General features: G+C 28.4%; 9 protein-coding genes, 1 long non-coding RNA gene, 1 other non-coding gene and 1 pseudogene across 15 annotated transcripts; 4 read left to right on the forward strand and 8 right to left on the reverse strand.

The window, feature by feature from the left end:
• The first annotated feature begins 4550 nt into the window (after nt 1-4550).
• On the forward strand, nt 4551-14767 carry LOC132943413 (uncharacterized). Its single transcript, XM_061012399.1, has 3 exons — nt 4551-4777; nt 5763-6030; nt 12873-14767. The coding sequence occupies exons 1-3, from the start codon at nt 4589-4591 to the stop codon at nt 13271-13273; spliced, it is 858 nt and encodes a 285-aa protein (XP_060868382.1). The 5' UTR covers nt 4551-4588; the 3' UTR covers nt 13274-14767.
• Nucleotides 14768-16284: 1517 nt separating this feature from the next.
• LOC132942589 (mitoferrin-1-like) lies at nt 16285-28528 on the reverse strand. Of its 4 annotated transcripts, none has more exons than XM_061011143.1 (6): nt 28474-28528; nt 26892-27273; nt 25812-26091; nt 25438-25745; nt 17588-20613; nt 16285-16998 (listed from the first exon to the last, which is right to left on the reverse strand). In XM_061011143.1, the coding sequence occupies exons 2-5, from the start codon at nt 27006-27008 to the stop codon at nt 20275-20277; spliced, it is 1044 nt and encodes a 347-aa protein (XP_060867126.1). In that variant the 5' UTR covers nt 27009-27273; nt 28474-28528; the 3' UTR covers nt 16285-16998; nt 17588-20274. The 4 variants fall into 4 exon arrangements, with proteins under 4 accessions (XP_060867126.1, XP_060867124.1, XP_060867123.1 ...); XM_061011141.1 differs by lacking the exon at nt 28474-28528 and adding an exon at nt 28202-28335; XM_061011140.1 differs by lacking the exon at nt 28474-28528 and adding an exon at nt 27574-27797.
• Nucleotides 28529-28901: 373 nt separating this feature from the next.
• Nucleotides 28902-64315, forward strand: LOC132942590 (ABC transporter G family member 23-like). The gene is made up of 12 exons (XM_061011144.1): nt 28902-29002; nt 29059-29414; nt 58400-58567; nt 58717-58876; nt 59089-59243; nt 59331-59438; nt 59500-59593; nt 59680-59790; nt 60586-60636; nt 61942-62036; nt 63861-63976; nt 64046-64315. Exons 2-11 carry the CDS (start codon nt 29365-29367, stop codon nt 63865-63867), a joined length of 999 nt encoding a protein of 332 aa, XP_060867127.1. The 5' UTR covers nt 28902-29002; nt 29059-29364; the 3' UTR covers nt 63868-63976; nt 64046-64315.
• Nucleotides 34609-38895, reverse strand: LOC132942591 (carbonic anhydrase 7-like). The gene is made up of 6 exons (XM_061011145.1): nt 38723-38895; nt 38460-38651; nt 38142-38298; nt 36610-36715; nt 35200-35430; nt 34609-34928 (listed from the first exon to the last, which is right to left on the reverse strand). The coding sequence occupies exons 1-6, from the start codon at nt 38775-38777 to the stop codon at nt 34824-34826; spliced, it is 846 nt and encodes a 281-aa protein (XP_060867128.1). The 5' UTR covers nt 38778-38895; the 3' UTR covers nt 34609-34823.
• Nucleotides 41254-50055, reverse strand: LOC132942592 (carbonic anhydrase 7-like). Its single transcript, XM_061011146.1, has 7 exons — nt 49936-50055; nt 48940-49010; nt 44842-45018; nt 44633-44777; nt 43258-43363; nt 41630-41860; nt 41254-41556 (listed from the first exon to the last, which is right to left on the reverse strand). The coding sequence occupies exons 2-7, from the start codon at nt 49001-49003 to the stop codon at nt 41449-41451; spliced, it is 831 nt and encodes a 276-aa protein (XP_060867129.1). The 5' UTR covers nt 49004-49010; nt 49936-50055; the 3' UTR covers nt 41254-41448.
• A 5421-nt stretch (nt 64316-69736) lies between the features above and the next one.
• Nucleotides 69737-70286, forward strand: LOC132942487 (uncharacterized; annotated as a pseudogene).
• Nucleotides 70287-72437: 2151 nt separating this feature from the next.
• Nucleotides 72438-72556, reverse strand: LOC132944032 (5S ribosomal RNA). Its single transcript, XR_009664412.1, has one exon. It is a non-coding gene; the product is annotated as a 5S ribosomal RNA (ribosomal RNA).
• Nucleotides 72557-77880: 5324 nt separating this feature from the next.
• LOC132943298 (protein RCC2 homolog) lies at nt 77881-82459 on the forward strand. Its single transcript, XM_061012232.1, has 8 exons — nt 77881-78459; nt 79196-79424; nt 79494-79625; nt 79829-79917; nt 81044-81322; nt 81391-81571; nt 81709-81887; nt 81949-82459. Exons 1-8 carry the CDS (start codon nt 78295-78297, stop codon nt 82126-82128), a joined length of 1434 nt encoding a protein of 477 aa, XP_060868215.1. The 5' UTR covers nt 77881-78294; the 3' UTR covers nt 82129-82459.
• A 4450-nt stretch (nt 82460-86909) lies between these two features.
• Nucleotides 86910-88706, reverse strand: LOC132943993 (uncharacterized). The gene is made up of 2 exons (XR_009664402.1): nt 88497-88706; nt 86910-87097 (listed from the first exon to the last, which is right to left on the reverse strand). It is a non-coding gene; the product is annotated as an uncharacterized LOC132943993 (long non-coding RNA).
• A 4755-nt stretch (nt 88707-93461) lies between these two features.
• On the reverse strand, nt 93462-97569 carry LOC132943155 (uncharacterized). The gene is made up of 2 exons (XM_061012000.1): nt 96282-97569; nt 93462-95678 (listed from the first exon to the last, which is right to left on the reverse strand). The coding sequence occupies exon 2, from the start codon at nt 95613-95615 to the stop codon at nt 93816-93818; it is 1800 nt and encodes a 599-aa protein (XP_060867983.1). The 5' UTR covers nt 95616-95678; nt 96282-97569; the 3' UTR covers nt 93462-93815.
• Nucleotides 97570-102292: 4723 nt separating this feature from the next.
• LOC132942670 (uncharacterized) lies at nt 102293-114473 on the reverse strand. Of its 2 annotated transcripts, XM_061011264.1 has the most exons (8): nt 113981-114473; nt 107003-107245; nt 106081-106925; nt 105578-105673; nt 104902-105002; nt 104342-104822; nt 103497-103678; nt 102293-103395 (listed from the first exon to the last, which is right to left on the reverse strand). In XM_061011264.1, the coding sequence occupies exons 1-8, from the start codon at nt 114012-114014 to the stop codon at nt 103203-103205; spliced, it is 2175 nt and encodes a 724-aa protein (XP_060867247.1). In that variant the 5' UTR covers nt 114015-114473; the 3' UTR covers nt 102293-103202. The 2 variants fall into 2 exon arrangements, with proteins under 2 accessions (XP_060867247.1, XP_060867248.1); XM_061011265.1 differs by lacking the exon at nt 105578-105673 and having other exon boundaries at nt 113981-114472.
• A 10001-nt stretch (nt 114474-124474) lies between these two features.
• On the reverse strand, nt 124475-125699 carry LOC132942749 (uncharacterized). The gene is made up of 3 exons (XM_061011390.1): nt 125582-125699; nt 125259-125494; nt 124475-125017 (listed from the first exon to the last, which is right to left on the reverse strand). The coding sequence occupies exons 1-3, from the start codon at nt 125697-125699 to the stop codon at nt 124475-124477; spliced, it is 897 nt and encodes a 298-aa protein (XP_060867373.1).
• Between the last annotated feature and the right edge of the window lie 18480 nt (nt 125700-144179).

The following is a 144179-nucleotide window of genomic DNA, read 5'->3' on the forward strand; positions in this document are numbered from 1 at the left end:
AAAAATGTACAAACTATTTTGCAGTTAAATATTTATAAAATGTTCAATAAGGATTGAAAATTTAAAACAAGGTTACACGTAAGTACTTCATACTGTAACCAAAAAAATATCTAAAAAATATATTAAATTTCTTAAGAGTTTTGGTAATACTCAAGGAGTATCTTGTAGAGATACAAAACTCTGTTTGTCAAATGACCACTATCCTTTTCTCTTGTAAATTATTTACCAGATAATTTTTCTGAAAATGTTGATGTATTAAAATCAAAATTCAAAAGTGTAATATCTGAGTTATTTAACGTTGTGCACTCTGGAAGATATGGGATTATTGTAATTTGTAAATGTAAGTAATTAATATCAATCTATTTTTAATTCATAAAAATGGTCAAAGTGTAATACTCGATCTGATATCATATCTACTTTATATTTTTGAAAAAATATTTTTAAGAACTATATTATCCTAATATAAATATTGTAATAACCGACAAACTTCTTGTTTGAATTTTGTTTTAGGTACATCAACATTTTGCAAACAATTTATCCATTAAGTTATTTTCAAAAAAAAAAGCGTTTTTGTTTGAAAAACAGACGTTTGTATCGCCACTTAAGTAATACAACAAATCTTGAAAATTAAAAATATGGTATTTAAGTATATTTAAAATGTCCATAAATTACAGTGACTTACTCAATGACGAGGCACACTTGACACCTAAATGTGTACAGCAGAATAGTTACCTACTTTCCAGTTTCCACCTTTATTTTAAATTCATAGAAATCAAAATATATTACCTTTAAAAACGAATCAACAATGTTTGCAATGATTGGACTTGTAATTTACAGTTACATAGGTCAATACAACTATTACTATACTATTTCTAGCAGGTTATACAACCTAATATTAGGTTGGTACTGCTAACTTTATAAAAATAGAATTTCAATATAAAATGTTATATTCAAGCAGACATTTTTTTTTATCAGTTGCAGTTATCTGACAGTATTCCAATCACATTTTTCGTATTGGATTTCGAGGCAACTGTAAAAACTGAGACTGGTTTGTTCACAAAAAAAAATAAAAATTATAAGTTTTCCTAAATTCCAACGTTTGTATTTTAATACACACTTAAGTTACTATACTGAAGGAAAAAGATAAGTAGGTATAGTAGGTAGTTACTATAATAAATAATATATTTTATGTTTCAAATTTCAGTAAATATGTTTTCATATTTTTAAACAAATGTAGACAAGGTAAAATTGTCATGTAGAATTTAATGACAACGTTTAGGGAAATACTACGTATTGAACTTGTACCAGTATACCATAATATTAACTATAATATTATATTGTATAATATAAGCTATGTTTACACGGGCATTGATGACAAGCTTGGAGATGACCAAAATCATTCATCACATCGTCACCTTTCCAGATTGCTGACTTGGAAAATTGGCTAGCTGAACGAAACGATAATTTTGTTTAACAATAATCAATAATCATCCATACGATTATTTATTTATAATAAAAATACTTGACAAGCTCTAGGTAATGTATACAATTTAATTTGTCATTTAAAATTCAAAAATACATACACAATATACGGAGCGAAAACAAATCATTGCGTAATATTATATTCGTTTATGATCTAATTATTTGAAACAAATCTTTACGATCGTAAAAATACTAAGTACAGCCAATATATAGATGTTATAAACGACTGATCAAAAATAAACTGTTCATAATTGGATATTATTATAGATATCATCTAATATATAGTCTAGGTATTTTTGATGACCTTGGATTATAATTATTATAATCCAAGGTCATATTTTTTTCCATAAAATATAGGTAATGAAGAAAGCAAACTGAAATAATAGAATGCAATACGCCACAGAACACGACGAAACAAAAACCAATATTCTCATATGGCTTAAATCATACAACATACCAAGAAAACTATAGACTATAGAGTAAATACAATTGATTAAGAATGGGCTATACAGATGACAAATCTAACTCATTCACACTTTTATTAATTAAACCGGAAGAATCGCTAAAATGTCTTCGACGCTGATACATTTTAGGTTTAATACATATTATGTGTCTACGCTAGGCATACGGATAAATATACTAGGACCACCAACCTATTTGGTAGGTATATACTGCTGCGGCCGTCTTAGATAAATGATAAGGGTTCAATGAAAAAAATGTCATCAATATATTATCAATACATATTTTTTATACCTACATGATAATTCATGTAGGTATAAAAAATATGTAAGACACGACATTTTTCAAATAAGTAGGTATAAGTAAAAATATTATAATTGTTGGTTTAGTTTTAAAGCTATAGCAACCAAAACCTAAATATGAATAAATAAGTTGTAACAAAATGTTTTTAACTTTACTGTATATTACCAATACAACTTATTTATACACATGGTATTGAATTCCTAAATACTAATAACTAATGTATTAATTATCTGAATGTCTTTCCGTTTTCGTATAAATAGCATTAGCCATGCATTGTAATTAAATAACTTTAAGGTCTTTAATAATTAGAATTGTTTTCTTCTTTATGGTATTGTATTGCTTTTATTTAATATTAGAGAAACCCAGTAGGTTAGGTGCCTACACTCCAAAATTACTTATAAATTTAAATAATTTAAAAAAAATTGCTTACCTCATAGGTTTTGTATGATAAAATATATCATTAATGATTATTGAACGGTGCCATCTTCACCTGAATACGATTTTCATACTTAATTATTATGCTTTATTCTCAAAGAAATTGGTTATCTTCCATCACCCGTAGCTCGTCGCGCGTCGTATAGATACTCTTAAATCTTAATACTTCAACGAAAAAAAGATATATTTCGTTCTAAAAAAACCAATACTACATTTCAGTGATATAAACTTGTCATTTACATAGAGTAATTTGTAATTTTGAATTTGGGATGTTATTACCAAGACATAGAAGGATTTACTACATATTTGTTTGGATGTATATGTTAAGCCCAAGGCCGTATATCTAGGGCCTAGGGGTCCGGGTAAGGAAGCCGCCCCTCACCAAAATTGATTCAATCGCTATAAATAATTTTTTTTTTTGTAAACAATTATAAAAATGTTCGCTTTATAACTTCTCATAGTTCGCTCTATAGATACAATAGTATAATACAAAATATAAAAGGTAATAATATACACCGTTATATCGATTTCAATACAGCAAGCTTTTATAGATTTTAGACTCCAAATACAAAACAATATAGATATGATAATTTTATTATATGATAATTTTCAACAACGTTGCATTTTGTTTTTAAAATATTTAAAGTCTATAACTCAAATGTTCATTTTACTTTATATTCAGTTTGCTCAGTGCCTACTTATATATACTATTTAGGTATATATTAAAGTACTCTACTAACCTTTATTTTGTGAAACCCCTTTACGCGTATCCTTTCCTTAGATGTTTGCAGCGTTATATATACATTTTCCTTGAAATATTCACTGTCCATAAAATGTTTACGGTTGTAAGTGCACATAATTATAATATATTGTAAAATATTAAAATATTATAGCTAATTATCACCATATAGGTACCTAGATAATTAAAAATACAAGCACCCAACAGATCTGCATAATATACTGAACACTATCACTTCAGACTATACTTATAACCTTTTCTAATGGAATTTAAAATTTAAAACATGACGATTTGTGCTGAAAAACTTTTTCTTGACATTAAAATGTATTGTCAGCAAAACTGTTTTTTACGATCCATAAAAGTATACTCCCTTCGTTGGCCGCGGTGAAACGATTTTGTGTTGCTTATAAGTTATAATAAACAATATGTTCGTATAATATGTAATATGTTCATGTGAAATTAGTAGCTATTTGATTTTATAAGCTTTGATTGTTCTTCATTTATTGTAGGTATTGCTTATTATACATACTGACTAACTTAACACACGAAAAAAAATTTGTTTGTTTCCGTAATTAAGTAGGTACTTGTTCAAATTTAATTCTACTGCCATTGAGTTACAAATATTTACGCTTTATAAATTATTATCAGCGAAAAAATATGTACAATATTCTTTTCCCAGTCCCTTGACTATGATAGTGTCTTACAGAAAATGCACATTCTATATAATACAGTAGGTATAACTTGTAACCATATTTAATGCAAAATATATACAAAACCCTATGTATACCTTTGGCTATATTGGATAGTATATAGTATATACTGTATACCGAGTACCTAGTATTACAGTAATAATTCTTCGAAAACGTTTGGTGGGTATAATAATATAATAAACATTAAAAATAACATTTAATTGCGTTTGACATATTTTCTTATGTATAGTAAATAAGCTACTTTTGCGTGCAAGATTTTCCACCTGTTCTCATGGACGACTTGAGACGGCCCGAATTTCCGCATGACGCTTCCCCGTGGAGGCAGGTGCGAGCTGACGAGAAATGAATCAATCGATATCGTCCTATTAGAAAAACTAAACGTCGAATTCTCTTCTAATGACGGTCATTAGTTGCTCGGTAGATGCGATCCGCGGTCGGTCATCGTGTCTTATAATATAATATGTTGCTGCTCAAAGTGTCCTTCGCATTATTGACAGTGGCGTTGGTTATCTGCAAGAGTTTACAATCGTCAATGTTCGACCAGTGTGGTCCTCGTCATACGAACCTAACCCAAGAATGTGTGGGCAAATTGATATTGGACACTCTGGCAAAAGTCACCGAAGACCCGGAGAATTTCTTGAGATCAAACGTGAGTATATAATATCGTAGGTACCTCGATAAATACAGGAGGGTTTCATGCAACGGACACATCACTAAATGTCTATAAGTACAATTTTATGATTTTGAAATTACAAAAAAGAAATTATAAGCTATATAAAGCCTTGAAATAGGTTAAGTCTCACGTATTCTTATCACAATTTATTTTTACGCAACAATTTTTTTTTCATAATCATGTTTCAGTATTTTATTCATGTCTACGGCATCCGATATTTTTAATTTTGTATTCTTCAACAGAACATCTTTACGGAAGTGTTCATTTGTACACATTTTTTGATTTACAAGCGTTTTAACTTTCAAGTTATGAAATGAGGAATTAATAGTAGCTTAGTACTTGGGAAACCAAGTAAGATCTCAATCTTAGGGTATCTGCTTAGTGCTTACCTATCACTATTTTCGTTCAATAATCGAAATGTTCACACAAATAATCTGCTTCAGAATAATTAATTAAAAATACGGGTTTTCTTTTTATAAAGTAAAAAAAATCTTTATGAAAAATAAATTGTTTTTTTTCAAAAATCTAGTGTTATATTATTAATTATCAATTTATTTATGAGTTAAACCCCAATTATACTAGACATTTTTAATTTTTTACATGTATAAAAATGGTTGCAAAACAAATACAACATTTAATATAATTTACTATATATTTATACCTACATCATAAAAAATATTGAGTAATTCATTGAAACTAAAATTAAAACAATCAATTATTGGTACCTACGTCATAGTTTATCATTTGCAATGGATATCATTATGATGATAGAAACAGCTAAACCATAATTTGATTTGTGTGCATTGATATAGAACGTACTACCTATATTTAAATATGTACGTACCTCCCTATGAACATCGTCGATAAACAAAGTAGCGTTTTTACATATTTTTAGATAAATTATTTTCAAATAAACATGTTAAAATTATAACGGATGTTTGCACAAAATTATTTTCTATAGCAATTGAATAACGACAGTGGACCGATAATGCGATTTATTAAGCTGAAATTCGATAACGATACAATGAACATCGATCAACGCTACGAAATCGACGAGAGTAGATCTTGGAACACAGGAAATTTTTGGGATCAATTGGTCTACGCATTCAAAAAACTGACAAACTACAGTAGCGACCACGGAATTCTGTTGTCTCTCCCGCAATGGTCTAAAAAATTTCCACCTGTCACAGTCGTTGACGAAAACGACGTTTTTCAAGTGGTCAATGAAAGTGAGTATAAATATTTGATATAGTTTATAGACAAATAATAACAATATATAAAACGAAAGTTAAAACTAACGTGTTATTGAACATTTATCAACACCACGGAAACAAACATTTGAATATTCGTTGTAGTCTTTTCAAATATCAGACATCGGATGTATTTGGAAAACATAAATATAAAAATAATAATTTCATGGCTTCATCGTAATGTCACAAAAATCAAATATCAGTATCACTTGTATTTACAGTCAACATTTTTCGGTTTCGAATAATTTATAGCACCTACGTATTTATTTGAAGTAACTATGCAGTACAAATTATTGCCATTGGAAAACCAGTAGACCAGTAGGTATAGTAGGTATATATTCAAATTGTATTCATTCAATGATTTATACGCATGGGTAAGCAAGTAATTCCTTACCCAATTGCTTAACCAAATGTGTAATATGTTTTATGTCTTACTATTGTGCTAAAATATTCATAAAACAATTTCATATTAAATATTAATGTTACAAATTAAAATAATATGGATGATTTCAGTAAAATGGACATAGCCGTGGAATAACGATTTATTTTATCAAACGTTTTGAGATGGCTCGGATAGTTTAGACTTTAGAGGTTATAATTATGACTATTATTTCAACGTTGGGTCAATATTTGGTTTGAATATTAAATGTAATGTAAGTTTGGAAGGGTAAAATATTAGTTATAATTGGCTCAGGACTCTAAAGTTTTAGAAAAACACTAATAAATATTATAACAGGTAGCTTAGGTACAATAAATTGTAGAACATTAAACAATGTAATTTTCACATACAAACCAACATCATATTAAAATTGTCCAAGATTATTATTTTTTTTTTTTTTTTTATTGGGTAACCCGCGGCAACATAGGCCATTGGGTGTGGGGAGGGCACTGTAGGTTTTATATTGGGTAGGTTGGTAGGTTGGTAGGTTGGATAGGTTGGTAGGTTGGATAGGTTGGTACACGTGTGTGTTGTGTTTGGCAGAATTTCTAATGGGGCACCCGTAGGTTTCTGCCGTGCCCCGGGGGGGGGGGGGGGGATGGCGGCACTTGTTCTCCGGACACCGTGACTTGCACGGAGAAAAATGCCGCCCAGTGGTCGAGGATCGAACTCGGACCGGCTGTGCCGAATCCGTCGCGTTAGACCGCTCGGCCACCTCGTCCCCCCCAAGATTATTATTATATCTACATGTAGACATATAATAGAGACGTACCTAAAATATTACATATAGCCATATAGGTATTAGTGAACAATGAATATCAGATTTGTTTACCTCGACGTAACGATAATATATGTTTTCCGACGTACTGCAGTATGTTATTACAAATTATAATATTAATATATTCTTCTACAGTTAAAATATATTTTTAAATTTCATTTTTCAAATTAAAAATAATATTTTTTAAAAATGTGCAATAAACTAGTTGAAATGTTTATAAAACAACGGATTTAAAATACCGGAATGATATAATGAACTTTTTTGTATAGATGAACAATCAACTATCCGTATATTTTAATCAGTGTCAAATCAAACAATTCTATGAAAAACAAATCGTTTATTTAAAGTTTAACCGTAAAATCTAACCCGACGATAAAATCACGATAAAAAAGTTTTATAAACTGAATAGTATGACTTAAAAAGATAATTATATTATAAAATGTATTCATTGTTTTATAGAACACCTACTCATCGAATAGAATTATAATTTTGTTGAGTTCTATCTTCTAAAATTCTGAACTCTATTTGTTCTGAGAAATATTTATAACTTAATTTTTAACGTAATACAATATTTGTGTATTTCATACGTACCATAATATTTTTGACCTGTTATAAAATCGTTTGTAAAATATAAAATGAAAAAGCATCAAGATAAATCATTTGGCTGTAGTACATAGATGAATATTAGAAAGGCTTAAAGAGTCTTAAGTCCTACTAAGATGTTTCCAGTGAAAACTATTATAACCACCTCAAAAAAGTTATAAAAAGAGGTCTTAGCTTACTCAAAAATATATGGTCATAGTTTACTCTCAAGTTCATAACTTTATACTTGCATAGCTATTAGCTACATTAGTCACTCAAAGTATTTAATGTTTACAAATATGCCTATTAGATTTATTTGTAAAATATTTATCGCGAAGCTATTATTTTAAACAATTGAGTCAAATCTAAATACAGTTTTTCAATGCAAAAAATATCAAAAATTATTGTTGTTTTTTTATTATTTTGATTTTCTAATACTTTGCAGTTATTACTAGGAAACTAATGAAAACCAAAAATTGTTATTTCATGAGTAAAATTTTTTTTATTTTATTTACATTTCTCTGATTGATAAAATTTCAATACTTCGACTACTTTGGCTAAGGTATTATAAAATTACAATATGCATGAAACCACTCAGTATTCGGCTCATAACAATTATAGCAAATATCTGATTTTTTTTTCTGTTCCTAACTGATACTAGTTATCGAGGTTCCAGTGGTTCCACTGTAGTTTAATTTTCTTTTATAACACCTATTATGAGTTATTATTAGATATATAGTACATAGGTTCCTATCAAATAAACTGAGTATCAAAAATATATAATATTTAATCGTCGGTTATATATTGAGAAAATGAAATATTGTTTATATATCATGCCGTAGGTAAAAACGTAACAATAATAAGACACATTTAACAAATTGGAATATTTTCATCACTTCCGCCTTTTGTTTTACAAAACTTTTTATACGCACAATATTATGCTACAACGTGGCAGTACCTAACAATAACTATTATAACAAAATATGGATTGTGTTCTGAAATATTTTATTTCATCTTTCAAGAATTTATAATACAAATTACAAGACAACTTCCCACTGTACATACATCGAATATTGATAATTATTTTGACAGTTTATACCTACTTAAAGAGTAATGATTTTTATACATCTGATACATCTGAAAGTGCCTGAAGGTTAGAAAGTCGAAACATTTTGACATTTTAAAAAGGTCAAAAATACCAATCGATTCGCAATTCACATATAGAACAACGATTGTGGCGTTCGCTATAGGGAAATACCGATAAGTCATTTTGTCTCGTCTCTTGTCAAATATTTACAATTTCACAAAACGATCGGTACCTATATTATATACTTTGAGTATTTCGCTGGTCGATATTTCACACTCCAGTCCATATTATGTGTATAAAATAAAATCACATTAGCGCATAAAAAGTATTATATGTTTTTTTTTTTTTTATTTTAGAACAAAAAATAATTATAAAATACAATAGGAGTACCGAGTAAGGACACTGTGTGTGCGAGACAAAAATATAACGTTTTAATTTGATCGTATGTAATTTATACACATACATTACACACGCTAACATATTAATATATATATATATGGACAATATACGGTATACACTATATACAAACATACTCAATTAAATCGTATAGGCGGACATACGTCTCTCCGGTGGCACTTTCCTTCGTTGTTGTAAAAAATATATTCACATTGTGTGGACTGTGAGAATTTATTTTATTTTACTGATCGTGTATAGATATCCATTATATGAATGTTTTTTCCTCTTTATACAGTATTAATGCTACTTCAGCCCAAGCAAAATGTGTTATTCAGTGCTTCACATAAAGAAATCAAAGAATTCTAAAACAGCGATAATGATTAGTATTTTGTATAATTTATATAATATACACGTGGGGCGTATACAATAAAAAAAGTTAGGAGAATGTTACGCATGTTAAAACGTTAGTTTTAATTGTCCACGATATTTTGTCAATATGACCTATGAACCGATTGATGATTGTATTAAATTATAATGTATTATAAAATATTATATAAGAAAATGTGTACCTATCACGTAATATTGTTGTTAATATTATGATAAATATTAAACAGTTAAACTAATTTTTTTGTTCTCTATAGCGTCAAATTCGAAGGCGTTAGATTTAATGTTATAAAAATATGTAAATTTAAACGTAAATACTGTAAGAATAAATTATATTATATTAACTAGGTACGTACTTATTTTATCATTGAAGTTAACGCTCTAAAAACTTAAGCCATTATATAGACGTAATAAGTACACACACAATGGATGCACATTGATTAACCACAACATTATGATTATAATAGGTACCTGTACTATTGACAGATGGGAACGTGATCGCGTAGAGTGCGTACAAAATCTCGATAACATGTTTAGCTGAAACTACATTGGACTATTGGAGTAATAGCTATTTTAATATAATCTATAAGGTTATAACTCATATGTATTGTGTATTTCCATAAACAAAGCACATCAAAAAAATATGAATACCGGTTGTTTATTTTATCGGTTAGTTGATTATTATTTTTTCATTGAAAGATCAAATAAAGCACAGTTGATAAGTGTTTCGTGCCATCATCGATCAACCAGTTTATATATTAGAATCGTTAAATGACATAATTATAACTAAAATAAGAACAATATTATCTACAATTTATATTTACTCTATAGGTACATACCGTGATTGTTTCCGTTTAAAAATTTAAATATATTTTGATTGCAAATAATCTCTGCAAATATCTTAGGAAAAAATTAACATCTTGGTAACAGGGATTTTCCTTCAAAACAATTTTCAAACTAGACTTTCAAAACTGTTCATTAATTATTCAAATCAACGATTATTCTTCTTTGATTTCTTGCAAAAACAAATTATAATAGACAAGTTTGAAGTTATAAACAGGTTAAATCTTACCACAATTATTGTAGTAGCCAGTAAGTACAACAAAGTATTTTAATCCCCAAATGACAAGTATAATCCCATGCGAGTCGTAATGACGCAATTTTAAATATTAGTATCGTCCATAAATTACATACATAATTATTGATATTTCATGATAATATATCTACGTGTCGAAGTCGAACAGGATGGATGTTTTTAAAAAAAAAACTGCGACTACGGTGTAGATTGTTGTAGTCATGTGGTTGGTGCCATTTACAAATAAAATATTGGATAGGCACAGACTACGGAGACGACAAAAATAACGATGCGGTGTGCAATAAAATATTGCGATTGGATTGAAAGCGGTGAACAAAAAAATAAAAAAATAAAAAAACACGTAATAATAACATCCGGGACTCACGATAGTAATTGAACAATAAAAAAGCAGACATGTTTCGTGGGTACGTGCGAAAGTCCTGTTTTTGGCTGAACCACTGCAAAGCAAAATGTTAGAAAATAATGCGTCATCGTGTTATATACTAATATTATTCAATTTAAACCAATTATTTGGACATTATTAGATATAATATAATATATATAAATAATATAGGTAGGTATTAACACCAAAAACGATTACAATAAGCAGACTCATCAATCGGACATTTTTTATTTGTTCCAATACCTACACACAACAGGGGTGTAGTAGGTATTGCGTCAGTGTTAGCTAATCAACAATTGGTTGGCCCACACAGGCGTAGTATGTACTGACTAAAATTATAATTTCTAGCCAATGCCCAATACTGCACCAGTGCTAAAAAATAGCAGGTAGGAACCGATGAGTACTGGTTCTAGTCTGGTAGTCTATAATTCTGGCACAGTGGAAAAATACTAGCAAAGTACGGGCCTCGAAAAAACTGCGCAAAACTGGACTGTAACTAACAAACTTGTACCAGCATTAACGGAATACCGAGAAACTATACATATATCTACAGTGCCGGTATTAAAATAAAAAATATTGTAAATTGTAATATAATTTAAAGGTACAATTTTTAGAGTTGTGACTTGAGTGTGAGAACAATAATCTGCTGCGTGCCTGCGTGCGAGATGTGACACTAACCTAAACTGTCTTTAGAATGACTCTTAATTAAACGGGAATCGTAATTTTGAGCAAATGGGTAACCTTACATCGCTTCCACTTGGAACAATCCGTTAGGTACTAGATAGGTAGGTATGTAAAATTATAAATCTTAAGAGAATCGAAAATTCTCAAACTACGGTATGTACTTACACCAATAGCGTGTTTCCACTTATACGGAACTGATGTGTACGAGAACACTGCACCAAACCTAACCTGTTTCCGAGTACCTACAATGCGATGTGATCCTCAAATGTTTTCATAATTATTGAAAAATCAATTCATCCTGTATTTTAATAATGTCAGCTATAGTAATATGACTCATCAGTTGTCGGTAAATTATCTTCCTATAGAATCTATTACACCACATACATATAATTATATTCAGTAGGTATACAGTATTATAGGTAGGTACAGTAGATATCAGTTTTAAGTTACCTATAACGAATTACGAAATGCAAGGGACTAAATACAATTTGATATTTGTGTTTTAATAAACCAATATAGTTCGTTTATAAGTTATAACTTAATAAATTATAATCAATAATACCTACCAATAGTACCAAATAATATTTCAAGACAAAAATATATAAATAGATGCATAGATACATAGCATAATACCTATACTGTACCTATCTCCTATATTATGTTTAATGTCTTTGTATATTCAAATATTCAATCCTATGCCCTTGCTAACTAGGTCGGTACCTAATACCATTAGGTATTAGTATACTCAATGTTAATACCTATACACACCTATTACAGGCTATAATATGTATAATATGGCTATATAAGAACATAGGTAGATACGTACCTTTACATTTGATTTGTCTTTTGTCTCCCTCCCCACCGGCACCGCCACGGCACAACCACAAAACCGATGATACAACAACTGCATCAGCACCTATTACAAAGATGGCGGTGTGACTTAGGATTATTGTTTAGTTTTTTTTTTTTTCACAGTGGTTTACCTAATTACAGGTCGAGCCAAGCACCCACACAAGAAGTATGCTCTGCTGTTCCCATTGCTGGCGACGTTCAAGTTTCTGGTGATCAAAACGCTGTTGGTGCCAATATTGGTGGCCGTCATGATCATCAAGAAGATGCTGGTGCTTGGCGTCATGGCACTGCCCACCGTATTGACCATGTTACGGTTCTGCCGGAACCCCAACTTCGGAGGCTTCGGGTTCGGTGCCGGTAACCTTGTGGCCTCGGGTGCCGTTGGGCCGGTTGGTCAAGCGGCAGCATTCGCGCCCCTCACCGCCGACATTTCGGGCGACTACTCCTCGTACGTGCAACAATCGGCGGCCGCATCCCAGCAGAACGGCGCCTACAAGGACTACTCTAAGAACCTGATGGACGCTATGAAGACGACATACTGACGGCGCGGCGTTGAAACCCGCCACTCGTATATAGGTCAAATTTGAATTGTCGTTGTATACGATTTATAATATTATATAGGTACACTATATCCCCGGCTCCCACCACCACCCACCACCACCCTCCAACATTTTCAACGCCCTACAATTCATTATTCGTATTATATTATAAGTACCCAGTTAAAGTACCTGTACCGTCCTATACGTGCGTGTTAGGAATAAAACGTGTGCCGATAAGATAACTGACGTTTTGTATCCTCCAGATGCAGTTTTATAATATATAGTATTATATTTTTCTTCAAACTTCCAAGTGATTCCCTAAGCTGATGGCAATTTATTTTTCGTATTTCTAATTATTTTCGAAAACCATGTGGCAGTTGTAATAGTACCGTTAAATGGTAATTAAGAATGGACACTTCTCCCCTTGGTTACGTGGGTATTCTCAAAACAACCATACATCCTATCTACATTACTTTTGATATTGTTTTATTATCATACGTTATATAATCATAAACGTTATGAATTTTTAAGTATCTAATTTACTCAAACTGTGTTTATTTTTTCCGCATTGCAGAAACAAAAAAAATAGGTAGGTATATAGATTATAAAACTACTGTAGCATAATTTACTTATCTATATATATGTGAAATAATAATTATAAACCATACGTGAAAGTAGGTACCTGATTAGTGACCTCTGACCAGTTATGATATCAGTATAGTGCACAAGATCGCTATTATATTATATTTATATTTCCTACACGGATACACGTAGATCACCATTGCAATGGCACCAAATTATTATTTTTTTTTTAATTTATCGTTGCTTTCAGACACAATATGCTTTCATGGATTAATCGTTTTAAATAATATTAATAAGTACCTATCTATTAATAGGAGATACTCATTACTCACACATTTATAAATAATGAAATATTTTATTTGTATTCTTGGGTACCTACATTTGTTTTTATTTATAATTATTTCTTTAGTCTTACAATAATGTACCTCCTATTGGTAGTGGAACTATTTCCTCGTCGTTCTCGTGAAGAAGTCTACAACATCGATCGTGTTGTGTTTTGTCGTTTAAAAATGAATTATTTATCTTTCGATTATAAAGTAAAATTGTGTAAAGGCTGTAGACCAGTCACCAATCCCAGCCTCATGCATTAAACCCTGACCAGGAATGGTAGATAGGTACCTATAGGTTTTCTTCTACACGTATTAAGTGGGTTAACTGTTTGAGGTACCTACACCACGTATATTCCTAAAATACTAAAACAACTACCTATCAAGTTTATGATACTTTTTCATTCAAGTTTAATTATAATATATAGAAGACCGTAATATATATAGTATTACGTAACAACTAACAAAACTTTGTAATTTTTTTTAATACTTAATAGTACATTACCTATGTAGGTTTATCGTTTATTATATACATATTATTTATTTATATGGTTATTCAAATACGGTGTATGTAATTAAGAATCTTAACATTAATATTCAGTACTGTATTATAATATGCCTATGAAACAAATTTAACAAATATAACATGATATTATTATTTGTATGGGTATTGTTTTTGAAATAAAAACTAATTAAGTACATTTACTAAACATAATAAAGGTAGGTACCTACCTATAGTATCATAATCATACATGAATATTCGGTTGACATACGACCATAGACGCAAATAGAATTTAAGATTTGGAGGGCTGGAGCCCTGCTATATAATATTGAACAAGCTTAAAAAAAAGTAGTAAATGTTTTGGGCGTTTAGCCCTTAAAGACCTCCCCCCTATTTGAGCCTATATAGTATATACGTCTCTACTCTCTATGCTTCTGTACATTTTTCAACGATTATAAAAGTCGATAATTCTAAAAATAACATTTTAAATTAATAAACTGACAATGGTACACATAGGTAGGAGTGTAGGACGGTAAGTATATAATGTATAATACTACAGAAGATATTTGAGCGGTTATAGTTCCTGTATTAATTACATATTGAATTAAGTAATTATACTTGACGTACGAGAAAGTGAGAAACTCACGTTATTTTTGTAGAAAACATTAAAAGTTCTTGTATATTTTACAGGGTTTAAATGTTTAATATAAAAATAATGTAACCATGTACCTACCTACTACACATGACCATACACAAATTGCTAATGTATAGTTGTGTAGGCAATACAAGAAGAAGGTAGGTATGGTAGCCGGAAGGTAGGTACGCTACATTTTCTCAACCTACCTATATCAGAATGCATTTTCTCCACGTTGTATTTTTTATACAGTTTTCTCCCAGTGACAAGTGTAACATTTTACCGACATATCTATTTGAAATGTATATTTGCTTACCTTGTTGTTGCAAAGTATGTATAATGTAGACGGTCATTTGCGTACAGTGAAAAATATTTCATAATATTTTTATGATTTACACAGTGCCTAGGTAGGTAAAAAAATTTAATTTCCCTTGAATTTCGACTTATCGAGGTTCCACTGTGCATCAAAATTTAAACTTGTGTTTGGCTGTGTAATACAAAATCTAAAAATAGGTATATACTATACAGGTATAGGTAGTACACTAGTACCTAACCAACACCAACAAGAAATTTAGGAACTAACTCGCAGACGCGGACTGGTCGCCACCGGTATACACCAGTACCCACTACCTAATTACCTATAATACAACAACTGGGCTCGTAACATACACATTTGGAATACGATTTGTAAGACTATATGCTACACTGCTACAGCCTATTTTTCTATAGTGAAGGTTCACGTTTTGACCATTTGTCGTATACTCTGCATTCTGCAAGACATATCGTATTTGTGTATAATCATGGATAGCATGTGTATGTGCGTAACGAATAGTACAAGATTATTCGGGTCTATATACCCTTAAAATCGTCACTTGTAGCCGTCGTACCCTAGCCATGTATCACATACGTTGTAATATATTTCTAGAGCATGTCTCTTTTATTTATATAGGTAGATAAATAGACAATAATATGTTAACTAGGTAAGTTTATTATAATAAAATTACATATTATAGGTATCCGTTCTTGACGCCAATATGTTCAGGGTGAGTGATTCCGCTCTACCAATCGCACCACAGATCATAACCACTACCCTACATAATGACAAACGACTGGATGCAATTGGTGTGCGATTAATATCCACATCGACTCGCAGCCCGCGACAATTGTCAGGGGTAAGTCACGGACGACTAATGGCTATACAGCTCGACAACTCAACAGTTATACCTAGGTATAGGAACAATAATAACGTGTACAGTGTGCGTTATGAATCAACAAACCACATTTTTTCAGTACAGAATAAATGATGATATCCATTTTAATGCAAAAGTGTCCATATATTGTAAAAGTACCTAGTTGTGAATTTTCAAACCTCAGCAGCAACAATAAACAACAAAATTAAATAAATCGTGTTTAAAATATCGAGTTCAAAACAATACCAGCCGTTTTAGTGTTGGGCGCAAACTACAATTTATAGTGGTTTTCATTTTGAAGTTAATTTCACTTCAAATCGTATCTTTTATTCAAAGTGAAATACAGAGACGGCACACGTTGAAAAAGTTGACTTCAAAGTTGTGAACCATAACAGGCTCAATGAAGAAGATCAAAACGTAAATATATATAATTATATAAAACTGTATTGCATTTGTTTGTTTTCCCACCTCGAACAGGGTTCAGTAACATTATTCTGTTAAAAAAAAAAAAAAACATTTTAAGTGATCTTTTTAAAAATATTTTAAAGCCACAATAGTATATAGTATATACCTACTCTTAATGTATTAAAAATAAACAGTAGGTATACGATTCAAATCAAAACTACCTATTTGGATATTTACTATTTGGAACACCAAAAAAAGAGCAACAACGAAATATTATAAAACTCATAAAAAATATAATACTTTAGTAAGAAAATAAAATAATTAATATTGTTGCAATGGTATTGTGATAGCTGGTAAAATAAAAATCCATCTAATAACACATTATTAATACCTACCTATATAACTAATTACCTATATATCACAACATCACTGTCTTGTTCTCACTAAATCGTGAATGCAAGTAAGTTTTAATTTCTCAATCAGCATAAATAACGTTTTAAAGATGTTTATGTATCGTTAAAATTAACCAAAAGAAAAGTAAGAGTTCGATGAAATTTAAAATTATTATTGAATATCTATTAAGTATTACAAGTGATAACTATTACGGGGTGGTATACTAGTGTGGCCGTAAAAATATGCGTAGAATGAAGTCAGATAAATACCTGTATAGACACTTACATTTGATGTTATACACTTATACGAGAAAAGTCAAGAAGAGGTTTTCACGTAATGTTTGAGATAAATCATTTACTCGTGAATTGTGATCCACATGGACAACAGTTCTTTTTCTGAAAACCGTGTTTGAAATTGTTCAATAGTAATTTATTATCATTTATCACTAAGCAAAGTATACACATACAAGAACTCCCAATTCCAGAATAGCCAAATTTAATTTCTCCAAAATATACATAAATAAATAATAATTATGAATCAATTTTAATGTCACTTTACAAACAATAGTTTTTAATAACCCCCAAATTATACATCAACATTGAAACATAATATTAGGAGGAATCTACCTAGTATTTAAATACTATTTGTTAGGGGGGGGGGGGAATGACACGGACCTAATTCATTTTTTAACTGTTCAATCACAAAAGAAGACACGTAATGCATACTTCAAAAATATGTACTGACAAATTGTACCAAGATATAATGTTGCTTCAACCAAGACTTCCAGTAAAAATAATACTGGTATACAAAACAGTAAAAAAATAAACATTTACAACAAATGGGATAACAATAGATTCCCATAAATATAAGTATAATCATAACCATAAGTATAATATTTGTTCTATGTGTTTATATTTAGATAGGTTGGTATCATCATTTGAAAAAAAACTGATACCTATATTTTTCAATAACAGTTTATGATTTTAGAGGGATTTAATTACTAACAATATATTATAACAAAAATAATTATAATGGTGTTTTTATTGTCTGTATGTTTTATTTGGTTTACAACATTTGCTTAAAATGAGCAATAAGTTGTTTACATGATGAATTATGATATAATATAATGGTTAACAGAAATGTCATTTTTGTGAGGCATATACTAGATGATTTACAAGGAAAAATTTGGATTTTCTTAAATATTTACTATTCAGCTGTAACTATGTCTATGGATATTAAATATAGTAGGTACTGTACATATACAAAATAAATAGTAATCACTTGGTAGTAAAAACCTTGTGATGTACATAAAATATTGAATAAACTTAATCATTGTAACAATTTAATTTCATTAATTTGCATTTACACTTTAAGCGTTTATTATTCATAATATTAATTGTTATTGTAACCATACGCATTGCATTTTATCATTCTTAATTTTTTATAAAAATAAAATTATTTCAAATTTACTTATATCAAACGTTAACATAATGATATTACTTTCCTCCAAAGTGAACATCGTTATAATAACAAAAACATATCATATAACAAAAATTAATAATAATAGTAATAATAATAATAAAAATAAAAATAAATGAACATATCACAGACAAAAAGACATTTAAACATTTTTAATACACCTAACTTGTTTTTATATATTTAAAAAACATATATAGACTTGTTAAATTACAAGTCTATACATTTTAAGATGGGTATGTCTTGTATTGTAAAGTGAAGTATTTTAATCAGTAATAACTTATATTCTTGGATAGTAAAACACAAGATCCTAATAATATTGTTATAAACACTGTAAAACAACTAATAACTATTTAAATGATACCTTAGAAAGTAGTTAGTATTACATTCAACTAAAATAACACAATAGAAGACTATACAAAAATTGTCTTCAGACTTGAGACTATAAAAAACAACGATTACAAGAAGTTAGTAGTGATCTTTTGAACAGAAACACTTTACTAATACATTAAAATCAAAACAGCAAAAAATTACAACTTATTGTACCTAATTGAAATAACTTTCATAACTAAAAATAGACCATAATTGTTGTGTAAATTATATACATTTAAATATTTCATTACTTAAAAATATTTATGACTGAACTGTATAGAAGGAAATATTATGTTTCAAATAATTGTCTCTCAAAATGTATAAAATGTCTCTACTGACAACTTCTATGCTTGTGCTTTTTGTCAAATTGTCCAAAATATAAAAGTTTATATGATTATATATATAATAAATACATATATAAAGGCTACTAGGTATAAATTTATTCTACAGAAACATTATTTTAACTATTTTGACAGTGTTATAAGAGTTAGAAAATAAGGGTCAATACGTATTTTACATTTTAACCAAATAAATATATTGTACATAGATAGTATTATATACATTTATACATATTGTATATTATACACTAATAAAATAACATTAATATATACAATATATCTGTTTGGTTAATATTATATAAAAGCATATATTATGTATATATATAGATACATACAGTTTTTTTTAATTAATTATAGGAATTGAGTTTGGGACAGAGAAAAAATTTAAAGGTATACAAATAACACTAATCATATAATTTGCTCACTAACCAAGTTATCAATGTTTAAAATATAAAGTGAGTATGAATAGTTATAATTTTGAACTTTAAGAAATATAATATCTGTAGTTATACTATCAATTCTTCTTAAATTTTAATATTTGCCATAAACCCGCATATTTTTTAAAAACATGATTACTACCTTCTTTGTGGTTTTATAATTTCTATTTTTTCTTTATACATTATATAATTTAATAGTTTAATACTGAACACCTGAAATTAAAAATTTAACCTGGATACACAACACAACGCAATTAATAACAAGCCTAATTTAAAAACAATTTGTATACATAATAAACTAATGTCTGCCCACAATATACTAGTTTAGACCAGGTAACTCAATACTAACCTAAAATTGCTGACCTTTAGAACCATCATCTCTAACTGTATAATGACTATATATTCGTGATCTTGAGGCTACAGGCAAATCACACCGAACGCTAGTTTTTTTTGTTATTTTTTCATTTATCAATGCTGAATTTACGGGAGGAGGTGGAGGAGGTGGTCGATCATCGGAAATGTTTGATTTCTTCATTAGTACGAATTTGAAAAATTCATAAGTCGTCCAGGATATGGCTGTTGATGGCATTTGATACAAGACACGGGCTACCATACCTCTAAAAAATCCTCCAGGACCACCTAAGGTATACACAGTTGTGACTGCACGGAATAAACCTTCAACTCTTACCTAGAAAATATGAAACAATTTTTACATGATAAATTTAAATATTTAATTTATTAAATCACAAGTTTTAATATTTAGATTCAAGATGATCTATGGACATTTTTAAGTTTTGAACACCATACACCGTATATTAAATAACCAATTGAACAAAGTTTGATTCCTATAGAGTTAGTACAATTAACAGGCAACAAAGTGCACGGGATCAGCTAGTATAATATAAACTAGAAACCAAGACAAAATAGAATTATACAAGAATTAAATAATGTATAACCTATAATCACAATAATCATAGTAGTAAAATATAATGAACAAATAATATTAATTAACAACTAATTAAAGCACAATAAAATTGCCCACCCATCCAATGGATAATTACATTTTTAGTAGCATGTTTCATTGTAAAATTATATATTCCACATTTATAATTGTAAATAATTAATATTCGTGAGCAAGCTAAAAACAACCCATGAACTTGCACTTCTTCTTTACAGAAATTTCTATGCATATTATAACTACTTTAAATAAATAATAATTTATATTTTCAACATCATTATTCATTACATTTTGATATTGAGAATACGAGTTAGGATTAAAATAATAATATAAACAGTTACAAAAAAAATAAATAAACATAATTTAAATATTGTGTAACTTTAATAAGAGATTATCTAAAGATCATTATTGGTTATTATGTAAGTGACTTTTTAACCTAGTCACCAACATACTTAACAGTGCTAACAAGCTGATAGCCAATAGGTAAATAATTAATACTTCAATTGAATATACTTAAAAATAGATCACACAAAAAATTAATTCAATAATGGGTAATAATGTATAAATATATTACAGCTAATATGTTTCAACAACCAAATATCATAATACTTTAAGATATTTAATAACTAAACATCTATACTAAAGAATTATATCATTCATAAATTCAAGTGGATAATCTTTATATATTCTGAAATGGTATAGCTGAACTTTGTCACATACACCATAAATATAGAAATATAGGAACAATAAATATTAAATAGGAAAATGTGTGTTAAAGTAATAAGTTTTTATTATTTGGAATAATATATTTTTAACGGTTAAAAAATTTTTCTTTTTAAAAATTCCTTATTTTTTAAATAAAAACAATTAGATATAAGCGAACTAAATTTGAAAAGTTGATAGCTGAATTATAAAATATAGGTATTTAATATTTTAGAATTTTACAATATATTAATACAATGAAGTTTAAGTTTGAAAACTTTACAATTACATGCAAAAAGTTTGAATTTAAAATCTAGACTGTCAGTTAAAATCATATCTTATTTAAAATTAATGCTGATCATTGAAAAAATTGTGAATAATACAGTCATATCTTGTAATATCAGTTTTACACATAAGAGTTTAGTTTAGACAAAGTATATTTTTATTAATTAAAAAACTTAACTATAACCTATATTTTATACTAGGTAATTGATTTAATTAGTTTTTACATTATAGGTATTTGCAGTAAAGTTATTTATTTATACTTTGGGACATAAAATTGAATTATGCAGTGCCAATACATGTCTCAAGTTTTGTTATAACTTAATTAAAAATTACAGCTTTTTAGCTTTTTTTAATTCAAATCATAACATCATGACAAGTATCCAAATACTGATGTATTAATTATACTAGTTATCTTTGAAACAAAACCCAATCATAAAAAAAGATATTAACTATTATATGATTTATATAAATTAATATATTAATTATATAAAGGCAAATTATTAACAAATTGGTATAATAAAATCAGAATGTCTATCTAGTTACCTATGAAATAAGATCCAATCATTAAAGTGTGTTGATTAAATTACTTTCATAAAGGTAATAATTTAAAAAATACTACTTTAAAAATAGTATATCTTATATAGGTACACTATTATATAGAACATTTATAATGGGCAAATTTACCATTTAAATTGGCCATCTGCCATTGAACCTATTGAATGTTCATACTTAGTTATTTATTACAAGATAAGTTTAGGAGTTAACATTGTAATACACTTTTGTTTGAAATTTATTTATTTGCTATGCAAACATTAGATTTTTTATGTTATTTATGTGGAATTTAATAAAAGTTAAACTTAATTCTATTATTATATTATTATTATAAATACAAACATTATTAATATTGACATAAATTTAAAACAGTGTTTTAAATATATATTTTAATTTTATATTAAAACTATGACTATTTATATTTGAATAAACAAGACTTCTTTTAAGAAAAATTGTTTACATAATTAAAATAATTTGTCGTGCAAATATTATATTAAAAATACGGAAGTATTTAGTAGCTACAAATTATATTTCCAACTTCAATTAATTATAATAATCACTATTATTTACCTAAGTAATTAAACACATGCCTACACATCAGAATTATAAATTAACTCATGGTAACAGGAAAATAATTTAAATAATTTATAGATAACAATTTCAAAGCTATTCCCCTCTACCAAGTACTATGCACCTAATGTGACAGGTGTTCAATCTGACCCTGATCTAATTTCAAGAAATAATGGTTCCAATATGAAGCAGTATGTATGCCCTCCATTTATAGCAAACAAATAAAAAGTTTAGAATATAAATAACAATAAAAATCATAAATTTAACATTAAACCAAAAAAGTAGATAAAAATAGATTTAAAATGCTGATTGGTTACTGAGAGCTGATTGTTTAATAGAATATGAATGCAATTATAGATAATTGCATTTTAAAAACATTAACGTGTCGGTTTACCCATAATGTTTCAACATACTGCATTTCTTTCCAATAGTTTTGCAGCTTTTTACAATATTTCAAAAAACTGCTCAGAAAATGTATACATGACTTTTTTTAAGTTAAACGTAAATATGTACATCAATAATAAAGGCATACAAAAGTAACATTTTAATAAATAGTTGAAGCAGCGAAGGCCCTAAATGGGCTATAAAAGCTAGAAGAAGAAAAATAAATATATGAAATAATTATATGAAATGATTTAGGTACTTATCAAAATATTTTTTTTCAGAAATTTTTAACTTTTATGTTTTTATACTTTTTAATACAGTGATACCATTTCTTTCAAAATAAATTTAATACTGCCTAAATATTATAATTTAAATTAGTGTATAAATGAATGATATATTTATATTTATACTTCAAAAATAGTAAGATCAAATAAAATGTATATAATTATAGTTTATAATATTATATTGTTGGTTTGAAACAAAAACACACAAACTATAAATTTATCTCCTATGAACTCAAAATAACTTAAGTGACACAAAGCTCAAAACTAAATACAAGTATTTTCAGATAAAAATGTATTATTGACCAAAAGTTACATTTTACTGTTAGAACAAAATATTGCCTAACTATTTTGAAATATGATTAAAAATTGCCAACTTAATTATAATTAAAATTTAATATCACAACATTTCAGTTTTTGCTTCAATCAAACTGAAGATCTTAAATAAACTATTTATTATTTAAACATTATTTAATTTAACAATGAACTAAAAACAAATGATTTATAAATAATAAATAGGTACCCAAATACATGAAATTTAGTATGTTTTGGTGAATTAAAATATAAAATTGTCCAGAACTTTTTTTTATTGATTCTATCTATGGCCATTAGCTGTTTGTATGTTTGTATTGTAGTGGTGGTAGGGTTTGGAAGGGTGAGTTTTTACACGAGAGTGTTTGTATTAGGCAGAATTTTAAATGGGCACCCGTAGGTATTTGCCATGCCCACACCGTGACTGCCCGAAGAAAAATGCCACCTGTAGCCGGGATCGAACCAGCGTCGATGCACGTCGTAACTGACGCCTTAGTCCGCTCGCTTACTCCATCCCCTTGTTCTAAATTTTGATTATTTTTGTAAGTGTTTAAGATCAAAACTAAATATGATCAAATCATTTCAATAAAATCTTAATTTGAAAAGTGTATACTTCAATAAATACTTAATTGTACTTAATTTCTATAGATAATTTATGTCATTATAAATAATCCCAAATTTTATTTTATCAAACTATTTAAAAATATTTAACTAATTTCTCATATTATTATTTACTAAAATTATACTAAATTATTTTTAATACAGTTTATATTATTTTCAAATGTGTTATACATGTACATAGTTTTGAAATAAATAAAGTGTAAATAATAAATAAATATAATCAAATAAATATATTCATTTTTTACTAATCAAATTATTTTTGTCTGTAAGACATTAAATTTGTCTATAATATTACTTATATAACTACAATCAAATAAATATAACTATGACAATTGGTTTAAATAAATCAATAACAAAATATTTACTATCAACAATAGAAATCTAACCTTGTATAAACATGACAACATTAAATAGTTCAATACTTGACATATTATATTGCGTTCAGTTAGAATGTATGAGAAAAAAATTAATTAATTAAATTTAAATACTATTAAATAGTATATTTATTAAAAACCTAGTCATAATTAAATCAAATCTAGAGTTTGTATACTGATTTGTAGGTTTTTTATATTCATAGTAAAAATGTTTATACCAAAATCATGATTTATTTTCTTAAACGTTAGCTTTAATAGATTTATATTAGAATTTAATAAGAAATAATTGAATAAAATTACTAATGGATATTGTAATAATATGATGATTGATGGCATATTGGCATATATTAACATAAGTTAACTTCTGTTTTACTACTGACCTAGTAACTTAACCCATTAGTCTATAGAGTACTTATTAATATTAATAATTAAGAAAATTATTCTAAAATGTATAAATGAGATATTTCACTTACATTTGTAGTTTGAGTATTTAATAGAGTCTTGCATACATCCAATGGGGTTGTTATAGCAGCTGCGAGTCCTCCAGCAACACCTCCTGATATCATATGATATAAAGGATTGTATATCCTATCTGGATTCAAAAAATTTTGACAATACTCATAGGTCATAAAATGAACTATTTGAAATGGTGCATTCATGAACAATTGTACCATGTACGAACGATAGAATGCTCCTAATCCTTCAGTTCTCCAAATCGAACTCACACAATTTAAAATACCATTATATGGTGAGTTTGACATTTGCAAACGTTGTTTAATAACTATAAAATAAAACAAATTTTTTAAAATATAATACAATTAATTTAAAAAAGTACTGTTATTTTTACCATCTGTTGGAGTCATAATTGCATCATGTATAATAGTTGAAACACATCCAGCAACACCTGAGGAAACTGTCATATTTAAAGGTGTTTGATGGGAAATTTTTTGCTTCAAATGTTCATAAGATGCAAAATAGAGAGCATGAGCAGGTCCAGCACCTATAATTACTGTCCCCATCCCACGCATTGGTCTTAAATATCCTTCATGTTTTATCATATTGAAAAGAACAGTGCCAATTCCTCGATTCCCTACATTTCCAGATGGCATAAATGCCTGCAGCCGAGTCTAAAAGAAAAAAGAAATAGAATTAAAGTTCAAAAGATAAGAATAGGTCATATCAGTCGAGTAATCATTTTGTACATTCATTATTACTGAATAAAAAAGGGAAGACTAATAAGCAGGCTACTGTTAAGGTTATGTTTCATAAATACAAATTACCTAAATAGACTTTTAACATTTTATATCTACCTAATAATACTAAGTTTGAATTTAACATGAGTAGGTACTTTCAGGTTAAGTTTGAGATTGATTTATATTCAATTTATAATGAAGGAAAATTTAAAATAAAAACTAATATAAGCATTCTAAAATTGATTTTATAACCCACCTAACTAATAATAATTATTATAATAAGTTAGGTATTACTAATAACTATAATGATATACTATATATATATATATATATCTCACCCATATTAATTTTATAATTCAATAAAAATTAAAATATGCCAGAAACTATACTAGGTATACTATAGAACATAAATATAGTAATAATAATAAGATATATTTACTAACAAAAAAAAAACTGTAGAAAACAGTAAGTATATAATAATATTCAATCTGGACTCAAGAATAGAGCTCATGAATCATGAAAGTTTAATGCATGGCAAGGTTTCAAAAAATTATTTTTTAAAACAAGTATCTACCCTAATTACTAGACTTTAAATTATGTATTAATTTACTAGAGTACCGATAATGTGATCAATCATAGATACACGTTACACATTTACACGATTTCTATTATTATTTTATTCCATAAAATGACGTACTTTCTAAAATATATGTACATGACTAACATACACTTACCTTTACAGAATCCAGAGGGTACATTACACAATGTTCCATAATTCCTGCAATGGCACCAGCCATCATGTGATCAGTCACATTAGATGATGGTATGGTCTCATATTCATCAAAACTCATAATAAATTAATTAATTATGAACTAATAAATAATTATATTTATTTCTGAATAGGCGAACTGCCGAACTGCTCGAAAAACTAAGTTTAGTGAAAGTGAAGTCGCTCGATTATTTTTGCCCCGAGGATGGTGCTGTGTGCCATGAACATGAAGTTAGTAATGCATTTGCGACGATTGATTATAACGGGTTCCCAAAATGTAGTATCAATGGGTATCACCCTTCAGAACGGAAGTTGTGAAGTCTACACAAAATAAGACCAAGGCGCACCTATAACATATTAAGTACAATTTTAAATCTGATACAATAAAATTCTAAATTGAAACAAAATAACGTGATGAAAAATGTATACATTTTATCAATATTTTTTTAATTTGTAAACAAAGTTAAATTATAGGTAAACCTCTGTTTGAATAATTAATAAAAGCATAACTTAAAATTGTTTAATGATACGTGACGTAATAGTTCCTTACGCTAACGATTGAACTATAATTTCATAAGTGGATATTTAATTAATAATTATGTATATTATTTGCGTAATTATTGAGAAATTAAATTGATGATGTATACCTTATGGCTTATTTATTAATATCAATGATGGTTGTAATTGTGTGAACTACAAAGTGTGAGTATTTTTCCTCATTATTGAACCAGGAAAACTCAATACTCGGATTGCTGAAGTGCCATTAGAGCTAAAGCCCAAAAGCCCGAGATGACGAGATGTTGACAAAAGTATTAAAATTAAAATTATTGTTTATCATTATAACAATATAGGCCTGTTATCAGACTATCACTCAAGCCATGGCGCCATGCAATAGATTAACATGACGTTCACGCACGGAAAAAAAGAAACGAGCACTGATAACAAAATATTCTGATAACACGATAAAAAGATGCTGGCGCGAACGGCTCGTAAAAAGAAGGGATATGATTATATGAAATACTTGTTATCTTTTATTGAAATAACACGGATAGCGGTTATAACTTTATAATCACGATTGCAGAATAATTTTAAGTGACTGAATAAAATGTACTATGTAGATTGCAGGTAAGTACGCGTGCGATGTTCACCGGTTATAACTTACATTATAAGTGTCATTATAATATGGCGTTTATTGCTGATATCCCCCTCTCTACGACCCACACATTCGTGTCAATTAAATCATTGATGTTTGTAATTTGTAGTGTAGTGTTCTACCTTAGAGTTCAACTATCGTGCGACGCGGAAATGGCCAGAATGTTGTCGCCTGTACACAAAACCGTACACCATCGTAGTATGATCGATAGAGGTTCCGTCGAATGTAAAAAACATTTATACTATATTTGATGAGCAATGGAATTGTTAAGTGAGTGAAATTTAAGTTTCGTAAGTTAAAAAAAAAAAACAACGAATAACGCAGCGGACAGATTTGGGTGAGACTTAGAAAATAAATGATATAGTTTACGTGTCTAATGTAGTATTGTGAATACCTGACAGCCGTGTGGACGAGTGGACGACTCACGACAGACTGTTTACTGTACTACTGTATAGTGTAAAGTATTAAGAATAAATGTATGTCGTATCTTGTATGAGTTATCATTATGAATTATGATGCATTGATATTTGGTGATGCCATGATGGTGTGGCGGTCAAAGTAGCGATTGGCAGAGACAATTGGCTGAATCTAAACTATCGCATACCGTAAATATATTTCGTAAAGCACTATCGAACGTATACGATAGGTAGCCGGTAAATCAACAAAACTAAAAAAGCGGAGAACGGTGAAGACTAAAGAGAGCATAATATAACCAATTTCAGAGGTTTTGGGCAATTCGGCACCGGTTTGAAATGTGAATGTTTTGTTCGTCCGACAATCAGCGTTGCGCCGGTGCCCAGGTCTCGATGGACAAAAAAAAAAAAATTAATAATCGATATTCTCCACAATTTTAACAATCGGGTAGATACTTGATACTGGTACGCTGGGAGGCAACACATTGATAACATTTAACATGTATTTAGGTGAGAATATGTGAATGTCACTCAATGCAAGATCTATAAACAATTTTTCTTCATAGATCTTGGTGTCAGTGTGCCATTCATAATTTATCATTAATGTCCTTCGGCTGCAAGTTTGATCGGCGACCGTCGCTGACTGATATACAGAGCGATTAGTGCACGAAATAATTATGATGACATTATTTATGTATAAAGGAATAAAGCAATAATATCCCGATTCGTGAGACGACATGTTACGTGCTACAACACTGACACACAAATTAATAAATATTACGTTTTACCGCGCCAGCATCTACGAGATCACCAGCTTATCACAGATTGCCGACCGTCTACTCGTCTGAGATTAGCTGATATTGCGCGGACGCATGGGCATGGTGGCAACTCTGCAGTTTTCTTTATCATGGTGTACACGCAAGTACCTATATCTTAATTCGTGTGCACACGACACGTCCTCCTGACCTCCTGGTGACAGTCTTATAATGTCATTTAATACGTCCTATTTTTTTAGCCCGGTTAATTAGCAGAAAATAAAAAGCCGATGATAGTAAAATACTAAATAATTGTCTAATGAAAGTTACGGCAAATACAAATTTGTATAGCCGTACCATAGAGTAATATTATTATTATTTTTATTATTACTATATGAGCCGTACATACGTGCATGGAGGCATTTGCCGCCGGCGGCAAAATTTAAAAATATTTTATAGGCGGCATTCGTTACCTACCTAGATTATAGATTCTTCTAATTTCTTCATAACAATTTTTCGTTTTATCGCACCTAATAAATTAAGAATTATATGATGTACGTAGGTGTATATATTTTTAATAATAATAAAACTTATATATTATATATACTGTAGTTATTGGGAGTTATTGGATTAGTTTAATAATTCGTATCAACTATAAACACTATTCACTATTAACTTAAAAAAGTTCTCCAAGTTAATATTACCTACTGTTTTTGAATATTTTGTTGTTTTTATTGCATATTTAGCGATATTTAAGGTTATTTATGCAATTATAAGTGCTATAAAATCCCAACCCTGTTGTCTGATGGCCTGATTATTATTATTATACAGATGTAGGTATACAGTAAGTACTCACTATTCAGCCAGTACCTGCTCACTCTATGGACAGTCTGTTAACGCGCTACAAACTACAATCGTCAACATTTGGAAATTGTTAGTTATGATGTTATAATATTATATAATGTCTTCAAAGAGAGTGAAATTAGGTGTCTAGAATATAAAAAAGCCAAAAACTTAACATCTGAAGAAATTCAAAAGTATCCTCGTAAACTAGTATACATATATTACTCAAATAAAAAATGGAAATATAATTACACAATACCTATATAAAATTTTAAAGTTGTTCTTAAAATATCCACAATTTTATATTCTTTGCTATTTTTGTATTAAAATCATGTATTGATGTGTGCTTTTTTTGTGTTCCTACTACCTAAATACACTAAATCCATTTTCTGATAGTAAAATGTATGTAAAAGTGTCATTCATAATCTCTATACTGATATACTCTATAGATCAGACATTTTCTCTACTTGGCGCCCTATACAGTTAATATACTGGGCAGTTTTTCGAAATTATCATTTGTTTTCTACACATAAAAATCGTATTTTTTGTAGTTTCAGATGTTTTTTGTAGTTTCCATAGCAAACAAATTACATTTTATATGATTGATTTAATTATCGATTACATTGTATATTTGTATGTAACTGAAGAATATATTATTATTATATATAAATTCTAAAAATCATCACTCAATACTAATTTTTTATCCAAAGAGCGATGCAACTAAGTATCTTTATTGTATAGGTAATAGGTACATTTATTCACTACCAGCTTTTTTTTTTGTTGGTATTTTGGCGATGGGGGAAGGTTAGGGGCGGCAAAATATGTGTGCCCCCGGCAGCACATATTTAAGTATAACAAAACATGAAAAGTCGATTTGCCGTATAATAGCCATACCATAATTGTATTGTCTTATTAGTAATATTTATATTTTATATGATATAATATTATTGTTATTAATTATTAAGTCAATGCTGACTTATCGTAGAACGGTGTGAATAAGTTCATGGTATAAATAATAAAGTTAAAATAATAAAATATTAATCTAAATATTTTTAAAAAGTCATTGTGAATAGTAAAATATAATAAAATACGATGATAATGCTAAGTCCCCCAGTGAAAAGGTATTATTTTTAAATCACAAACAAATAACTGAATATCTTTATTTTTTGTTTAAATATTAAATATCTTTACATAACTATATTAATTCTAAAATGTCATCAACATTTAAACTTCAAATGACCCTTCATGGTCAGCCATATTAAACATTTTAAGAATTTATAACTAAAAAATTATTTCTAAATTTTTTGCAAGTTTGACAAATTTTGAATATCTATCTACAGTTATTCGTTTTTAAATAACCTACAACAAAATAACGAAATCTGATTTTGTGTGAAAATTCCCTTTTATCAATAATTTTTTTTTGTAATTAAGAAAAATAAAGAGAATTTTTGACTTTTACCCCATCAAAATTCCAACTAGATCCACCTTCCTACCAGAAAAGATATTGAAGTTGAAAATTAAAAATTTTTTACTATATAAAAATATCTTTAGACTCAAAAGAATTTAAGATTCTGATGGAAGCGATGAATGTATTGATATTACGATGATGTGTGTTTTTTCTATTTTTTTACTTTTTTATTTTTTTTTGTGTCTGAAATCACCTTATAGGAGAGTAAAAGTGCTTGAATTTTCTTCAACAGTAACTTTTCTGATAACAAAGTGAATCTAGTTTGGGGGGTCAAAAGTAAAAATTTCCCAGTAGTTTTCAAAAGCGACGTGAAAAACAAAAGAAAAATTAAGGAAAAGCGGGAATTTTTACGCAAATGCTGTTTTCGAGAATATCGATTATGGTTTTTGGTGCAACTCTAAAACAAATGATCGTAGGTACATGAAATTTTGACTGAATGTTGATATAAGCATTTTCTATACACCATAACATTTTCCAAATATTTTGACTTATTTTGAGATGTTTACGGACATTTTCAGTTTCCATTTTTTTTTAGTTTTTTTTTCTATAAATATCAATAAAATTTTATTTGTTGGGTAAAAAAGCTTGAAAATGTAATACAAGGCTCCTACTATATTGTTACAATGACATTTGAAACATATTAAAAATCCTTAATCACAGTTTTTATTTATAAGCATTTAAAGTTCAAATATTGACAAAATACGAAAAAATCACGAAAACTAACAAATTATTTGAGTTGAGAATTCATAAAAATTTTTCTTTTTCATTCTAAGATTTGAAAATGTAATACAAAATTATCCATAAGTTTATCTACTTTTATCAAAAAAAAAATGTCTACAAGAAAGTAAAATTAAATTTTTATGAGCGTTTGAAATTCATATTTTTACAACATTTGATATTCACTCGATATTTCATGTAACGATTTTCTTATTTTGTTGTAATTAAAAAACGTATGACTGTAGATACTTGAAAATTTCACTGAATGTTTATATTAGCATTTTCTATACACCATAACATTTTGAAAATATTATGACTCTTTTTGAGCGGCTTACGGACATTGTCAGTTTTATTTTTTTTTAGTTTTTTTTTCTATAAATATCAATATCAATAAAATTTTATTTGTTGGGTAGAAAAGCGTGAAAATGAATGCGATGCTCCTGATATATAGTTACAATAGCAGTTATAAAATATTGAAAATACATGGTCACAATTTTTTTTTATAAGCATTTAAAGTTCAAATTTTGACAAAATTTATCAAATTTAAAATGTAATAATTATTTTGTCGTTAAAAATTTATAAAATGTTCAACTTTTGTAGCTAATGATTGAAAATTTAAAATAAGTTTCCACATAAATAAGTAAATATATAAATTACTTTATTCACAATAATATAATCAAATATACTTAGTAACATCATAGGCTGACTGACCGTTTTCGCTCAGAATCGTTTTTCTTATACAAAGATATTATATCATTGAATTCAAATTTAACACCATCCATTACAGTGACCCACTTGTAACCTACTGTACAGCAGGGCGACATCCACTTACCCACCTTTTTTTAATTGTCGTTCGGAACGTTATAAACTAAAAGTATAATTTTTTAGTATTGGACCCAAAAAATGCGTGGGTATGCGACTGTCTAGTTGTAGGATAAAAAACGCTATACAATATATAAGTATATACATGTTACGCGTCAATGCATATGCGTATAGACGTATAATTGTCTTTTACCTGAATTATCTTGTATGGGATTATGGGATCTTACACTCGTTCATTTAAAATACATATTTGAACTGAAATGTTTTAAAAGTTTACTTAGAATACAAAAGAAAAAGTGTTTAAATACTAGAATTCAAATTATGTGTCTTTCGGTTGTCCAAACCGGAACATCCGTTGGTGAACTACTGCACTATATGCGATTACCTATATATAATATGTAGTACCTATATAGCTATAAACCGTGGGTAATGACAAAAAAAAAATTTAATTACATTGTTAGTTTGATGTTTTCACTCGTTGTTTTACTCGCGGAACACCACAACTGTGTAAATTCGTGTTCGCAAATTATAATTACAACAACATTTTTCCGATTTAAACGCCTACATAAAAAGTACAGCTATGCATTTGGATAATAGGCTATTGTTTACTCAGTATTAATTAACTGCCGGTTTACTATCATATATTACAATTAAAAACACATTAGAGTAGGTACCTATCTTTTTTTTCAGCTGGTACATTGATATCCATACTTATCTATTCCGTAATCGAAAACACGATAATTAGGTGTTCTTTACTAACATAGATACATATATAACTGTGGATATGTATTTATATTAGGTAGGTAGTATAAACACAATGATATAAGAGTATACCATATTAGCATGCTACTATTAGAACAATCGATTACGTACATTTTGTAGTCCATATTATATTCATTGATTTAATTTTACTCTACTTATAATAGTTTAATGTCCGTGTTTAATATTTTGATAACACCATTGAATATGAATTCTTGCAAAATAATTTCCGTGAAAAATTATAATGTTCATTTGGAATGCAAAACCATATTGAGTAATGACTAATGACTAATCAGTAGGTAATGTCCAATATAATATTATCATTAATAATAATAATAATAAGAGCTCATCATAGTGTTCATACATTCAGACATTGCATCTTCAGTAATAATTATTTACGGTTGATATTTGTACCTACACACATATGGGACGAAAAAGGGAAAACTGCTGAGAAAATCAAAAAATGACATCTTAAAATCCATATCTGAACTCAAACATCGATATTTTAATATAGTTCATAAAACTTCATATCACTATTTCTATCAAAAAAACAAAGAAAAAAGTTCACAGGAAGGTTAATTAAAAAAAAAACTCTTATGAGTTATTAGTTAGTTATGTAAACATTATGGGTTCGTTCAGAACCTTAAAAGTAGGTACAAAAATTATTGTTTTTGTTTAAAATAAATAATATAATTTATTAATATACCATAAATAGCGTCAAATAATACAGCAATTTCTTATCTATACGCATATTTTATATAATCATAAACATAGGTAGATACAATATAGGTACATATTATATATATTATACAGGTAAGCTAATGCCTAATTTACTATAGAAGTAATAAAATATTGAATTGATTTAATTACTTCATCTCGATCATAATATAATATACCTTTGCAATGGTACATAAGGCACTATATAATTAAATTTTAAATAACTTACGTAGAGTTAATAATATTTTAATTAGACATAACAAAGTGGCCGACCATTAAATTCTTGTAATGCTCTACGGCTTACACTTGTTAAAAAATTACCTTTGGTTCCCCTTAAAGTTCGAAAAACTGCCAACTATATAAAATATTAAACAAAATTAGTTATAACAACTGTTATATACAATAATATACCTACTAATCAGTAGCGTATCTAGGATTTTTTCAAGGGGGATAAACAATTTTTAATAGACCTTCAGTATAGGTACTGTATACACATATTAATTTCATATTATTATATATATGTTATATTGTGTATAAAATTCGGTCTCCGGACCCCCATATGACCCCCAGTAGACACACCACTGTTATACTAATAAATCTATATACAATGTATCCTATTAACTTACTTGTCCTTGGCTAATATCGAAAGTATTTTCATATATAATCCACGTGACACATTGAGTATGTGGATATACAGTTATCGAACCCGGATATGAATAGTAGCAATAATCTTTAGCTACTTCCATCAACCAATGAAAGTGAACGTCAAATGTTGCAATAAAACTATAATCGGGAAATTGAACTGATTGCACAGCTTTAATAAAATTATTCATTTTTGGATTATCTTGATCTGATAACTATAAATATTAATACAATTCTAAATGTAAGCATTTATAATTATTATATTACATTCTAAAATAAAATTCTTATTCAAAATGGGCCCCCAGCCATTGGCGAAAATTTGGGGGCTTGAGGGGGATAAGCCCTTCCCAAAAAAAAACTTTGTCAAGTCCCATCCTTTTTTAGTTTTGTAGGATCGAAGCCCCCCGTTCACATTAATGTTAATAATGTTAGCCCCCCTGATATTTTAATGGATTTCTGCCTATGCCCCCAGCAAAAGCTTTTACCAACAAAAATAGAAACTAAAACGCCCGGAGCCTACTCATATACAATAGCGATCGCTACGGAAAGTATAGTCTCCGGCTTTCTGAGAGTTCTGTATATATTAATTGTATGTTATTAATTAATTAATAAACGTTGGCGCGTTGTCGAAGTAATTTCGTAAGAAGTCCCAATAACGTCGTAGATGCCACAAGAAAAAAAAAAGAAGATACTTGAAATTTACACCTTATGTTTATTTTATCAATTCCTGATCTTGATAAAATTTTCAAAATATTTTGACTCGTTTTGAGCTGTTTACAAACATTTTCATGTTTCAATTTTTTAGTTTTTTTTTCTATAAATGTCAATAAAATGTATTGGGTCAAAACGCGTGAAAATTTATTACAAGGCTCCTGATATATTGTTACAATATCAGTTGAAAAATATTTAAAATATATAGGCATGATTTTTTTTATAAGCATTTAAAGTTTGATTTTTGACAAAATGTATAAAATGTTCAACTTAAGTTCCACGTAAATAGGTTATTCAGTAACCAAAAAATATAAAAACAGAATTTTTTATAGTTATTTTATGTTCAAATTTGGACGAACTTAGTACTTAAACAAAGAACAACGATTTTAGATTTATGTTATATTTAAAAAATATTATTCGTGGGTACTTACTACTTGAAACTTCTAAAGTTTATTATCATACACAAATATGATAATAACAAACAATAATAATTCAACTATCCTATTAATAGTAACAATATATAAATGTAATATAATAAATCCTAGGCTGACAAACCGTCTCCACTCAGAATCGTCTTTCGTAAACGATGATATTATATTATTGAATTCAAATTGAACACCATCCATTACAGTCACCCACTTGTAATCTACTGTAGGTATAGCAGAGTGACTTTTTTTACTTACTTTTCCAAAATATGAAATAATGCAAATACCATCAGTAAATAATATAGCATTTCCGTAATGTAGATATTCATTTTTAAAATGTATCATTTGAACTTCTATTGGATAACTAAAAATTAATGATATAGTGATAAGTTTTATTAAAATTCAAATTGAATGAAATATTAAATTAATGAACACTGTACTATTTGGTATCCGGACATTTCCCCCCGGCTGTATTCGGCGTTGTAGGACATTTCCCCCGATACATTTTTGGATGCGGACCCCCCGTTTTTTTGTTTTTCTATTTTTAATTATTTACCTTCGAATATAAAATTATTATTTTTAAGACACATTGTTTAGCTTTTGTTTATATTTACTTTTTTTATTTTTGTAAAAACTGTACGTTAACTAAAAAAATTAATCTTAATTTCAATAAAAAAATAATAAATAATATTTTAAACAATTAAAGTAAAAATATAATTTTAAATAAATAAGTAAAATAGTAATGTACTAATATTGAATTAAATGGCTAACATTGAAATCTAAAATTGTGTCCAAAACCCAGTCAATTACTAAGGCTATTAGGATAACATTCTTATACAATCTTACATCGTCATGAGCATTGAGTCAATATTATATATCAAAACTGTTCAAAGCAGTTTAGTAGTGGTTTTGTGGTTATAGTGGTTAATATTCAAACGGGTAGTTTTTACAAAAAAATAAAAATAAATAAATATGAAAAAAGACTAAAAAATATGTGTTAAAAATAATAATTTTATACTCAAAGGTAAATAATTGAAAATAAAAAAACAAAAAAAACAGGGGGGAAATGTCCGTCATTCGTATTATTTGTAGGCAGTTTTCGATACTAAAATATTTAGTCAGGTTGTATTAACATCAAATTAATCAATAATGAACTAATTATTCCAAATTTCGCCAAACCATTCAATTAATCAATTTTGTATGCAACTTTCTAAAAATATATCATTACAAGATTAATAAATTATAAGTTTATAACTAAACTATAGCAAAAAATGTACCTATTTATTAAAAATATTTTCTATGCAATAATATTAACAATATACATTTCACCTTTGTACAAAAAAAGTTCCAACAGAGACAATTAATGTTGAATATACTCATTACTCATGTAACCAACTATACCGATAAAATTTTGATTTAACTGTACAGTCGTAATAATTTTCTTAAAAAAATTATAAATAGTTTGTCAAGTATGGGTCTCCATGGGGGCCCTAAGGACTGCGGCCCCTTCCCAAGCCGTATTTCTAAAGGATTGTATACAAATAAAAACAAAATTACAAAAAAAAATCATATTATAATATTGAAAGTTAACCCCAACCATGTCTCTGGAGTCACCCCTGGCTTAAAGTGTTGCTATTCTACAGTTTACACGCTATTGATTAATCGAATGTGGTTCATTACTATATCTCTTATAAAATATTTATCTCGAAATTAAAATTAAATAGTTACAATAATGGTAACTCGCTTTTAACGAATTAGGTAGTATAAAAAGATTATGAAATACAATTTACCCCTGGGAATTGATTTGGTGTTCACTTCCTTCTTCTCCTTCGGCACCCCAATATATATGGATGTGAGAAAATGTATATTTTTTTTCGAATAATGGTCCACCAGTAATGTGTGCACTAATATGATTTATATCATCATACGTCATACTATGAATATGAACTGAAAAAATAAGTAATCATTTCATATCCTATTCTCATCATATAAACTTATTGTGCTAATTTGTATGGATTGTTTATGTCAAATAAAATTTAAAAATAATTTCATAAGTTTTAAGCTTATTTTTACTCATGATTTTTGTAAAAAAAAATAAACTGATTTACGTGCGCGTCCGTTTTGTCCTATTTTAATTTCAACGCTATCTTCACGCCAATATCGAAAGTATAACAAACTTGATAAACTTGCGTTATAAGCATTAAGCGGAAGTATGTTAATAGGTGATTGCACTTCACCAGCTTCAAATGTTTGTTCGACATATGGCCATTTCTCAGGTTCATCGCCAGATTCTTCTATACCTGATTTTTTGATATTAAATATCAGACATGATAAAAATGTAATATTTTTGTTGTTATTATTTATAATTTACTTGATCCATAAGGAATTAAAGTCGATACAAATAATAATAATAATACTTTAAACATTTTTCCAGCAGTACCTTATACCTACTATAATAAGCTACACTGCTACGGGGACCGGTAAAAGTCTAAAAATTAAATTTCAACGAAATCTAAAAAGTGCAGATTATAAAATGGTTTTCATTATAATATGAATGTAAATGAAATACTTGCAGGTTGGCAATAATTGTTTATAACTTAAATATAGAACAATTATTCAAACAACTACAGTGAACTACCTACTTTGTTATTTTTCGTAATAAATAACTAATGTACATATGCTAAATTAATTTATTAGCTGTAAAATATACTAAATGGCCAAATATTTGAGTTAAGCGTCATGGTTGTATTGGTCGATGGATAATCATAATTGATAACTATATAAATTATATTAACATAAAAAATGAATTTTACACATGTTTTTAATATGTGTAAATATTCTTCGATTTTATTTTACTAACTATATTTCACAATTTTACCAGTGAAGTACTTTTAAAAAAAAATATATTCATGTAATATTTTATTCAGTTGTATCTATTTATTATTTTTTGAAGAATAATGAAATATTTTATAACATTGAAACGGCCATCGGTGAGTCACTTCGTTGAATAAATACTCGAATCTTGTTTTAATGGTAATCACCTAACTTTATTAATGTTCTAATATATAAAGATGTTTGAGGGAAGATCGACCTGGTCAGTGGTCCCCCTAGGCCACCGGCCCGATAGTGGTTAGTGGTTACCTACTTGTTAATTGTGGAATTGGTGTCCTATCATACAATATGCCATATGGTAAGTGCTGGACTACACAGAACTGTCCTATCAAATAAGGGCGTTATCTAGGGTTTAAATGGGGATAACATTGAATTGAGTCCCAAATATTGAATTGAGTCCCGCAAATACTTTTGGGTTATCGGAGTTGAGTCCGACCAATATTTTTAGGTTGTTCGAGTTGAGTCCCTTCAGCCTATTAGCGTTACCCAGGAGACACCACGTTGAGGTTGGCTGAGTAGTCTCCCAAAAAATGTGTGTGATTGTATTTTTTAATCATAATAATAATAAGTATAGAGTTAATTAATTAAAAAATATTAAAAATAATAATTATTATGTATGATTGCATAGGTACACTGTTTTTTTTAATCATATAATAAATAATAATAAGTAGGTATAATGAGTCAATTAAAAATAATAATATTTATGTGTAATGTAATAATGTTTATAATTAAATAGTTGCTGGTAAAAATTTAAATGATACAGATTTTAAAAAGTCAAATCTGCCAATTTGCATATTTATGTATTTGTTTGTCTGCTCTCGTAAAAAATTTTCTTTTTCTAATGTTTTTTTACATGGTCTTTTTGCTTTGCTTCTTAGTTTTATATATGTATCGGACTGTATTCCCAGAAGAGTGTCCACAAGAATAAAAATATTTGGATGTCCCGAATGAAAAAAGGCATTTAATTTTGCATGAAAACTTTCACAACTGTTAGTGGTCCGATTAGTGGTTGCTGAAAAATCACTCCAAACTTTGGGGGGAAACTGTGCAACATCATTGTCAACGTAGTTATTTAAAATGTAATCTGTAAAACTATCAATTTTTTCGTCATCACATGGTCAACAAGTAGTTATGACATTTTATCTATACGGACTCAATTCAAAGATATTAAGATAATACCCTGGACTCAATTCAAACACATAAAAGTAGCATGGACTCAATTCAATATCACCGTTAAATGGCACGCCAGGGCATCGAGCTGGTTAGGTCGGTGATAAACTGATAACCCCGAAAAGAGCTATTTTTGGGTACCGGTCGTAATTTATTTTTTTTTAATTGCTCGGCAAATTGCCGATTTAGTCTCATTGGCGCCTAGTACATGTTTCTCTCCACAGTTTCCTAAGACTTCGGAATCAAAGGTGTCCTGGCCTCGGACAAGGTGTCAGGTTACCGCAGTAACCGGTGTTGTATTCTCGGAGAAGACTTGAACATTCACCGAGAACGTTTAGTCGTCGATCGCCGGGTCACCGTAATTACGGGGAACGCAAAGGAGTTCGACAAATGACCGACACTGCTGCTGGCTTTGATGATCAACAGTTCTTCTTTTCTCCAGTAAAGATGGTTTTGGTAAGGTTAGATTAACATTTTGAACTGTAGTATTTTACGCAGGTACAGAGGTACTTATAACTTATAACTTACTCATAACTCGTTTAAAAACAAAAATACCGTAAAAATCTAGTATAAAAAATCAGATAATGTCCTTACCTTTACGTTTAATATTATTCAATTAACTCTAATAAAATTTCTATTTTGTACGTTTGTAAGACAGAGACAATACATACACGTAAGACGTCTTCTTAACTTAATATATCTCGCCGTATATTAATACTATACAATTTTCACTTTATTAAATATTGCATCACTTAGTTAATTAATTATTATTCAATATATGAAACTTAAAATATTAAGACTTAAGAGTTATTATAATGTCCCAATCAACATAACAAAACATATCAATACACACGAACAATAATTTATTTCAATTTTGATAATATCTCATAATTCATAATCCAAAACTCCAATAATGTACTTTAACAATAACTTTGATAGAAATATTATTGACAATACTAAGTAATAACTAGGTACCAAGTAGCTAGTACTTATAATGATGAATGAGGATGTTAAATTAAATAACGTTTTACAATTTTAATATCCATAAACAATTGTTCTATTATTAAATGGTTGAAGAGGTCTATCGTTTTCGTTTATTAAAACTCCGTTATGACTTGAATGCAACTCTCTGAATTTCATTAACTATTAAAATTGAATAAATATTCAAAAAAGTAATATTATTATTGATTTATTAAAATAATTATATCAATCTTACCTGCCCCCTAGATATACGAATGGGTTTGGTAAAAATGATCCAGATTACACATTCTGTAAACGGTTTCGTTGTTAGAGATCCATGGTAAGTGTAGTAATGTTGTTTTAAAGCTGTTTTCTTTATCCAAGAGAACTCTTCTTTAAAATTTCTAACTATCGTCGATTTTTGTTTGACTATATATTTTAAATCTGCAATAAAATTATCCATATCTCGATTGTCTTTTGATGATATCTATATATATGTATATAAAAAAAAAACTAAAAATTTAGTATTGAACTTTCTAGAGTTGTATAGGTATTATTTAAAGTAAAGATAAAAAGCGGGTAAGTGGGTAACGCTCCTCTGAAAATTTAATTTGACTTTTTGGTAGACATTTTTATTTTGATAAAGGTAGACAAACTTATGAGTAATCTTGTATCAAACTTTCAAATCTCAGATTTAAAATAAAAATATGAATTTCTAATTCAAAATAATTTGCAAATTTTCGTGATTTTTACATATTATATACGTATTAAATGCTTATAGAAAAATGGTGAATATATATTATTGATATTTTTCAACTGCCATTGTAACAATATAATAGGAGCCTATTAAATTGTCAAGCTTTTTGACCCAACGAATACAATTTTATTAACATTTATTAAAAAAAAAACTAAAATAATTGAAAACTGAAAATATCTGTAAACAGCTCAAAACAAGTTAAAATATTATGTGACAATGTTATGATGTATATAAAATGCTAATATAAATATTCAGTCAAAATTGCATGTATATACAGTCATTTGTTTTACACCAATAACCAAACTCGATTTAGCGTAAAAATTCTTGTTTTCCTTTATTATTTTTGTTTTTCCTGTGTTTTTGAAAACCATTGAGAATTTTTAACTTTTTACCTTCCACCCCCCCCCCCCCCACACACCCAAAGTACCAACTAGGTTTTTTTCCTATCAGATAAGACGCTGTTGAAAAAAATCAAAGCATTTTTACCGTCCCAAAAGATAATAATAACAGCCAAAAAAAAAACATTCATCATTACATTCACCGCTTCGCTCAAAATCTAAAGTAAATGTGTTATAAACTAACCCAATAATATTATATATTTATAGGTATGCTACAATTTTAAAACTATAACTAACCATAGGTATGTCAGGGCACCCCCGATATTTTGTAGTTGGGGTCATAAAATGTATAAGTCCCAGAGCATAGGGGGCCTGTATTCCAACTGATGTTACTAGAATAGAATGTATTTTTTTCTAAAATATGTGGTAAAAAATAAATAATGTTTTGTAATATAAAAAATAATAAAACGTAAAATATTTTAAATTTGCGTGGAATAACTTATTATGATTATAACAGGTATTATAGATGTTGTTGACTGACTACAAAAGTACAAATAATAAATAAAAATTTCAATTATCTTAGAAATAGATACAAGATCCAAGAGAATATATTATATTATATAACTAGGTTCTAGTAATTAATATGTACCTACATGTCTTGTTAAGAGAGGGCCTAAAAATAATATAGACATCCCCCCTCTCCCCACGAAAATGTCAACACACGCCTATGGAATTAACATATCTTTAGGATCTTCCTGATCAATGAAATATTTATTTAAAATTAATTACTTCTCCAAAAAATCCGACGACACAAACGCCATCACTGTAACTTTGGGCGTTTTTGAAACTTCCGTACTCTTTTTTATAATGTACAATATGAACTTCCATAGCATATCTAACGCAAAAAAACAATCTATTAACATTTTCTTTTACACGGATACATAGCTTAATTCAATATATTTAAATCTATAATGTTATTGGAAAAATCATATAAGGTATGATTAGAATTTGTTCAAACTATGCCCTACATACCCTTAAATTATAATGGTTAATTTATTGAGTATCCATATCAACAAAATACTGAATAACTTGGCTTGTAAGATTTAATATTTTTCTAATGTAGGAAAGTAATTAGTTAAGGAGTAATTGGATTGAATTGAATTGAACACAATATTTTTTGTGATTATTTTGGATTATTATAACACTAAAAAGTAAAAACTACATTGAATATTATTCCCAGGTGGAAAAAGCTTAAGTTTTTTGTAACTATCAGAATATATTTGAAGAAAATCAATAATTCAATTTAAAAGACAATATATGTAGAGTTGTTGAGTTAAATGTATATTCTCATTATTTCGACAAGTTATATAACTTATCCGAGAATATTCTTTTACATAACTTTATGTTGTTGAAAAACAACCTTTTTTAAACATTTATATATTTTTATATATTACTTTAAAAATGATTTAGGTTTTTGATTTAAAACATACATTGTTAATTTAATATTCTGGAGCAGAATATTTTCCTCAGTATTCTGATACATGTACCTAAATCACTCTTCGAATTTAGTTAAATTCAAGTTATAGTAAAGTTAATTAAGTTATAGTTATAACTTATTAATATTCTAAGTTATAACATTATAAGTATTTATGTATTAAGTTTAGATTGAGTGGAATGGTGGGACACAGCGTCGCACAGGGGTACCCAGAAAAATGGTGGTCCGCTATACTCCGCTCATAAATACTTTAAATGCCTATTTAACTAAAGTTAATATTTATAATAGCCACTTAAATGAATCACCTTATTGTATATCCAACTGACGAACAAGTATGATGTAACAACTACCTATTATTTATCACCATAAAAAAAATCGTTATGTTTTTGTATAATATTACGATTTACGTTACTGTGCCTACATCAGTTTTAGAACAAAATATTTTTGTTTTAAAATGTATTGACTCGTAAGGATAGTCTTTAAAAAATATTAATATTAAAAGACACCTAAATGAATTCATATGATATAGACCGTGATCATCATTGATATTTAACCTTTTAAAATATAAAATAAATGTTTAAAAGCAACACCCCTAGATTATTTTTATTTTATACAGAACATTTTAAAAAATTGTCAACTTTTACATTTTTATTACTTTTTCATACTTACTTGTGTCCGTTGACTTTGTGTTCACTCCCCATATCATTTTTTCCCCAATGGAAATGCATCTGTTCGAACTCATACCTACAATCGAATAATGGCCCCCCGGTGATAAATGGCACGTCATCGGAATTATTGGCAAGTTTAACAGCAACTATTAGACGAAATATTATTATAATATATCAGTGCAAGTGCAATAAGTATTTAAATTCTTATACCTGTATGTCCAGTATTAGTAATTTCCACTATTGCCCTGTTAAATGCCCAATAACCAAAATAACGTAAAAATGGCAAATATCGCCTGTTTGCGTATTTTGTATTTATATCCACGGGTGACTGAAGTTTAATACCCACGTGATCTTTAATAACATATGGCCAGTCATCCGAATCAATTTCTAAAATTATAATTCAATATTATAAAAGTAATATATAATATCAAGCTATATACTATTATACAGGTGTACTAGTGATGTATTGGAGAGTATACAATATACATAATATAATATTATACTCCAGTATACTAATCATTGATATATCTATTTTAAACCTATCAATTTGCTGACTCAAAATTAGTGTTACCAATTTATTAGGTACATTATATTAGTGTGTATAATTTATAAATACATTATATACATATTTATATAGCTTTATGTAGCTACCTATTCTTTAATTTTTTTAATTGCTCATGTGGAAATGAAAATATTAACAATTTATCGTACTTTTACAGCACCTACAATACATTTACCCAAATTGAAAAAAAATTGTCAAAATTCTAACTTGAGACACTTATAAAAAAATAGATACATAAAAAAAAATGTCCACAAATTTTTACCAACACTTGAAAAAAGGATGTAGAAACACTCTTTTAAAAAAAGGCCGTCCCGTAAGTATAGATTTATAGTTGGGCAAACGTAAATTGCGCCCAATAGAAATATTATTTTTATGACAGTCATTTAGCGACTCAATACACGTTTTTACACTACATCGCTACTTTGTTTCACCCGAGGACAACTCACGTTTTAATTTTGAAAATTTATAAGTTTGGTAGATTATAACATCATTTTCTTTCTGGCTAAATCCAGTATGTATAATATCCATGTTTCACTATTGCATGCAAACGGCTTACTAAAATATTACCTATACGTAAAGTCGTTGTATAGGGTGGATCGGTTTTTGCCCAAATGACCTTTTTTACCCAAACACAAAAAGGAGTGATTTAGTTTTCGCCCAAAGAAAACGAAAAAACATTTTGGTTACCACTGTCAAAAAACAACAACAAAATGCATTTCAGTTAAAAGTGGAAGAAACTCTATATTCTAAATTAAATATAGGTACACCATAATCTCACCGATAAAGATAAGTTATAATCGATAATTGCACTAAATGTACGGATATAATATACGGAACATTATATTTCAGAAGACAGTACTTTTCCTTCTAAGCTTTGGACATGTAACTCTTCAAGTCTTAGGTTAACTATAAACACATGCGAATCATGAGTGAAATACTCACACTTTAATAAAATGTCAATACAAAATTATTTATATAATATCATACCATGGTTGAATATTATTCTCCAAGTTTAAGTCGACATTTATGTTAAAATTAACAGTGCACATTTTTTTTATTTACATTGATTAGTATATGTTTTACACTAATCTATATCTGCCATAATTTCAATGAATAATTTGATTTTTATTATTATGTTTTAAACTTATATAGGTACTTATGTTTATTAAATATTATGTAGGTATACATATTATACACATTTTCAATAAAAAAAAATACAGTGGTAACCAAAATGTTTTTTTGTTTACTATGAATAATATTTCTTTGGGCGAAAACCAAATCACTATTTTTTGTGTTTGGGTAAAAAAGGTCATTTGGGCAAAAACCAAAAGGTTGATTTTGGGCGAAAACATATACGGCGTAAAGTCATTGATATCGCTAATATCATAACGATTATAGCGATAAACGGTCGGCTTATCCACCAATAAATGAACAACAGTATTTTTAAAATACTCGTAATAGGTGACGATGAGTTCAAGGTCACTTAGATACTATGGGAAAATTTACTATACCCATTTTAGACCCCGAAAAATCCCGGCCACAATTTACTATACCTATTTTAGAAACCAAAAAATCCCAGGCGCAATTTACTATAGTATTTTTTTACTACCTGCTTAATATGGGCTCAATTTACAAGCGCCCTTATAATTTATCCCAAAAATTCGTGTGGATTTACCCTCAATTTTTTTTTAATTTCTACTAACAAAAAATTATGAGGAACTTTCTATTCAATTTTCAAGTTTATATAATTAAAAAAAAATTAATTCAAAATTTTCTTATACCTAAAAGAGTCTAAATATTTTTAAAATTGTAAGGTGTATGGAAAATTCTAATCTAAACAATGAGTGAGTATTTCATGAAGGTATACAGTAATTTTTTTTAGTTACACCAAAACAAAGAATCGATTTTGTTGAAATCTGGTTTTAATTTTTTTTTTTTCAACCCTTCACAATTATCACTGAAACTCGAGTGGTCACCCATTCGGGAACTAGTGACAGCGGCCGGTGCTTGCACTCAAAAAAGTTTTGTGACTGAATGCAACCACCGTGCCACACCTACTACCAAGCCACATGTGACTATTTTATTTTTTACAATCGGATTAGGTTTCTACTACAAAAATAAATTTAAAAATGTAAAATTATTTGACAAATAATTGTTGAGAAATGAAATGAAATTAATTTTAATCCGGCTAATTGTACATTCAACTGTACCTTTAGATATCTTATATTATAAATTATAATACTATTATTATTATGTCTACTGTGTTTTAAACAATGTAAATGTACAACTTTGCATAATATTCTGAGATTTAGATATCAAATAAACTAAGAAGTTGGAACGTTTTATTTTATAAAAAAAAATAATAAGACTAATGATTCTAAGAACATAAATTTTAAACCTAACTTTAATAGTTTAATCTATATTATTATTAATTTTACTTTATATCTTTATATAATTTTGTATTAGTTTTTTAAAAGGCTTATTTATTAATTATTTTATTAGTTTAATCATATAGATCACTATATATCCAAATGACCATTATAATTAATGTGTAAGTATAATATATTTTATAATATACAGCGTAATGTAAGGCAATACTGAATTACATTATATTTATTTACTATGAATGTAAAATATTACTTACAAAATACATTTTACTATCTTAAAATATAGATGAATCTGAAATATATTAATTCAAAATTGAATATTTCCACAATAAATTCTATACAGTTTTAAAATGATATTTTATACTTTAGTTACTGCATTAATTATAACATTTTCTACTGCCCGATACCCATTGTTGGAAGGAACTTGACACGGAGTATTATATCAATATAAATTACTTCACAAGAAAAACTCTCACGCCTCGTTGATATGTCGGATTTTGGAAATTTTTTCTATTATCTAAAGATTAGAACTTTTTCCGGTCGGATTAAAGCCTGAATTTTTATTTTACTTTAAATAGTGCTTGAAAAATACTTTCAAAAAATAACAAATATTGTGCTTCTATAATTATAATTTTGAAAACCGGGATTTTATCTGAACTGCAAAATGTTTTCTTCTTTTGAATAAAAAAAAATTAAAAATATATTGGTATATATGAAATAACTTGTGTATATATATATTAGGTATATAATATTAACAATATTATGTATATAGAAATAAATTAAGCATAATGTTGTACTTTCCAATGTTTAGGAAAATATTAAATATATATTTTTAAAGGGTATATCACATTGTTATAGTTTTATTTACTTATATGAGAAAATATATATATCCTATTTCAGAAAAAGTTGTAAATCTACTATACAGATTCAGTTGGTACTAATCAAATTACAGCATTGTTCCAATACAACTAAAGTTAAAGTAAAGAAGAATAGCAAAGTTGGTAATAAATACTAATAAAGGTCAGAAATCTAAAAATAATGTTAGTAATGAAAATTAAAATAATATTGACTTGAATAAAAAGATACTATCATCATAACAAGAATATTTTGTTCCTCTTAAAAATAAATACATGACTAACTAATTACTTACGACGTATAGAAAAGTATAGATGCAAAGCAAACTTTTGAGTTTTGATTCGTGTTAATTTATTTAAATACATTTTAATACGCAAGTTTATAATAAAACTGTTTTAATAAATTTGTTATAAAATATCAAGAATAAAACTGTGAATTATTTAATATTCTAAACATTAATAGTATTTCGTATACATATTTTAATGATTGTAATTAGATACTAACCACTGACAGACTTTGAATACGCCAAAACAGCAATCATAAACCACAACGCAGACGTCCAAATCATTAGATGGCTGTAACAACGATCATGATGACTTAAAACACAATGAACATCACATAACGAATCTCAAAATATTTATTGATTATCATATTCTCCTAACCCCTTAACTGTGAAATAAATAAGGAAATGAAGTATACGTATTTCAGTAGTACAGTTCTATTAACCTCGAAGTATTTGTTGTGGTAAAGTTAGTCACTTTTATTTTATTTACTAAGTTAATAATAATAAATTAGATATTGTATGAACCTCTGAGTAAACTGTTCAAAATAAAAATGACTACCTCTAATTTCATAGCAGTTTTTAAATTTATTGCAATAATTTTATTAATGTAAACCATTTTAAATGTAACTTAACTAGTAACTTCCACAGTTTTTTTAATTGTTTGGTATAGAATTCAAGAAAATTGCACTCGGGAGAAGAATAATATATTTAAATATCCAGTGGCTGTGTGACATACCAACGCATTTTTGGTAAAGTATATTACCTACCAAAATTGTTATGACCTACTCTAAAAAGTCACGTACTTCCATATTTACAATTATAGCAAAGTCACCCCGACCGACTGAAGAGCGTAAAGTGTGCAAATGGTGTGCCCAGTAATCATTCATTAAGTAGTTAAGGATAAATCGTTATTTTTAAATATTTTTATTGCTTTGGAAAATTAAATAAATTTAAACATATTTTATACATTATTTATAAGACAAAAATATAACATAAAGTTTAAAATAACCAAATGCGATTTTTTTTCATATTTATTTAAGCTACCTACAAATGTATGTATAATAATACATATAAAATTTAATACATAACTAAAACAAGATGTTTATCTTAATTTATCTGTACAATATTTACCATAAAGATAATATCCATTAAATTATATTAAGATAATTTAATTATTTTAAAGAAATATTTCCTGACAACTGTATTATACTACTTACCCGTTCTTAAAACTTAGCTGAAGTTGAAATATTTTTCAAAACCGCATTGGGTCAACGATACATATTATTTTGCACAACTGAACAATTGTCACACTTGTCCTGTTTATTTAACTGTCATTCTGTTTGTACATGTCCGGTTATACAAATTGACCGAAGTTGGTAGGAGGGTTTTTTAATTGAGTAGCTTTGATTTATTACGACATAAAGGAATACAAATTGCACAGATTAAATAATGTTGCAATACGATTAAATGAAATTCGTAGAAATGTTAAAGCTCTGTGTTTATTTTCGAACAAACTAATAATTTCATAGAATATATTTTAAAGTGAGGTGCGTTTAAAAATTGACTGTCATAAAATATTTCATAGAGCTAAGTATATTTTGATGAATTTTAGTGCAATGCATTTTATGCATCTACGAGTTATTTTTATACCTTAAAAAAATATTAAAATGCAGTGCAGTTTACATTAAATTATAGTTTTACATGGTGATTCATAATAGTGCCTATATTCATTATTTCAAAAAAAGGTTAACTTGTTTTCAAATTTTTATTTTCAAATAATTTGTTATGATTGTAAAACATTTTTTTTTACAATTTTTTTTCCTTATTATTTTTTACTTTTTTAAACTTTTTTAAAATTAAAACATATTTTTAATTTCATATTTTGAAACCAAATATTTTTCAGAATACCCCGATGCATTACGCATTTAAAAATTTAATTTCAAACGAGTATTTAATAATAGTTATGAACAGTTATTTAAAGTTCACATGAGTGGAGCAACATTTTGCAGAGTAGATCTGTGCTACACTAGCTACTATCAAAACATTAAATACTTATAACTTATAAATTATAACTGAATTTGTGTATTGATATTATCCAAAAAATATTCTGCTTCGGAACGTGAAATCAAAAATATGTCATTCAAAAAATAAAAAAAATATAATGATAAAAAATTGTAAAAAATACTTCAAACAAGTTAAAACTTCTAAATAATCACTGTAAATATTTAAATGGATCACCTTGTATAATTTATTGTCAAAACAAAATATCAAAATATATTCCTATGCTGATATACAAAAATCCATTTCATTTTTCGTGATACCTAGTTTGCTGATTTTTCGCGAGGGACTTTTTTCATTTTTTCCGTACACCAAGATTCATACCAGAATAATTTTTTAATTTTATCTACTAAAAAATGGCCATTATTGCATTCAACTTTCAAGTTAATTTAACTTGTTCACAGTAGTACATTCCAATATAACTATAAACAATTATTTCCAAGAGATATTGAACTAAATAATTCTGCATTAATATTGCATTGATAAAATACTTATGTAGGTACCTACATAATATCTTTGGTACTACTGTACTACGCGTTAAAAACAGTTATTTCTGTTGGCTAATTAAAATATATTGATAATACAACAATTTTAATGAACAAGATCCATATCTAAATAAAACATTTTGATCATTCCAATATTCAACAAATTTGCATTTTATATAATTTTTACCATTCTGATATGATAGGAAATCTGTCGGCTGGGAATTATTAAGCACAGTTCAAAATAGTTTAAGCCAAACATAAGTAAGTAGGTACTATATTATATAAAAATAGCGTTTACAACTTTTAAAATTTAAAATAGCCAAATAGGTAATAAGCTATTATTTACTAATATTACAAGTGTATAGTTCCTCTCTAGCATTTAAGATATAATAACTTAGAATATTTTACATTAATAAATCAATAGTTATACGATTGTATTATTTAAGATTATTGTATTTTCTTATTATTTCACCCTTCAATAAATTTAATACACAATTAATATAATAGCATTAGAGAATCTACCTATTTACTATTTAGTATTTAACATACAACATAACAACATTACAGTATAATTAATGTGTAGTCTTATAATATTAATATTATGCATGTATTATTTATAATCGTTATTCGTTATAGTATCATAATGATTCAATACTCACAGATTTAAAACAACCATTAATATTATTTAATTATTCCATAAAAGTAATTTAATGGTTTTCATTTTTATTTTAAATTACGTTTCAAGTAGCATTTTTTATTAAAAGTTCTACGATTAGAATTCTTGATTTTAATAAACTATACTCTTAGGTCTGAATGTACCATATTTTTTTCAAGATTCTTATTAAAAAAATATATACTCAATGTATACGTATATAACTCGTATAAGTAAACGATGCCTACTTTAACTATGCTACCTATCTTTATAAGTTACTAGTGGGTAGGTATATAATATTTTGTACTTATTCGCCACTTTAGTATCTAAATACCTCAATCATACACAAACACAGACATACATAGTATATAAGTATGTTTTACGTACAGGTAATGCAAACAAGTTTAATATGCATTTAATATTTTAATGTGTTAACAGCAAATAATCATTTCATTAAATTTGTTGTGCACCTGCAGCAGTGGCTTATTAATATTTGAAAATCACTCGTATGAAACGTTAAATAGATACATATTATGTAATAGCTAATATTCGAAAGTATGCATTAAAAATGTTCTTTATTTCCGACGTTTTTTTAAGATTCTTAGCGTAATAACGAGGAACGAAAAAGCTTTTTTGGAAAGACGATTGTAAAGTAACGCTCCAAAAATGACTTATTGCTAGAATGTATAAAAATTAAAAATGTCATCAATGAAATTTAAATTTAAAAAAAGATGGGTAAGTGGGTGTCGCTCTGCTGTACAGTGGGTTACAAGTGGGTCAATGTAATGGATGGTATTAAATTTGAATTCAATGATATAATATCATTGTATAAGAAAACGGTTAAAAGCGAAGACGGTCAGTCAGCCTATGATATTACCAAGTATATATTTTGTTGATATTATTGTAAATGAAGTAATTTATATTTATTTATTTAATATATTACACGGGATAGATACAATTTTTACAAACACGTGTACAGATAGCAATGACCAATTAACATTAATATAGCTGATAATTATATAAATTTAAAACTAAGAATTTTTTATTTACGTGGAACCTTGTTTTAAATTTTCAATCCTTAGATATGAAAGTTAAACATTTTATACATTTTTAACTAGGTACAAAATAATTATTAAATTTTAAATTTCATAAATGTTGTCAATATTTGAATTTAAATGCTTATAAAAAAAACTGTGCCTATGTATTTTTAATATTTTTCAACTGCTATTGTAATAATATTATATCAGGAGCCTTGTATCAATTTTCATGCTTTTTGACCCAATAAATAAAATGATATTGACAATTATAGAAAAAAAACTGAAAAAATTGAAAAATGACAATGTCCGTAACAGCTCAAAAAGAATCAAAATGTTATGATGCATAGAAAATGAAAATATAAGCTTTCAGTGAAATTTGCATGTATCTACAGTTGTTTGTTTTTGAATTACAACAAAATAACAAAATTGCTACATTCCAGAAATCGAGTGAATATCCAATGTTGTGAAAATATGAACTTCAAATGCTCATAAAAATTTAATTTGATTTGCTTGTAGACTTTTTTTTTGATAAAGGTAGACAAATGTATGAGGAATTTTTTTTTACATTTTCAAATCGTTGATTTCAATATAAATTTATTATAAATTTCTAACTCAAAATAATTTGCACATTTTCGTGAACTTTACGTATTTTGTCAATATTTTTGAACTTTAAATTGTTATTAAAAAATTGTGAATATGTATTTTTAATATTTTTCATCTGTATTTGAAACAATATATTAGGAGCCTTCTATTAAATTTCCATGAAAATTTCACTGAATATTTATATCCTCATTTTCTATACACCATAAAATGTTGAAAATATTTTGATTTGTTTTGAACTGTTGACAGACAATTCCAAAATTCAATTTTTTTTTCCATAAATATCAATAAATTTATATTTGTTGGGCCAAAAAGCGTAAAAATGTAATACAAGGCTCCTGATTTATTGTTACAATAGCATTTTAAAAATATTAAAAATAAATAGGCACATTTTTTTATAAGCATTTAAATTTTGAATGTATGTTGACGAAATTATCAAATTGGAATTTTATAAATTATTTTGTAGTTAAATATTTATAAAATGTTGAATTTTTATAGTTAAGAGTAAACAATTCAAAACAAGGTTCCACGTAAATATGTTATGTATAAATATTACTTTATTCACAATAATATCATCATATAGGTTACTTCGTAATATCATATACTGATTACTGACTGACCGTTTTCATTCAGAATCGTTTTTCTTATACAATGATATTATATCATTGAATTCAAATTTAACATAATCCATTACAGTGACCCACTTATAACCTACTGTACAGCAGAGGTGCAAAGCGACACCCACTTGCCCACCTTTTTAAATTAAAATCTATTATTTCGTCTTTCATTCATGCCATAATATTTAAGCAATATTTGACACTTACACTAACACTAACTTGCCAGTTAAAGCTATTACTTACTAAAAATTCTAGGATGATTGAAAATAACCTATCCTTGACAACAAATTCTACTAATTTGATAGTTCTTGCGTCAAAGTGTGATTAATTACCTATCTATATCAAAAATAACAATATAATTTATAAAAAAAAAAATTAAACGTTAAACAGAAAACAAATAACGTTTAAAAATATAAAAACGATGAACGGAAAAAATCAAATAATGTTTGAAAGTACAATAACGATAAACATTAAGATTGTATGATGTTTGAAAGTACAATAACAATAATTAATATTAAAATTGTGTAACGTTTGAAAGTACAATAACGATAGTTAATATTAAAATTGTGTAACGTTTGAAAGTACAATAACGACAAACATCGAAATTGTATAACGTTTAAATATCTGAATATTTATTTTAAATTTAAGCACTGACTATAAGTAGCCACTATATGGTATGATGTCAAAGCGGCAATACGGATATAAAATTAAATACGCTATAACATATTTTTTTTCCTTAATAAATCTAATATCTATACTATTATATAAAGAGGCGTTGTTAGTTACCGTTGTTGAGGGTAATCTCTGGAACTACTGAACCGATTTCGAAAATGTTTTCACCAATAGAAAGCCACATTCTTTGTGGGTGTCATAGGCTAATTTAAAAAGGGAATTGATCACCTCCGGTAGGTGCTCAAACAGGAACTTTGAGATTTACGATATACATTTTTGTTTATCAATTGTTGATATGGGTTATAGGAGTTTAGAAAAATATATATTTATTATTATTTTTTTCAATTTGAATATTATTAATATTTAATGGAGCGTCTCAATCAGTCGATGTTACAATCAGACGTGTACATCCACTTGCGTGACGCCATCGCTACGCGGCCAACATTGGTCGTTTGACCATTCTCTCAGCTACTCATGATGCATTCAATCGCGAATTGCAACGGGAGCAATACTATGATCGAGATGAGCGGGCTGAAAGAGTCGAACAAATGTGCCGAAAAAAAGAGACAAACACCATTTTCTTCTTTTGTTTAACATAATCACAAATCAGTGGAAAACTATATATCAATAATTATACCACTAAATAGTTACGGTGAAACTTATTTACTCGATAATGGTCGCATATTTGATCTTGATGGTATTAAGAGTAATTCTCAATATTTTATTAAATCCGGTCATATTTTTAACTCAAACCATCATCGAGTTAATAAGTTTCACCACAACTATTTAGTGGTATAATTATTGGTATCGTTTTCCACTGATTTGTGGTTATGTTAAACAAAAGAAGATGATGGAATTTGGCTCTTTTGCTCATAATTAAAACATACTGCAACAAGTAAAATTTGGTGCTTCTAACTCAGTACCAAGTACTGTATGAACAGCATAAGCTTCATCAAAATATTTTCTACCTACCAACATAATATATTTTGAAAAAATAAGAAAATCAAATGTAAAAATATTATTTAGACATAAAGTTACAATTGTTATTTAACTTCAAAAGTGATTCTTTATCAACAGTACACTCAAAAAATTGATGGGAAACAATTGGTAACCGAAAGTATTCCATTAAGTCTGGTAAATGTTTATTCCGATATTCTCTATCAAGTATGATCCATTTAATTAGAGATATATACACCTATAATAATTAGAACCTATAATTAGAACATTATTTAGTTTCGGTCAAGCCGTTTCGGAGGAGTTCAATAACAAACACTGTGGCACGACATTTTTATATATTAGATATACATATTTACTTGATATGTTGTCGCACAATTTCCGCGATCCGACGTAGTCGGATTGCCTACCAGGGTGGCTGAATTGCCCTTACTGCTGCGAGTTACATCTAAAAGGATTTGAACAATCACAATTTTTTAAAGGGTTGTCATTTTTTAAGGGCAACGAAGTGCACAATGTCAGTTAGTATTCAATGTCCACCAATAAAAATAAACACTAATTTCTACTAATTTATTTCTCCTATAACCAATAGCAACTATTTATAAGCAGAGATTTCCATCGTAAATCTCAAAATCCCTGTTTGAGCCCCTCCCCGGGTTGGACCTATACCTGGTTCAATTGTAAATCTAAAACATCCCGGGAACCACTCAAACACACACAAAAAATTCCATTATAATCGGTGCATCCGTTTAGGAGGAGTTTGAATACTTACACACGGACAAAAGAAATATAATATAATATATTAAGATAACAAATTAAATTTCATCAGAATAAATTGTAATATTTTTAAATTTTCGCATAGGTAACCTACCTACTTATCCTAAATTATTTTTCTTTGACCAAAAAATTCTTTATTACTATTATTATACAACAACAGTTGTCTTAAACAATTCAAAATATTTTATATAACGGCCAACCTATCATAATATGTAAATAGCCAAATAGGTATAATCGTATAATACTTCTTAAAATGTACTCAACCTTGACTATGATAAGTACTTAAAAATTGCATTCACATGATATCTTACACATATGATTATACGAATCATATTTACTATTGTTTTTTACATTTCAAACTATAATAACAATCAAAACTTATATACTATTTTAATATTTTCAAAATTGTTTTATTTGTTCATGTACGATTAATAACATATCTAAATTATCTAGAACTAACTAAAATAGCTCATAAATTAATCTTAAACACGGCTTGTTAGTATATTAACACCTGCAGTATATATATATTTAGGTAAATGTCAAACAATGGAATAGGTAAGAAGCTCTCTGGATTATGCAACTTACTGGTAACTCGTTGAATTTAGTCATAATATTATGGAAGGTTCAATATTATTTTGCTAACAAACCATTACACCTATATCCCTAAAATAATCACAATTTAAAGAGTTTTATAAGACCAATAATTAATATTAGATTTCATTATTTCCCTCAAATATAACTAAATGTAGAACTTTTAAAAAACATCAAATATTTTTTTTTTATATGAACTGAATATTTTTTTTATTTTATTCAAAAAGTAACTTTGATTTTGATTACTAAGGCAATTAGTTACGCACTCGAGTAAATATTATAATAAATAATAACATGTATATATGTATGTATTTGTTTTTAACATATTACATTACGTGGGCACACAATAATTATCTCCCATAAATTTGTTTCTCAAAAGGTTACTCAAATTGCCTCTCAATTTCGAAAATAACATTCACTGGAATTTCCTCAGCTCAATAAAATAAATTGATTAATAAGTCTATAACGATTGATTTAAAAACAATTCTTTAGTAAATAATTATAAATAGTTTAATAAATACCAACAGACATTTTTTAACATTACGGATATCGATATAATAATCGATATATTAATTAATAATCTAGGTATGCAAATCTATATTGTATTAAAATAGCTCTTATATTCCAATGAAATAATATATTTTGTTATAGACTATAAAACTATGACAAAATAAACTTAAATATTTTTTTACCATTTAGTCAATAATACCCTATAATTCACAACCTGTAAAATAATTATTACAATAGGAGGTTCAACTTCCTCCCCACTGAAATGTTTCACAAAAACATTTTTTCTTAGGCATAGCTGGTATAGAGGTATAATTTATATCTTTTAATTTGTGATTTAAATTGGTTATATTTTTTATCCACACGTCCTATTGATTTATTTTCCATGTATGTGCCGGTAAACTACCTACTCTATATTCCTATTGATGTACACTATTTCATATTTTCATGTTTATGATACTCTGAGCTTTCAAGAGTTTATAAATATATATTATAAGAAATAATCTAAAAAAATCTATGGTGATCTGAATTCTAAAAGTTAACTCTCGTTTAATTATTTGATAAATCTTATGTCATGGTATTAAATTGCCATAATTCCGCTGCATCACGTTATTAAATTTTACGCATCAATTATCTGCGTGTTGGGCTTGGATAAAAAAACCCGTTTGTAATAATCATTTATGATATACCCATAATAACTATAATATGAAGTGTATAATATTTTATTTCAGCTGGTCTACAATAAACTATACAATGGTATATGAAAGTCGTTTCAAACCAAGAATATATTTATCTCAAAGTCCTTCGAAATGTTCTATAGTACTGAATAATGTGTTTAAAACGCATAATGATCGAAATATTTTCGACGGAGTGAATTTAACTGCACATAGTGGTAAAATGTAATTTGCACTTTCTGATATTTCTCACATTGTGTTTCATTTGACATTTTATAAACTCAATTTGATTTTTTTCCTGTTTAAACTTCCAAATCGTTAGTTTATATTTAATTTAATTTATAATAATTTTTTGTTAATTGTTTTTTTTAAAGATGTGCTATACTTGGTGAAATAAACAGCGGTAAATCTATGCTGCTTTCTTGTTTAGTTGGTGGAGATAAAATAGACAAAGGTCATATATGGGTTCTTGGTGGTAAACCAAGAACAAAAAGCAGTAAAACCTTAACTAAATACACTGGTTATATGCCTCAGGTACTAAAATATAGGTACCTATTATAGTATTATAAGTACCTACTTAATACTTATTATAGACTATAGTTTACTGCAGAAAGAAGATAATAATTATGATACATAGGTACACGATTTTATATGTACCTACCCTATTTAATTTTGTTTTACCTACGCTATTGAAGAATTACGCCATTGATAAAATACACAAATTACTTATGCAATTTTTTTTCTAGGAATTTTGTTTGTATAAAACCATGACGGTTCTAGAATTGTTTAAATATTTTGGTAACTTATATAATATTAATTACAAATTTATTCTTTGGAGAATAAGCTATTACAAAGACATTTTTACCCTGCCACCAATTAATTCCACTATTCAAAAATTAAGGTATGTACCAACTAGTGTTAAATTAATGTTAACAGTTTATATTATATATTTATACGACATGGTTCAATTATATTGCAAAGTATTTAGTTTCAGTGAAAAACGGATGATATCGTTTATAATATCAGTATTTCACAGACCTCGATTAGTGGTGTTAGACGAGCCTACTATTGGACTTGACGTTTTAAAAAAAAATCAGTACCTATGTTAAATTCTTTCAAAAATGTTAACTTAACATAACAATTTATTCTCATTGTAGAATTTGGAGATACTTGTATCACGTGATTACTACATGGAAACCAACAGTAGTTGTAGCCACCAATAATATCGAGGAAGCTTTTTTAGCAACTAAGGTTTAAATTAATAACATTTAATAAACGATTAAAATTAAGTTATTTTGTAACCTCGACGTTATAGGTAGTTGTATATTATATTTTAGATAGCGTATCTGAAAAATGGAAAAATTATATTTGAAAGAGAAGTAGAGGAATTGCATCGAACAAATCCAAATAAGTCTATAGATTTAATCATAGAAGACCTTTATACCAATGTATTGTTTAATAATTTTGATTTACACAACATATTATATCATTATATTACCTACTTAAACATACTGCCATAATCTCTATATTGTATATTATCATTAGGGTCCAGAAATATATGCGTTAACATGTTATTACTGTCGCAGACTTAACTAAAATGTTACATATTTTTCTATTTTTTAGTTCAAAATACATACCTACTTACCTATTTTTATATTTAGAAATTGTAAATAAGAAATTACTAATTATATATAGTTGATTATTTATTAGTTAAAACAGTATTTCGATTTTCATCATAAAATTATAATATGCTTTATTGAACCTTGACAACCTTGTAAATTGTATTTTTTTTACAATTAATAATAGTTCCTGAGTAAAGATAAAAAATGTTAAAAAATGAATCATAGTGGCTTGAGGTTTTTTTTTTTTTTGTTAGTCATCATATTATTTTATTTGAAAGTTATATCATCTAATGATTGAACGGTTATTCAGTTGGTACTTCAGAATAATTATTTATTCATTTTCACAATAGTTTTCTTAAGCGTAGAAGAAAAGTACCAAGATTACGTAAAATAAATGACGATAAATTTAAATTTGAAAAATTAGTGGCTTATATTTTAATTTTAAGATATATAACATATAAAGTCCCTATGCTTATTTTAGTAATTTTTAATGACTTCCGGGCCCTAATGATAATGTTATTTTAATATTACATATACAAATTATCTTTTAATGTATTATGTAATATGCATTGAAAAACGAAAATTAGAATATTAATTGATAAATTTATAATTTATATTTAGAAAAACTCTTGGATCAATTCAAATCTATCTAAGACACCGCGAAATAAAAAGGTAATTCTGTTACTTTACATAAATGAATAACCTTGTTACTATAGCCTATAAGCAGACTTTACTAGCATACAATATAAGTGATACTATAGTAGCATTTCAATTATTTATTATTTTACTTTTAACTAAAAAATGTGTGACGAAGTTAAGAGTTGTTTAAAGTAGAAACATTTCAACCACATTATCAACCAAACTTTTTAAAACGATTGCGTCATTTACTTATACAAATATTAACAGACTTATTTACAACTGATATGAACAAAAACAGTTGTACAAAGATTGTTTAGTGCAATAATGACTGAATGACAATTACAGATAACTTAATATGTGCTGAATGCTTATAGCTTTATTTATAATCATGACATTTATATTATACAAAAACAAAACTATAATAATAATTTTTAATCACCTGAAATCTGAAGAGTTATTTCCATAACAGTAATGGACATAATCGAATCCAAAATAATAAAAAAATAACTTGAAAGCCTCATTATTTCAATATTATAATTATTCAAACTACCTAATAAATTTATACATTTTAAAAATAAACCATTTATACTTTACTTGCCTACTTCAAATTAGATATAAAAATATTTGATGTAATATATTTAATACATTCAATATTTCAATAGAATTCATGTTCTAAAATGTTGCCTGTAATTTCTTTGAGAATACATAGTTACACATTAGACTGACACCATACATAGTAGGTACATAGGTTTATATCATTACTGATCCTTAACTACGCCCATAATATGATTTTACCATATGGAAAGTAACAAGAGTTTTTGTTTTTAAACCTGAATCATAACACCTAGGTAATAATAAATTAGCATTTATCCATATGCAATAATAAAGGATACATCATGTATAGTATAACTTATTAGGTATTATAATTTTTCGTTAAAAATTACTGTAACTATCAACATTTTGTTATTGTTTCAATAGTTAAAACGTGTATTTATACAATCAATTCAAAATCAAGTTATTAAAACATTTTAGCCACACTCACATTATATATTTATATTTATTACTTAAATAATTAAAAATATATAATATAATTACTGCATAAGATACCAGATTTTAAATACCTAATAAGAACTAATTTATTAATATTTATTTCGACTAGAATGAATTGACTTGATTTACCTTGAGTAAATGTTTATTGTTTTTTTTTTATATATAGTTTAAATTGTTCATCTATTAAACTCAATTCTGAAATGCATTGTCATAATCTTAAACATGGACATGTGTATCTAATTATATTGTAAACATGTGTATCTAATGACTATAATAATTTTTTTTTAGCTAAGCATTTGTAAGAAAATCAATCCAAGATCAAATATTTGGAAGTTCAAAACCACTATTATTCAAAATATGAAGTTTTTAACTTCAAATATTTGGTACGTAATTATAGGTAATAAATAATAATTAATAATGTAAAAATTAGCAAGTACTCAAATTCGTATTACATATGACTAAATTTTAATTTATTTAATTTGTAGTCAAATGTATTCGTAATGAGTCAGTATACCAATATCTAACAGTGAAGTCATCGTAGCGAGATGACTGACAAGTGCCCATCACCCTCATATAGACAGATATATATTGTCCTAATTTTTACTTTTCATATATTTTTTCACGCGTTTAACTATTAGTACAATTTTTTTCATTTTCCATTTGGTAGGTATTTCTGTTACATCCTGTATATTATACATGTATCTATATTCTATACTAAGGATCACCAATTTATGTTTTTGGAGGACCTCTTTAGAAGTTTTCTGGGACCATCATAATTTAATAATCTAAGTACATGTTATTCCAAAAAAGTAAAGGCAAAATCAATAAATATAATCAATTAATAAGAAAACCTCATTTAAACCATCAACAAAAATGTTTAAGTGGCCTGGTGGTTGTCCTCAGTTACAAAACGTGTTCTGAGTGCCAGCACCAGCCGGTGTCACTATTTCCCGGATGGTGACCAGGGACCACCCGGGTTTTAGTGACAAATCCTTGCAACACGTGCATGTGTTCAGGCCAACCGTACCCTCCCCTCACAGTAAAAAATCAACTTTAAAATAACCTTTACTCGATGGCCTATGCTGCCGCGGGGTAACTAATAAAAATAAAAATACATTAATAATTAAAAAGATTAATTTCTTGTCTGTAGGATAAAGTTCGTTCATGGATTGTCATTTTGTGACCCCCAATCTATACAGACATAGCCGCATAGGCATAGCTATCTATATATTATTGTTTATTTCAAGTACAGAATTTCATATTTTAACTTAATATTATGTAAATATTGTAAATATATAATATATATACTTATGACTTTGGTTTCGTTTCACCATAACAAATAAATGTGCAATAACCAAAAATGTATACTCGGAATCGTTTTTAGAATGCGTTGTAATTACCGATTTCAGACTATAGTTAGATTATAGGTGTTATAATAATATATCGCTATGCTGCGCCGAGGAAAGTAAAGAGAAAAGAACGTCCAATATTGTGCGTTTATAACACTGACCGAGCAGCTATTTTTAAGTATTTTTGTATACAATACATTTTTTTTAATCTCAAACATATTTTTTAGTCTCGTCACTAATTACTAATGATTAATGACTAATAAGTAATAACTAATAATTAATAATTCATCTCAATATTATGAAAATACATAGATATCAAATTTAGGATATTTATGTTGCTATGCGTGATGCCTATACTTCAAGTATACTTACATTGCATCTATTATGGAAAATACCCTAAATCCATACCTATTGCAGTTTATAACCAAGAAACTGATTGCGTTTATGACCCATGTAAACATATTGAAAATTGTTCTTACTTTTCGTGTAATTTCTTACATGTTTTGAACCAAAACAATGTTAAAGTAGTAAGTAAAAAAAAATATTTCATTAAAATATATGTCTTTTAAAATCATGTGTTATAACAGAATTATTATGGTTCTGAATTTTTGGGTAAAAATTCCATGACAAAAGGATCAACACTAGGACTTATGAAAGTTCCTAAGAACTACACAATAGCAATAATTAATAGTATAACACAAAGTTCGTCGAATGAACGTGACGAACTATTAAAATCTAATATAAATATTGAAATAGACATGTCAAGTAACTTATACTTAAAGGCTGTTCTAAACAAATATCATTGTCACTAAGATAAAATTATATATAATCAAATCCAAATATGACTTTTTTTCATAGGATTTGAATTTGGGGAGCATCTCAAACAAAATATATTAATAGCCCATAAACTACATCTGATTGAAATTTACAGTCTGTACAATCTGTCAACCAAATACGCCGAAATCCCATTTAAGGTTACTATTTATAAATGTATAAAAATGTATTTCATATTGTGTATACATATAATATTTATGTGTTTTCAGATACACGAATTCAATAATTTAAATCTCACTGAAAACACAGCATCCGATATAATATCATGGTAATTTACAATTAACAACTATAGTTAGCGAAACTTAAATCATCAATAAAAAAAAAATACCGTAAATCAAAAGTTGAATAGTGTAGTATTTGATGAGGGAATAAGAACAGTAACATCCAACAGGAGTATTTAAGTGGGATGGTAAATATACCAGGGGGCCCCCAAGTACTTTCTGAGCGATTAGATTCCATTTATTTATCATAGATTCTGAGCTGAGCGATGAATTTATTGATTTTACAATGATGAGCGTGTGATTTTTTTTTTTGCGGATGTGTACACGAAAAGTAGGAAAAATAATGCTTCGATTTTCAACTTCAGTATCATTTCTGGGGGGAGAGTGAATCTAGTAGGTGCATTCGGGAGGTCAAAATTTAAAACTCCTAGTAGCTTTTATAATCGCTGGGAAAGCACAAACAAAAAAAAACAAAAACGGGTAGTTTTTGACTAAATCGATTTTAGTTTTTGACAATTTTCGATTTCTATAAGTTTTTTTAAAACTAATGTCTATAAAAAAAAATTGTGCGTAAATCCACAATCAAATTTTATGAGCGTCTGAAGTTCAAATACAAAAGTGAATAACCGTAGATATTTGAAATTTAGGTACACTAAATTTTTATTTCATTATTTTCTTTAATTTTTTATAAATATAAATAATATTTTATTCATTGGGTCAAAAAGCTTGAAAATATAATACAAAGTTCTTCACACATTGTTACAATAGCAGTAATATGTAAATATATTTATTTTTTTTATAGCAAATAAAAAAGGTATTAATATTTTAATCGTTCCGTTGCTAAATATTTTTTATTCCATCCTCTTTCCATCCCACAGAAAATATTACTCCAATATAGGAGTATAAATAGGACTGCTGTTATATCACCTTTTATTATTACTGTTGAGCGTAAAAATGTTATTGTCAGTAGATTTAAAGTACATCGATACTTACATACTACATACTACTTACATTGGTATTTTTTTTTTATATACAATTATTTTATTTTACTATTACTACTTTATAATTATCATTAATTTAGCGCTATATTTTCGTCGGCGATGTTCTACTTTGCGTTGTTACTGCAAAGTGAAATTCAAAATGGATACTTAGTGAGAAACTTAATTGCAGGTAGCTGAGATTAAAATGCATATTATTGGTATACTGAGATAGAACTTATAGGAAATAATATCCGAAAAAAAAATATTAAGATTAATAATATCTGAAAAAAATATACATGGAACAAAATTTGTTTTATTTAATAATAATCACATAAATAATAAGTCTCCAAGGTACCTAAATCAAGTAGCGTGTGCTAATTTTTAATAATAATAATTTATTATTATTATATTTTAACACTACAAAATAAAATACATGCATATAATAATATTAGGTATTTTACAAAACACTTATGATTAAACAATAATAATAATAACACACAAAAGTTTAAATTTAAATGACAATTACGATTTAAACATACCTATCATGCTTTTTTAAATAACTCCTGGGGAACAGAGTGGCCGAGCAGACTAAGGCGTCGGTTGCGACGCGCTCTGTCGCCGGTTCGAAGCCCGGCCACGGGTGGCACTTCTCTTCGGGCAGTCACGGTGTCTGGAGAGAGAGGCCGCCATCCCCCACTAATTATTAGCTAATATTTTTTTGTTTAATACATAATAAATAAACAAATAAATATTCCTTAAACAAATAATTGAGTTGACACAAAGGTCTAATTATCCAAACCACTACAACTGCTAGTGTGCAATAATAAGGAATACCGTAGTATGCATTTTTGACAAAATCTTTACCTAGTGATAATTTAAAAAAATTGAAAGTTACACGATCACTATATATTTATCATCCAGGTGGTAATTAAGAAAACAATGAGTGAACTTCTTTTCAACCCAGTTAAATTAATATTTTCTCCATAATAACTTTAAACTTTTACAATAAAATATATTGTTTGTTAACTATACCTATCAACTTATAGCTCAATGTTCTCAACGTCGTCTTAATTTATGTATCTCAAGATTAGTATTTACTAGTTTCACAAACTTGCACGGAACTTTGGTAATTATTAAAAAAGCAAAATAAACCTAAAGAACTAAAGAGTCGTATATTGGGTATATAACATGTATAGGGTTCCATACGTGAATCCTAAGGCTAGGATGTGTAATACAAAATTTCTCATAAATTGTTCTTAAAGTTATAGAAATTGAAAAATATCAAAAATACATAGGAAACTAAAAATGTTTCGTTTACCTACTACAGTACTACCTAGTATTTTAAGTTGATGTTTGAAAAAATTGAATATGAATAAAAAAAATAATAAACTTTCCTAAAGTTTAATTGTTTTGTAGTAAATTATTCAAAAAAATTTAATAGTAGACTTTTTCATCATTATGTATAGGAGGTACCTACTATTATTTCCTATGCACAATGAAATTTTCAATTTATTCAGACTAATTTGTTCAATAAATTTTTAATATAATATACACTAATGGGTCTAGTGTAATAAGTAACAACTATAATATAACCCTAAAATCTAAAATATTTTTTAGCGGATACCTACTACGTTTTTTCTAGACTTATATTATTACTAAACACATGTTTGTTCCTAAAAATGTTTTTCTTCAGATATATTTCCTTAGATTATTTTCTCGGTTATCATTCAAGTATAATTAACTAGAAGTTATCATCTAGATTCTAGAACGTAGATCAACCATTTTACAATTGATAATAATTTTTGAAATTTAAATTACAGGAGTCACGATTTTTGAAATTGTGTTGAGTTTTCTTACTATACAAATAATATTCTCAATAATTCAATCGTTTGCTTTCTTTCTTTTGGCCGATTTTATGCTGTATATTAGCTGGGAAAGTTCCTTGTTACTAATTATCCAATTAAATATTGCCATCGGGACCTGTGGAATGAGCATTGGTAATTATCATATAGATGTTTATAATACATTAATCTACTTCAGTCCTATTTTTTTTAACGTACCTACAGGTTTATTAATTGGTTCGTTTGCTAGCAGTTCAATCAAATCATTTTATGTAACACTGTTGGTGTACTTCGTAAATATAATATTGAGTGGTAAATGTTTAATACATGTAAATATTATTCATTTAATAATATTTTTGAATGATTTTAGGTATTTTTTGGCCATTAGATAATACAGAATTTGCTCTGCTACCAGTCTCAATTGTATTACCATTAAGTATTCCGATTCGAGTAGTCAAAGGTATATTAATCCGAGGACGTCAATTTAATACGTCAATTTCTGCAGTAATTATTCTTTTTGCAACAATTACTATTACTTTTTGGACACTCATTTCATTTACAACATTTATTTTAAAGTTGAGAAACAAAATAAACTTTATAATTTAATATTTTTTATTTTTTATACAATGTGTATATTTTTTTTTTTACACTTTTGACGACATTGGATATTTAAACATTTTAAACGTATGATTTAATAACGATTAACCTTCAAACGATTTCGAAAAATATTATTTGTGTACAAGGATTTGAAACTCTTTGCCATCACGTATATTATTTTTTTTTTTAGTATTAAAGGCTTCAACAGCTAGGTCATTAGCCTGTAAACGTATATTATTATAGTATTCCGAAAAAAGCTCTGAATACAAATACGGCAAAATATGGCCCATAGAAAAATAAAGCCCCGGAAAAAATTACCTTTAATTAGTTTATTATATTTAATGTAATAATGTTTTCTGTATAATTAATTAATAAAATACCGAAATATAGTAAGTAGTATAGTAAATTAGGTGCAACCATACTATTTATACCTACCAACCTAACTTAAGTAGGTACTATATTTTTAATATACTATTGTCTATTTTCCTATTTTATATTTTTATTTCTATTACATATGATGGTTTACAACAGTTTTAATAATATTATATGCTAGAAGTCCCTCCCATCGGCACTTGTTGTGGAGTCCTCCTTTCAGTTAAATATATTTTAACTGAATGTAGAACCAAGGAAAGAAGACAGTTCCAAATCTCCGACCACCTTGCTGAAGCACTCAATCCTGAACCTATCAACGTCTTCAAGCTCATAAAATTCCTAGCAGAAAAAGCTAGGTGATTTTTCATTTTTACCCTTTTCACCCCTTTTAACCCCTGTAGGGGCTGAATTTTTAAAATCACAAAACGAAACCACCAACTAAATTTAATACTCAGTGGTTTCGGCTAGGTGATAATGAATCACTCAGGACAAGTCATTTTATATATAAAGATTATTAAACAAAAAATGACGCAAAACAAAATATTTTAAAATATATTTATTTAAAAGGTCTATTGGTTTCCTAGAAACATTTTTTTCTTGCAAACAATCTAAGAACTGATTATATTATATTCCGTATCCGGGCCATTACCTACCCGCATTAGTTATTATTTTTAAATTTAATAAGTATTATAACTATTTTAAACAACGATAAACGCAAAACTTGTATAACGATAAATGCAAAACTTGGATAACGTTTATTTCGGAATAACGTTAAACGCAAAAGTTGAATAACGTTTTAATTCTAAACAACGATAAACGCAAAAATGTTGTAACGTTTTAAGAGGACGCCACACCTGCATGCGTTGTCTCCGTCTTACAAGTGCGTAACATAGCAAATCTTGGCAAATCTTACGCTGAGCAGAACACGTGTAGCTCCGTTAGTAAAATTAGAGTGAATAATTGACAATTGACCTCTTATAAAATCTAAAAGTATGATTATTATCTAGACAACCTCGTGGGCTTTTTATTAAATTTTAATTTTGCTGAAAAAGACCATTAGGTTGTCTAGATAATAATCTTACCTTAAGATTTTGTAAGCGTTCAATTCACTAAATTTTTTAAACTAACGGAGCTACACGTCAACTCGTGTTCTGCTGAGCGTAAAATTTGCTATGTTACGCACTTGTAACTTGTTAGACGGAGACAACACATGCGGGTGTTGTGTCCTCTTAATAATTGTAAATAACAAAAAACGGAATTTTTTTTTTCAAATGCAAGTCTATGGTTAGATACCTATGGTCCGGTATACTACCGAAAAATCCGAGGTAAATAAGTAAGTCCTAGGAAAAAAAGTCCGTGGTTAAAAAGTCCGAGGTATAAAAAGTCAACGGTGAAAAAGTCCGAAACATAAAAAGTCCGTGGTGAAAAAGTCCAGTACATATAATTAGGTAAAAGGAAAAATACCATGTGATGCACAATCAAACTTCCAATTAGTATAAATATAAATTGTAACTAAATTATTTACCTGACAACATTTAATCTCGTATGTACCAATAACTAATTTTTTGGACTTTGAACACCGCTTGACTTTTAGTTGCAAGTAATAATCAAATACTATTTTTTTTATCTTAATAATCTGGGTTGTCGAGTTTACTCGTACCTATATCTGGTATACATCCGATATACCTAGTTAATATAGATAGAGATAATTATTATCTATAGGAGGTGGACATACTACATCGTGCACATATCGTACATGGGTAACTGAACAGTTGTCATTTTTGTCAGTATAGTTCGACATTTTGTTAGTGTAGTTCGACATTCTGTAAGTGCCCGAAAAAATTTCAGAAAGTTCTTACAGAAAAGTCCAAGATTTAGGGTTAATCAAAATGTATAAAAATAACGACGAATTTAGTCATTTTTGTGGAATGTTGGACGGCCTTGCATTTCTTCCTATTGAACATGTTTTCGAAGGAATGGCTTACCTTAAAACAATTGTTTCTCCTGAAGGAGAAGATCTTTTAAATTATTTTGACGCAACCTACGTAAATGGACCACTTAGAAAAGTAGGGGCTGGTACTGAATTCAAATTTTAAAAAATAAGTCCACTTTTTCCACCGAATACTTGGAATGTACATAAAACAACGATGGATGGTGGCCACCGAACGAATAATATATGCGAATCGTGGAATAACAGATTTAGTTATTTAGTTGGCCACAGTCATCCGACTATTTGGACACTTATCCGAAAAATGAGATTGGAAGTAGCAGCAGATAAAGCGAAATTAGCTATCGACAGCATGGGAGAGCCGGTAAAAAAAAAAAAATTCAACACATATCCGACTAGTTACTTTATGCCAAAGAATAACTAATCATTCAATTACCATTGAAGAATTTTTAAAAAAAGTTGGTCATAATATCAGAACAAGGCCTAGATAAACATTATAATTATTGAAATTTTTTTTTAAATATATTATTTTAAATATTTTTATACTATATTATTTCGATTTTTTTTTAGGTTATTATACTATAAGTAGATACATAATTATAATCATTGAATTTTTTTTTTTTGTATAATATCTTGTATGACGATAGTTAATATTCAATTTAATTAAGAAATCATTATCATTATAATATATTATGTATATTTTATTTGTGTGTAATAATTATGTCGATTTTTTTTTTTTAAGATTATTATACTAAGTACTTGTACCTACGTAATAATAATCATTGAATTATTTTTAAACTAATTAATTTAAATATTGTTATGTATATAATATAATATTCCGGAATTTTTTATCTCGGACTTTTTTACGGCGGACTTTTTATGCCTAGGACTTTTTTACTTCGGACTTTTTTACCGCGATTCCTATGGTTCACGACTCCGCGACTTTACGGACATCGGGCATCGGCCATAATATTATACGTATACCTACTGTGTTATTCACAGGTTATTCGTTTTATATGACAACTCTACGACCTTTATTTAGAATCTTGTATTGTGTATCATAATAGGACTCCCAAACCCAAATACCCTAAATTTATTTGATTTTTCCTAACAACGCTAATAATATGTATACAGCTGTTTAATAACACGTAAACGCGTAGTTTGAGCAACAGACTCAGAGTCTCAGTTATAAGAATGATAAAAAATTATATTAACTTGTAACAGATTTGTTTGAATTTCCTAATTTTTTTGGTGATGTTGATGTAATAATGTATATTTATGATTCAATATTGTTGACAATAAATTTTATTTTTATCGGTGTTTATCTTTATTTTGTACTTACTATTTGTCATTTTTGTTTCAATGCGTAAGAGCAAGTTTTTCATTTTGATTATTAGATGTATTTTATATTTTTATTTTGTATACAATTGTATGTTCAGAATTGTCTTTATTATTTAGTTATTATTATCTAGAAATCTTAAATAATGTTTCACTTTACGTCCTTAGTCTTTAGTCTTTATCAAAGCACTTATAACAATTAAAAACCTTTTAACTCGAAATTTTGAATTTTCTAATTTTCGTGTAAACTGTAAATTATAATTTTGATTTCAAATTTAAATATTAAGAATAATTCATTTTAACTTTTAAGTGCATTCCTGAATTGCGCGGTACAAGAATATATATAAAAAAAAACCCAAAACAAAATTATCAAAAACGTTATTTGGAAACAATATAAAAAAATAACGTTTTTAAAACCGTTAATCAAAAACATTTTCCATCCCTGCAAATATCAGAGTTGAGATGTTTAAGACATTTTGTTTAAAACATGTTTTAAACATCTAAATTAATCAAACATTGTTTTGTTTAAAACGTTTAAAACAAATGATTTAAACAATATAAAAAAAACAGTTGCTTAAAACAGAAAAACATAATATATGTGTTTATAACTTATAATTTATAAGTTCATACTGGCACTCCTATTTATTATTTTTTTGTTTCATAAACAAATTTGAATTTTATAACATTTATAATAATAAGTTTACTTATTCAAATTACTAACAGTATATATATACTTCTATGGTTCTATTACTTCTGTAGTTCTGTAGGTAATATATTTGTTTAATTTTAATTTTTAATACCTATTTCATTTACAAAGTACAACACAAACTTATACAACATAATTATAAAATATTAAAATGTATTGTTTAATGTTTACTGTTCAGTCATAACATTTGACACTTAACAAGTCATAATGTAAAGCTATATATAGAAATAACAAATAGAATTATTAAAAATACATACCAATAAATAACATAACAATTAGTAACTATAGTTGTACTCCAACATAAATAAAATTAAGATATTCAATACATAATTATTTTTAAAAATAAATTACATATTTTGTTTTAAACTCGATTAAAACAGTTTTTTTGATTTTTTTTAAAAAAATCATGTTTTTAATCAACTCTGGCAAATATACGTTCTGACCATTCTGTATGATTTATTTAACGCTGTAATAATGTTTAATCTTAGAAAAAATCTAATTATTACCAAATTTATAGAAGTATATAATTTAGTGAACGGCTTAGGTTTTTTTTATATTAAAGCGAGTTATGAGTTACGAGTAAACTAATAAAAAAAAATGCCAACGGCACGTAGTGTTCCCAAGCGGTCACCCATCCAAGTACTAACAACGCCCGACGTTGCTTAACTTCAGTGATCGGACGAGAACTGGTGTAATCAACGTGGTATGGTCGTTGGCTACAAGACGGATGAAAAATAAACATATTTAAATAATTGATATTATAATTATTCCTTATGATTTCCGACATACGCCTAATACCTAGACATTGATACAACCATATAGTCATAGGAATATGTTTAAAAGTGTTAATACACCGTCAAAAATGGCTATTGTCTACTTCCGAAATTAGACTAATTCCACAACTAAAATAAAATATTTTCTTTCCCTAGTTCATAGTTGTTATAGTCTATAGATATAAAATATACAGGTGCCTATAATATGGTATATTTGTGTAATTATGTACAATACATTTTTATTTTTTTAACAATTATCTACAAAATTAAATACCACCTAATGTGCTAGGTTATATACGAAAATGTATAATTTTAATTAAAAATTATATTAATAAAATGTTAAGCAATGTACGCGAGTCTATAGGTAGGTATATAATACCTACATTATAATTTATTATAATAAACACAATAATTTATTAACTGTATAATATAGGTATTTCAATTTCATCTAAATTTTTTGAAGTTACTAATAATCTAATAACCGTAGATAGGTACTTTAAATTGTCACCAAATTTGCGGGGCCTGTAGGGCTGTAGCATAAGGCATATAGGTAGCTCTTTTATCGGGACCTATAAAATAAATGTGATGCTTTCCGCACAAGGGCAATTACATAACAATTACAATTCAATTGTTAAATCCAGAGTAGTCTTATAAATAGAGATAACTTCTTGTTGCACTAAAAATATTAAATTTATTACGAGTTTATAATACAGTATACATGTTTATATATATTTTAAATAATTAGACACTCCAGGTTTTATTTTTTTGGTTTTGAAATCGTACAAATTTGATTTTGACAATTTGTCACTGGTTATATAGTGGCTAATATTTATACGAACATGAAAATTGTATTAATTGGAGATGTCCCTCCCAGGTCGTAGGGCTAAAAATGTATAAATTGATGTTCTATTTTTATACCTAAGCATTGAAAATTGAAAACCAGGTTTTCATAAATAGTACATAGAGTAACCAAAAAATCTAAAAAATTATTTAAACACGGTCATTTTTTAAATTATTTTGTCTTGGCATTAATGCTTATAACTCGATTTCAAATTAAAATTTTTCAAAAAGCCGAATAGATGCGCTAGATAACATTATTAACTTAAAATTTTATAAGAGCTAAATTCACTCTAATTTTAAAATTAACGGGGCTAAACGTGATCTGCTGAGCGTTAAATTTGCTATGTCGTACACGTGTAAGACGGAGACAACATGTGCGAGTGCGACGTCCTCTTAAACATAATAATATAACTGGTTACTTGATATAGGTATAGTTACCATAGATATTTCTATTATCTTTAGTTAACTATAGACTATAACTATTATTATCAATTAATTTTTTACCTATTTATAATGAGACACTTTGTTTTGAGGTACCTACTACCTACCTACTTTATTTCAACATCAACACTATAATATAGTTGCAGTGGCGTACTGATTGGAGGATGCCATACCCCAAGTGCACCCGCAGTGGGGAAAAGCCCCCCTGGGAATTTTTAACTGCATGTACTGTACCTATATCACTATAAGTCAACTTATATTATTATAAGTAATTTTCAGTTTTCCCGGGTGGGATTTTTATTCTACGGGCGTGCTTGGATACCCCCTCCCCAAAATGTTATGGACGTGGCATTTTTTTCTGAAATTTATTTATTTTGGTTAGTTAATGGGTTAAGGTCATTACATTTCTGGGTATAACCAATTTCCTACCAAAAATCACAAAAATAAGGTGTAAGTACTCCGCTGTATAGGTGGAACATCCGAATATACTTTAACCTTTTGCATAAGCCCAACGGCTGGTACCAAATTGGTTCCCCAGCTCCGATAATTTTTAATAGACATAAAATACATTGTTAAATATGACTAAGATGTCGATAATCATAGTTTCAGCTTTTTTTTGGCTGATGAAGAACATTGCTAAATGTCTGCCATAGGTAACCGTTGTATGGTACTATGGTCCATCATCATGTATCATCAATTATTACCACGTTTATTACGACCCAAAGAGGCTCTATGGATGACCAGATGCTGTCCAGGCTAAACGCTCAAGTGTCCCAAGTGTAGACTTAATTTGAGACTAACTATAATTATTTATTATAACCAAATATATAAAACTGTTTGGCAAAAAATAATGTAAATTATTTACTCAGGTAAAACCCTAACCGAAATAAAATCCTGCGTACGCTACTGGCTTTGAATGGAACGATTCGCAACAATTTGTAGTCCTATCAATATTTTGGTGAAATAAATAGACGATATACCATACAGCGATAATAGTACGTAGGTATATCTCCATTGTTATCTTAATTGATCGGGGTATCACCGATAATTTGCTAAACTTCCAATATAACAATCTATTGCCATCTTATTGTATACCTATTATACTGTAGAGTGTAGACTGTAGGTACATTTATTTTTTATACGATCTAATTTATATTTTGTACCAATTATTAAAAATTAAAATTGTAACTACTTTACCTGTACACAAACAGGAACTAATTCGGCTTAACCTAATAAAATACCTTTTTCAAACGGGAACCAATTCGGTTATTCCCAGCCCAACTTGTAGGGGCTGAGGGGGCTAAAATATAAAGCATATAGTTCAATAAAATGTTGAACGTGACACGCACTTATTCAACGTCAATGCCAACAATATCATCACGCAATAGGCACAAATTCATAAGACCATTGATTATAAATACTATTTATAATCAATGATAAGACGTACGATATTTTGTAATTTTTACTTGTTTAATGAAGTTCTTTTTTAAAGTGTAATGGTATTTTGTTGCCAAGTTTTATATTTGACCATCGCAGATAACTCGTATAACAGTCCATAAATTTTAATATTAGCTAAAAGTACTTATACATTATTATGTACCTACCCATATTCTTTTTTAAAAATGTGGTAGTTGGTACCTAAATTATAATAAATCTGACTTGAAATTTGTCAAGTACGACTTGAAACACTAGTAATAAATAATAATAATTATACATAAAAAAGCGTTTAAGTGGATGTCGATCTAATGTACAGTAGGTTACAAGTGGGTGGGAGGTATTAAATTTGAATTCAATGTTACAATATCATTGCATACGAAAACGATTCTGAGCGATGATGGTTTGTCAGTGTGGATATTTGATATTATATTTATATTGTTATTACTTTTTTATTACTTGAATTCATAATACAAAATTACAACAAAATAACTAAAATCGTTATTCTTAGTTATTTAGTATGTAATTTCGTCCAAATTTGAAAATAAAATAACATTAAAAAACTGTTTTATATGTTTTGATTACTGATCAACCTACTTACGACTTACCTATTACCTAACCTTGTTTAAATTTTTCAATCCTTAGCTATAAAAGTTGAATATTTTATAAATTTTTAACTTTATAATCATTTTTAAATTATAAATTTGATAAATGTGTCAAAAATCGAAATTATATAAATGCTTATAAAAAAAAATTGTGCGAATGTATTTTTAATATTTTTCAACTGCTTTTGAAACAGTATATATATAAAATATTTTATCACATTTTCAAGCTTTATGACCCAACAATGTAAAGAGTGTAAATTTCAAGTATGTACATTGTACAAACAGTAGGTACAGTTGTTGGTTTTTGAATTACAACAAAATAAGAAAATCACTACATGATGCGAGAAATTGAGTGAATATCCAATGTTGTAAAAATTTGAACTTCAAACGCTCATAAAAATTTAATTTGACCCTCTTGTAGACTTTTTTTTGATAAAGGTAGATAAACTTATGAGGAATCTTGTATTACATTTTCAAATCTTAGATTTTATTCTAACTCAAAATAATTTGCACATTTTTGTGATTTTTACGCCTTTTGGCAAAATTAAACCTTTAAATGCTTAGAAAAAAAATGTAACCATGATGTATTTTTAATACTTTTCAACTGTCATTGTAACGATATATAAGGAGACTTGTATTAAAATTTCAACTTTTTGACCCAACGATTAACATTTTATATTTTATTGACATTTTATTGTCCATAAACAGCTAAAAACGAGTAAAAATATTTTGAAAATTTTATCGTGTATAGAAAATGCTAATATAAACATTCAGTGAAAATGTCATGTATCTACAGTAGTTTTATTTAGAGTTACACCAAAAACCAAAATCGATTTTGTCAAGAACTGATTTTGTGTAAAAATTCCCATTTTTCCTTAATTTTTATTTTGTTTTTCCTTGAGCTTTTGAATTGGGAATTTTAAATTTCGACCTTCCGAATGAACCAACTAGATTCACTTTCCCATCGAACAAGATACTGTTGAAAATAATATAAGCAGTTTTAATGCCCTAAACAGTGATGTCAATACATTCATTGCTCCGCTCAGAATCTAAAATTAAACAAAAAGATTAATAATATTTGTTTTATTATTTTTAATGTTTTATATTAAAAATAGGCAATGAAAGGTGGGGGACAAAGGTCCATCTGGTTACTTTTTAGGGAAATGTATAGTGGCCCAGAGGTTTCATCTCCTCCCACCCCCTCCTAAGAAAAAAAAGGTTTTGGGCTAGTGGCGCCACTGTACGTTTGCGTGTTTTATAGAACCTTCACAATTTGTACCTACCTATACAGTGTACATAATATTATATAAAATTGTATTTTGCAGGTCCTCTATATTGTATCAGACGGCATTATAAATTATAATAATGTTTTGGCAACATAAATTAAATAACAGTATTTTACAGAGTTGTGGAAAAATCAACTGCCACGTCTCCCGCCTTTTTTTGTAAACAAACAACGTAAAAAAAGGCATTTTCAGAATTCAAAGTAGCGGTCCCTCCGAGCCAACAAGCGGGTAGCGGCCGCGTCGCGAGCTCGTGAATTTTCCGCGTCGCAGACTCGCAGCCCGATTGCCCCCCCGGTACCCCCCCGATCGCGAGACAGATGAGTAGACGACGCGCCGTGAAACGGTACGGCGAACGCAGCACTGACAATGGCGATGGCCGGGTGGTAGGATTTACATTCGGAGAGGGGAAGGGGGGTATTAATACCGCGGCAGCTGCAGCCGCACCACCCGACCGCCGACCACCGACACGGTCCCCGATTTTTACACACGCACATGCACACACTGTACACACAACAAACAATCGCCACACTCTTTTCTTTCTTTATTTTTTTTTCCTTTTCTCTCCGACCGACCATCTCGCTTGCTCCGAGTCCCAGTTCTCGTTCTCTTTCTTTCGGTCCGACTGGCGCGCGCGCGCACGCGTGGAGCGTCCCGTTCCGTCTCACTTGCTCCCCTTCCCCCCGCCAGCCGTTGGTGGAACGGTACGTCGTTCTCTCACTCTCTCTCTCTCTCAACCACTCGCTGTCCACCTCTCACTCACTCACTCACTCTCTCTCTCTCGTATTTTTTCTTTTTTTTTTTACTTTTAATGGCGTCCGCCGCTACTATCATCACAGCCGCCGCTGTTTGACCCGATCTTCTCCCCCGTTGCGTTGTGTTTACAGTGTTTTGTGCACGCCACCCGAATTTTCGCGCCACCGCCGTCGACCTGTGCGCACTTTTCGTTCGTCCCCGAACCATCATCCCTTACGCCGACCACCACTGCCAACGAGAGAGCCCGTACGAAGTGCCCACCAGCCAACCGCTTACACGCTCTACATATCCACCTCGAAGTTGTTGCCATACGTGTTGGCGTTATGTCCGCCAAACGGCAGTCCAAAGGCAAGGCGAACGGCGTGTCACGCAAAAAGTCCAAGATCGTCGAAGACGACCCACCCGTGTTGAGTGAAGAGGATGATGACGACGACCGGAGGTCCGACGACGACGACGTGGACGAACTGGCCGAAGACAACGCGTCTCTGGTAAGTCGTAAAGTGGTTAAGCATTTATGCGTACCGGCATCGTGGTAGTTGCTGAAAAATGCGTTTTTCGCAGCTGTTCTGCTTCACCGTCGGAAGTGCCACTCACTTGCTCGTAGATTGCTACTCTGCCCGGTTGGGTTGCAAACAACCTTTTCTCTGTTACGCCCATGTTGCAGTGTACACAAGGTATCGATTGTACATTTGTAAGTTTTAAATTCATTTTTCATCATGTACGGTTTACAGTGTAAAGTATTTGATTACTCGTTAGTTACACGCATTGACCATCAGTACACTGAAAAGCTGAAAACAGGCTAACTACAGCTTTGTATTAGGTCACCTATGTCACATTAAACATTCCCCATTCATCTCCAAACTAAATATTTGTTAGTTATTACCTAAATCAGGATTAAGACTTTACATTTGGTTACCTACCCAATTAAACGGCTTACTATACTATGGTTGATTTAACCACAATGAGTGTATCGTTCTTAACTCGTCAATATAAAATGTAGAATAAAAAAAAAAGAAAAAAGGCACACAGTAAAGTAGTTTTGTTCCCGATATTCCTTATAAGTTATATTAAGTGTAGTCTTAGATATTTAAAATAAATAAGTACCTATTTATTATAGTAATAAGTGGAGACAAATTATTTCTATACGTCAGAAAGCAGAATCTATAGACCTAGTAAAAGATTAATTTGTATATTTTACCAAAATTATAAAATTGTGTGTTATAGAGAGTGAAAGGTCCGGATCACATAGGTGTTGTGCTTTTAACTGGTGGAACTAATTGGGATTTAAATGGCCGCAAGTCAATGCCAAAAGGATGTAAGTCTGTTGGGCGAAACTTATATGAACCACACTTATTTGGACCACTGAAAGATAACCGTATTCGTTTGGTAGTGAGTAGCTGCAATTCTTCACACACTATCTTTATAACTGAAGAAGGCAAAGCTTTGTCTTTAGGTTTGTAGTAAATTTTTTTTATTCAATGATAACTTATTAGATACTAATATTTTGAATTTACACTTATAGGACGAAATGAAAAGGGTCAACTGGGGGTCAAAGATTTACTCAGACGTGACATTCCAACTCCAATTGAAGGTTTGCCCGACCATGCTATTGTCAATGCTGCTACTGGCCGTGGACATACATTACTTCTCACTGGTATGTTTATAATTATTCTCAGACTGCTTTAAAATACCTACTAACTTAAACTATGCACTTATGTAAAAGTACTATTTGTAGTACATAAATGCAATATTACAAAATATGTTAGTTTACATTTTAGCCAAGAAAATAAATTCTTATTTGGTTAATTTGTTCTCTAGAAAATTTATTGTATTTGAAGATTGAATTATATGTTTAAGATCGTGGTGCGGTTTACAGTTGTGGTGATAATAAGAATAGTCAATGTGGCGTGAAGAGCAAAGAACCCTTTGTTACAACAGCAATGAGGGTTAGTAATATATTATAGTATTGGCAAAACAAATTAACACCGCCATTTATATCTGTAAGTCTACCTGTAACTATATTTTTGTAATTACAAAAACAAAAATATAAGTTTCTATAGGTACTTAGAAATTTGTAAAAAAGTTTAGATCTATTTTTTATTTAATCACTAATTAAATTTAAATATATATTACTTTTAGCTTACTACGAAATATTTTTATCAAGCTCAACAACTGCAAAAATGTTAAAGATTATTAATATGTTTTCTACACTTAAAACACTAATGAACAATTTATAAATAAATTAAAATAATAAAGACATCATGAAGCCTTAATTTCTAAATAAATATTTTAATTTGAATATATCTTTTATTGTTTGGTAAAAACAAAAAATGATAATTATTATAGAAGGTACAATTTATTTGTTCATAAGAAATAAGAATTTCAAAACATATTTTTATTTTATTATAATAATATAACACATTTATTTTAAATAATGGCTATACTCCATTCAATAAGAGAAGATACCAGGTGTCGTGTTGTGTACCACCTACAGGACCAAATTTAGGGTTGTGGGGGCCTTGCTCCCCTAAATCCAGCTCTGACCACCTACCACGTAACAGCTTATGTAATGATCGTGGAAGAGAAGACAATAGTGCTCTGAACTACTGGTGTCTTCTATTTTTTAATGGAGTATATGGTAAAATAAAAAACTGTATTCTCTTTTAAAATAATTATTATTATTATTATTACTTATCTATTTTATATTTAAATAGTTGAATAGTATATGAATTATTTATTAACTTAGTTCAATATATGTCTAATAATACCGTTCACAAATATGAAATAACCAATTAAATAATAACATTATAACAACAAATAATTTTTAGTTGGATGAAAAATGCTAACATAAAATTATGTATTGAATTCATTATTCTATTATTGATTATATAAACATATTTTATAATTTATAATCTATTATCTATCAGTTAATTTGAAATTTTAATTCATATTCTGTATTGAAATTATCAATATAATTTTAAATTTTGTATGAATTGTGCATTAATGTTTTTATCATCCATTGGACCTGTAGTTTTTTAAATTTTCAAATAAAAAAATGTATTTTATTTATAGGTTAAATATAATGGACCACCAATTGTAAAAGTTGGTTGTGGTGCTGAGTTCAGCATTTTACTTGACTGTAAAGGCACTTTATATTCATTTGGTTTGCCTGAGTATGGGCAATTGGGACATAACACTAATGGAGAGTATATTGAGAGAGCTGGTGCTATTAACTTCGCTACAGTCAAACTACCCAAGCCTATAATCACTTTTGTAGAAAAAACAAAAAACAAAGTAGAAATTTTGCCTAAACCTGAAATCAGAGATTTTGCATGTGGAACAAATCATACAGTAAGATAAACAAATCAAAAAAACGTCTTGATCGTTTTTCATAATTTGAATTGGTCATTTTTTTTTAGGTAGCTATTGATGACCATAAAAAAGCATATTCTTGGGGATTTGGAGGTTATGGCCGGCTTGGACATTCTGAACCGAAAGATGAATTACAACCGAGACTTATCAAATACTTTGATGTTCAAAGAAGTGGTGTGAAGCATATTGCCTGCGGACCTGCATTCAGTATTGCAATTAATGAATTTGGTACGACTAAAATTCTTAAATATGTTATTTCAACTTTTACTAATAATGTCAATAATTTTGTTGATAAATCTTTAATTATAATGAACATTTTGTTTCATATTTATTTATTAATATTTTATTTTTGTTATTATAAACAGGCGCTGTTTATTTATTTGGACAAATGAGTAGTCGAGGAGAAGCTAATATGTATCCAAAACCGGTACAAGATCTCCATGGTTGGAATTTACGCAGTATTGGTACATGCTCTATTGGGTTAGTTGCAGCAGCTGATGATTCTTGCATTGTTTGGGGTTCTGGAACTAGCTCTGGCGAATTGGTAATAAAGAATTTTTTTAGAATTTTGTATAAATTACGACTTAACACACATAACCATTTAGGGTCTTGGAGAATTGAAAAAATCCAGTGCTAAACCATGTGAAATGAAGAAACTTGATGGATTATATGTGGAACAGGTGGCTTGTGGATCTGCGCACACGTTTTTACTTGCTCGAGATTTGTCAGAAGATGACAAAGATATTATTGCTTCCATGCCAGAGTATAAACCGGTTGTAGCTTAAACTACAGTGAACAGATAAAACAACAAACAATAATATATATATATATATATATTTTTTTTTAATTTGTATCTTAAGAACCAAGTGGTATTTAATATTTTTTTTTACTATATTATTATAATTTAATTTTTTTCTACAATATTCGTTCCATTAGACTTAAGCTTTAATGTAAATGAGCGGAACAATGTCAATCAGAACTATGTTCCTGCTAGGTACACGATTAATTGGTCTGTTCTCAATATTTTTTTCCTATTATTATCATTTATTTGTCAATTGACAGATGTTATACTAGTAAATGAATAATGATATTAAATAACTTGAGTTTTTTTTACAATTGTGGTTTTTATTTTATTTGTCTCTGAATGCAACCCCTTCATATCCTTAATATCTATTCCAATGAAAAATAATTTTTTTTTACTTTAAAAATTTGTATTGCATGTAATCAAAGCAAATTGGTAATATTTTGGACAAATTGAGTATTTCCTTTTATCAGTTGGAAAATTATCATTTTAATACTTGCAAGTAACTTTAACCCTTTCACTGCTCCAGACAAGGCCATATCTGAGAAGAGGTCTCACCCCTCCCCCCCCCAAAAAAAAAAAGTTTCTGGATACGGCCTTGGTCCGCCAGGCCAGTGTTGGGAAAGTTCCTTTTAAGAAAGAACTCGTTCCTGTAACAAAAAAGAAACACATTTTCGTCTCTTTACATTTTTTTTTTTATGATCTGAGCGGTGTCAATGGTGTTTTTTGTGGACAACATTTAAACCAGAAATAATCAGCTAGTTTTTATATTCATTATAATAAAACTAAATGTTTACTCTTAAAACTAACAGAGAGTGGAGGGAAAAACAGGAGTTTCTAAGGACCATCGATTTTTAACAAAATTGATATGGTTTATTTATTAGAATTCAAAAATTGTATAGCGTGGACTTGAAATTTTCATCGAATAATGATGGTAAACTTTCTCCAGTAAGAAGTTTATTATTTTGTCTAAAAACACTCCTTCCACAGATGTTTATACATAGATAGCCAACAGCCATGTAGAATTTAGAAACAAAAATTTGGTGACAATAGATGGCGCTGCTAGACGTTTTCTATATAATATCATATCAATGTACCCGACTGAACCCGAGCCGTGAACACCAAGAACATGATTTCCAAATTCTATGCAGTCGTTGGCTATCTATGTATGTTTAATCTATGCTCCTTCACTCAGAATTGTTTTATTATTTAATAATCAATATAATATCATTACTATCTATACTCAATGATAATGTGAACACTACTCTATATCAATATATAATATTTATATATTGCTTATTATACATATACATACATGTATTATACATAATATAATAATATAATAGTGTATGCAATGTATACTATACATAAATCACACTATGTCACACATGCTATAGTGCTATAGGTTATGCCTCATAGGACATATGACATAGAGATGATACAACAATCTGTTTTTTGTAAATTGAATTTATTTCTTATCCTAAAAATGGAAATGAATGAAAAAAACAACTCATCAATTTACTCAAAAGCCAAAAATGCATTATTTTTATTTATAATATAGATGAAAAATATTTTATATACTGACATTTTGTTTTGTTTGAGAAGATCTAATTATTCAAACAATTAATCACTTAACTTGTGTCTTTTTACAGTTATACAACCGAGGCTTATATTATACATATTATACAAATCTTGTATCATCTTGTATGCAAATCTCGAACTAAATTAAAATATACCAACGATACCTATAGCCTATAGGTTGTTCATGTTCGTGATTAAATATGCTATATTGTACTATGTGGTAATTTATTATTTACTAGTGACCGACGGAGTGATACCAAATTACCAACACTAAATATATTCTAGAAAATATTTTTAAAAAGATGGGTAAGTGGATGTCGCTCCGCTGTACAGTAGGTTACAAGTGGGTCACTGTAATGGATGGTGTTAAATTTGAATTCAATGATATAATATCATTGTATAAGAAAAACGATTCTGAGCGAAAACGGTCAGTCAGCCTATGATATTACCAAGTATATTTGATGATATTATTGTGAATAAAGCAATTTTTATATATAAACTATTTACGTGGAGCCTTGTTTTAAATTTTCAATCCTTAGCCATAAAATTTAAACATTTTATACATTTTTAACTACAAAATAATTAATAAATTATAAATTTGATAAATGTTGTCAACATTTGAACTTTAAATGCTTATAAAAAAAAATTGTGCCTATGTATTTTTAATATTTTTCAACTACTGTTAGAATGATATATCAGGAGCCTTATATTAAATTGTCACGCTTTTTTACCCAACAAAAAATTTTTTATTGATATTTATAGAAAAAAAAACTAAAAAAATTAAAAACTGACAATGTCCGTAAACCACGTATTATGGTGTATAGAAAATGCTAATATAAACATTCAGTGAAATTTTCAAGTATCTACAGTCATTCGTTTTTTAATTACAATAAAATAAGAAAATTGTTACATGAGAAATCAAGTGAATATCAAATGTTGTAAAAATATAAATTTCAGACGCTCATAAAAATTTAATTTAAGTTTCTTGTAGACATTTTTTTTTTGATAAAGGTAGACAAACTTATGAGTAATCTTATGCTACATTTTAAAATCTTAGATTTAAAAAGAAAAATTTTTATGAATTCTCATCAAAATAATTTGCTATTTTTCGTGATTTTTTCGTATTTTGTCAATATTTGAACTTTAAATGCTTATAAATAAAAACTGTGACTAAGGATTTTAAATTTTTTTCATCTGCCTTTGAAACAATAACCTAGGAGCCTTCTATTAAATTTTCAATATTTTTTACTCAACAGATAAAATTTTATTGATATTTATTAAAAAAAAAACTAAAAAAATTGAAATCTGACAATGTCCGTAAACAGCTCAAAAAGAGTCAAAATATTTTGTAAATTTTATGGTGTATAGAAAATGCTAATATAAACATTCAGTCAAAATTGCATGTCCCTGCGGTCATTTGTTTTAGAATTACACCAAAAACCAAAAACTATTTTCTCGAAAACAGATTTTGCGTAAAAATTCCCGTTTTTCCTTAAATTTTCTTTTGTTTTTCACGTCGCTTTTGAAAACTACTAAATTACTAAATTTTTACTTTTGACCCCCCAAAGTACCAACTAGATTCACTTTCCTATCAGAAAAGTTACTGTTGAAGAAAATCCAAGCACTTTTACTGTCCTAAAAGGTGATGACAGACACAAAAAAAAAATACACACATTGTAAAATCAATACATTCATCGCTTCGCTTAAAATCTAAAATAACTTTCGTTTTTTTTTTCATAATTTGAGGAACGGAAATTTTTGTTCAAGTTCCTTAAAAATGGGAACTCTTTCCCGTTCCTCGCTCCAATATTTTAAATAGAACGCGTTCCAAGCTGCGTTCCTTCCCAACACTGCTCCAGGCATACTATTATTATGTTCCTGTAATTTATAATAACATTGTCATTTGTCGGTAACCGTATAACTTTACGAAATCCCAACTCACATTATTTTGAACTTAAATAGTTAGATTACATAATATGACCTTTATGACCTTAATTTATTAATTTTCTTACTAATTACTATATAAAATTATAATGGAGTATAATTACCGATGAGTATAATATTATATCTAAAATAATAAAACCTATAATATTATATTGCTTATTGACATAATGCCATTTAAATTTCTTCCTTTTTGAGCGGACAGCAAGGGCTTGCATCAACAATTGCACTGACCGCACGGCGCACGCCACCGTACATACATATTATAATGTATATAATTTAAACTACAAAGTGTCCGCGTTATACAATCTAACCTCTAAAGTTTTACCCGACCGTACTTATATGTGTCCACGTTTCATAGTTTCAATGTTCAACCGTACAAATAAGTAACGGAACCAACTATATTATTGAAACCAATTGTATAATAATTGAAAAAAATTACGAACAAATTTTTTTTATTAAATCTGCTAAAAAACCTTTATAAAAAAATATGTGTTGTAATTATATAATATATTCGTGTTAGTAACATTCGTGTTAGTTGTGTATCAAAAAAATAGAAAATGTTTTTTTTTTTTTATTTATTTAAAAGCCGCTAGTATAGACTATGATAGCTTAACAATTACATAGTAAGAATAAAACATAAAAAATTGAGATAAACAAAAATATTAAGTACTTATATATACTATATAATAAAGCCAGCCTCCTGTATGAAGGCAATTATTGTTTCAGAATTAGAGTTTAAGATGGAAAAAAGATGGATGGGAATATTAAGAGACATAAGAGTGTTGAAAAGAATTAGTCTTTTAAGTCGGAGTGCAGGGCAGTTTTATAAAATATGAAGAAGGTCACATATATACTCATTAGGATGAAGTGAGCAAAGTGTACAAAGTGGCGAGTCGTTTAGTCCAAGTTTAAATGAGTGACTAGGTAATAATGAATGTCCTATCCGTAAACGATTATAATGGACTATATTATGAGACCTTTGTAAATTTAAGTTATTAAGCCAGGTTTTTTTTTTGATATTAGGCGTTGTATGTCTGTATCTCGAAGCGAACTCAGCAGGTAAGTTATGCCAATGGGAAGACCATAGGTTAGATTGGTAGTGTTTTAAAAATGGGATAAAGTCAGAATGTGGTAGATGTGTAAGAGAGGGACAAATTAGACGGGAGGAGGATTCAGCCAAATTATCAGCAATCTCGTTACCTCGAATACCAGTGTGACCGGGAATCCAAAGGAAGTGAATCGTGTAATAGAAAATGTTATGTGCTATTAAATAAAATAAATATTATTAGGCTGCTATTCAGCGCAATAATTGGTATCGAAGACCTTTTTTTTTCTTGTGGTATCGATGACGTCGCCTGAACTTCTTGCGAATTACTTTGGCAATGGTATCGATGAGGAAATGACCGAGTGCAATTATTGGTAGGTACCTATATGAAAAGGTCATGTTAAGTGCAATATTGGAAAACTCCCATTTATTTCTTCTTGCAATTGGTTACAAAAAAAAAAATAAATACTTTTTACTATCCACTGTAGGTAAATTGCCATCTTAGTTTTATTTATCCCCAGGTAATACCTACAGCTAGATATTTAATCGGGGCCATATTTACCATAAGGCAGGATAAGAAATTTGTTATATTATTATTATTATTATTATTATTAGGTACCTATTACCTTAGCCGCCTAATAAATAATCCAAATTAATGCTATTGTAAGGAAATTATGATAGGAAAAGTAGGTAAGAAATAAAATGTAAATGTCCAAAACTAAAAAATAACAAGGGTTATGAATTTCAACTCCTAAATTCATACTTTACATCAGACGTGCCCAACCCGCGGCCCGCGGGCCGGATCCGGCCATTTATAAATTTATAAATTTTTAACCACAAAATAATTAATAAATTATAAATTTGATAAATGTTGTCGAAATTTGAACTTTAAATGCTTATAAAAAAAAATTGTGCCCATGTATTTTTAATATTTTTAACTGCTATTGGAACGATATATCAGGAGCCTTATATTAAATTTTCACGCTTTTTTACCCAACAAATAAAATTGATATTTATAGAAAAAAAAACTAAAAAAATTTAAAACTGACAATGTCCGTAAACAGCTCAAAAAGAGTCAAAATATTTTCAACATTATATGATTTTTACTTTTGACCCCCCAAAGTACCAACTAGATTCACTTTCCTATCAGAAAAGTTACTGTTGAAGAAAATCCAAGCACTTTTACTGTCCTAAAAGGTGATGACAGACACAAAAATAAAAAAAAAAAACACACATCATTGGAAAATCAATATATTCATCGCTTCGCTCAGAATCTAAAATTAGTGTGAAATTTGGGCTTGTTTTTCTTTAACCAATCTTTCAATATTCGGAGTGAAATGTGTAACGCCAATTCTTTATAAGAAGTGTAAGTGTTCATCAGTCAAACGAGATCTTTCTGAACATTTTACGTAATTAATGCGTGAAAACGTTTGTTCGCAAATCTAAGTAGAACCAAATAATGTAAATATACGCATTGATAATTCTTTAATTTTTGGAAAATCATCAGTAAGAGTCTTATAAAAATGTATTAAATCTGTGATATCTTTATATAAATCTTTCAAATGATTATTTGTTTTTAAATCAATAAGTTCAAGTTGAACAGTTTCATGAACATTATTTTCATCAGACAGAAATGGATTTTCAATCAATCGAAATGAAGTCATATGTGATTTGAAATCTTGAAAAATATAAACTTAAGCATTTATTTCTACACTTAGATAGGTAGCAAAATACCTAAATACCCTCTTCAGAAAAATAAAAAAAATATGATAAATATTTACCTTCACAATTGACGTATTTGTTTTTATGTTTACTTTCATAATGACTTTTAATATTAAATTCTTTAAAGACCGCCACAGTTTCGTAGCATATCAAACACATAGCTTTATTTCGATACTCGATAAAAAAATAACTTAGACTCCAATTATCATTAAAAACACGGCATTCGGTATCAATTTTGCGCTTTTTATTTTGAGACATCTTGATGTGAACCTACAATTTCTAATGACGAAAACAAACTAACAACTATAGCGTGGAAATATTGAGAACTTTAAACACATACGATTTGAGTCATAAATTCGATAAGTGAACAAAGATAATATTATATCCGATAAAATGTACAATAGATATACCTATGACTAGTCTATATTTTATCGAAATGAACAAAAAAAAAAAACCTGTGAAGCATATACGGCCCGCAGTATAAATATACATTTTGAATGTGGCCCGCAAGTTGAAAAAGGTTGGGCACGCCTGCTTTACATGCAAAACCTACCAATATAGGCCTACCAATAAGTATAACCTATATGGTTCAAATTTCAAGTTTATCCCACTACGAGAAGAGCATCACAAAACATTGCACTTTTTTCATAACACAATTTTTTTTAACACTCATACATACCTAAGACATTATAATGTCAACAATCGAATACCATTTACCAATTAACCATTCTTACTTTAGCCACCTAATAAAGAATCCAAATTTATGATATTGTAAGAAAAGTAACTGTAAAGTAATTAATTACGATTACTTATAATAACAAATTAAGTAATAATATTGATTTTGATGATTGTATGTTAAAATAAAAATAATGAACTATGTATGCCAACAATTATGTTTGTTTTTTTTTTTTTTGAGTGTCATTAGTTTACCAATTAAATTACTTAAGTGTATAAAAAGGTAGTAATAAGAAAAAATTATTTAGCTCTTGTAAATTAAACCTATACCAATTATTTCAATTAAAAGTATTAATGCAGATTTTACTAAGCTTTAGAGGACCATAGTTAATAAACTAGCGAACCAAAATTGATGATTTGACTATCAAAATGTTCAGAATAAAAGCTTCACCAGAATCCATTGAAAAATATAGTAGTTGCCATTTGAAAATATAAAGTTGATTTTGCTATTGATACACCTGCGTGTTTAAAAATGTTGAAATTGTTATAAAAAAATGTCCTGTTAAAAATAAAGAAACGCGTCTTTTTTCGTTTTAACGAAATCTTATGTCATCGATCCATAATCGTTAAAAAAACCCCGCGTACAATGACATAAGATACACCCTGTATATATATACTAATTAATAAATAATAGGTACAAGAAATCTGTAGCCTGTAGAGATAAAAATGAATAACATTACAATTATGTTTGTGAAAATGTATAAGTTAATACTAAATTGATATGAATTATTATTTTGTTGTATACAACACGTTTGAGGAGGGGGGGGCTATAAACGATACTGTTAACACTATTAGGTCTGACATAGGTAGTGACTTATAACGTATAAGTTATAAGTAACAGACAACAGTTACTTGTTCAAAATAACTTAGTTTTTAAATTAGTTACGATCATTTTTAATTTACGCTATATTATCTACCCATAACTTGCTAAAAAATTGAACTATCGTAAAAAACCCACATTCAAACACAGATAATGTTCTTAAACATCAAGTTCCATAATAGTTCGTTTCGCTATAATTTTAGAACTAACAGAGCAAATAGTGATTTGCTGAGCGTAAATTTGCCATGTTACCCATGTGCACTTGTATAAGACGGAGACAACAAATGGCCGTGTAGCGTCCTCTTAAGATAAAATAACATAATTTAAACCTCATAAAAATTGTAATTAGTATTTAAGAGATTAATAATGACCCTTGCTGCCGAGTTATATTTAAAAATCAGTAAAAATAATAATAATAATAAAATATGAAAATATATAATAATAATAATAATAATACTAATACCGGAAACATTTTTTTTTGAATAATGAAATAGTTATAGCATTTTGTAAAACAGTTAATATTAAAGAGGGAATAGTTAAAAATTATTCAGATCAATTCGGGCAGACCCCTCTAAGAGATGGCATGTAATTTTGACATTTTTGGCATGCAATTTGGATGCAGCAGGTTGGTCATTCCAAAAAAATTCAAAGATGTTTTGTTGCAGGAGTTGCATAATACCCACATGGATACTGTAAAAATGAAGACATTAGTAGATCGGAGATCCTATAATATATATTTGCCTAAAATAGATTGTGATATACTGATATAGGAAATATTACTAAAAGTTGTGAACAGTGTTTAGCTAATAGTGACATCAGTTGTACACAGTTGGCCTAGGCTTGAAGGTCCTGGAATGGGGGTACATTTAGATTTTTTAGGACCAATCAATAATAAGATATTTGTGGTTGTGGTTGATGCGTTTCAAAGTGGGCAATCGTCAAGTGTACCTATGTCAAATATCACAACAAATTCTACAATCAAAGTGTTAGTTAAGTTTGTTTCACTATGTGGAATCCCAGAAAGGCTAGTTACAGATAATGGACCGTCTTTCCGCTAAAAAAAATGGCGTTATTTTTCAGGAAAATATATGTAGTACATATTAAAACTTTTCCATACAATCGTCAAACGAAGCAGCTGAAAATGTGGTATATTATGTACCTCTCTGGATTTAAAAAAAAATAAGAACACTGGTGACATTGATGTTGATATTTTAAAGTTTATGTTAATGTTATCTTATAATAGTACGACTCATTGTTCTACTGGAGTAAGCCCTGCTGAGCTGCACATGGGTCGGCGAATGAGTACAATTTTTGATAAGCTTTAGCGAAGGAAAAGTATAATACATGTTTGGAGAGAGCAAAATTAGAAGTATTGGAGGTAGAGTTAAATAGTATGGGGTTAATGATAAGGTGATGTGTAGAAATTATAGTGATCATAGTTGTAAATGGATACCTGGGTTAACTATGCGAAAGCTATCTCCAGTGCCTTATTTAATTAAGTGTAGAGGAAACATAGTTTGGAAGAGGCATATAAGAGGACGTCGCACCCGCATGACGTGTTGTCTCCGTCTTACAATTAATGTACAACATAGCAAAAACTGTTTTGAGCAGGAAAGAACTGAGGTAGCTAGTAGCTACAGTCATAACTAAGAAACAAAATTTTCACCACATAAAAAGGAGAACTTTGGCTGTGCAATATCGTTTTAATTTTTTTGATATCACTTATACGAAAAAAGTTATTATTGTTAAAAAATCCATTATTATTTATGTTTTTCAAACTTTAATAACTTTTTTTGAATAAAAAAAAACGATATTGCACAGCAAAAGTTCTTCTTTTTTAAGTGGTGAAAATTTCGTTTTTTAGTTATGACTGTATAGCCTTCTCGGTCAGTGCCGCATTCAGGGGAGGGCGCTGGATACAACTGCCCCGGGCGCTAACATTTTGTGGTCAGAAATTTGTTTACTTGTGAATTATTAAAATTGTATTATTTTAATAACAGTATTAAATAACATAATTTAGTATAATAGTATTATATAATATATAGTATTATGCTGTTTGAAATTTATTATTCAAACAACCAATGTATAGCAATATAGCTATCAGCGATCTATAATTATTAATATACCTAATAACAATTCCCAAATTTAATAATAATAATAATAATAATTTACTTACGGAAATAAATTCCAATTACAATAATATTGTAGTGACAGTTTGTGTTAAGAGGACGCCACACGGGCAAAAATACCGTACAAAAACATGCCAATTTTGTTCCAATAATACGGCTTACTGAATGGTTTTAGAGCAAAATACCTTTATTAAAAGTTGTAGAGGAGAGTTATATCGGGTGACGTATAAGACTCGATTTTTGATATTTTAATTTTTTATACCAATTATTCGCAAGTAAAAAAGTGAAAAAAAGTCAAAACGCAAAACGATTTTATCGATTTTGAGAAGGAAATATCGAAAATCGAGTCTTATACGTCACCCGATATAACTCTTCTCTACAACTTTTAATTAAGGTATTTTGCTCTAAAACCATTCTGTAAGCCGTATTATTGGAACAAAATTGGCATGTTTTACAGTAAAAAAAATTTAATTACGGCCGTCATGTGCTGCTTTTGTTTCTAGCGGCAGCGTTTGTCCCCTCCTAGCTCCGACATCCAGACTCGCCGGCCGCCGGCAGGTCAAAACCGGTCTGTTATCGGCGGTCCGCGCTTCGCACGTCGTTGCATTATTTTTATATATACCTATTACGTTCATATTATTATTTACGTGAAATAAAACATAGTATAATAATTATGCTCGATTTATTACGATGCCCGCGACCGTCCTTGCATTACCGTATTGCCGTGACATCCGCGGCTGTGAGTAAAACTTATTTTTTAGTTCCAAAAACACGGCTGACTGACTGGGTTTAGATCAAAAAACCTCTTATAAAAGTTTAAGAGGAGAGTTGAATCTGTTAACGTATAGCACTAGATTTTTGATATTTTAGCTTATTATACCAATTATTCACAAATCAAAAAAGTGAAAACAAAAAACAAAAAATGCAAAACGATTTTATATATTTTGAAAATGAAATATCGAAAATCGAGTCCTCTAATTGTATATAAAATATTCATAACAAACTCTTCAAAAACATTTAAAACTAATTTCTATATAACATATAATATTTATTGTGTTAAAAATATAAGAATTTATAAAAACTAAAACTCATTATTTTATTATTATTTATTTATAACGGGCAGTGAGCCCAATATAATGTACAAAAATATATAAATTCAACCTAAGTGGGTGTTTCAGTTACCCAACTTTACAAGTAGCAATTTTATAGAGATAATAGTAATAATAAAAAACACACGATATAGTATATAATGAGACATACCTATATATTACAATTTTTAGGTACATAATAGTGATAATACAATTTTTTTTTTAATATCTAATAAACAAGTGAGGGTGCTCATTGCCAAGGCAAATCATAAAATAATTAGTGTATTAGATATCTTTACAACACAACTATACAAATTAGTAATTACTTTAAAAGTAACAAATAAAATTGAATTTATAAAGGTGATGCATTTCAATCCGATTATACATTCGATTATTTGAACAATTTCATTAAAGTATGTTATAAAATAAAATATATTTATACAAGAACATTTATACAATATATAAGTGTAGAAAAAAGTAAGATAAACATATACCTACATACTAATTATTAACTTCCGAAAAAATAATATAAATGTTGTGAATGGTATTTGACAATTATATAATAATATATAATATCAGGTATACGTACTAAGAACCTTTACTAAATTAATTTTTAGAACTTGGAGGATTGTAACTTAAATTAATGTTTTCTATAGCTAATTTTTTTGCTTTCCTATTTAAATAAAATGTTGCTATAAAATATATTAAAAAAACTATTATTATGACAACTAAATATTTGTTTGTGTATATAAATTCATACGTTTTATCTACAATAAGCGAATTTATTAACATATCTTGTTGGTCTAATTGTTTATTTATTGTATTGAACGCATCTTTATTAAATTTAATATTTTTTATTTCATCGAAGTGGATAGGTTTGGGATAGGCCTGATTAGAAAAATTGAATACATTACAGCATGAATCATTTGTAAGAGATAAGTCTACTGGAATTGAGAAATATGTTTGATTTAATACTTGTTCAGTTTTTAGTACACCTTTCGAGGTGTAAGCAATACACCCAGACTTCAAGTATAACTTTCCAGAACTTTTAACTTTAATTTTTTGAGTGAAAGACTGTTTATTACAAATTATAGTAATTGTAGTGAGTTTTTCACATACGAAAAACCAATGATTTTTGAAAAATGAGGGATACCACATTTCTGTTTTGAATTCAGAGATATAAGTATCACATTGAGGTGGTTTAGTTAAAGAATTTTTTAGTAATTCTGTTACACATGTGGGGTCCGTGTCACAATTATGTATAATTTCATTAAATCCACAAACAAATATTTTATCCACTACTTTACAGTTATTTAAATCTGGCCATATAAAATATTTGGTCATTATTTTGTCCATTAACAAATACATAGAATTTTTAGTCATATGCAGAAATTGACCATGTTCATTAATTGGAATGTAAATAGGTAATATGTAATAAACGTTGAAATTTCCTATAAGGCACAGAGGAAATTTTAAAGAAAAAATAAATCTGTCATTTATTGTGTGCATTTCAATACTTAATATTTTGAATATTTCTTGAATATTATCCTCATCAAATTTAACAGGGATTTTCAAATCATCCGGGAGTATACTCTGAATATTTTTTATTTCCGAAAGCAATTGGTCAGGTGTTATTATAAACGCATCTACTACATTATTCTGTACGTTAGAAATTACTTTTTGCAACCTACTAATAAACATGTCCAATTCAAATATAGTGTTTTCTAAAAGAGTTATCGAACTCAAAATAATGATTTTTCTGTCTTCCTTAGCTATTTCAATAATCAATTCGTTCACTTTTTTCTCGCCTTCTTTCATATTTGCATCAAATATTTTCTTATTTTCATTAAATGATGTAACGGAATCATTCAAATTAATTATTGTGCTTTTTAGTATAGATATCTGATCATGAACAATACGCATAACATCTTTCTCATTGTTTTCTAATTTATCGATCGTACTATCATATCTTCGTACATCGTCAGCATCGGCTACTCCAAACATCCATTTTAATGCCGTACCCCCAAACTCAATAGATCGCTTAACTTTTTTGTTATGTCTACCCATTTGTACAATTAAACCTATCTCGTTTTCCAATCTGTTCGCGTGTTTTTTTAACTGATACAAAGTTATAGAAATGTCTTTGAACGCAATTAGTTCAATTGAGTTTAACATTTGTCTAATATTTCTAAGACTGTTATTTAAAAATTTTAAATCCATATATGTGTTTACTGTCCAACTACTTCCGCAAGCTCTACCATTACCTATGAGTTCGTACTGCAAACCCGGGCTATCGCTGGTTGATGTTAATTCGAACAAGTCTTCTTCATGGTTACCAAACGTCGTAGAAATTTCTATGGTAAATAACAACAGCAGTATTTGATAAACGACCTTCTGAAAGTCCATTTTTTTTTTTACTTTTTTTCTTCTGTGTCCAATAATTATATTTGACGTACTATGATCGTATATCTACAACAATAAGATAAAGTAAATTTAGATCATGTGTAATAAGTATGAACAAATAATGATAATACAATAATATCAATAACACTAAGGTCATGATTACATTTTTTTAAACATAAAATTTAATTTAATAATATGAAAATTTGTTGCATTTTTCTTTTTATATTTTTCAGTATATTTGGCTTTGTTTGTTTTACTTGTAAAAAATTAAATTTATTTATGAAAAACACCTCTAAAGAAAAACCTAGGAAATCTAGGTATAAGTACATAAAGAGTCACCAATTTCTATAAATCAGGCCCCAATTGTGGGATCGACATGTATAACAATTAATATTGAAATCAGAGTTTGGCATCATCGTTCGAATACAATTTTATTTAGATGATTATTTTGATAATATTTTATTCGAATAAAAAATTATTTTGATAATTATAATTTTACAATTATTCGAATAATTTGAAAACAATATTATTCGAATAACAAATGATTCGACTAATTTTTCATTCGAATAATTATCTAGATAATATTTTGCTCAACTCTGATTGAAGTACCAAAATTAATTAAGAATTGAATTTTAAAAAAAAATTGGTAAATAAAATCAATTTTCTTACCTGTTTCAATGTTTGAATTTTGCTTGACGAATGCTGTCGAATACCAAAGTCCGTTGATCTTTTAACTTAAAGTAGTAGAATGGCGTTATATGTTTATAAGAAACTATTCAAATAAACACGGAAAATAAAGGATTGTCGAAACACTGTGTATTATAACGTACAAAAAAATTGTTTATTCTATCTTGAAGGCTTGCATTCGATGGTGTACTATGAAGTACTGATCAGTAAAATGTATTCGATAACGCGCGGGATATTGAATATTGTTTGTTACAATGATATTATTATTATATTATAATTGATATTATATAGACTAATATTGTATTGTATTATAATTAGTATATTATTAATATAATTTAAACTAGTTAAATGTTTTTTTTATTTTTTAATTTCTTAGATTGCAACTCAGTAAGTTGTAAATCCAATTCAAGTAGTTTATTTATGGCTGATTAAAATGTAAGAAGAGTTATACCGAGTGACGTATAAGACTTGATTTTCGATATTTCATTCTCAAAATCGATAAAATCGTTTTGCGTTTTCAGTTTTTTACTTGCGAATAATTGGTATAAAAAATTAAAATATCAAAAATCGAGTCTTATACGTCATCCTATATAACTCTCTTCTACAACTTTTAATTAAGGTATTTTGCTCTAAAACCATTCAGTTGGCCGTATTATTGGAACAAAATTGGCATGTTTTTGTACGGTATTTTCGCTGGTTTAGCGTCCTCAGTGTAATATAGAATAATATAAATAATAATATGTATTATAATCAATGGTTTTATGGTAATACATTCGAAAATATGGGTAAGTATAAAAATTAAATACATAATAGTTATGTCTATATTGATATTTTTACAAACAAAATGTAAATCGTAAGTTATTGTACGTGTAAAATATTGTCAACTCGAATACCTAAAATGTTAGTACTAATAGTACTACAATTAAAGGTACGGTAGAAACTAGATTTTCTTGGCAACATAATATTGTTATATACAAATAGGTATACAATTGGGCAGACAGTGGCTTTAATTAAAAGATGGTTAGTGCATAAGAGCGAATATTTAAAATATTATGGTGGCAATGAATTTAGGTGTATGCATTTTATTTCGATTCGACACATCACGGACGAACGTTCATAAGATAATAAACAACGCTCCCGAACGAGCAATTCGTCGGTCGTTACACGGCTGTGTGTAGTGGGCGCGGCTTAAACGTCGCGTGCTTGCGGATCACGAAAACACCTAACAGCGCATTCTCTTGGTCATTGCATGGTTTCGTTTGCCCGTGTGGCGTCCTCTTAAGTGCACATAATATGGGTTACAACTTAAAAGTAATGTGAATACAAATAACATAAAACAGAACAAAATAGAGAAAAGAACAAAAGAAAAAAGAAAAAAAAAGTATATGTATACAAATCTTAAATATTAAATAACGATTTAAACTTAAAGATATTATATAAAAGCAGCATATTTGTTTTGATTATGTCAATAGACATCGGTTATTTATAATAATACGGGCAATACAGCGTATTTTGTTATCGCTTGAAGCGTGCCATTTTACAACACAATTATTATTACTTGTTACTTATTAGGTAGGTTACTATAAAAAATAGATAGTAACAAGTCAACAAACTCGAGCGTTTCGATTTCGAGCCACACTGCCACAGTTTTTGTTATTTCTGTTAGTTGTCACTTGTCACTTCAGCGCTGTTGAGTGTTAAGTGTTGAATGTTGATTATTTATTTATTATTATATTTGTTTTGTACTTTTATATAATTTTAATTATGGCCAGTAAAAAAAAACTAAGTGGTAGTCAAAATCATAAAAAAACTTTGTTAAAACAGAGATTCAGATATAGATAGGTATTTAGAAATAGATATTGTATAGGTTTTTACTTACTGGTAGTGGCAGATATTTCTCCATTAGCTTCACAATTGGTCGTTTTTTTTTGTTATATTTATACTTTTCAAATATTGAAAACATTTTGTTATGAGTAAAAGTTTATGACTAAATTACTTACAAAACAAAATAATCCAAATGGTTCTTTCAAATAAACTTACGAATTCACACGGTTCACTGTTGTCTATTCGAGCGGCTAATTGTTAATGAATGCAGGGTGGCAGTGTGCACTTATGTAGACGATAAAAACAAGCAAATAGCAATTCGAAAACATTGGTCACTAGTATAAATAGAATTATTTACTATCATTATCAATGATAAAATTATAACAGTGGCTATAGTGGATTGGGGTTTGTCCATAGAAACATAGAGTATTCTGAGTAATATTATATTTTGTCACACTGCAAATGTGTCCAGCGATGCGTTTTCGCCGAATTGCTGTACGAACGGGTGTTATCGACACCGCTACGGTATTTACAAATAATCTAAATTTAAAATGTTCACTATGATTTTATGTTTTTATAAAGGTACGGTTTCCTAGCCGCTTCTAGTCGCAACGGGCTGGCCGCAGCGACCGGCCGCGCCATACTGCTCACGGACGAGTACAGACGCTGGCCGCAGCGGCTATAATGCTGTTCCATCGCAGAGCAGTCGTTGCGGCTCGACGCTGCGGCTAGGAAACCGTACCTTTACACGTTTTACGTATTACCCGTCTACATACACAAACGTTTCATCAGAATATCACTTGATTAGTTTTTTAAATAATAATATTATTTATAAATATAAATAAAAAATAACATAAAAAAATTGTTTTTCATACATAATGACTATTAAAATGTAAATTAACATGAACAAATTTGGGGGTGCTAAGCACACCCAAGCCCCCCTCCCAAATTGCGCCTACGACTGGGGCGCAAAATGTCTAAATGCGGCACTGTTCTCGGTTCTTTCCAGCGCCAAAACAGTTTTTGAAATGCCGTACGTGTGTAAAACGGATACAACATATGCGGGTGCGACGTCCTCTTCAAATTATTGATAGGTTAGAATAAGTTAGATAAACCTAATCCTGAATCAGTAGTCCCTGAGACAGTGAATAGTAATACTATAATAACTCCTTATCCGGACACAGACAATAAATTCTTAGTTTACTGAAAATAATGTGGATAAGAGATATATATTTATGATAAATAAAAGTTTAGGAATTAAACCAGGGATTATATAAGAATCACAGAAAGTGAACATAAGAAAAAGTAACAGGGTAATTAAACCACCAATACGTTTAAATTTGTAGAGTATTATTTTAATATACAATATATTGTATTAATTGAAATAAAAAAAGCTGTTTTATAGTAAAGTATTAAATTTTAAAAAAAAGTGGGCAAGTGGGCGTCGTTCTGCTGTACTGTAGGTTACAAGCGGGTCACTGTAATGAATGGTATTACATTTGAATTCAATGATATAATATCATTGTATACGAAAAACGACTCTGAGCAGAGACGGTTTGTCAGTCTTGGATATTTTATATTATATTTATATTGTTATTACTTATTACTTAATATGAATACGGAGGTTAGTTGAATTAATATAATAAAATTACAAAAAAAACTAAAATCGTTATTCATAATTATTTAATATGTAATTTTGTCCAAATTTGAACTTAAAATAACTATAAAAATTTTCATAAAATATTCAATTTTCAATTTGATAAAAGTTGTCAAAAATCAAACTTTAAATGCTTACAAAAAAAATTGTGACTGTATTTTTAATACTTTTCAACTGTCATTGGAACAAAATATATAATAGGAGCGTTGTATTAATTGTTCAAGCTTTTTGGCCAAACGAATACAATTTTATTGACATATAGGTATAGAAAAAAAAAACTAAAAAAATTGGAAACTGAAAGTATCCGAAAGCAGCTCATAACAAGTAAAAATATTTTTTAAATATTATGGTCAATAGAAAATGCTAATATAAAGTTGAGTGAAAATATCATGTACTTATATATATTTGTTGTAGTGCTACACCAAAAACCAAAATCGATTTTGACGAAAACCGAATTTGCGTAAAAATTCTCGTTTTTTTTTAAATTTGACCTCCTCAATGCACCAACTAGATTCACTTTCCCATCGAACAAGGAGTTGAAAATCGAAGCATTTTTTCGACTACCTATAAGGTTATATGAATGTATTAATATTTAATTGAAGTAAAAAAAATAAAAGATTTTATGAATGTGTTATTATTATTTATATTTCGTTAATGCTTTTAATTCAATATTAAAGGGAACGTGTTTATTAATACGCAAAAACACATAGGAACGTTATGCTTATGACTAATGGCCATTAAAATATCAATGTATAGTGAAAGCTGAACAAAATGCATTACGCAATACGTAAATGGTTCATCCATGATCCATGTAAACAAACAATTTCGGTTTTACACAATATAGCTTTAACGTTTATTTTACAACAGAATATAATAATAGGTACACTTTTTTTCTTTACTATTATATTAAAGACAATTTTAATTCCTACTTGTCATACATTGGGTTTCATTAAAAAATTATGAACGTCAAAATAACTTTTAGGTTATTTTGGCATTGTCTTTCTCCTAGCATTATATAAATTTATTTTTTTACATCTCTAACCTGTATTTTACAGATTTTTACTATTACTTCCATCCAATATTCTAATGAATTTTCATTCAATTTGAGTTTGATTATTTTTCTTTGTGCTTTACAATTATTATCCTCTGTTGCCTTTCGTTTTTCACCAGTACCTTCTTAATACTTGCCGTTGAAGTATATTTTCGGTTAATGCTTTCTGATTATGTAGTGTTCGTTGGAAAGTTAATGTTCGATTATTTCCAGAATTGATCATTTTAAAACGCGGAACACTATTTTATCATACTGTGATAATTTATTTTTATATACCTACTTACTATGTAGCTGCTGCACCATGTAGATTTTTTTGTGGCAAATCCTATATAGTATACTCGCTATAAAGGTGTATCTCGGTTTGAGTGTTACTGTTTTAATGAAGTTCACTGATAAATCGTTGTTAGTGTACCTAGCTTTATGAAATAATTCGACCTAGATATGGGCAGCCGTAAGTCAGATTTAGCATTTGGCATTTTTTGACGTAGTTGAAACTACTCACTCCCTCAACTTTTCTGACACATCAAAAATCTCTGGGATTTTCCTCAAAATTAATTGAGTAATTGTTGAGTATATAAGCTAAACACATACATTTGGTTTTAAGATAAAGTTTCTTTAATCGAGACCATGTTAACACGACGATTTAGTGCATGCTTGTCGCTGATTTGAGTAACCAATGGCAACCATTTATAAACAAAAAAAAAAATAATAATAGTAATACTTTTATAATCTGCAACCAGTAATAAACTAAAAAAAATTCTATTCCCCTGTTTGATCTGCTCTTTAAAACTCGAATATCGGAAAATCCTTTTTTATTGCACATCTAGATCATTAGAGAAACCACCACTATTCCAAATTTCAAGTTCGTACGTTTTGTAGTGTTTGAGTTGTATCGATCAGTTAGTGAACGAGTGGTATTTGGCGTTTATATATTATATAAATGATGTGCTGCAAGTTTAATAATAATATATCGAGTAGAATCATTTACTTTTCGCTATTTAAACTGACAACCGAATTTCACGATTTACTAATTATTATAACCGTCGGTCACACACTCGAAGACCGTCAAATTGACTGTTCCCTTTGACGTCACCACATGTCTGATACACGTCTAATGACGCGTGACCCTTATACTTTATTAAATATTCTCGTTCAGACGTCTACAGTTTGAATTTATTACCTATACATTTTAACTATTTATATTTTATGCATGCAAATATGCAATCGTCATCGTGCTTTTGCACTGCACTTGATACCTACACACGGTTTTGAGCATTTATTCGCGTTATATCGAATAATGTGTTCCGGAATTTATTTTATTTTAAGTATTTTTATTATGTTGATATTATATTAGGTAGGTATACAGGTATACTGTATACCGTATACATGAACTGTAATAACTAATAAGACACCAGGAGATTTCTACTTTTTTTTTAATACGAAATAATAAAACAACATTAATTAAAATAATAAGTTCCAATTTTTTATTGGCCAATACAAAAGTTGAATATAAACAATACATAATCAATTAACTATTTTACAAGTGTTCACTTACAGTATATATCACTATATACTTACAGTATATACACTATACTTATAGTATATATCATTTAAAACTAATATTCATATTAATACTTCGAATAAATGCAAAGATATATGAAATAATGGAAAATGACAAAGATCCAAAATGATCATAACATTTAAAATATATAATATTATTGTAATAGTAAATTATAACATATACACGACACGGAATCGTGTAGATAAATATAATTGTTGTTTGTACATATATATGTACTATGTACACATACTATTTATAGGAACAAAACACCCAAGCATATTATAATATATTGGTATTCAGAATTAGAATCTCGTCGTCGATCTAGTCAAAACATAACCTTAATTGGCCAGGAATTCAGTTGATGATAAATAATAATAATAATACGCTGAAATGTATTACAGACAATACCAAAAGAAAACGCGAATAACGAGAACAAAAAACGATAAGAGATGATAGGGAACGACGACCAGTGCATATTCCATAGACACACAGGTTACCTATGCTGCTTAGTTGCGGTAGTAGTCCTTACATGTAGGGCGGGGGCGGAGGCCAGTTGCTTCGGCTCTGGTAGTTATTTTGCATCAGTGGGTGCGGTGGGTGATGCGGGTGCGGCGATTGGGACGGACCAGCACCGGCGTTAAGCCAATCGTTGCTGTCGGCCGCGGTCGGAGAGTACCAACCGGTTGGGGTGGCGGGGGTGGAAGTGACACCACCGCTATTGCTGCTGCTGCTGCTGCTACTATTGCTGCTGCTGCTGCCCGCCACCAGCTTTTGCCAGTCGGGTCGGCTTCCACCGTGCCCGGCCCATTCCTAGCTGGTGCGTTGTCTTTTGGGCGGACCACCCGCAGCAGCTTGGTATTGTTGTATTTGTTCATCATGTTTTAACACCAATGCCTTTAATTGCTGCAAAACATGCGTGACATCTTGCAACATGGCCATGGGTGTTTCATCCGGGTACATCGACCTGAGGCGTCCATTTTCCCGCAACACGGCCAACTGCTCTCTGTCAAACAAACGACGGATGAAATTTATTAACCTCTTCCGAACACTGTTGAATGGGTAGTAGAAGGGATAATGATTATCAAAGGAGGAGCAGACACTTACGAATTTCCACTGAACAGTGTCGTTTTTAAGTATTTGTTTAAGACGTAAGCGCATCTCGCGACTGTACACGAAGGCAATATCATCTGGACTAAATCATCTATTGTCACCATCAAATCCGAATAGATGTATGGTTTGGCGTTTATGCAGTGTATCATTCTCCCTTGAAGTGTGGCCTTTTGGATCTGTGTTAAATATATTTATATTATTTATTTTTTAAATACAAACTGGCGGACGTATTACAAGTATTATAATAATTTTAAAAACAAAATTTCTGTATTTTATATAGCAAATAAATCGAAATAGTATTTTTTTTGTGTTAATACACTCTGAATTTAATTTAATAACAAACAGGCCTGTTACTTATTGCTATATCACAATTGATCAAATATTAAATGTTGAAACAATTGTAAGAAGTTTAAAAATATTCCACAAATATTAAGTTAAAGAAAAAATAAGTTTATTACCATTTTTAAATACTGTATACACATTTAGTTTACAGAAAAACTACACAAATTGAAATCATTAGCCTAGAGAAACTAATATCTATTAATATGGAAAGTTACATTTATGTAATACAGTCAATAAAATTAAAAAAGTATTAATTTAAAGATTAACCTATAGTAATCTTATGTTTATTAATGAGCATTATCAACTTATCTATGTAATACAAAATTGACTGAGGTTTGATGCACATGCTATTTTTGTGAATAAATATATACTTGTTTAAAAAAAAAAAAGGTATAGAGGTTTCAAGATTTTATATCTTATAGAGGTATGCAAAATAATATTATTTTATTCTAGGCCCCAAAAATTCAGCCAATCTTAAAATATTAAATATCATTAACCTTGTATGCAGCATTATTAGATGTGTCATGCGCCCACATCCGTTCCGGTATTCTTGTCAATTCCCATCCAATATTATGACGAAGAGGATTCTCCTGCACAGCTGGAGGAACAGGGCTGGATGGTGGGGACGATAAGTCAATGATTTCTAAGGGCGGAGCAACTACAATGGACCCAGCATTCCTTAATGCATTGCGCTGTTGTGTGTTGGTTAAACGACCATGCACAGATTGGCCACTATATGGCTGCTGAGTTTGAGGAGTGGTAATTATTTGTTGTTGTTGTTGCTGTTGTATCTGTTGTATCTGTTGTTGCTGTTGTTGCTGCAACTGTTGTTGTTGGGCTTGATTATTGTTAGAACGTTGATTGTAGAATTGTCTCATTTGACTTGAATGTGACATTACATTGCCATTTGTCATTGGATTGTACATAGTTGTTATACATTGGCTAATAGGTACAACGTTGGAGTATGAGACAGTATTACTATAAGCATAAATAATTTTTTTTTCTGTTTTTAGATATTTACAAATTTGATTATTTGTATTATTTTGAAAACACTTACCCAATTACTGGTGTCGTATTGCTTGCACGGACTAAAGGCGGTGGTGGTACAACATGACCCACACTGTTTACCAAACTGCTACCTTGAGACATCGTTGAACCCTGAAAATCCAATAAAAACTAAATATAAAAAACTGTTAATTTACTAATATATATTACATAGCCCACAATGTAATATTAATACCCACCATTGAATTCAAACAATTAATTATTATATCACACATGCAAAACTTGTAGTCAATACTTTTATTAAATTTTAAATTAACTTTAATGAAGCATCAAAATATATTAAATTTTAAAATGATCCAACGTTTAACAGCTGGAATTATAATTTTAAAACAATTTCAAAGAAAAGAAAAGCTATATTTTTTATTTTATAATTATTATTTATTAATATATCAACATTACTTTTAGTCAACAAAAACATGTAAAAAAAAAACCTGTTAATTGTTTGAATTACCAACTGAGGAATGACAATAATTAGTCCATTAGTTTATAAAAATTGTTTGTATTAAATAAAAATACAAGAAGGTTATTTCTTTAATGGAGACAAAATTATAAAATTAAAAATAGTTTAGAGTGTGAGCTTTGAACTAGAGATAATTGGCTGAGTATTTCTATATAAGGGGTGAGGAATAAGTAGAGAAAAAAAATTAAGAAAGTTGAAAAATAAGTACCGCATTATAGCACTGGGCAGCTATGCTTTGATTTCTGGCTGCAATAGAATAGCCACGAGTTGATGGCGGCTGAGCCTGAGTGCTATATGAATTAACCTACAAAAATATTATTTATTTATTGAGAATACAGGCTGATTGTAGAAAAAAATTTGGTTTATTGAAAAGCATGCACGACGCCAACACTGCACCACAGTGAAGTATAATTAAATAAAACAAATTAAAATTAAAATAAATGAAAATTGAATGTAAAAAACTAAAAAGCCTTTTTCCCATTTTTCCCATATTTATATAATTTTGTAAGGTACAAAATATATAACTAATTGATAGATCTTTTTATTTATAGATACATTATTTAATAATATTTAATAGTTAATACTAAAAATAATTATAAGCATGAAATAAATGATACATTTTTAAAATACAAGCAACAATTTATTTAAAGAACCAAAAATAAAAAAGCAATTTAATATATATATTTATATAATATGTAACATAATTCATACCATTTGGTTTGCTGGCCATCCATTTTGATATGTATTCATCATAACTGGCATACTCGGTGGTAATGGTGCTGGTGTCGTTAATGTGTGGGGAATAGTATTTTCAGCAGGTACTACTTCAGGGGGTGCTCTGATCCAAGCACCAGGTGGATTTACATGGGTAGACTTCTGATTAGTTAGGAGTTGTGTATCAACCACCTTAGCTGGCCAATATTCCTCAAAATTAGTTTCCGGTGGAAAATAATTTTTAATATCATCAAGACTGGTCACTGTGCAAGAGTCACTGGCAAACAACTCATTTCTGATACCCTGAACTTTACAACAGAACTTGAGATAGGCCAAGTTCCAATTTTCTAATTTTACAGCTCGATGTTTTAGGTTTTCTGTTTCGCCTTCAAAGTAGAAGAGCGGGACATATTTTTGGTTATCTTTAATACAATATGGCACAACAGACTCAGAGTTAATACGAATAAAACCACATTTCTCTCTGCGACCTGGAGTAATATTGCATAACAATTTTTTATAACATACTTCTATGAACGTATAAAATTCATGCACATCTTCTAGACGGACAATATAATCTTTTCCCGCAAAAAACACTTCTTTCCCATATATACAATCGGCATGTTTTTGGTTGATATCATTTAACAACTTAGCTTCAGATTCAGTAATAAAATGGCTTCTTACAGATGTGCATGTATAAATATCTGCATGCAGATAATGTAAGTAGTTGCTGAGTAGCTGAGTTTCAGCCATACGTACGGATACAAACTTTGAATGTTCACCATTAATTTCTCGTATGATATAGGGTACATTGTATCCAGCAATTAATTTCCATGCAAATCTACCTATATTGCATAAAAGCACATAAAACAGTGTTAACATAGAAAGTTTCAAAACAAGAATTTAACTCCTGATTGCTTACCTTTTATACTTTCTACATCTTCACTATCTTTGGGTATTTTATCTTGATTTTTTTGTGCATTATTCGTTGTAATTGCTGAATTAGTTAATGTTACTGCTCTACCTGCTCTGTTTATATAAACATTTGCCGGAGAAGCAGCCTGTTGCTTTGCTGCAGCTGTTGCATTTTTTTGATAATTTTCTTTCATTTTGAGAGCCATTGCATTTATTTCAGGATCATCGTGTTCATTTTTTACACTTATCCCTGTAATTTAATTATAAAATTATGTTTTAATATAATTAAATTATAAGTAGGTAAAATGAATAATAAAAAAAATATTTATTAGGAAATAATTTATGGATTTTAAATAATTAAAACTACAAGAACATATTTTTTTCTTTTTTTTTTATATAATATACATTTGCTGAAATCCATGCCCACTAAAAATCAATAAATAATATTCTATCCAAATATTATTTAGAAATTATCATAATGAATTTATGTTACAAAGAGACCAAAATTCTTATACATGTACATGAATAATATTATATCTCGTAATCATGGTGATCACTTATCAATAGGAGTAAATATTAAATATTCTAGTATTATGATTTACGATAACATGTACATAGAAAACTGATAATTTATAATATATCTATAAACGATGATAGGATGGTAAAATAGAATGCCACAATCATTATTACCTGAAATTTAGGACACTCAAAGAGAAAGTAAAAGAAAATAATGGGCAAGCTAAAAACTGTATTATTTACGTTATGTGTGCAATAAAAGCTGTGATGAAGTTAAAAAAAATTTGATAGTCAAAACAATATTAGTTTAGTCTTATGGACTACTTTGTCTCAAGTTGCTTTCACTAGCCAAGTAAAAAAAAAAACCGTTAGGTATCTTATATTTTACTCATAAAAAATTGATAACAGAATATATCTACCTATTTAATTACTTATATTATATTATATTATTATTAATTACTTATTATTTTAATAAATATATTTATATTTTAACTATTTGTTTTGAGTTTATATAAGTTATAACTAGAGCGCGGATTTATATGAAATTGCAATTTTTTTACATTTTCGTCAGTAATTTTTACGAATTCTAATAGTTTAAAGCTAATGGGGATTTTTGTTTTTTTGCATATTATTGACAATTTATTTATTGGTTATTAGTTTATTACATATTTCTAGATATTTTGACAAAATTCAAAATATATTGCATATTGAACCGAAAATTTAAATAAAAAATTAGAATTAGAATATTTTATCAATCATAAAATTGTAATAATAAATTTTGTAGGCTCTAAGTGATTATTAATTTTAATAATATTAAATTAGAAATTAGAATTTTTTTTGTTTATTAAGATAATAGATAGTGATAAGTAATAATAATACCTATAATTATTAATTATTATATTATAAGTTATTTAATTTGTTTTAAATTATTTTTGAGGAATACATTTATAAACTATTCAATTGTGAATCTTTACCATATAAAACAATTTAAAATTTATTTTTCTTGCAAATATTTGTTGCATATTATGTTTACGATTTTGACTTCATATTATATGGCATATTTTGATACTTTTTAATGCATACAAATCCGAGCTCTATTTATAACTTATAATTTATGATTAGAATAAAAAAGTAGTTATGGTGAAGAACCACTCTCAAATACAAACTAGATAAAATGAAAAACGTAGATCTACATTACTGTTTTTTAAAGCTTATTTTAGAAACCTACTATAAAAATAAATGTAATATATATATTTATATATACCAAACTAGTTGAAAGAACTAGTTTTTAAAAACATTAATTAATATTGTATACACATAATGCAATAACTAATATAATATTATGTAAGTATACAATTATGTTTATTGTTATAATATAAAACAAAAATAAAAATATAGGTAGATACTTGCTTGATATTTATTATTAACCACTTAACCCTTTATTTATATTATAGCGGAAGTGAATTGTTTGTTGTACCTATTTACATGTTACAGATGAAAATTCAATGTGTACAGTTACAACTTACAAGATAAACATCGGATTTAGAAACGAATTACCACTAAGGTATATCAGTGCAAACTTAGATATTATTATATAGATTTATATAATTATATATAACACAATATGGATTTATACCTTTAATTGATACAATGATGTAACAAACAAAAACAAATTTAAAAATAGAAAACCACTATTAGAGTTTATTTGGCGTACACAATATTCAGACGAACATAATATCAAAATCTAGTAAAACGAAGTCTTCACAAACATAGTTTTAGATTCTTGGCGGAGCAATGCACACAATTTTTTACAATAACATTTTTTTTAATAAAAATATTTGGGTCAAAAGTAAAGAATGTCCCCTAACTTTCAACTATCAGAAAAAAATTATAAAATAGAGGGAAAACGGGAATTTTAAGGCAAATCCACCAGTTTTCGACCAGTTCGATTTTTTTACGTAGTTACACAATTCGAAACCGATAATATTCACCAAATTATAATAATTTATAATATTAGTATTTTCCTAGTTAGTTATTTACTATAGGTACCTAAAATGGTATAAATTTAGACTTTCAATGGACATTTTACATTATTTTTTTCATATAATTATCAATAAAAAGATTTCATCTATGCTAACATTCTTCAACAAAAAAGATTGAAAATTCGATTGAACGTTTCTGATGTTGTTTATAATGAAAATTGGAATTGAAAAAAATAAAATTTAGGTAATAATCTACCATCAATTTTATAAGAGCGTTTTAAGTAAGAATTTGAACGAAAATCGATAAAATCGCAAACGGCAACAGGACTTGAAGACAGTTACCAAAATTATCGATGTTGCAGTAAACAATTACTGGTATTGAATTCAAGTACTCGATTTATTAGTAAGATAACTTGAACATCACAATATTCGAAACACGATATTACTAGAAGGACTATTGATAACTACAGGTAATATTAAATTATATTTATATACCCATTGTAGATTTCGACGAAAGTGTTTATATATTAACAAATACAAATACGAGGTAGATTTATAATAAAAATGAAATATAAAATTGTATTCTTATCACATATGGATTGTTTTTATGTTTATTAATTATATTTATTTTTTTAATATCTTTATGATTATGATTATAACAATATTATTGTAGTTTTAGGAATGCAGCTATTGTTAGATTACGAAATTACTAAATTCCCAATACAATTTACAATCGGTAAAATACGGTTTTAGGGACTATATACCTCCGTGGCTCTGTGTTAAGAATTTTCTCGTTATTTGACACATTAAATAATTTTTAATTATAAGTTAATTTTAAGTTTTTTCAGTTTTTAAGTGAGTTATGATTATTATTAAATTACTCTATTTTAATACACGCATAACTTGCTAAAAAAAATTGATTTGTCGTAAGACACCCTCATAGAAATACAGATGATGTTCCTATCATCAAGTTTCATAATAAGGTTAACCGTAATCTGCTGAGCGTAAATTTGCCAAGGTACACGTCTTGTAAGACGGAGACAACAAATATATACGAATATACCCGTGTCGTCCTCTTAAGCCGGATTTACAGCTACGTACTATGTCGTGCCACGCGTTGGAGTGGTACCAACGGTTACAACTGACAACCATAATGGTTTAAAAGTTGAGCTAAGTCAATACTTGGTATACCCGGGTGCAACTTTGTTATTACATGACGTCAAAGAAGTAACGTCCAATCGTAAAGGTCCCCACACACTGCAGCGGTGGCGGTTACGGCAAAATGAGTCCGGACACAATTTTACCGGCACCGCCAAGACAAAAGAATTTTACCGCCACCGCTGCGTCACGTCCTTAATGCGATTTGATCAACTCGACGTACGTCGCGTAACTGTGAACCCGGCTCTACAATGTGCGTTGTCAACGTTAACCGCCAGTTAGGTTAAATATTAGACCAACCGGTTAGCGTTAACGGACGTCGTAAGAACGGACCAAACAAAATGTAAAATGTGCGATACTATAGGATAGCTACTCTCGTCAAGATTTTGTTTTGCAAATTTACACTCAGAATATTACGTTTAGCAGAGTTAGTTTAATTGACGAATAGACCGTGAATCGACCTATTATTTATGAAACTTTACAGTAAGAACATTAACTGTGACTGTATGTGTTTTTTTTTTTTTTTACAAAAATTCAGTTTTTGAAGTGGGTTAAGAACATTTAATTTACGTTATATTATATACGCAAAACTTGTTAAAAAATTTAAAACACCACATACTAACAGAGATATTGTAATTTTTTAAATGAAATTCAAAGAGTATTAATAGAATTTCATGTTACTTAGTTATTAACTCTGTTATTATCATTCTAAAATAAAATTTCAAAAATATTTAGGCTAAATTAACTAAACTACTTTTTAAACAAATTCAAAATTTTAGAATTTTAGTTTTTAAATTAATAACATTTAATACGTTCGGAGTCTTGGTCAGGAAGCTTAGATCCTACATAAGTAGTTCTTATAAGAATTTAAAAATATTACAAATACGAGGCATGGTTTTCATATACAATTCAAATTTTACGATTTTTTACAAAAATACTACCCATTTTTTTGATATAAATGTATACCTTTTTGAAATTCAAATATTGACAAAATTGTATGTTTAAATAAAAAACAGGGATAGCAACAATCTTAGTTATTTTGTTGAATTCAATAATAATAGTGGGGATATTTTCAAAATATTTAGATTAAAATAAGCTATTGCCTATTTTATATTTTTGTGATGAATCTCTTTACATTGTTATACTTCTACGATAAGTCAATATTGACTCTAAAATTAATCACAATCATATATGATATGAATTGAATAAGTTAATAACATCCATAAAAATACATTAATATTAGTTTAAATAACGTTGTATTATTGGGTCTAAATATTTGTCAGCGGCATTATTTTCGGAATTTTTATAGCCCCTTGACTATTTGAGGCCAGTGGCGTGGTGAACACCCAGGTGCCATGGTGGAATTTATTTTTTTTTTTTTTTGGGGGGGGGGTGGTTGTATACATGATGGTAACCAATAACATAAAACAAAAATTAAAATATTTACAGTCACATAATAATTAAAATATGTATATATAATGAACGGGATAAAGAGTGGGTAGGTCTGAGATATATACTGGGGCATCATAGTTTTTAATGTTTACAACGCCACTGCTTGAGGCTTACTAATAATAATTTGTCGCGAAAACGATCTGAACAAATCAACAACAATCACGACTTTATTGCAGTTTCTCAGAGTGTGTTACTTAATTATATCTAAATTCATGGTGGTCACTCGTGTGATACGTTGTGGGAAAGGGATGCAACGTATTCGATTTTTTTTTTTCGAGGAACGATTAAAACCGAACGTTTTAGAGAAACGGAATCCGTTTTGATAAGAATATGACACACCGGACAAAACAATAATTGTTCGTATTGACCTCGTGGAAAATATTTTTCTTTGTTACACACACATATATATATTTTTATTAGGTATATACAAGGCAAAATAAATTTTGAAAAGGGTACCATAAAACTCTCTACTAACACGATCTTATAATAAAAACACTATATTATGGGTACCAATAGAAAAACGCACAAATAACAACAATATTATTGAAATACACGTAAAAAATACAATGTAACCCTAGTTCCAAACAAAAAAATTGAGCCACGTTCATCAGTGCCATGTAATTATACCTAAGACAACGTTTGAAAGTGTTTTATTGGAATAGGCGCCGGATGATAGAGTACTGATTTATGAAATGGTTTCAATTAAAAAAAAAATTGGTTGATAAATTAAGAACGCTATTTGTTTGCGTGGAAACAGGCGCTTGGGAATCTTCTGGACGAGTTTCAACTAGAGCACTTTTCACGGTCCTGAATGTATCGATGTGGTGTATGTAAAACTCGGTACAAGCGGCCAGCGACGATTAGACGCACACACACACACACACACAAGCGCGCGCGCGCGCGCAAACAAACACAAACGCAACGATGACCGCCGTCACCACTACGAGTGTAGGACGAAACATATTTTGAAAGGATGACGGAAATCTTTAAACACGCATTAGGGGCAGTTATTTTATATCATTATTTTTAAGATCTCGTTTTTCAATCGTTATAATGTCAGGAAATCCCGGAGATGCGTTCTTGTTATGGACCGTGGTCAATCGTCTTAGCAACAAATAATAATATTAATGACAATTAAAATCGATTGTGCAGTCAAACCTTAACCAGGAATTTGGAACGAAAGAAAAGCATATAATGTAACAATTATTATTATAATTACTTTTGGTCTTCACAATAATAGTGCTTAGTATAAAAAAAAGAAGATTTAACGCTACGTTAAAAAAAAAACGTAATAAACTATAAACATATGAATCGTTGTGCTTCTTTTATGTTTTAAAAACTTTGGTTTGGTTTTATAAATTAAATTGATCGTAGGTATAATATTATACATTTATGGATCTATACACTAATACAATATACCTAAATCAAATTAGTTTAACCAGCTAAAGCGTCAACTAATTCATCGAAGAAATTACTTATTTCTATAAAACAAGTACTACCTAGAATAAAAATAAAAATAATATCTCCAACCGATCTGGGTAAACGCTAATATCTTGATGTTTCAAATGTAAGACACGTTTGAGATTAACCTAAAAAACAAATGAGACACTACCATCTTATATTAATAACAAAATAAATAAATATTTATAGTATTAGGCGTGTGGGCAATCCCCAACACATGATAATAACGAAAATAATAACAACAACAATATCGAATAAATAATAAATTATAATAATCAATATTAATCAAGATAACTAAACCGAGGACGGTATATATAGCCTACAATCTTGTCAAACAGAATAACAAAAAAATGAAAACCAAATTACGTTACGTTATATTGTTATAAATTTATAATCATCGGGTTTAATATCGTTACCTTCGTTTGCTGGAACGCTGATTACAGAAGCCATTTTTCAAGTGTTCGTCGAGTCGTGGGAAGGGAGGGGGACGATAAATTACGTTATTCGACAAAAATAATATAGCACCGTGTTAATGGCATTTGAAAAAAAAACAAAAAAAAAAAACCGGCGAAAAAACCAGCAACGGCGACAACTGTATAAATATTGAATAATAGTATTATGTTAATAATTATTCAACGAACTACACCGAACGGGTCACGCAGTGCTGTCGGTGGCCAATTCGGGAACAACGGGAACCGTAGAACGATGGGAACGTGTCGGACAACGAGCTACGGGCGGCAATGTCGACGGACGAGTGTCGAATGAATACGAACGGTGTCTGCCAGCTCGTTGGCGCGGTGGTGATTCGGTGGAAGGGCAGCGGGTCGCGGAGCTCGCCAACATAACGACATAATACCAGGCGCCCGTTCGTGTGTGCGTGAGTTTGCCTGTGTGTACGAGCGTTGGTGTGCGAGTTTACGCGCATTTTATACGTGCTAGCGAGTTGGTGTGCAGGTGTGTGTGTAACGAACACGGCGCGCGTGCGTGAGCTAAGTGAAATCGTCCGAACAAAGACGGAACCAGTCGGCGGCTGGATAGCCTCTATGCGAGGTACGTACCGAGATAGTACTTCCCCCGACCCGTACCCACTTCCCAGCCGACGGTCATGCGCTGGCGGTGTGGCGGAATCCAATGGTGCCGGCCCGTCGCCCGTTTGCGCGTAAAACCCATTAGGCGGCGACCCCACTGACTAGTACCTCGATAGAGGCTACCGACGCGCTGAGCTCGCATAGTTCAAGGTTTTTTCAAACAGTGTACCAACACGGGAACGATAGTAATTTATTATTTCTTTGAATACCACTACGACTACGCCGCCACCGATTCCCGGTAATAAAGCGACGCCAACGTTGTGCGTTCGCTTCCACTCCGCTCCCCTAGTCACTACCACAACGACCCAACTACCATAATAATATTAATGTCGTTGCATTGAGGAACTGTGGCAGCGACGCATTTTTGGTCGTGAAATTAAATGTTAAAAACCGGTATAGAAAAATAAACGCACTGGTATAAATAATTTATCGTACCATACCATAATACCATGGCATACATCCCACCTCACTGATACCGACACCCTACGGCCTACACATCAGACTGTCGCTCCGCGCAACCACTCTAATCAACAATATTGTATTATTATTATTTATTATTACATCCGTTACATGCCTCCGCGCCGCCTTGTATAATGTATACCTACACGCGACGGGCGGGCGGGCTTATTTTTAATTGGATTGCTATTATTCGATCGTTGTATAACTCGCATCCATCTGTGAGATAACGGTAATGACCTTGCGATGGTATACCGTGACGGTAATTAATAATTGTATAAACATGTATAATATAAACTATGATAAATATACAATAAATTACAATATAATATGTATAATAAATTATTGTAGGTTGGTATACAAATGCATAATATGGTTATGAATTATTACCAAGCTACTGATTATACAAATACAATTGAATGCGCAGTCATCGTTTCTATGGTTACATTAATATTACCCAAATGTATAATAATACATTTTAGATTCTGAGTGAAACGATGAATGTATTGATTTTACAATGATGTGTGTTTTTTTTTTTATTTTTTTTTTTTTTATTTTTTTTTTTATTTTTTTTTTTATTTTTTTATTTTTGTGTCTGTGTACACGATAAGTAGTCGAAATAATGCTTCGATTTTCGACTTCAGTATCTTGTTCGATGGGAAAGTGAATATCGTTGGTGCATTGGGGAGGTCAAAATTTTAATTTCCCAGTAGTTTTCAAAAGCGATGTGAAAAACAAAAGAAAAATTAAGGAAAAACGGGAATTTTTACGCAAAATCGATTTTTAACAAAATCGATTTTGGTTATTGGTGTAACTCTAAAACAAATGACCGTAGATGCATGAAATTTTCACTGGTTGTTTATATTTGCATTTTCTATACACAATACAATTTTGAAAATAATTTGACTTTTTTTGAACTGTTTACGGACATTGTCAGTTTTCAGTTTTTTTAAATTTTTTTTCTATAAATATCAATAAAATTTTATTTGTTGGGTAAAAAAGCTTGAAAATTTAATAGAAGGCTCCTAGGTTATTGTTTCAAAGGCAGATGAAAAAAATTAAAAATCCTTAGTCACAGTTTTTTTTTATACACGTTTAAAGTTCAAATCTTGAAAAAATACGGAAAAATCACGAAAATTTGCAAATTATTTTGAGTTAGAAATTCATAAAAAATTTTCTTTTTAAATCTAAGATTTTAAAATCTAATACAAGATTCCTCATAAGTTTGTCTAACTTTATCAAAAAAAAAATTTCTACAAGAAAGTCAAATTAAATTTTTATGAGCGTTTTAAATTCATATTTTTACAACATTAGATATTCACTCGATTTCTCATGTACCGATTTCCTTATTTTCTTGTAATTCAAAAACGAATAACTGTAGATACATGAAAATTTCACTGAATGTTTATATTAGCATTTCCTATACACCATACAATTTTGAAAATATTTTGACACTTTTTGAGCTGTTTACGGGCATTTTCAGTTTTCAATTTTTTTAGTTTTTTTTTCTATAAATATCAATAAAGTTTTATCTGTTGGGCCAAAAAGTGTAAAAATTTAATACAAGACTCCTGATATATTTTTACAATAGCAGTTGAAAAATATTGAAAATACATAGGCACAGTTTTTTTTTATAAGCATTTAAAGATCAAATTTGGACAGAATTTATCAAAATCTCGAAAATTATCAACCATTGTAATTAATAAATTATAAAATGTTCAGTTTTTATAGCTAAGGATTGAAAATTTAAAACAAGATTCCATGTAAATAGATAATTCGGTTACCAAAAAATCTAAAAAATACACAAGCACAGTTTATTTGTATAGTCATTTTAAGTTCAAATTTGGACGAAATTACATAAAAACCTAGAATAACTATTTTAGTTATTTTGTTGTGATTGTATAATATTATTCGTGGGCACTTGAAACTTCTAATTTGTAATATTTTCATCGATATATTATGATGAATGATGATAGTATCACGGTTTGTTGTTGATGTATAACGCGTTATATGTACCTAATGGATATTGTGATATGATTAATTTGGAATTTATTATAGGTCAATTTTTTTTGTAATACCATAGATAAGTGTATAATATGTCTTATACCTAGACTGACATATCGTCTCCACTCAGAATCGTTTTTCTTATACAATGATATATCATTGAATTCAAATTTAATACCATCCATTATACAGTGACCCACTTGTAACCTACAGTACAGCAGAGCGACATCCACTTGCCCACCTTTTTATTTCTGGTACCGCCTAATTTACCATTACCAGTAGGTAAGATCGTGGTATTGTGGTACATATTTTATCCTATGGTTTTCTTATCTACATGGATTAGCCTAATAATTACAAACCACGCAATTCAGATAAAAGTACTAACAACCAACAACAAAATAACGTTTTTAATAATGGTGGCTAATAAAATGATATTATCTTATCGTTATCGTTTATTTCAAATACAAAGGTTTCTACGCTATTTCAACCGTTTTTGAAGATATTTTGGTATCTTATCAGTTTTTTTCGTTTAACCAATTAAAAACCAATAAGAAACATTTTAGAAGTTACAATATTGTTGTTAAATGTACCTAATAAATTTTGTTTTTATTTGATTTTAAAATATATGATTATTATATCATTATATGTTATCTGCCAAATATTCATTAATAAATAGTAGTTATCGTTTATTAATAATTATTTATCTTTAATCAATTATTGATTGATGGTTAGTCATAACACACTGCTCATTAGTGTTCCAACATTTGAACATCATATTGTACCATTAACTTAACGAGATGGGTGCGGCTTGTTGGTAAAGAATACTGTCATACAGATAAAATCTACCCATCGTCGCGACTATAGTCGACCTATCAAATACGTACATCGTACGTGGCATTAAAAATATATTAAAAACGATCATAAATGTTTTTGTTGTAAAAAGGTACCTATAATACAGGCTATACTCAATCACGGTCTTACTTACAGCCTACAGGCATGACTTGCGGATTACTTAGTTACCCAGATAAATGTAAATGAGATTTATGTCGGCAGTTATCGGTATAGGTACGGTAGGCACCTTACGAAAGGTAATCGAAAAAAAAAATCCCCAAAACAAATACTTATACATAATTATATATCTTAAAATACTCATAACTCGCTTTAAAATTAAAATATAATAAAAATCCTATGATATTACCTAGATAAGATTTTACCTTTAAATTTTATAAGGCAGCAATTCACTTCAATTTTTAAACTAACGTGATCTGCTGAGCGTATAATTTTTCTTTTATTATATTTAAAATAACTTAAATATTTATATATTATATTACTGTGTAAGTGTTTTTGTGGACACACAGTATATTATTTACCGTTTCCACTTCATGAAATGGACAACTTTTCATGAATAGATCGATTACATGTACGAATAGCAGTAGTATATTGTTTCCGATCAGACATTAAAATTATATTATAATTAATAAATATTAAATATGTTTGACTATTAAAAGTACTCAACTTTAATTTTACTGTAAAATCTAGACAAATTCGTTACTTGGAGTCGTCAAAATTACCTCCCTCTATAAATATTGCAGTGTTATTACTTTTTCTCATCTATATAAGATTATTTATTCATAAACTTATAATTATAAAATTGATAATTTTATTGTAATATATTACATATTAATATTTGAGTTAAAAAATCATTTAAGATGTTATTAGGATTTAAAAACAGAAATACGATTAATTTTAAAAATATTAACTTATTAGAAACGTTATATTATTTTATTTCACTGTTATATTTGCCAAACTAAGATTATATGCACTGTACTATTATTACTAAAGGGTATATACACGTTTATAAATAAATAAATATTTATATGTCATATTACCATATAATATAATATTATGTACCTATTAATCAATATTATAATAATATAATAATTATTATTAATTATCATTCAAATTTTATATATTTATTTTTAATAATTTTTATTTTTGACAGCTGTATCCGACAGACAGGTTTAGCTTTGGGGATTTTTTTCTTGTTAAATATAATATAAACAATACTCTATAACCACCTATAGGCTATAGACAATTACGGTTTATTTGCGAATCATGGAAAAAAGTACAATTAATAAATATGTAAATGTCATAAATAATTATAATTATAATATTCGTAAAATAATGATGTTTTAATTATGAGTTTATGACAGTGATTTGTTTTACAATTTTTAGAAACTTTTATATTCAAACAAAAAAAAATCTTTTACTCTTTCTACCTAAATAATTGTGATCTATGTATCAATTATAATCAGTCAAAAAGTTCGTTTCGAAAAAAGTTGGACAAAAAGTTCTGACTTATCTGCTGTACAGTACCTACGTTACATGAGGGTCACTGTATAATTGTTTGTACCTATTAAATTTGAATTCAATGATATAATATCATTGTATACGAAATTACGAAAAACGATTCTTAGCGGAGACGGTATGTCTGTCTGGATATTTTATATTATTATTCTAACCTGTAAATTGAGTTAATATTATAAATGACAAAAAAAATAGTTAAAATCTTTATTTTTATTCGTTTTTATGGTGATAATTGATAAACAAAGCGTTAAAATTGAAATTCCGTTTTTAGCGGTTTTTCATAATTTGTCGGTGGTTTTTCGCGTGGCATTTTAAATAACTATTGAGAAAATCAAAAAATGAACATCATTGTAAAACCTCTAGCTTCCTCGGCCCTCGCTCCGCTCAAAATCTAAAACCCAAATCCTCTACATGGTAGCTGTAACTTAGATAATTATTACTTCGTAATAAACACTAATTACTATTGCAAATTGAATATTGCACAAATATATTGAAATAGTGCAGTTTAGCTCGATTTTTTGGGAATTTTTCTCATTCATATAGGTAATAGGTATATTTCAACGAGTTAAGCAGAATGGTAGGTACAGTCAGAATTTCTCAGTTGGACTTATAGTTCCAAGGTTATTTTGGTAACATTTTGAATATAATATACATAATTACATATACAAATTACAAATGGAAATAAATAAATGTATTTTTACGAGATATTTATCGAAAGCCCACCAAAAATTCGCCGTCTCAAGAGAGGAAGACCCCACGACCGAATCAAATGTCCTACCACTAATCACTGACACATCGAATACATCAAGCCAGAAAAATTCTAGTTCTTAACTTAATTAATAATTAATACTTAGTATTTTTATATCGCACTTATGTAAGTAAGAAAATTGTATGTATATATTATAAATAGGCCTAGATAGCTACTCTAGCTAAGAAAGCCTTAATATAAATAAAAAAAAAAAAAAATTACGAGATATTTATTAAATAATTGTTTAATTAGTATATACATATAATTCAATAATACATTCACATGACTTTGGTTTATCAATCATTACCCATTCAATTGGGTAATAATTAATAACTAATAAATCGATAACATGAATGATGATAGTCGATAGATGCCACGAATTAAGATATCTTAATCCGTGATCTTAATCCGTAGATGCCGATATTATGATAATCGTATATTTCGGGTAAAACAAAAGAACCTATTTTCCAACCTATTATTATGTGTATAAAATTTTATATTGATTCAGGGGGAACTGTCTCGATCCAGGGGGGAAACGTCCAGTACCACTAAAATACGCAGTGTGGGAGGGACGTCCAATCAACGTGCAGAATACATTTGAACAAACAATAAATACTATTATTTACGATTTTCAGACATTTTATCTGAATTTCTTTAAAATAAGAACCCCCAACGTGAATGTTGAATAAATGTATACAGTAATTAATATTTAATACTAATGTAATGGCATTCGAAATTCCAAACACAGTTTACGTAATTTGTAGTAACATTTTATTATTTTTTGAAAAATGAAATATTATATTATATATTATATACAAGTATGTTTGTATATTTGTATAGTAGAGCCCTGCGTGGGCCTACGAGCTATACAGGCCTATACGGCTATACTTTCTGATGATCATTTAGACTTTAGCGCAGCGTCTTCGTTTGGCAGTTAGCAACTACTACCGAGACTGGCCATGATATGCAACGACACGTTTCTATATCAACAGTATAATGTTAAAACATTTTAAAATTATTTAGAAATTTAATGAAAAACGCTCATTTTAGATAACTTTACACTTTTATTTTATTTTATTATTTATATAAGTATGTTTATTATTAATATAAAATAACTATTTTACATTAGTCGATCCTAAAAGAAAAATATAACCTCAGTATATCTTAATCAAAACAAGTTTGGTCACCCCTGCACTATACACAGACACTAGTACACTACTAACACACTAAATACACCCACATTCCGTATTTTTCGTCTTGCCTAAATGGGAATGAATATTACAGTGTATGTTATATTGTTACTATGTTTAACAAACGACACAAACCGAAATCCGAACATATGGTTTATATTTATATACATGGCGTATAGTGTATACCTCAACCTTTTATATTATAATATAATGTTGTATCAGCTTTAAAACGTTAACATTTTGTATTTTTGTAATGTATATTTAAAAAAAAATCGTCGTATTTCCCAATTCCCAAGTGGAACTCTCATAAAAGATTTTTTTTAAAAGCATTCAAGTACAAATACAGATATTTATTTTGAAAAGAATTTAAAATACGTATTTGAATACTCAGCAAAAAAGTATTTATAGATGCATTTCAAATACTTACTTTCAAATTTTACATAAAATATTTTTTTTTACCTTTTAAATCAAGACGTATCAACTGAACTGATTATCTTGTTTTACGCTAATTTTATAGAGCATATATTTTACACCGTATCATTTGGTGCAACTTTAAAGTATTCAACTATTTTCTTTGTTGAAATATATTTGAATTTTGGTTGAGATAATAATTTACAGTAAAAAAATATATTGTTACACATATTCTCAGTTTTTGTTTTTATTTGACGTGATCGAAATTAAAATAGAAAATATAATATAAATTAAAAATAATTATTTAAGTATTTGGTTTTAAATATAGATATGCTTTGAGAAAGTATTTTAAATACTACCTATGTGTAAGTACTTTTTTCAAATAGTTTAAAATACTTTTACTCAAGTACTTTACAACACTGGGTAAACATAATATTGTATAGATAAATCTCGAACTACAGTGGACGCATCGTACAATTACGTTACAATGTTACTAAGATCTTACTTAAGATGTTACTAAAAAATAAAAATCAATAGATACAAATATACAATAGTGAATAGATACAATTGTTTAGCAGATTTATAAACATTTGAAAATTGTCTTTCGTGTATTTATTGTATTTTAAATTCAAATACTTTATCGTCTTAGTTTGGATTATTATTTTTTATCTATTCAGAAATAAAATCATGATATTTAATTTTGTACTTTATAATATAGCCTCCTAAAGTCCTAAAAGAAATTTAAAACACCATTATTGATTATTTTCGTTGAAATACAGCCTACATAAATATTACGACGTAAATAAATTGAAGACTATTGAATATTGATATTATGGCCTTTCACACGCGGGATTTTTACTTTTGTAAACGTTAGAACTTTAGGAGTGTAAATATTGTGTATTGATGTACCTAAATATCATATTCATGTATACAAAGGAAAACATTCTAAGGATATATATAAAAATGAATTAATGAAAATATAGTTGGTAATCGGGCACATGGAATTCTACTATCTTATATAAATTATTAAATAGGCACATTTTATGATATTTTCCCGAATATTAATAGAATTTGTTATTTGGTAGTTGGTATTATTGCACTAATCTGGTTATTGCCTATTTGTAATAAATTGGTGTCCAATTGTATATATAACTTTATATATATAGTATAGTACTTTAAATGAATCACTAATCTTAATAGTTAATAGTCAAGTTTAAACATCAAACAAAAAATAATAGGTTATTACAGCGAAAAAAAAAATGTTGATAATAGTTTTTTTTATTGGTATTTGTTCTTAAATACTTATTGACAAATGTATTAGAAATACTCTTTAAATATTTTTAAGTTAATGTAGGTAATTGTATTCATTAAAATTAAAATACAAATATATTACAAGATTATTAGTATTTAGTACATAGTAATATAAAACAGTGGCGTGGGAAGCCTCAACAGCGTCAATTGAAAATTATGAAAACTGTGCACTTATTGACAATGAAAAATAAAATAATATTGCTTATCGTTATTTATTTTACTCGTGTTTGATGATATTTATGACATACGAGCACACAAAATATATAATAATATTTTAGCTACGTGAGTATAATAATTTAAGAATGCTGACTGATATTTTGCCGTCCCGTGCACAATGTGCGGCCCTTGCGCAGACAGTGTTTGTCATATCCTTCCTACGCCACTGATAAAAAAATATAATATACTGAAGTCATTAATACTTTTATAGTTGTATACAATATGTGAGTATGATATAATATCAATATAATTTTATTTTAATTATTCACATATATTTACATGCATTTTTGGCATGTAATTTAGGTGTATCATTATTATTATTTCGTGTCATTCTGATATGAATATTAAATTTTGTTGACAAGGATATTTACTAATAATTAGTAGTTAACTATATTATTAACTATAAAAATACAATATTGCACAACTGTCATATTAATATGTTAACAAGGCAACAAACTCTTGTTTGTCATTGCATTACTGCTGAGGTATTCATTCACGTTTGTACTGTACACAAAGATGTCAGTTTTAATTTTTCGAAATATTTTATCAACAAAAGCAAAACTAATGTCGACGTATATCGTAAATGTACGTCACATGTGTCATAATTTTGTTGTACAACTCTTGGAACTCAATAATATTATTCGGACCTTTGAACGTATAAATGTCATTATTACGAAATAATTTTGGTTGTGTAGGCACTAGGCTCTAGCCCAGGACCGTATTTAGGAATTTTTCGCCCCCGGGCACAATATTTATGGCGCCCCTTTCCAACACAATTTTTTTAATACCATAGAAGTGGTGGCTAAATTTTTTTTTTTTCGGGGGGGGGGGCATAAAATTAATTCTTTAATCTTTTTTTATGTTTCCCTTTCTCATTGACAATTTAATTTGCAGTTAGTTTTTAGCAATTTGAACTAGGTAGGTACCTATGCATTCCAATATTATATTTTTAATAGTAGGTAAACCATACAATAAAAACATAAGTAACTAATTTATAACTTAGGTCAAAGGTACTATCTACTTAGAATCTTCCATGATTCAAATAATAATGAATGATATACAATTAATAATATAATATACAATAATATTATAGTAATATAATAATATTTATTGTTTATTTTACAATTTTTTTCTTGATTGAATATCAGCAAAATGATCTATAATATCCTCATATTTAATTTGTTTTGTTATTTCTGATTCAATATTTAATATTGCAAGTGAGTTTAATCTCTCTTTAGAAATTGTTGACCTTAGGTATGTTTTTATTCGGCGTAAAGTTGAAAATGACCGTTCAGCGGTACAGTTTGAACAGGGAGTACATAAAAACATGTGTAAAGCAATACTCACATACGGGTAAATGTCTTCTAAACCTTCTATTTTTAACATAGAACTCATATCAATTATAGTTGATGGAGAATTTTTCATACTTTGAATATAACTTTGAAAATGAACACATTCGTTAATAAATGTTACATCCAAATCTTTTGTATACATTGAGTACAAATGTTCAGCTGAAACACGTACTTCTGATGGTTTTATCTTTGTGAGTCTTAAAAAAAAACTATACTTTGTTATGACATTATCGTAAGCTAACTTTCGACTTGTTAATTCTTTTATTATAGAATCACAAATCACTAAATATGTGTTTACTTTAAATCCAAACTACCTGTTAAATTGATTTCATTTTCAATAATACTAGCTGTTTCATCATGATGTTTTGTCCTTTTTTTTTACGTTTGTAAATAGTTTCGTAACAATTTTCAGAACATTTTTTCATTGCTAGTACTTCATAATGTTGAAACATTTCATCAGAACGGAGATTTACAACATATTTTATCAATGCTTCATATTGATCACACACTTAACACACATCAATATTGACTGATTGTAGATATTTACTAACCACATTAAATCGTTGTAGTAAATCACCCCAAAATAGTGACATAAATGTAACTTCAAAACGGTTCATTAATCTAAGTAAACCACGAGCTTCATTTTGAGTGATAGATTTTTCATTTATATTTTCTGATATGTCGCATAGACTTTGTTTAACACTATCCCAATTTTGGTTTATAGCTTTACATGCATCTTCCCGAGCGGACCATCTTGTTTCGGAAAGATTTTTCAATGTAGATTTTACTTTAAGTAAGTTCCAACGATGAGTTGATGAGGAAAAAAATGTATAAATACTTTGAATAAAATTAAAAAATATATTAGCTTCCTTACAGCAACTTGCTGCACATGACCCTACTAAATTGAGGGAATGGGCTGAACATGGTACAAAGTCAGCCAATGGAGAAACTTCTTTAATTCTAGCCTGGAGACCAGAGTAAATACCAGACATATTCTTTGCGTTGTCATATGATTGACCCCTCAAATATGCAATATCAATATTATATTTTTTTAAGAGAGAAAACACAGTATCAGCCATGCACTGAGATTATGTAAAACAAAATGTATACATATGTGAACTTAAAAAATAAATAATAATAAAATGTATCATTTTTTAGAAATCTTCCTCTTAAAAAAAAAAAATTATTTTTTGTTTATTTTATCTGAGCCGCCCCCAAAGTGTGCCGCCCCCGGGCAATTGCCCACCGATGCCCCCCCTTAAAACCGGCCCTGCTCTAGCCTCTAGGCAGTAATGAATCCTGGACAAAATGTCCAGATACAATCTTTAATAGACGGACAAGATGTTCGTGTTATAATAAAATAATTGTAATAACATAATTTGAATCAATAAAAATGTAAAATTAAAAATTGAAATAAAATGTCGTTATCAATGTTGGATGTTTGCTATTGTAGGATTTGTCAATGGACTGCAACAATTGCAAAAATGCTATGGAATAACAATTAACAGCTACCGAATTTTTAAATGATATTGTTGGTTACTGAGTTAAAAACGTAGTTTATTTTAGTTAATTTTTACCGATTTAAATAATATTTAACAATTTTTTTTTATACAAACAATAATTTGTATTTCAATTATTTCAATACAAGTTTAAGGTTATCCAAAATCTAAATTTTACGGCATTCAGTTGGCCGTGAACTCGTAGACATATATCTTATATAAATTCTTATCGGTGATGTGGTAACGGGAGGGGGCTAGTTAAGGGTAATTATAGCTCTAAAAAAATACAATATTAATGCAGTACAAGTCAAGTATACAATACAAATACACAATAATACCACAATATTTAAAAAATAAATGTACCCACAAATTTTCCTATCGGAAAACAGTAGAAGTTCAAATCAAAATTCAAGCGATTCCATAATTCATATTATGCTAACGGATTGTCCTAATATATTATTATTTATGAGTTAGAAGGTACTGGATATTTAATAGTTAAGTTTAAGTATTTTTAAATGTTTAATATTTTTACTTATAGTAGGTAATTAATAATATTATTTGTAATATGCCCAGTGTTTAGAAAGAACGTCGTTCATGAACACACGTTCGCGCGTACACGTTCATACATAGTGAACGGATACGTGAACGTCACTCGTTTTTTGCAAATAGAACGTGAACTTGATCGATTTTTCAGACGTTCAATTTATTTACCATTTAATAAATATTATATGTATAAAATATATGAACTAATTATACTAATAATAATATTTTCATTTTTCCCATTATAAATTATTATTCCTATAATATTTTTGTTTGATTAAAAATACATAAGTTAAATACGTGAAATTCCAGTGTCCCCGGCTAAACATACAATAACAATAATATTATGATTTCCACGAATTTGTAATAAACCTTATCGGTTTATCATAATAAGTACCCTAGCGAATAGCTTAATTGTATCACTAGGAAATCCTTATCAAAATGTAACTCAAATAATGTGTCAGATATTAAAAATTAATTCAGATACTTTATAAATTGTATATGCTCTGAAGTCTAAATTGTATTTTTATTTTTTGGTTGAGTCGTATGTGTTGATAGGTTTTTAATTTTTATATTGACTGCAGGCTAACGATTCATATAAAAAAAAAAACCAATTAACGCGTTGGTTTTTTAAAAGAACCTGAACGTGAACGCGTTCGTTTGAAAAAAACACGAACGTCAACGTGAACGAGTTCATTTTTTTAGTAAACGTTCCAAACGCTGAATATGCCAATATCAATATAATATATGAGTGTAGGTTGACGTGAGTACATTGAAAATACATTCATTTCAGCATACCTAATATCAATAAGACAATAAAAAATGAAAAGATAGTATGCTAAAATGTTTAAAAAAAACTGTTGTTCGCCTGTCATTTGGGTTAGTTTGTTATTACTTATTACCTACATTTTAGATTCTGAGTGGAACGATGAATGTATTGATTTTACTATGATGTGAGTTTTTTTATTTTTTTTTTGTCTGTCATCAGTCATCACCTTGTTATAATCTAGCCGTTGACTTAACCGCTTAGAATTATAAAGTTGCAGGTAGCAAGACGGATGTTGATTGGATTAATATGATTTTGTTGAAATAATAATAGTCAGGTGTTGAAGTATAAGTTGAATCCATTAATTGTCACAGAAAACTCTCTAAGTCCGAAAGTTAACACAATGTTCATACAGTCCAGCGTGAAAGTGCTCGCCAGTAGAATGAGTATAGTATATACAAGTCTAATCTACAGGCCGTTTCGGGTTTGGTTTTATAGGGCCTCCTGCTCTCCTACTTACCCCTAGTCTATCGATATATCTGTAGACCTTACAGGACGTGATTCAAAATATTATCTATTCATTCCTACGCCTGGTTATTCCGAGAATCATGTCCTAATATTATCTTTATACCATATATGTTATATGCCATCCGTTAATATTCAGATACTATGCGTTATCGATATATATATATATATATATTATAAATAATATTTATATATTATATTCAGATGACTATGATATTGTTCATATTTCTACTGTCGGCTTTTTTATATACTTGTTCAGAAATGTGTACTATGGTTTAACTACTGTATTCTAAATATTAATTATGTGTGCTCGGCCATCTGATCGTCACCCCCTTTCTTACTGCATGTGAATCTGCTCGTGTATGACTAATCATTGATTACTTTCTTAACATGTTTAGGTGAGGTTGTAAATCACCATTAGAATGCGATCTCAAGGTTGCCTTGCTTTCTTGTTTTTACCTACAGCATATTTTAATTAGATTTATGACACTGATTTAAATTACATATTATTCTTTATCTAATTTTTTATGTTGTCTGATATACCTTAAGGCGAAACGATCACAATAATATAGTATCTATATTATTGGGTTCGTTACAACCTTTTAGGACAGTAAAAGTGCTTAGATTTTCTTCAACAGTATCTTTTCTGAAAGGAAAGTGAATCTAGTTAGTACTTTGAGGGGTCAAAAGTAAAATTTTTCCAGTAGTTTTCAAAAGCACTGTGAAAAACAAAAGAAAAATTAAGGAAAAACAGGAAGTTGTACGCAAAATCTGTTTTTGAAAAAATTGATTTTGGTTTTTGGTGAACTCTTAGATACATGAAAGTTTGACTGAATGTTTATATTAGCATTTTCTATACACCATAACATTTTCCAAATATTTTGAGCTCTTTACGGATATTTTCAGTTTCCACTTTTTTTAGTTTTCTATAAATATCAATAAAATTTTATTTGTTGGTTAAAAAAGCTTGAAAATTTAATAGAAGGCTACTAAGTTAATTTTTCAAAGGCAGATGAAAAAAATTAAAAATCCATAGTCACAATTTTTTTTATGAGCATTTAAAGTTCAAATATTGACAAAATACGTAAAAATGACGAAAATTTGCATATTATTTTGAGTTAGAAATTCATAAAAAATTTTCCTTTTAAATCTAAGATTTTAAAATGTAATACAAGATTTCTCATAAGTTTGTCTACCTTTATCAAAAAAAAAAAATGTCTACAAGAAAGTAAATTACATTTTTATGAGCGTTTGAAATTCATATTTTTACAACATTTGATATTCACTTGATATCTCATGTAACGATTTTCTTATTTTATTGTAATTAAAAAACGAATGACTGTAGATACTTGAAAAATTCACTGAATGTTTATATTAGCATTTTCTATACACGATAAAATTTTAAAAATAATTTGACTCTTTTTGAGCTGTTTACGAACATTGTCAGTTTTCAATTTTTTTAGTTTTTTTTTTCTATAAATATCAATAAAATTTTATTTGTTGGATAAAAAAGCGTGAAAATTTAATGCAAGGCTCCTGCAATATTGTTACGATAGCAGTTGAAAATATTAAAAATACATATGCACAGTTTTTTTTTATAAGCATTTAAGATTGGAAATTTGACAAAATGTATCACATTTAAAATGTAATAATTATTTTGTAGTTAAAAATGTATAAAATGTTCAACTTTTATAGCTAAGGATTGAAAATTCAAAACAAGATTCCACGTAAATAGGTTATATATAAATTACTTTATTCACCTTAATATCATAAAATATAATTATTAATTAGTAATATCATAGGCTGACTGAATGTTTTCGCTCAGAATCATTTTTCTTATGCATTGATATTATATCATTGAATTCAATTTTAACATCATCCATTACAGTGACCTACTTGTAACCTACTGTACAGCAGAGCGACATCCAGTTATAAGTTATAATAGTAATTGAAATATAAAATTGAATTTTTTTCAAACATCGTGGTATAGGTAGCTCATTAATTTTGTATGTCTTTTTTACAGTGGCTCATCATAGTAAATATTTGAATTGTATGTATGTATATGGCACAGGTATATACGGTTGAAAGGTTACATATATATATATATTTAATATTTTAACGAATTAAAAAAATTGTAAAGTTGGAAGTTGGAAAATGTTTTTATCGTGCATACGGTTTACCAATAATATCCATACCTACACATGATACATCTATAAATAATAAATATATTACATTACCTACATACATATTATATATTACATTTATGAATTTATGGTTTTTATAATATATTTTAACTTATATTCATTCTTGGCTATCGGCGTGAATGCGTGATTGTAAATTGTATGGCAGCCTAATAAGACATAGAATAAAAATAGAAGTACCAAAGTACCAAAGTACACCCTGCCCCTAGGTGTCCCTAGGTGTATAGGTGCGTAGTGCATACCACAGTACCACACTAACACCACATTTTAGCTGAGACAATCGTCTCATGTCATAATAGTGATAACTGATAATATTAGTGAATCTTATTACTCTGGAAATGCAATACACATTTGAGCTAATAGTAATAATATTATGTACCTAGTATACCTACCCAAAAATATCAATAATTGATGGTAGAAAAGTTAACCGAATTACAAGTGTATACCTAAGTTATAACATATAATTATGTTTATTAAATTTATTGAGTATACATGTCTCTTATAATTAAACCGGAATACAACATCTGGAATACACGATCTACCTACTGAGATACCTACTAAGGTACCTCTCAAACCCATAATTAAAGTTAAAATTAAAACTTATTTTTGTTAAAGGAAACAATGCTTTAAAAACTAGATCATTTTTTAAATCAGAAGTAAGTTAGTAACGTAATAATGTGAACTTTCATAACTCACTCGTGCTAATGAAGTGGGTTTTGCTTTCATTGGGGCAATCAATGTTGTAAATATTTGATTTTAGTTAAATAAGCGATGCTGCATGGGGGCCTCGGGCCAGTGTACGTTGAGGAAGACACCATATTATAAACATGTTATGTTTTTACTGATCAGTATTATAGAGTAATCATAGTGATTAGTGATTACATTTCATTTTTATACTTACGTATTTAAAAGTTCCAAACTGGCAAACTCTAATCAAGCTATAATAGAGGTCATTTGAATATGTATAATAATTGACTAATTTATGATTTGTGAATAACTATAAGAATAAGAGTACAAGATAACAGCGTCCTATTATAATTAGGCGTATATTTAATAATAAATTTACAAATGTTGTATATTATTGATACGCAATAAATGATAATTGATATCACAATTAGGATAACCTTATACTTATACAAAGGGTACGGAAGTACAAAAGTATTATATTAATTAAATATTCTACAAAACTTGATAATAGTTATTGAAATGCTCAATTTTATAAATAAAACTGTATTTTTCAAATAATTTATATCATTAAGATAGATGAAACTTTAATCGTAAGTGATTAAATAAATATTCTAATTCAAACAAAATATGCTATCATTTATCAAGCATTTTAATTTTAAAATATGTATACAATTAATGAACAATGATTCTTGGCTTAATGGATAATTCTATCTTTTTAGTATTTTTACTTTATCTTCTTTTAATGTGTATATAATTGTATTTTTAATTAACGAAATAACTACAATTATTTCAATTTTCAATAATTTGTTAACAGAATAAATACATTTAAATTGGGCGGCACACGATTCCGCATAATGTTACGAATAAACCATATTACCTACCCGATTCCGCACATTTTCGTAATATAAAAGATTTTTTTTATTTAACCCAAATTCAACACGATTCCGCATAAAAATTGTTGCCAGTTATGTGGAAAAATAATTATAATAATAAATAAAACAATTAATAAAATAAATAATAAGAATAAGAATAATAAAACAATTAATAATTAAAAATATATTATATACTCTATTGTTGAAATAAAAATAAAATAATACAAAAATAGTCAAATTAGTTAAAATAAATAATTAAAATAAGTAATTAATTCCAATATTTTCCCTTGATATAGAAGACCAACTTGTGATAAAAATTAAATAATAATTATAAAAATAATATTAAATAAAACAATTAATAAATTTTATAGAAAAATGGTCAAATAGTCAAATTAGTTAATAATGTTATAATTCTAAATGACTTATATGTAATATTAATATCAACTATTTTTATGTTTAAAATCATTTTTATAATACAATCGGCAACGTCGCAAATTAGTTTTGGGCTGAATCGTATAAATGAAAAGGTATATGCGGAATTGTGAATTGCCGTTTAAATCAAACTGATAATCACACAATCTCATTTATTTGAGAAGACCGATGTATTGATTTTACAATAATGTCTTTTTTTGTGTTCGTGTGTACGTTAGTTACCCCCTAGGTCGTGTCGGGTCGTGTAAAATACTTTTTGTCTGATTGGCTTAATTGAGTTAATTTATTTATTGGGAAATTAGATATTTATACGTACTTATATACAATTATTTTAGATATTTTGTTATAGTTCAAAAAATAGTAGTCATAGAAACTTAAAATATCCCACCATTGATTATAAATACTATTATTTAAAATCAATGATTCCACTATATTATATAAATTATAATTTTCTATACAAAAGATTTTCAAAATTTTCAAATTAATTTTAAACTACTTATAGGATTTTGAAACTAGATTTTTTCCAAAAAAAGCTTGATAATTCAATTCAAGATTGCTCATAATTTTGAAACAAACTTATAGTACCTATTGGATATACATAAATACATAATATGCACAATTTTTTTTAATATCGTTTCAAAAGTTGACACATTTGATATTAAACGAAACATGTTGGTTATTCTGTTATAAATTAATACTTGAATTCACACCCGTTCATTACGCTATACGGCATTCGCTCGTAGGAACAGGTAGGTAGATAGTATAGTATTAGATAAATTAATATTCTTTGCTCCCGGGTAGAAAGGGTTTAACACAAAAAAATTTTATTCCGCAGATGTAAAACTTAATTTTTGCTGATTTTTTTGGTACATTTGGCATAAGTCAGTGACGAATATTACTCATATCATCGAGGAAATAATTTTGGCATACCTATCTAAACATAACCGTTTCTATGTTTGGTAGAAAATGCGTATAATAACTTATGCCTGGACAAAAAGACATAAATCAAAATAAGTGAAATCAAAAGGGCATAAGTCGTGGACAAAAAGGGCATAAGTCAGAACAAGTGAAATCAAAAGGGCATAACTACAGTTATCTCGTTAAATATTCATAGTAACAAGAATTTTAATGGTTACATGCATTAAGAATGTAATATATATAATATAATAATATAAAAATACCTTAAATATGTATGGATATCATGAACTTACAAGTAGGAATTTTCAAACTTTGATACTGCTGTCGCAAAAAGTTGGTAAAATGTACTTAAGCCCTTTTTACCCGGGACCAAAGAATTATAATTACAATAATTACTAGGTATAATATATTAATAAATATAGTTTAAAAATTAAGATTAAAGATACCTATGAGATTTTTTTAGTGCTAAAATTTAGTTCAATAATTATACTATTTTATTAATAGAAATAAAAATGTACCTACATTAAAATTTAAAATACCTACTAACTCTACTCTACTAATAGTTTTTGTTTGTAAATTTGCAATGATTTATTATTAAATTTAAATTTATCATATCCATTACAGTATTACCTAACGATATAGATACTCCAAACGATCACACCTACCTACTATTATACAGAAGAGCGGATTTCCCGGTTTGTTAATTATACTCTAGGCTTTTTTGATTTGAAAAATATTAAAGCACGTTGCACGTTTAAGAACCATTAACGGTGGACCCATGACGGTTACTTGTTAATAGCCATTAGCCAGTAGGTTGAATTAATTTTTGAAAATACATCGACTTTATTATAATATTGCCATAATATGGTATAAATAAAATATGGTATATTATACGTATTATAGTTATTAACTTGTAACCCATAATATTTATAAGTCGACAACGGGTTTTGTAGAACGGTGTGAAATACGTTCAGTATAAAATAAAATAACTTAAAATTAGCATAAATATTTTTAACATTTTTTTGTGTACCTAATACAGTAATACCTATAGTGAAATGATTATATACTATAAATGTGAAGGCAAAAAGTTTTAAGTCCTTACGACTTTCTTAGTCCTTATTTATCTTTAATGACAATACCTTAGGTTATTTAAGTTATTTGAATAACCAATTTAAATTTTGTTCGGCGCCACTGCAGCTGTCTAGACGGGTCGTTTATCGATGAATTCATGTACGCATTTAGTGTTGTTTTTATCTTCATGCAAGTAAGCGTGTTTCATACTTATATGTTATGGTGTATTTTTGTTTGTGTGGAAAAATTATTAATTAAGTAGGTACATACTACATTTTAAGGAATAATTAAATAAAAGAAATATTTCTGAAAAAATACGTATCATATCAGTACGATAAACGATTATGTATTTTGTATTGATATTTTCATTTATTATAATATTAGATTATAAAAGTACTATTGATGTTCATGTTCATTATATTTCAATAAAAATAATGTTATGTGCTATTGAATTAAATAAATATTATTAGGCTATTATTTAGCGCAATATTGGTCTATCGACCCGGAAAGAAACCAAGCGCAATAAATTGGTAATATGAAAAGGTCATTTTAAGCGCAATTGGTAAACTCCTATAATAACTCACCATGAACCATGATTATGAGTTATGAGTTATAACCATTGGGCATTAGTATTTGCCATTTGGTGAGCTAGTGTTGTAATATTGTACTATTGTAGTGAGCCCTAATGCCCTATTATCATTAATCTGACTCTATATAAGGTGAAGCATAAGTTTTAATCTCGGTTGCCAATTTTTTAAAAAAATGTGTTCTAACAAATTGGGTAAGTGTAGTGAGTTAAGTGAACCGAAGAACTTAAGTAAGTAAAATAAACAGTTTTATTTCTTATCCGGCACTTTTGGATTTAGAAGTTTGCGGTTTTGGCTACCCCCCCCCCCCCATTTTCCCATGTGCTGAACAGCGTCCTGTACAAACTTTTACCCCAAAGGGATGTGGAAGGGATCTCTGGTGCCTTTGGAGATCGACGTTCGTGGTTTTGGCCACGCCCATATTTTCCCGTGTGCTGAACAGCGTCCTATATGTACTATATATACTATATCTATCTAACTATACATATAAATTAAATATACATTTCCTTTGGACGCGGCATCACACGTGAACGGCTGGAAATTGGAATGATTTCGCTAATTCTTTTTTTTTGTCAGAAGAAGGTTTTTAACTCTTATGTAAGATAAATTTAAGAAAATCCACTGGAAAAGTAGGAAATCTGGATGTAGGTGCCATCTGTCTAGGCGTCCAGAAAGAAAAAAATCTAAATAATAATATATTTTTGTTTATTGTAAGGTTGCTATAATGCTATTGGTCATGATTGAATAATGAATATAATTTTAGACCTGTCGTAGCTATATTGCTTAGTAAAAATGGTATTCCCAAGACTAATTTTTCGACACATTCACATCGTTATATCTTATATCAACGTGTTAATAAAACATTTGTAATTACGAACGCACTTCGAGGGGTCTGAGAACATACTCCATGTCTCACGCATACAAAACATACAAGCGTGTCTCTCGGGTAATTATATATTCAAAATGATCGATGGAAATGTTTAAGTTTTGAACATCATACACCGAATATTAAATAATCGAATTGAAAAAAGTTTGAATCATATAGAATTGGTACATACTTAATGAGCGACGAAGTGAACGGGATCAGCTATAATATAATATACAATTTATGCGTTTTTGAGTCCTTGAACTTATACTTATAAGTTATAATATTGCCAATTGATTTCACCTGAGGTAACTTTTGCCCGAGCAACGCCGGATGGAACAGCTAGTATATTATTATTTTATAATTCACTATAATCCGAGTATCTGATTGTTGATTTAAGTACTGAATTTCTGGTTGGCATACCGAAATAAATGTCATGTGTACCTAATTATTAATTAGTATAGAACCTGTGATAAATATAACTATTTACTGTACAATAATAAATAATAATATTATATGTACCTATTATTAAAATACCTATATAATATTATTGTTCTATAATAATATAAAGACATTTTTCATGTAGATGTTATTGTAATGCTAAAATTAGTATAGGATTTCATTTTATAATTACCAATATTTATTAATTATTATTTAGGTAATATAAATACAATTAAAGTTATCAGTTTGAGAACACTAGGTTTTTTTCATTTAATTATTAATACAATTATTAGTTAGAGCTATCAAAAAAATAAAAACCCTACATTTCAGATAAAGTTCTTCCCTCTGCGTTATGGAATTTTCCTAATTCTACTAAAAGTACAAAGGTAGTTTATAATTATTGTCCCGTGCAAAAAGTTTTTGCGATGTTGTACATTTGTAAGACGGAGACAAATGACAACATATGCGGGCGCAGCGTGCTCTTAATCATTTTGATTTATGATCGATTCAAATTTAAAAAGTGGTGGATGCGGGTATCTCGTTGATGGTCGGCGAATAATGTGGGCCATACATCATAAAGTTTAATTATTATTTATTACTAAGAACATAATATTTTAAAAATATGAACATGATAGGTAGGTAATCTAAAAATTCAAGAATGAAAAATATATTTAGGTATATTTAATATTTATACCAATATAATATTATACAAATGGTTATTAAATTAATAATAATTAATTGTATTATGTTTATGTATAAATATAAATGTACTAGTTTATAATCGAAAAATATGCCTAATATATTTAATTAACAATACAATTATTATAATACAAACATTTCAAAATTACATTTTATCTATAAAATCGTTTGATCTTAAGCCGGGATTACACGACACGTGGTTAGGCACGAGGAGTGTGGTCAGTGTGGAGCGTGTACATATTATACCACACACATTTAAAACCGACACGCAGTTAGATTGTACGCGCGCGCTAATATTTTCCTTTGACGCGAGATACAGAGACTGACAATATTGTCGGGAAGAAACACGCCGCGGGCTGTTCATACAAACCTTGCCTCGTCGACTGTATTCTTGTCTTTGACTGTCCCGCTCTACGCCGCTCAACGCTCCACAGGACGCACAACCATTGAACTATATAATAACTATAATATTTGGTTCAGTGCGCACAACGCGCCTTGTGATCACGGCTTTTATAGCTAACAGCTCGGATAACATATTTCCCATTTAGATAAGATAAAAGATAAAAATATACCATCTAGATCAGCGTTTCTCAAACTGTGGGTCGCGACCCATTGGTGGGTCGTGAAAATTTTTTTGAAATATATAGATTCCAAGAAATTTATGTTAAATTAATATTAAATATACTTACATTGTTATAGTAATATAGTACCAAAAATTACGTGGGTAATATATAATAATTCGTAGTATATTTATTTATTACGACGGGTATTAATACGCCTCATTATTAAAAGTACATTATTTTGTAAAAATATATTGATTATCAACCTATAAAATAATAAATACCCCCGTAAATACCTAATAAAAGTAATAAACAAATTTTGTTTTTATAACTACTTTTTGAAAAGTTAAACCACGTTGGTCGTGAAAGATTTTTCGGGGAAAATTTGGGTTGAGGTACAAAAAAGATTGAGAACCACTGATCTAGATAAAACACAACACTGTTATATTGTTAGATTAATAACGACTGATATTATATTGTTACAATAGCAGTTGAAAAATATTAAAAATAATTAATTTTTTTTTATAAGCATTTAAATTTCAAATTTTGACAAAATTTATCAAATTTTATAATCTATTATATTTATGAAAATAAAAACAATTTTTATATTTTATTTTAAAAAAATTATATAAAATAATAAATAATATTATATTATTAGTCAAAATAACCTTTAAAAAAAATAGGGGGAAATGTCCGCATCAAAAATATATCGGTGGAAAATGTCCGGGGGTGGAGGGAATGTCCATTTACCATATTTTAGTTTAGGTAGTTTATTTTATGTTTGTTAATTTTTTCCGGGTGAAGTTGGGAACTAATTAATAATTTTCTCTACAGGAATTTTACGTCATCAAAGTCAATACGTTACTATTTTTTTTCGATATTATGGTTGTGTTGAGGAGTGGGGCGTGGGGGCTGCCGCCAAAAATACGCAAAACTAATTAACCGTTTTTTGCTAGAAGCAGCAAAGAACGGTTAGATAAATTAAAAAATAAGTCATTAAAGTTGTAAAACATACATAATTGGAAGATTTTTCCTTCCAGACTGGTTTTATAGTAAAAACACTTATAAGACCGAAAGATAATTATTATGATTATAATTATTATTATTATGGATAAAACCTCATATAATATATAACTTATCTGTTTTTAAATACTGTCCGACGTTTGTATTTCTTGATTTTATACTTTTTTTTAAAAAACTGTTACTTTTAAAACACGTCTAAAATACTATGTTGCGCATGTGTTGGATAAAAACAGAAAATTAATTATTATTTTAGATTCTGAGCGGAGTGAGGAATGTAATGGTTTTACAATAATGTTTATTTCTTGTTTATTCTGTAAACACTTTTTCTCCCTCTAAACTTGCTCAAATATACCAAGTATAGCATCTTTTGTGAAAGGTAATGTTCTTGAGCTGGTACTTTAAAGAGGTCATTTTTCGATTTTCGAAACGCTACTCGAAATAAAAGCGGTTAAAGGAGAAAAAACGTACGATTCCACGATTTTATAATATTAAATAATTATAGACGACGTTTTCTTCCAGAAATATTGCTTCAAATGAAAAATAACAAGAGATATTTTTTGTTGTATTTTGGATTTTGTTTTAGCCATTTTTGAGCTATTTATAGACATTTTAATTTTGGGAGTTTTTTTGTTGTAATTCGGTTAAAAACAATCGTAAGAATTTGAAATTTGGGTTGCTTACTTATATTAGCCTTACCTAGACATGGTAAACAAATTTTCAAAACATTTGAGCGACTTATGAGTTTTTTCTTTTATTTTATATATTTTTTCATTTTTATGATATTTCCTAGCTAATTATAAATTATAATTATATTTATATAAATTACCTATTTATATAAATCGTTCTTAAACTGTTCTTAAAACGCTTTGTTTATCACCATAGAAACGAATAAAATTAAATAAAAAAGATTCCCTCGTCCGCTCAGAATCGTTTTTTATCGAATACAGTAAAATTACACTATCCTGTCCGAGGCCCGAAGGGACGATGGACAAACATCCACCACCAAAATGCGCTGACCTACTTTATTTTTTATTATAAGTGTACTATTTTGAAAAATGGATATAATGGTGTATCTGAAATATTATTGTTTACTTAAAATTATTATTAATAGGCAGTAGCACATTAGCATTTAGCACATATTATGATGAGCCCAATACATATAACAAGCAACACTTTGAACGGTGTTGTATGATTGAGAACGTTTTACCTTTTCAATAACACGATTGCAGAGAACGATTTTCGGCAGATCAAAGAAACAATATTTTGTACAATTGTGCCTTATATTCAAACAATTGAGAACGATTTTTCGAGTGACGTTGTCGGTTATCTTTATAAAGATAATAAATACGATAACGCTGCTTTCTTATCTGCAGTTATTCGACTGTAAATAATAATTAATATTGCCAATTCTGAATTCGATGGACAGCGGCAACAACGTAATATTATAGTGTGTAACAAAGTGTTGGTAATATTAAGTATAATGAAAAACTTTAAAATTATAACGTCTGAACGCGGAACAGATCTTGCAGTACCTATATTGGCTATATTAAATAATTATAAATATTCATTTGTAAGACAACGCAAGTCGCAAAGACGGATTAATGAAATGGAAATGTTCCAATAACAGTTGTAGACCGTAGTGCCAGTTTATTAACGAAAAAAAACTTTCCATGCATCAAATATTGTGAACATAATAATTATCACGTAAGAAATAATAATCAAAAAATTGAAAGACAAATTTTAAGGGAAAATTTTAAGCGAAAAACTAATGAAAATACATCTACAAGACCTTTAAAAATTATTAGAACTTAGTTACTAAATAGTGACTTACCAAATATTACGCACAATGATATTACATCAGTGCGAAAGGCGATTTATGACAAGAAGAGAAAACAATTTACACTATTTCTTTAATTGAAGCTATATCCCAATTGAAGAATACGCAAAATAATGATTTATGTTTATTCAAAAGTGATCAATTTGTTTTTGTTCCTGGAATCAATGACTTCGTTTGTATAACAACAAGCCAAAATTTAAATTGTATGTCGAAACAAACCAAATTTTTCGGATATGGTACCTACTTATAATTTTGCACCAACATTTTTTATACAGTTAGATATACATTACACACATACCTACGTAAACGATTTTGGTGTGCCTATTGCTTATTATTTTTTACCAAACAAAACAAAACAAATCAAATTTACATTAAAATGTGAAAGTATCTCTTGCAAATACATGTTTTAATCTTAAGCTGACAAATAAAATATAAATATTTTGTATATAAAATATATAAAAATGTTGTATTTTTAATATTAAACTGACAAATAAATAGGTAGGTAGAATTTTACGGTAGGTAGCATACTACACCAACAAAGTAGAGGTAAGTAGCATATTATAAGAGTACCAAAAAAATATAAAAATGTAATTATTTACGTAGGTATACGATATATCTAGTTAAGAGGACGCCACATCTTACAAACGCGAAACATACCAAATTTATGCTTAGAAATTGAAGTTTTATGGCGTTAGCTTGAAAATTAGAGTTTTTTTTTTTTATTTAATTAATAATAACAATAAATTATTAATTTATCTACCTCATTAAGCAATGCTTGTGGCGAGGTAGATGAGTTGATAGTGTACAATATAATATAATATTTAAATTAAAAACAAAGAAAATAAATATGATAAGATTAACAAAGAAGAACAAAATTTGTGATTTGCAACAATATTAAATACTTAAATTCTACATAATATATAATTAAAGTTCAAGTAATAAGTAATTAACAATAGCTTTTTTATTAGTTATAAAATTATACTTATTTACATTACTAGAAATAATTTTTTTTAGGTACAGCGGCAATGAATTGAAATTTGTTGGACCTAAATAGTCCACACACTTTTTCCCAAAACTCTTATTAGTGTAGTTTACTTGCATGTCATATGACCTAGAGTTAAACGACCTATTACAAAACTTGATACATTATCTGTAAGAACATTATCTATGTTATGTTGAAAGATTTTTTACGATAATTCAGTTTTTAAGTGAGTTTGAGCATTTTTAATTTACATTTATTGTATAATAAATGTAAATTATAGTGTGTATACACTATAACTTACTTAAAAACTGAATTATCGTAAAAGAACTTCCAAAAAAACACAGATAATATTCTTACCATTAAGTTTCATAATAGGTCGATTCACTCTAATTGTAAAGCTAACAGCATAAAACTTGAATTTCTGAGCGTAAATTTGGTATGTTACGCGTTTGTAAGACGGAGAAAACACATGTGGCGTCCTCTTAAAATCGGGTAATATTCGATTCCAAATGGCACGATTGAGAACAGACCTTTTCACGTAACACGATTGCGAACGTTTTTAACTGCCGTTTTTCGTGTAGCGTTGCCAGATTTGGCGTTAGTCAGCTATATTAATATAAAAAATGAATTTAATATTATTTGTACAAATGTTGTTTTATTTTCAAATAATAAAATCGTATAAGGTTAACAATAATGGTTTTCTATTATTACGCCGGGCGATAAGATAGGTGGGTACGATGTAGATAAAAAAAATAAAAATTCATACCAAGGAAAACATTTTTAAAAAAACCGGCCAATTGCGAGTCGGACTCGCGCACGAAGGGTTCCGCACGAAGGGTTCCGTACCATCATCAGCTATAAACATGTTGGCAACACTGCTTATATTATATATTCTAGGATTTTTAGTATGTGTTGTTATAGCGACAACATACATATTCTGTGAAAATTTTAACTTTCTAACTTTCATGGTTCATGAGACAGACATGTGACATGTGACAGACGGACGGACCGACATCATTGTAAAACCATTATACATTCCTCGCTCCGCTCAGAATCTAAAATTATAATTGATTTTCTGTTTTTATCTAACACACGCGCAACATAGTATTTTAGACGTGTTTTAAAAGTAACAGTTTTTTAAAAAAAAGTATAAAATCAAGAAATACAAACGTCGGACAGTATTTAAAAACAGATAAGTTATATTATATTATATGAGGTTTTATCCATAATAATAATAATTATCTTTCGGTCTTATAAGTGTTTTTACTATAAAACCAGTCTGGAAAGAGAAATCTTCCAATGATGTTTTTGTCTAACACACGCGCAACATAGTATTTTAGACGTGTTTTTTTCCAAACATTCCAATATTGATCTATTGAAGCGATAAGAAATTTAATATAACAGATTTGAATTAGTCACTATTCGGACACTATTCACAATATTTGATAATTTAATAAATAAAAATGTGTGATAATAACTTAAGGTAGGTCTCGAACTCTCGACCAACCTTAATTTAAGTATTAATTTTTATTTTCTTAAGCCAAAGTCTTGTTTATGAATGTTATTTGGCCCTAAATTGTATACAATTATACAATAAATTCTATGTAGGTATAAAATAAAAATGCATAAATGTAAATATTTTTGATCATAATATTTGGTCACATGTCTAAATTGAATAAAATGATAATAATAGTATATCAGTATAAAATAAAAATGTATAAATATAAATCATTTTTTTCTAATTAATATTATGTATATGATATTTTAAAATGTATAATGTAAATTGAATAAAATTATAATAATAATATATAAAATAAAAATATAGGTATAAATCAAACTACTTTTGATAATATTTGGACACATGCTTTAAATAAGTAAACCTAGAAATGTTATTATCGTTCAAATCATTTGATAAATTTTTAATACTTTGTTTTTTTTTGTTAAAAGCACTATTTTTGCTATTTTTCTCGATGTTTATTCCGTTTATATGTATGTAAGTGTCAGTTTGTATTTTTATTTAAAATATGGGTGAATATGAAAATGTTGGGGTGAGCTTTTGTGAATTGTGAATTTAATTTTGAGTGGAAAGACTCACAGCTTTTTGTAGTACGTTCTGATGTTATTTCTCTCGATGCCTTTCAATTAAATACATTTTGTCAAAATTTGAACTTTAAATGGTTATAAAAAAAAACGTGCCTATGTATTTTTAATATTTTCCAACTACAGTTATATAAACTTATGGGGTATCTTGTATTACATTTTCAAGTTTTTTGATCTAACGGATAAAATTTTATTGACATTTATAGAATAAAAAACTAAAAAAACGGAAAATTTTAAATGTCTATAAATAACATCACATTTCTAACTCAAAATAAATTGCAAATTTTCGTGATTTTTACGTATTTTGTCAAAATTCGAACTTTCAATGCTTATTAAAAAAAATTGTAACTATGTATTTTTAATAATTTTTAACTACTGTTGCGACAATATATTAGAAGTCTTGCATCAAGTTTTGAAACTTTTTTGCCCAACGAATAAAATTTTATTGTCATTTATAAAAAAAAACTAAAAAAAGATCGAAGATTTCAAATGTCTATAAATAACTTAAAAAGATTTGAAATTTTTTAATAATAATACGTTATAGCAATAGGTACGGTTTGAAATAAAATGTATTTACTCGTGCGCTACACGCATAATATTATAAGAAACCTGATGGTTGTAAAAACATTAATTTGGCACAATATCAAAAATAGATTTATAGATTTATAAAATTTATAAATTCACTTATTAACTGTTACCAAAAGTAGTTATACACTTTAATTGTGAACTATACAATTTAGACTATATACAATTAACAATATATGTATATTCACATACACATATTAATTAAATACTAATATTTTAATTTATAGTTGTATATATTGTCCAAATTATACTAAATAGATTATACATTTTAAAATACATATA

The sequence above is a fragment of the Metopolophium dirhodum genome, chromosome 4, assembly GCF_019925205.1.
Source record: "Metopolophium dirhodum isolate CAU chromosome 4, ASM1992520v1, whole genome shotgun sequence".
Taxonomy (NCBI): domain Eukaryota; kingdom Metazoa; phylum Arthropoda; class Insecta; order Hemiptera; family Aphididae; genus Metopolophium; species Metopolophium dirhodum.

Excerpts from the sequence above, each read along its gene's own strand:
- LOC132943413 (XM_061012399.1), top strand. The coding sequence starts at position 4,589 with ATGTTGCTGCTCAAAGTGTCCTTCGCATTATTGACAGTGGCGTTGGTT. Across the intron at positions 4,778-5,762 it reads AGAATTTCTTGAGATCAAAC|CAATTGAATAACGACAGTGG; the intron begins GTGAGTATATAA and ends TATTTTCTATAG. Across the intron at positions 6,031-12,872 it reads TTTTCAAGTGGTCAATGAAA|GTCGAGCCAAGCACCCACAC; the intron begins GTGAGTATAAAT and ends ACCTAATTACAG.
- LOC132942589 (XM_061011143.1), bottom strand. The coding sequence starts at position 27,008 with ATGAGTTTTGATGAATATGAGACCATACCATCATCTAATGTGACTGAT. Across the intron at positions 26,092-26,891 it reads ACCCTCTGGATTCTGTAAAG|ACTCGGCTGCAGGCATTTAT; the intron begins GTAAGTGTATGT and ends TTTTTCTTTTAG. Across the intron at positions 25,746-25,811 it reads AATTATGACTCCAACAGATG|TTATTAAACAACGTTTGCAA; the intron begins GTAAAAATAACA and ends TTTATTTTATAG.
- LOC132942590 (XM_061011144.1), top strand. The coding sequence starts at position 29,365 with ATGGGCATGGTGGCAACTCTGCAGTTTTCTTTATCATGGTGTACACGC. Across the intron at positions 59,439-59,499 it reads GACGTTTTAAAAAAAAATCA|AATTTGGAGATACTTGTATC; the intron begins GTACCTATGTTA and ends TTCTCATTGTAG. Across the intron at positions 59,594-59,679 it reads AAGCTTTTTTAGCAACTAAG|ATAGCGTATCTGAAAAATGG; the intron begins GTTTAAATTAAT and ends ATTATATTTTAG.
- LOC132942591 (XM_061011145.1), bottom strand. The coding sequence starts at position 38,777 with ATGTTTAAAGTATTATTATTATTATTTGTATCGACTTTAATTCCTTAT. Across the intron at positions 36,716-38,141 it reads CACCAAATCAATTCCCAGGG|TTATCCAATAGAAGTTCAAA; the intron begins GTAAATTGTATT and ends ATTAATTTTTAG. Across the intron at positions 35,431-36,609 it reads TTATTTCATATTTTGGAAAA|TTATCAGATCAAGATAATCC; the intron begins GTAAGTAAAAAA and ends TAATATTTATAG.
- LOC132942592 (XM_061011146.1), bottom strand. The coding sequence starts at position 49,003 with ATGATTTGGACGTCTGCGTTGTGGTTTATGATTGCTGTTTTGGCGTAT. Across the intron at positions 43,364-44,632 it reads CACAAAGTCAACGGACACAA|ATATGCTATGGAAGTTCATA; the intron begins GTAAGTATGAAA and ends TTTTTGCGTTAG. Across the intron at positions 41,861-43,257 it reads TCGTCGGATTTTTTGGAGAA|ATATCATCAAAAGACAATCG; the intron begins GTAATTAATTTT and ends ACATATATATAG.
- LOC132943298 (XM_061012232.1), top strand. The coding sequence starts at position 78,295 with ATGTCCGCCAAACGGCAGTCCAAAGGCAAGGCGAACGGCGTGTCACGC. Across the intron at positions 79,918-81,043 it reads TTGTTACAACAGCAATGAGG|GTTAAATATAATGGACCACC; the intron begins GTTAGTAATATA and ends TTTTATTTATAG. Across the intron at positions 81,323-81,390 it reads CATGTGGAACAAATCATACA|GTAGCTATTGATGACCATAA; the intron begins GTAAGATAAACA and ends ATTTTTTTTTAG.
- LOC132943155 (XM_061012000.1), bottom strand. The coding sequence starts at position 95,615 with ATGGACTTTCAGAAGGTCGTTTATCAAATACTGCTGTTGTTATTTACC.
- LOC132942670 (XM_061011264.1), bottom strand. The coding sequence starts at position 114,014 with ATGGCTTCTGTAATCAGCGTTCCAGCAAACGAAG. Across the intron at positions 105,674-106,080 it reads GATGGCCAGCAAACCAAATG|GTTAATTCATATAGCACTCA; the intron begins GTATGAATTATG and ends ATATTTTTGTAG. Across the intron at positions 105,003-105,577 it reads CTGCCCAGTGCTATAATGCG|GGTTCAACGATGTCTCAAGG; the intron begins GTACTTATTTTT and ends TTGGATTTTCAG.
- LOC132942749 (XM_061011390.1), bottom strand. The coding sequence starts at position 125,699 with ATGTCTGGTATTTACTCTGGTCTCCAGGCTAGAATTAAAGAAGTTTCT. Across the intron at positions 125,495-125,581 it reads GTCATGTGCAGCAAGTTGCT|TAAAATCTACATTGAAAAAT; the intron begins GTAAGGAAGCTA and ends ACTTACTTAAAG. Across the intron at positions 125,018-125,258 it reads TACTACAACGATTTAATGTG|TTTGGATTTAAAGTAAACAC; the intron begins GTTAGTAAATAT and ends TTTAACAGGTAG.